This window comes from Zootoca vivipara, chromosome 9 (genome assembly GCF_965207765.1).
Source record: "Zootoca vivipara chromosome 9, rZooViv2.hap1.1, whole genome shotgun sequence".
Classification (NCBI taxonomy): domain Eukaryota; kingdom Metazoa; phylum Chordata; class Lepidosauria; order Squamata; family Lacertidae; genus Zootoca; species Zootoca vivipara.
In genome coordinates this window covers 37,326,439-37,446,396 of record NC_142592.1, presented here as the reverse complement: position 1 = coordinate 37,446,396, position 119,958 = coordinate 37,326,439, and the positions used below count along the sequence as shown (strand labels likewise).

The window sequence follows — 119,958 nt, the reverse complement described above, 5'->3', positions numbered from 1 at the left end:
TCAGTAGCACCTTAACGACCAACTAAGTTTTTATTTTGGTATGAGCTTTCGTGTGCTGAAGCTTCATGTTCTGCTTCATGTTCTGAAGAAGTGTGCATGCACACGAAAGCTCATACCAAAATAAAAACTTAGTTGGTCTTTAAGGTACTACTGAAGGAATTTTTTTATTCAGTCAAGAACTTTCTTGAAAGCTTATGGAACAGTCAAAGGCGTTTGTACTTGGTTATGAATGGTGGTTTTTAAATTTATTTTGACAAGGCTTAAAAAACAACCCAAGGCTGGATTATTTATTCCCGTAATATGGCATGGTGCGACATATTATTATTTTTCTCAAAAATAATGGTGCCTGAAGGGGGAGGGATCAAATGTGATTTTTATATGTGCAACAAAAATCACTGAGCAGTCCTCCATAGTGATTAAAAGATATGACAAATTCATGAAGGATCGGGCTATTCGTAGCTACTAGCCAGTACGCTTCAGAATACCAGTTGCTAGGAATCTCAGGTGAGGAGAGGGCTGTTGCATTCAGGTCCTGCTTCTGAACTTCCCACAGGCATCTGGATGGTCACAGAGAACAGAATGCTGGACTAGATGGGATCGAGAGCAGGGTTTGTTTCTCCATCCTCCTTTACAATGACTTCTACTTAGGTGTAAGAATTTGCTGCAGACTCCAAAACTACATCTGCTGAAAAACAGATTAACCTTACGTTTTGTAATGTGTGATCCTTGTCCTAAGCCATCTGGAACTAGGAATTTTACTGTGCCATCCTTGTAAGTCACACTGAGTTCAACAGATCTTACCCTTAGGTAAGTTAGTATATGGTTGCAGCCTTTGATACCTTCTTTCCCACATGGGCTTGTTCCCTGTAGCAGTGCAGCACTGAAGTCGAAGGCATCTCTCCCAGCCTATCTTTGGCCAGCCTGCCCAAGAGGAGAGGATCTCTCTTTATTCTCCCTGCTTCTTCCCAGCACACCTTGCTAAAGACACTATTTTCCTGTCACCTCACACCCAGTTATCCCGTCAACCTTCCAAATCCCCAATCTCTGTTCACAAGTTGGGGTTGGGGTGGGGAAGGACAGTTCTGATGCACTGCCAATGGTGTTCAGTGGCCCTGTATTATTTCTTAATCATAGAATTGTAGAGTTGAAAGGGACCCCAAGGGTTATTGAGTCCAATCTACTGCAATGCAGCAATCCTGCCCACAGCTCTCCCTGGGTGGGCTCAAAACACCAACCTTCTGGTTAACAGCCAGATGCACTGACCCATTGGGCCCCAGCTTGGCCATGTCATTTTGCATAGGCTATCTTAGGAATTCCTCTGCAGCTTATATTTCTCCCTTCGCCTAGGCCAAAGTATATAAGTGTGCTGTGTTCTGTGAGCTGGGTGGGTGGCATATGAATTTAGCTGTGATGATGGAATTCCTCAAAAACTAAAAAGAAAAAAAAATATTGGTGGCAGAGGAATTGGAGGAAATGTATACAGTACAGGAGGCCTGCTGGCCACTTCTCTGGCAGGTCATTTGTGCATCTGCATCTAGACATGAATTGACTCAGTTTGGGATTTCCAACTGATCTTGTAAATTATTTTCTGCAGCCCTAATTTATAAGATATTTCTCAAGTTCAATTTGAAAAGTGCATCAGACATGTAATTTAACAAATCATGAATTATAATTAATAAAACATGAAAATATATTTTGAAAATCTATTTAGTTTCAAACTCATACAATTTATTTTATTGAATTGTTACATAAGAACTTGCTTTTCTCCAGCTTCCTTAGAGTACATATTCCTGCGTATAAGACTACTTTTTAACCCAGGAAAATCTTCCCAAAAGTCAGGGGGCGTCTTATAAGCCGGGTCGTATTTTTTATATGGCGAGTATATTCCAAACTCTATATTTTAACTGGAAAAGTTGGGGGTCGTCTTATACGCCAGAATATACGTAATAATTTTTTCAGTGTATCCTTCTAGAACTTGAAACAAATTCTTAATCTCAGATGTTTGCTATGATGTTTGCTTCAGTTGCTATGGTTACAGCAGTATCAAAATCTCATCCTTACTATTTTTCAGCTGTGTTAAGAGGTGTTGAAAATTCTTACTTTATTAGAAATATCTTAAAAGCATAAGCTATTTGAAAATGTGGCAAGTGTCATATTAAATGTTTATTTTAATTGTTATGATACCGTAGGTACCATCCTGATTGTTGTGCAAAGACAGTGATTCTAAAACAGATTTTAATTTAATTACTAATATATCCTTTAATCTGGTTTTCAAATTGTGTTACTCATTTTAATTAAGATGCCTACTATGCCTCAAGCAGAACTTCAAAGTGCTTTAAAAACGAGCTTGTGCCTTTTTGCTTATGATACATAAACATCTCTTGAAAAATCCTTCTCAAAAAAGGGAGTGGGTCTTTATTCTGCTGTGCGTTTTATCTTTGAACAAAATATGCAATGCTTTTCTTCCCTTTTGCTGGAGGTATTCTTGGAGAGCACCAGAAAAAGGATGAGTGAATTTCATTCATCTTTCAACGAGAGAGAGAGAACTAAGCCCCTTGCTGCTTGTCTTAGGTATTTGGGTTGATAGTTCACTATCTATTCATCTATTCTGAATCTTCCAAAATTCAGCTTCACTGGATGAAGGTTCTAGTATGTATTATGAGAAAAGGAGACTTGGGATTAAGGAGTGCTTATACATTCTTACCACCTTCCCCAACAGCTGTGCTGAGTGTATATAGGCTGGATATGTCATTTTCTTCCCTATGCAGCCACTGCTGCAGTAACTACAGTAAGGATGGGAAACTCCAGCCCATGGACTTTATCTGGCCTACTAAACTTCTAAACCCAGCTCTGAGCACTCTCCTTAAGCCATGCCCCCCACTAGGTTACACGCCCTCACATGTCTCATTTGTTACCTCCTTTCGCACAGTAAGACAAGGTGAGAAAGGGGGGGAGTGTGTGTGGTGTTGAGAGAGAGCTGTGAGTGTGTCTGAATGGGAGGGAGTGTGTTTTCGCCTTGCCCACATGCATCTCCTGATCACTTTCACATGAAGGAATTTAGTGCTTTGGGGGAAAGTTCCCTACTCCAGGAAGCCTGCATGCCAAGATCTGTAATGCCCATCTACAGCACACAAAAGAAAAGACTGTGGAGACCATTTATTTATACATTTCTAACTTGCAAAATAAATACTAGCAAAAGTGACAAGCTAAAATACAAGCATGATTTTAAAATAATTTTTAATATCTTTGTATTCAGTATTTTTAAACATCTTACTCTTCACAATACCTACGGTAGAACCACTGGGATCTTAAAGCAAGTAAAGCATTTAAGACTACCATGTTGGTTAGTTTAGACTTGAACTGATAGTTGGATGTACTATGGAATTACAAGGGGGAGGGGAGTTGATAGATATACCTGGACCAAAAACCCCAATAGCCAGAGTACAGCTCAGACATAGCACAATAAAAACCTTGCATTATATCAGTAGCGCCTAAACATTCATGAATAACAACCAACTGCTGTTCATCATGGAAGCCTGCAAAATTTGAAAAGCAACAACCTCTACTGAAAGGCCGGCATTCACTGAAAAAATGTTTTCAAATCCCAGAAGCTCATGTAAGAATATCATTTCTGGTTCAATAATATTACTTACTTCTAAGCACTTACAACAAATGTAAAAACCTACATTTAACTTATTAGGTAGTTTTAAGAGAAGGGATACTAACTGCGCCAACTATGGAGAGGATATAAAGCCTGGAAAATTACAAAAGCAAAAAAATCGTAATTTTCTATTTGGAGAACAACAAAAATGAAACAGAAATCAGTTTGTGGGGTGTAAAGTTTAAAATATTTTAAACCAAAAAGTTTACACAGGAAATTAAATCTGAACATTAAAAACTACAACTTAGAAGTCAAAAAGAACAACACTGAATATATGTCTATTACAACTGCCTCAAATATTTTATCAATTCCAGAGAAGAATAGAGACCAGTTCTTTGTCTCATGCAATAGGGAATTTACAACTGGTTTCAGTATGATAGCATATTACTCTATAAACGGTAAACTCTGCATAGGTTGAATGAATGACAAAGTTACTCCCCAATGTTTACTCAAGCGAGCAGAGACACTATCCAGTTGAAAACATTTCCTGCAATTATCACACACCCATTAGCTGGCTCAAATAATTTCCTTAAATTCTTTATTGATGGTAAAGTGATGTCAAATGGGATCTGCAAAAGAGAAAGCACAAACACGGAATAAACCAAAAAATCTTAATAGAATTAAGCTGAAATCCTATATAAACTTCAGTTAGAGCAAGTCACACTGAATTTAATTCATTCTGAAGAATGAGAGAGACCAGTGCATTTTTTCAGGGGGTACTCAAGGGTAAGTAGTACCAGCACCTCTTTTTTGTTGTTAAAAAGTGTGGCACTTACTGTAACAACTTCATGGTGAGTACCAGCACCCATTTTTCTAGGGGGGGAGCACTGAGAGGGACTAATAGTGTGACCTGAGGCATGCTGAGAAGCCATTAAGGACTTGAGCCTGCTTTATCCTCCAACCATACATGTCCAATAGGGCCCCTATCCTGATTGGGGTCTGAGGCAGTAGTTTCTCTCATATATCAAGCCCTTCTAGTCTCCTTGGATAAGCCGTGCTGTTGCGGGGACTTGGGGTTTTTACTGGAGGCTCTCCTCCACTGTGGAGTCCAAATGGTGCCATTTAGATGAGGCTTTGTAACCAGTTGGGTGAAAAGGCACAAAGGAGGTTGAAGGAGGCATGAAATCCACCACTGAGAGCATTGTGCCATGTGCATGCAAAGTATGATGCAATACACTGACTCTCAGGTGAGCCGGAGGCATAAAGAATAGCCAAGGGTGGTAGCTGTTCAAGAGAAAGAAAAAGTGAAGCAATCTGAGGCAGCATGTGCCTTAGCAGTAGAGGGGCTTCCCTGCAATCTCCCACCCCGGTGCAGAAAACTAAAGTAATAAAAGCTTGCCACCAAGTCTTCCCGGCTATCTACTTCCCACCTACGGAAGGCTCTGAATTTTAGCGGGGAAAGATGAAGAGAGAAAGAAATGAGAAAGGGCTCATGGACCAGCAGAGCAGAGGGAGCAAGTAACGAGAAGAAAAAAAACAAGGTAAGAAGGGACAAGACAATGTAACTACAGTATATAAAAAGACCTGAGGAGAGAGCAAAGAATGGGAGCAAATGGTGATCTGGCTGCACTCAACAAAGGCAGGAGCAAACTGAATTTGAATGTGACCATATGTATTCATAAAAGCTGATACCAGTGGGGAAAAAATATGTGGAAGATGTTTGCATTTGGAAAAAAATGTTTTTTAAAAAATCTGAACAACATACCTCTGTGAGTGGTGGTGGCTCATGCGGGTCAACAGACAGCAAGGCTCTTATTTCAGAGAAACACTGTTTGACCATTTCCTAATTGCAGCAAAGTGGGAGAATATAAATATTAATATACTATATGCATTTAATCTATTATATTTGGTAGATTCTTATTTTTTATATAACTATGAACAGAACACAGTCACCATCATGCATGGCTAATGTTGAAAACCACTGGATTTATCTGGTGTCCTGTTGAATAGTTTTAAAAAAACCAAGTATTTTTAAGTATTCAACAGGAACAGCAGAAAAACCTAGATGGGGAAGCAAACTTTCCTCTTTTCAAACAGAATAACAAAAACAAACCAGGAGAGGCCTGGCAGGGCCCATCTTTTGCTATAAATGGTGCTCCTCACCATGCTGAGTGAAATCATTTTCAGCTGAAGAGCAAAGGTCTGTGACTATTCTCTGCCTCCCGAACTGAATTGGAAGGCAAACTGCAAACCTCATGCTCCACTGCCATCAAATCATGCTCTCCCAAACAATAACCCCACAGAAACAGTTTAAAGGGCCACAGATGGTTTAATTAGGCAAAGGCCCAATAGTGCTGTTGTGCTCAGGCCCTGCTTGCAGGATTCCCATTGGCATACAATAGGTATTGTAAGACTAGGATGTTGGACTATATGGGTCACTGGCCAGATCCAAATTATGGCAAAATGCAAGTTAGACTGTGAAATCTAAATGTTGCTGTGGAATCATCAACTTATATTTAAAGGATTTTACATATAATCTGGCAACTCAGTCCCAAACATTTGCATGGACATAGTTGACTGGAACAGAGTCTGAAGAGCCCTATGGTTACACTGCTTCAGTGTCAAATCAGCAGCCAGATTCTTAGTGCATCCTATTCAGATACTAGGATTATTTAGTTATGGGTGAAAATATGTGTGACACTCCATAAAGAATCAAAATGGTCCTTTAAAAGCAGTGCTATCTGTCATTTAGACCTACTACACTATACGATTGGTTGAAATATTTGTTATCCAAGCCACTCAAAAAACAGCTTTTCAATAATGAAAGCAGTGACTTGTCTGTGCTGTCACAATATCCATCAGGTAAAATGCCACCACATGCATCATTAATCATTTATTAAAATAGATATTGAAGAAAAAGTGTCACATGATAAATGTCTCCTACTTTGAAAAGAAATGTCTACTACTTCTTTGGCATTCATCATGCAGCAACTGTACTGGCAACACTTCACTCCACTGATGTTATCGCAAACAGATCACAAGGAAATTTCTAGACTTGTCTCTCTTGATTTTTTTAAAAAACAAAACTGAATATGGTTTTGCTAACAAAAAGTCTAAGAATTATGGCTGACAAAAAATTAAAAACCATTTCCCATAAGCTCCTGCGAAGGGAAAGGGTCGTGGAGAAGTCTAGTTGCACCAGGAACTGATCTAACAATGGCAGATTGTTTGGCTCTGCCTATGAGTTCCAGTGGAAGGTGCTATCCCAATAATGTCTAGACGATTAGCATTCTGCAAAGGTAAGTTCTGCCTCACTAACCTTTTAAGCGTTCTTTTACCATTTCAACAAGCATGCAGATAGGAGTGATCTGGTAGGCACTGTATGCTTGGCTTTTCAAAGTGTCCACAGAGCTACAATTCCCAGCATCCTTAACTACAGTTCCCAGGATTCACTGGGGGAAGCCATGTGCTTAAAATATTTGGTGTGGATGTGTCCAAAGTATATCACCAAAGGCTTCTAATGAAATAAGGATCCATCGGATAAGAAAATGAATAGAAGCTCCAGTAGGAGGCAGCATCCCAGAGGATGTTGAATGCCCTCTGGGAGACAGTCAGAATGCCCCTCCCCTATCACATTTCTTATCAGGATCAGGGAGCAGACAGATGCTTTTTATACAGAAAAAATATGGGTAATCCAAAGCATGTGAGGCAGGCATGGCTTTAATGTTACATGTAATTTTACCCTGAATAGGGCAAGCATCTTAGGAACAACCTCTTTTGAAGTAGTTTTCAGCAACTACGTTGCTTTCTAACAATCATTAGTTTAGCTGCCTTTGTCAGAAAGAATAGTGGTCTCTTAAAATATAGTGCTCACATCAGGGTTACTCCCAAGTATGGGGGACTTTGGAAATATAACATATTGCCTGTATTACTATATGTTTTAGCAATTCGCCTACAGAAAAGGAAGAAGCAAATGGAAGATGGTTAAAATGTATGGTAAAAGGTAAAGGGACCCTTGACCATTAGGTCCAGTTGCAGACGACTCTGGGGTTGTGGCGCTCATCTCGCTTTATTGGCCGAGGGAGCCAGCGTACAGCTTCCGAGTCATGTGGCCACATGACTAAGCTGCTTCTGGCAAACCAGAGCAGCGCACGGAAACGCCATTTACCTTCCTGCGGGAGCAGTACCTATTTATCTACTTGCACTTTGACATGCTTTCGAACTGCTAGGTTGGCAGGAGCAGGGACTGAACAATGGGAGCTCACCTCGTCATGAGGATTCGAACCGCCGACCTTCTGATCGGCAAGCCCTAGGCTTTGTGGTTTAACCCACAGCGCCACCCGCATTCCGTAGGAAAGGTTAATTCTGCCTTGTAGTGAATGAAAATTACTGCAATTGCCATGTGCAGTTACACTTCATAACTTCACAGCATCACAAAATACAAATAAATGCCACACCCATTGATTGATTGATTGATTGATTCATTCATTCATTCATTCAGGAGTGCTTCCTGAATTATCAATTTTTATATACCGTGGTTTTTTTGTCAAGTGGCACCTTTGCCACAGTTCTCACTGAACTTGAATGCCTCTCTGTTTCACTTTCTAACCGAGAAGTCTTCACGGTTTGCATTAACATTTCAATTTGTAGCTTCAAATCAGACAGCTTTTCACGTACAGCAATAACACTAAAAAAAAAAGAAAGTTGTTAACACAATACAATTGCACTATCAATACCGTATAGGTACAAAGTAAAATATACTTCCTTGGGTAATATAAATAATTTCTTTACTAAGATGGTTTTCTTTGCTTTCCTTTATGCCTAAGCACAGCAGTGTTTTTGTATGGCACTGGTTGACAGAAATGGGGGGGGGGGGGAGCTGGTGACAAACAATCCAGAAGGCATGGACTGGACCTCTTGCTCACTGAACTTCTCAGAAGGAGGAGAATAAAAGGAGAAGGGAAGGGTTTGGAGGAGAATAAGTGGAAGGCAATATTTTAACACTTACTACCCAGAGCATGCACAAAAACACGTTCTTTCACATACAATATAACATGCAGCAAAATTAATACATTAAGTTACCTCTTCAGTGGGATCCACAAATAACCACAATACACATTGGCTGAATTGAAAGACTTGATGTTGGTAATTTTGACTGCTTTTGTATTATAAGCATAGATAAACAAAACCTACACAAAGGAAGGAAAGATATATAATAGAAATAGGTGTAGAAATAACACCTCGTTTAGATGTTTATTATCCTTGTAGAAATGACATCTAGATTAGTCCATAGATGGACACACTATATGTTTGTAAGCTAAAAACTAAAGAAAATGTACATATTTGTAGAATTAGTACCTAACTTTCCACCCAGCAGATTGCTTTGCTATACTTCTGGATGAATAACAGAATGTAGACAATCTTATCTAACTTATGAAGCTCCCTGCATCAAGCATCTTCTCTACTTTAGTTCTGTGGGTTGCATAAGACCAGGGGTCCCCAGACTTACCGGCGTTTGGGCCGGTTCCCACCGCATCGATCGCGCGGCGGGCCGGAGGGCGGGGGAGCGCGCGCCTGTGCGGGCCGGCGGGCGGGGGAGTGCGCGCACAGGCGCATGTGCACGGGCGCTTACTGGCGCGGCGGCGCGCTTCCAGGGTGGGAAAAGCGCCGAAAATCCGTTGTGCGCATGCGCGTGGGCCTCCCCCCAACCGGAAGTGCACCAGAAATGACTTCTTCTGGGTCGGGAGAGGCCCATACACATGCGCACAAAGGATTTTCGACGCTTTTTTCCCAACCCGGAAGAGCGCTGCCGCGCTGCGCGCCGTAAGAGCGGGCGGCGGGCGGCGGGGGTCGTCGCGGGCCGGATTGGCAGGCTAATTGGGCCGCATCCGGCCCCCGGGCCGTAGTCTGGGGACCCCTGCATAAGACACACCTTTCCACATAGGCCTTTGGATCCTTGTGAGAGTGTGAACAGTTTGATTTACTTTAACAGTCTGCTAGAAGTATCTTCTTGTGTTGGGTTTACTATATAACTAATTCAGCAGAAGACCAATCCTTAACCAAGGGGATGAGATAAACTAAAGACTCCCACATTTACTTAAATTGGTTTAGCCTTTTTTTGTATTTTCTAAATCAATCAGTGTTTGATTTAATTAGAAAGGAATGCAGCATCAGGCACAACCCACAGCTTTACTTTACTCCATGTAAGGAGTTCATGCTTTATGTTCAAAGAGACCACCAATTTTGTAATCTTACCATAGTTTCCCCTTCTTTCAATGACCTTTCCAAAGATGGAAGGTACCACTGCACACAGAGTTCCCTGATGGGAGTACTGGTTGCCTTGTTGTCTGAATGAATGTCCATCTCAGAGCTACTAGCGAGGCTGGCAGGTAATTTCCATGATGTTTGTTTTTTGGTTAAGAGTGCTCCTGATTGAGACTAAAATTATAATAATTAAGCATAAGTTTATCTTTGTTCTAGTTTTCCCACCAATATAAAACTCATTTGAAAAACCATACACATTTGTTTATTCAGAAGAAGCCAAGCAAAAATTCCACAATATGTCTGATTTCTGAAGAGCTTTCCTCATGGCAGGTAAATGAATGGGCCTGTTCTGAGTATCACCAATGCTGGTAATCACTCGTGGTTTTTATTATTCTGTATTAATTTGATTGTAAGATGCCTTTAATATTTCATAGGAAGGGGCGATAAATACAGAATGTAAATGCTTAAAAATACATTTTAAGTACTATTAACAAATTACCTTTCCAAGCACAGTCATACTATAGCAAGGTTTTTCAAAACCATATAGCTGTTTCGGAGGTTCTTGAAGGCAGCAGCCAGAATATATAAGCAGATGGGTTTTTAAGAATGAATGCAATTCTGCTAAACGCAGGGTAACTGTTGTGTCAAACACTGAAGTGAACAGCACATCTTCTTTAGCAAATAAGCCTGCACCTGCTTTTGGAACAGCTGTGACGAGAAGATAATTCATGACTATTTCTACTCCAATTCATAATACACATGCATTATAAACTCTAAACAAATGAATCATGGTCTTATTATTCGTAGTATCATTTTTATCTCTCTGCAATAATCATTTCTCCACTTTGCATCATTTTCTTTCTTAAGCTGTGGACCAAATGATGTCAAACAAGCAAGCCATTGTTCGTTTCTGTATGTCTCAAACATCCATATTGCTATATGCAGCAACCATCACCACTACTGTACTACTATTCATTGTTTTCTGAACCAGAACATTTCAGATATCACTAGTTCGTACGTACTAACTAACTCCAGTGAAAAAGTTTGTCATATAGATCTGTTATGAAATTAATATGGTTACTGGCAGGCTAGGCACCAGGCTTTCTGGAACCTTTAGTGAGGGAACTGTTCCACACTCCAGGCCTTTTAAGAATACTCACGTTTGGGGTGGGACCAGGCCTACTTTATCTTATAGGAACATCAAGAAGCTGCCTTACTCCAATTGAGACCATTGGTCCACCTAGTTCAGTAGTGTCTACCTCATAGCTGCCAAGTTTTCCCTTTTCTCGCGAGGAAGCCTATTCAGCATAATGGAATTTCCCTTTAAAAAAGGGAGAACTTGGCAGCTATGGTCTACATCAGGGGTAGACTGAGATGCCACTCCCACCATTACACTGTATAATATTAAAGAGATGGATGTAGGGTGACAGTCAATACTAAGGTAAAAGCAATTGTATACTCATTGGAATAATAGCATTACTTATATAGCTACATATTGCATTGTATTATAAGTGCCTTTTTCTTTCACTTTAGTGTTCCACTGAAATTTTTAAAAAAAATATTTATATTTTATATATAAATTTTATATATAAATTATATTTTAAAATACTATGATAAAAGCAATACAGAAATAATTCCAGAAAAAAAACAGGTGCCTGTGCACAGCACACTTTCTAAGACAATAAAGGTAAAGGTAAAGGAACCCCTGACCATTAGGTCCAGTCGTGACCGACTCTGGGGTTGCGCGCTCATCTCGCATTATTGGCCGAGGGAGCCGACGTATAGCTTCCAGGTCATGTGGCCAGCATGACAAAGCCGCTTCTGGCAAACCAGAGCAGCACATGGAAACGCCGTTTACCTTCCCGCTGTAGCGGTTCCTATTTATCTACTTGCATTTTGACGTGCTTTCGAACTGCTAGGTTGGCAGGAGCTGGGACCAAGCAACGGGAGCTCACCCCGTCACAGGGATTCGAACCGCCGACCTTCTGATCAGCAAGCCCTAGGCTCAGTGGTTTAACCACAGCGCCACCTGGGTCCCAATAATCTAAGACAATAGTGTTCCTAAAAAGAAATACTTCTTACCAAGCATGGGGCTCAAGTTCAATTGTCTGGTTAAGTAAGTATTGTAGCGAATTACATGGACCCAGGGTATCTTCAATTTCCACTGAACGTCTTCAGGGGGAGCGCTCTCAGCTCCATCACTTTCTGCTTTATCTTCATGTGGCAAAGTCATCACAGGAACTTTGAAGCAAACGTCATATCCTTCTGGAAAGCAAAATACATGTTCATACAATTCTAGCTCTCAATAATATACACAAAAAAATTGACACCAATTAGTTGTTGTTTTTTAAGTTCCACATTGTGCACAGTTTAGCATAAAATAAATTGAAACCAACTGTAAGTCAATGGAGCCCCATCAAGACATTTCTAATTATTGTGGGTTTATTGTTGATTATTACTTAATTAACAACAGTGCAATCAGTGTGCATGGAACAAAAAATCATCTAAATATTTCAATATAAAGATATATGATGGGGAGGAATCTGGTTTCCCTTCAAATTTTAACACCATGATCAATATCTATTTCTAAGTCTAATACCAATTTTAAGTGGTGAAATATTTGGTCTTAGTAGCCTTTTATAACAATCCCATATTTTAAACCAGTTGAAAATTATAAAAAATTCTCATTTGATTTGTTTTATTTATATTATATACCCATTGTACTTTAGATCTTTTCTGAAGTTTGATAATCCATTAATTACTACACTCTGCAATGTAATAGCACTCCTAAACCAATGATGGATTTGTATGGGTCAGTTTTACCTGTAGGAATGCATCAAAACGTAATGAAACCCCTAATTACTTTTCTTCCATTGGCTAATGACCCTGAGAATTTTTTTGCTTTTCCTTGTAATAAGTGATTTGGCAATCTATGTTCCAGCTGATTACTTTAATCCACTCTGCACATGTCTTGGAGCAGATATTTGTTTGCTCGTGTTCTCTCTGTGTCAAGCTCTACTCAGCTGTGTGTTCATTTCAACCCCTATACTGGGATTGTTTTATTCCTCCTCCTAACTGCAGCTGAAACCAGAAATAGAGCTAAAAGGTGCTAATTTATGAACTGACCACTCACAGATTAGGGCACAGGACGCTGTGCCAAAAGAGGCACAAAAACACTCAGCAGTAGCTGGTAGCTGGTGCATCCTACCTTTAACTAGGCACTGGTTTACACATTACACACCTTGACATTTCACTGACATGTAGTACTCTATACCTCACAACCTGAGATACGGGTGGTGAGCTTATTGACTATCACTTGGCTTAACAGTACCATGTTGCCACATGGCATGCACACAGGAAACACACCTGCCCGTTCTGGGACATTTTACTATCCAGCCTGCCTCCTCTGCTTGGTCCCCGATTGAACGGAGGGGGCAGGTTGGAGAGACATTTTGCAGCAGTCTGGTGTGATGCCTGTGTGCTCATCTACAGGGAGAGAGAAAAACAGTCCTGCTATTTATTTTGGCATTTGTACCTTACTTTTGTATGCTAACTCGTACTTAATGTCTTATGGAGTATGGTGATCCCTTTTTGTGCAGGTGTTGTTCTGGTGGTATATATTAAACTAGATATTTTTAAAACACACCAGCCAAATTTACCATCTTCATATGACTTTTTTCAGTCACTCTATAACATACATTCTGTAGAATAACACAAGGCTAACAGACAAATACCAGACAAAAAGTCCTTGTAGGAAGAACTGAGGTCCAGCAGAGCAAATTCCGGCATGTTTTGTTGTGCTCTCTGTCTCATGTTATACAATTTAACAGGCTTCTTTCCAATTAATTGCTGTGAAGTCAGAATAGCTTCACTGACCTAGAATCAAGATGTATTTGTTCAGATTTAACTCATTGTAATATGTACTAGTTTTAAAACTGTAAACCAGAAAATTAGCAGTAAAAGTAAAACACAATATATATAAAATATAAGCAGTAAAACACAATATATAGAAAATATAAGTGGCTGTAGAAATTCCCTATGTTATTTTGACTTATGCTATATAACTGTCACTGATAATTTAATTACTACACAAGCAATTTCAAATCAGACTTATCTACCTACATTGCACAGGTGCCTAACTACATGACAGACAGGCATGCATAAGGCACTTAACCAAAAGCAAGCAATGCAACTGTAGGGTGATTTTGTTCCTTCTTTACTGCCTTTAACCTCCTAGGTGCATTTGCACGAGAATAAAACTTCTCAATCTAGGCCCATTCAGTGTTTTAATCTGCTAACGGCTATTTCCATTACTGCCACCACCAAAGCCTTATGGCATTCTAGTAGGTATGGGAAATAACTGCTTCTGGGTTCCCTGTAATTTTCATGAATAAATTGATTTTTATATGCACGTTACCTTAGTATGTGCATTTTTCTACTCATTGCTTGGCTGGAGAACTGCATTTCAAAATTCAGAAAAGTGCAAATTTTGAGGATTCACTACGAGTTAAGGAGATCCACCTTTAAACTGAACTCCTCCCTCCCAAGGAGCCATGAGATACTTAAAAATTTAAGTCCCCTCACTCATTTATAATTACAATTTGAAATCAGCATTAATGGTCATATTACTGAAATTAATTGTTCCTCTTGCTCAAGTTTTTGCCATTTTCCAAAAATACAAAAGATATTGACTAATAGTGAAAGAACAGAGGATTACACTGAAAATTGTTAAGTGTTGCCATCATCACCCTGTCATTCTCCCTTCCTATAATGTAAACTGTAGAATGTTTGGTTTTTTTCTCTGCAGGAGGTCAAATTAATAATTATTAAATCAATATAAGTAAGATTACAAAAATAAGCCCCAAACCTGTGCAGCAGCTCGAATTGCAATCCAGGCCTGCACCCTGTACATTTCCAGGGCTGTAATTTCCTCCGAACTAACACGATGTCTGCTGACAGCCTAAATTTAACACAAGTTCCAATTTAGTTTTGTGGGGAGGGGAAATCAATATATTATGGGAAATCACCCATTCACATTTTTAAACAACACAATCTACTGTAAAAACTTTTTGAAAGTCATGAAGAAAAAATAATTCTTATTTCTTTACAGTGCTGTCCTATGCATGTTGACTCCAAAGTAAACCCCAATGAGTGCAATGGGAATTACTCCCAGGGAAGGAACGCGGGTGGCACTGTGGTCTAAACCACAGAGTCTAGGGCTTGCTGATCAGAAGGTAGGCGGTTCGAATCCCCATGACGGAGTGAACTCCCGTTGTTCAGTCCCAGCTCCTGCCCACCTAGCAGTTCAAAAGCATGTCAAAGTGCAAGTAGATAAATAGGTACCACTCCGGCGGGAAGGTAAATGGCCAGAAGCAGCTTAGTCATGCTGGCCACATGACCCGGAAGCTGTACGCCAGCTCCCTCGGCCAGTAAAGCAAGATGAGCACTGCAACCCCAGAGTCATCCACGACTGGACCTAACAGTCAGGGGTACCTTTACCTTTAAGTGGATATAAGATCTTACAATGCAGCCTCTTTATCTTGAATGAAATAGCTATTTTGATGGCTTGTTTTGGAGGTATAAACTTGGTACAGCAACCAGGGGTCACACATAGCTGTCATAGTTTATTGGGAATAAATGTTTGACAAATTCATGCAAAAGAAAAAGCTTGATCTATCCCCACTTACCTGGGAACAAGCCTCATTAAATTCAATAGAACTTACTTTGATATGGTTAGAGCGCTGTCAATGGCCATGTTCAGGCATTTTTTGTGAACTAAAGCTACTGTATGCACATGCCTTTAGTCTAAGACAAATGGTACATACCCTTGGTTTAAATGTTCTTCCCTTCAGTGAACCAGAAGTTGGAGATTCCTCCTTGTTTGTAATTAAATAAAAATATAGCAATGCTACCTCCATGTATGATTTTTTTATCAATCTGCAAAGCAAACAAACAAACCCACAAAGCTTGTAACATAACTTTACACAAATCATTATAGAAACAAAGTGGCTAGGCTGTGCTCTGGCAACAAGCAAATGGAAGCCGGGGCATGACATTTTGCATGTTACCACAATGCAGGGCAAACATCCACACAATGCACTTCAATGTATCCACACTACAGTAAATGTAATCTTATGTTGGATTCCCCCCTCCCTTTACTGCATTATCAGTGGATTAGGAAAATCCAAATAAAAAGGAGGGCAAGTGAGGACTGCCACTTGGATGAGGACAGTGGCACATGGATGAAGGGGGGGGAAGCACACCTGTGACACATGAAATCCACTTTAAGCTGCTGTGTGTACACACCCTTCCATCCAAGAAACATGTATAGAATTGCACCTTACATTCCATTTAGTTCATTCATAAACCTTCTTTAGATTTGCACATAGCATGCCAAGCACTTAAAAGATGTACCCTTGCTATGTTGGGAAATTGTCTGTGTGTTTGGGGGGAAATCCAGACATTCAGATCATTAACCAACAACTAAAAAAAACCATACTTTTCTGAGACCACATCTCAGCAATGCACATAAGGGCTGCAGATGTGCATTAGAGCTGGTGAATCAGAAACACGTTTTACAAGTTGCACTGTAGAAAAAGGCATTCGTCCTTGGCATCCTTACTTGGGGGTAAGTACTGTTGAAACCGCTTTGAGGGGTTTTTCCTACAATCAAGTGGTATATAAATTTTATAAAATAAATAAGAGGCCTGGCTTCTAAGTAAGAATGGGCAGGGGGGCGGGATATCTGTTAGCCTTTATTTTACTAGAAAAGGACAATAAAGACACCAATTCAAAACCACAGGTAAAAGAATTTGAACAGTTGCTTACCCAAAATTTTGGTAACTACCAAGACTTAACTTTATGGCATCCAGCAAACTCTCAACAGCTACTGTTGATTTATTAACACCCATACAATCAATTTGTCGTTCTATCTTCCCTAAATAGAAAAAAAGACACAGAAATTAATCTGACAAGCTAATGCAGAAAATGCTCAATAGCAGTGTTTTGCAACCAGGCGGCATATGAAGATATAGGGGGGGGGGGTGTCCTTTAAAAAAAGAATATAATGCTCTCTAAGGGCCCTAGATACTACGTGCACAACACAGGCATGGAAAAACTCTGGTGATATGAGCTGCATATTACCTTTCCGAAAAAGAAGTTCTGCTTCCAGATCAAACTCTCGTCTCACTGAAGCAGCACATAGGTCCAGTGCTGTTTCTGTATGCTGGAGGGCTTTTACCCATTGGAACTCAGATTGTGGTTTAGACATGCACGATAATTCTAGGGTCAATGTATGTGCTAGAAATCAAGAAACAGAAATCAAGAAATACTTGCAAGAAAGTGTTACCCAATGAAGAACAAAAATAAAATATTGTGAAAAATAAAATACATTCTTTTCTTTAAAAAAAATTAAGAGCAAAAAAATTATGTCCTAGTAGCTGACAAGATAAATTAAACATGCTGTGAATGTCACTATATATATATATCTCAATATTTTGAGATATCTCACATGATTAGCACTAAATTGACTGCAGATATATTTATAGTTCTATATGTGAGCATATGCTGGGCAGCTGAAAAAGGCAAGTTTTAATAAGTGCAATATTTAGATGAAAACGAACCAATAAACCTTACTACAATTTCTCATTTGAAGAGCAGTAATCCTAGACATCCTAGACTAAACTGTGACAGCCAACAAAAACAGAACTGTATATATTCCTAAACAAGTCTCATTATTTGAGTATAGCCAACAATAACTATAGTTTAAACTCTTGCTTTACAATTTATATTTTTAGTATCTTTCCATTACAGATTCCAGCAAAAATATTTATGTATTTAAAGTTGTGATTAACATAACTGAAAGATATTGTAGTACTTAGATATCAGATGTGCTTTATGAATAATAAAATATTTTGTGAGACACTTAAATTTCCTTACCAATTCTCAGTTTGACTTTTGCCAGTAATCTGATATGTGGCAGGTATATATTTTTCAAAGGCTCCAGTAGAGTTATCAGTGTAGGATCAGCTGTAGGTTTTTCAATTAATTGTCCCAAAATATATAACTGTTGAAAAGTGTGATTTAGTAATGAAAATTTGCTACTCCCATTACTCTTATACAAACAGATCCCTGCAACTGTCACTGTTATTAGGTCTTTTGCATTCAGAGATTTCAGAGTTGTTAAGGATTGTGCTGCTGGAGCAAATGCTCCATTCATGTCAGGAATGGGTGTCAGGAGCAGGTCAGCATTAACTCACATAGCATCAAAGAAGCTAACTCTTTCTTCAAAGAAAAAGATAGCTCAGGAGGCCAGGCCTAGTGAGCAAAGCAACTCTACCCAGTAGATCTTGTCCCAATGAGGCAGTTGTGACGACTGAAGGTCTCCACCAGGCATCCCCAAACTTCAGCCCTCCAGATGTTTTGGACTGCAATTCCCATCTTCCCCGACTACTGGTCCTGTTAGCTAGGGATCATGGGAGTTGTAGGCCAAAACATCTGGAGGGCCAGTTTGGGGATGCCTGGTCTCCACCTTCCCACAGTTCCCTAAGTCTCCTCCTCCACCAGGTTTTTCCCAAGCAATCTGAGACTTCGTCTTGCCTTTCTTTGCTCCACCCTCTTCATACTTCTTCTGGTTCTGGGAGACCAGGTTGGAGGGGAACTGGTCGTACCAGGAGGAGGAGGAGGAGGAGGAGGAGGAGGAGGAGGAGGAGGAGGAGGAGGAGTTTGGATTTGATATCCCGCTTTATCACTACCCGAAGGAGTCTCAAAGCGGCTAACAATCTCCTTTCCCCTCTCCCCCCCACAACAAACACCCTGTGAGGTAGGTGGGGCTGAGAGACTTCAAAGAAGTGTGACTAGCCCAAGGTCACCCAGCAGCTGCATGTGGAGGAGCGGAGACGCGAACCCGGTTCCCCAGATTACGAGTCTACCGCTCTTAACCACTACACCACACTGGCTCACCAGAAGAGGGAGACCCCCTGGCTTCTTCAGCAGCCTGCCTCATCTCTGCCTCCTGGCCCCCCTCCTCTCCAACTTCTGCCTCTGATTCTGGACTGCTCTCTGCCACAGGCTCTTCCTGCTCACTAAACCCTGTTACCTCTTCAGCTTCCAACACCTCCTCCTCCCAGTCTGCTCCCTCTTCCCCCTCTGACCACTCATTGCCATCCCACCACCAGTCTTCTTCCCTTGGGGGTTCCACAGCTGGTGCCCCCCACTACTCTTCTGCATCCAGCCAGTCTATGACAGTTCATTGCAAGCTAGTCAAGGAATACAGATTTAAGTCAGGGTGGAGAATCCTATGCGACAAACTGGACAATGATGTAAAATGAAGATTGTTGGGAACTCACAGGGCTTGCAAAGAGTCCTGGCTGGTGCTTTGAAGTGTTGCTGATCAGCAAGCTTGATGTCACCACCCATCAGCTGATAGTGACTTCAAGCCTGCTTTCCCACAGGAAGCTCAGGGACACAACCAATCCAACAGGCTTGAACTCACTGCCTATCAGCTGATGAGCAATGACTGCAAGCCTGCTTTCTGAAGGGAACAGCTGGGATCCAAAAATGTTGGATTCATACCAATAGCAGCCTTCTGTCATCTAAACTGAGCCTATTAAATCCCAGGAAACTGAGTCAAAATTGACTCCATTCTTTGCCCCATGGCATTTGACATTGCTTCCTACATGATCACATTATAAGAGCCAAGCTACACCTGACACTAAATGCATCTTGTATCTAATGTGCATGCATGGTGTAGAAATTTAACTCATTTCTCACCTGCTGTCATCCTAATGAATCTAATATTTTCATTGGGAAAGAGGAAATCCTTCATTGGGATTTTCCTCAGAACTATAGCAAGAGAAGAAAGAGCTAAATTCCCTCTCACACATACTCTGATCCCGCTGAATAACAAACACCCACCTCACATTTAATATCACACATAGTGTGGCACTAAACACAGCCGGAGTTGTTGTTTTTACCCCTAGAACTTCAGCATGGTCTTTCCATATTGCATGGACTATAGTCTCGTGTATACCTTTACACCATAATAAGACAGTAAACTTTATGACAAATTTAAACTAGCATTAAATCATCAGAATGCACTCACCTGTTGGACAACAATTGTGTGTGCCATAATTAATACATCCATTTGATCAGTTTTAGACGTATGATTATCTGAATCCTCCCCTGCTTGCGTTTTCATTATGTCAGTCAGCAGAAGCATACCCTGCACAAGTGTTAATGAAGCTGGTGGAGAAATCAGAGTCTTTTCTTCAAGTAACCTGATTATATTCTATAAAAACATAAGAAAATACATTCATGTGCAGTTACAGTGCATATTCGATTCTGTCCATCGCTCTCTAATAAACGTAGTTAATAGCTACGATTGTTATCTGTCTTCTTTACCGAAGCCAGTGGCAAAAGAAAGAATCTAGGGCTTTACATCCCTATATTCTAACAGCCTGGTCTAGAGGAGTGTTTCTCAAATGTTTCTCAAAACGGGGAGGAAACACAAACCAAGGAGATGCAGCAAAATTAAATGAAAATCTAGGATGTCATGGAAAGATAGGCTGGGAAGTCTTCATGTGATAGGACATGACTAGAGATGTTCTACGGTTGTAATAGACACCTACTATTCTATTAGATGTTGTACTAGATGTTTAAAAGAGGTGATAAGAAAAACTAGAATGACACAGCAAATGAAACAAATTTATGGAATGGAAAAATGCAAAAAATAAAATAAAAAACTCTATGGATCTAACTTAGTCATGTTTATTACTTTCAATGGGTCTATTCTGAATAACAACTAGTTGGACACCACACTTTATATCAAGACACTTAGCTAAAATAAATCCATGAATTGTGTTAGAATTAATGTTTTTTACACCAATTTTACTGAGAAAGAGTTCACAGATCAGTTTTGAGTCCAAACCTGTAAACAACACTTAATTTCAGCCACTGGTTTTCCTTCTTGCAGGCCAAGCATAACAGCTTGCATTGTAATTTCGGCAAGTGTCTCAACATCATTGAATTCCTCTGCTTCTGCTTGTACCTCACCAATCAGACGTGAGCACTCCTTCAATTCATTTTCTCAAATAAGTAGAAATACACCTCCATCAGTACACACATTATTTTTCCCAAACAGCAACACGTACAACTTTCCATTATCGTAATATTGACAAATGATAATGGGACATTTAATATGTTAATAATATAACATTTCAAGCATGCATATTAGCATCTATTGTTTTTTTACTCAAAGATATTGACAAACATAATCAAGATCCTGTGAGCATTGCATTGCCTTCACTGTAGTGATTTAGCGCAGATGTAGTGCTGCCTGATCTCCTAACCATGAATGTACTACGGTAAAAGGAAGGCTACATCAGTTTTTAGTAATGCAGCTTTATATACAGTGCTTGCAAGATGCAGCTGGAGCTGAGTGCTACCTAAGTAGGAAGAACCTTTTTAAACAATGTAATAATCACAGTAAAAGTGTTAAGGCAAGTAGGACAAAACATCTTGGTGAATTATGTTAAGGAATGCAGTTAATTCTCCATGAGTCAGCAGACAATTCATTCCTCAGAATGCAGCTGCAGGCATCCTGTGACTCTCTTATCTGTGTTACTGGGCAGATTTGGCAAGTAACTGTCTATAAAAGAGCTCAGGTTACAGCATGCCAAGTGGGCTGCGGTAGGAAATTGCAAGAAATTGTTGAAGGCTATCTGGTGGAACTGCAGATTCGAGTGAAGAATTTGTGAAGAGATTCTCTTTTCTGTGGTTAGCTGAACCACTTGACGGAGCTTCCACAGAGCATACACCCAACACTCCAACAAATTAACAGTAGTTTTAAGGTCAAATGCTACCTTTCATAGTTTCAATGCCTCGTGCCTGTGCTGTCATTGCAGTCACTAATGCCAAACGACATCTCAGCCATATATGTATATTCATATGTTTTCGTGCTGTTACATTGTGAAGCAGATTGGAATCTTCAACATAAATTAATTCACCATTTATCTAAAAGACATGGGAAAAATAAACTAACTGGGTGCATTGCTTAATTCTTCTGTTGTAGAATAATTTATCATTAACATACAGAAAAATGTAATCTAGTACATATATTGGGTTATTTATGAAAGCATTTGTTCTGCTTCTAGTTAAATGGGTTACAATACACGATATACATGTATTAATCTAAAAGGATCACATATGCTTTCCAAAGTTGACTATAAGGCACTTTTATTATTTTTTGCTCTGTGTGACTTATCATCACAAACTTGTCAAGATACTTTGACACATACCTCTATTATTCTCTCTGGTTTTTTTATTGAATCAAGTGATTTCTTGAAAATTGTTGCATCTTGAAGAAGTTTTATTGCAGAAAAGGCCAAAGCAGCACTGTGATAAGCAAACATATCATTAAACATTTAAGAAGTTTAAGTATTTCCTATTTTAAAGCAATAGTTCTGGTACCCACATCAGCTGCCATCAATTTAGTTTGTATTCATGGGAAAACATAGTATAAACCACAGGAGTTTTTAACAGAAATAGCCAATATTCTTCTGCTTTGTTGTTTGCCACCCTGGGTTCTTTAGGAGGAAGACTGAGAGAAATTTAATAAAATAAATTTAAAAAGTTGAATTTGATAGCATTTTGGTCACTGTTCACAATCAGTACATCAACAATTGGTTCATCATCACAAGATCCTGAGTGCTACTGTAGATTAAGTGCAGGATCACTGCCCTTCAGGTCAGTTCCATGACCAACTGTTCTAGGGCATAGTCATATAGTGTACTTTTTTGTCATGACTGGAACGTACTCTGGAGATGTCTACTGGCTCCTGGACCATGTCAGTAGCAACACCTAGGTCAGTAATGCTTTAACTTAATGTGACTGTGTGACAGCATCTTGTTACCTCCTGAATCCACCTTCCTCCACCCAGCCTTTAGCGAGCCACATGGATACCAAACTACCCACTCATTAGATTATAACCAGCACAGCATGTGTGTGTACTAATGGTCTCAACTTTTATTGAAAGCTAGCATTTCCAGACCACAGTCCCATTTTGGATAAAGTCAACTTTAAAAAAAATAAATGTTAACATAATGACACAGTTTTTCCCACTAGAATTTTTTTTAAAAAAATTAAGTGGAAACAACAAATGTGCTGCTGAAAACTGGATAATTATTTTTTACCTGAATGCTGTTTGAAGTCTTTGCTGAGCAATAGCTGCAAGCTGAAGTTTAGCTTCAATAACAGTCTCCAATTCTGAAGCTGAACATTCATAAAGCAATGTGCCATATTTATTTTGTATGATTTCAAGAACTGAACTAATCCTTTCTTCAGCTTCTGCCAATAAAATCCCCTAAATTAATAAATCATCATTACTGAACAGTTTACAAAGAACTAATAAGAAGTTCATGAAAAATCTTACTGCCTACTCTACATTGGAATCCACAAACTTGGAATGCTTCTGATACAACATTTAGGATATAACACCCTATATTTGAATCCTAGACATTCATTAAAATGCTTGAATATTATTAACAGTTCTACTGACTAGTTATACATTTGATTCTTTAAACACAATTGTCCTATACTTTGCACACATTTGTAGACCACAGTAGCCAATGCTGACAGACAGGGAGTAAATAATTATTTCTTACTTTGTATTTTATCTTTAGTAGGTTATAATTGAATACATATCACAAAAATCCATGAGATTTATCATCAGATATTAAGTTCTAGTCACCAGCTCCCAGTCCATTGCCTGGGAGCCAGTTTTGGTTGTGCTTTTATATGGGACTTTGTCTTGAAGAAGTGGAATGAAATAAAAATATATTTCAGCCTTGATCTACATTAATTCAGAGTATACTGAAGATCTGCCAGCTGAGGGGCTATAGCAGAGGTGAGGAACTGAATTCGACCAGAGGATGAGTGGTGTTGCTAAGTGTGTTCCTGATTCTTTCTCTGCAGCCCAAATTCATTGTCAGTTTGTTTTTTAATTTGGCACCTTTTCCTGCCACACAGAAAAAGGAACCAAATTCTAAAAGTGCCAACATTCGGCTGCAAAAAATCAGGAGCACACTTAAGGGTGTGTTCCCAATTCTTTCTTTGAAGGCATGGCTTGAATTCAAGCCAGAAATGCAAAGGAGATTCTTTCACAGGGCCAACACCTCTCTGCCTAAAGCTCTAATATACATCCTTACCTCAGAACTAGCCCACATTTAGGGGTGGCAGGACATGACTGGCAGGCAACTGACTAACCAGGCAGCTCCAAAGCTGCAGGAGCAGCCAGTCCCAACACCCAGCACCCCCCCAAAGGAAGCACCACCCAATACCAGTCCACATAACATGCACAGAAATCCTATGCCATGCCCACCAACTGAGAAACTGGAGCATTGGCCAAAGTATGTGTAAATTTGCTCCTGAGCAGTGCAATTATGGAGATATATATGTTCACATTTAAAACAACACTGTTACCTTTAGCACAGCCATATTTAAGTTATCTTTGTTTTTTTCAAGTTCCAAAATCATAAAACTTCTGTCCCGCTTTTCAGGTCCAGGCACAAAACCTTTGCAAAAAAATAAAATACACTGTCAAATTTGAGGCAATTAAACAAAACAAAGTAGCACAGAAAGTAGCCGGGTGCTCACCTGTGAGTTGTTCTTTTTGAGTTATCTCCTGTGCAACTCTAAAATGTATGGGCTATTATTAGTGCCATGTAATTTACTGGTTGACTGTTGGTGACTTTCAAAAAAATAGGGAAAATAGGGGAAAATAGGGAGAAGAGGATTGAAATCCGATGGATTATTTTAGGCCTTTCAAATCTAAAATGAGTTCCCCACCCATACCCCACATTTGTGAAGCAGAAATATTATTGAATGGATATCGCACTCTGTTGATACTTGTTCTGAAGCATTAAAATATGCTTTCTTCAATTCCATGGAAGGTGAGAGACTACTCCCTTTGGTATTGCAAAGGACTTGTTAATATAACCTCTGGAGATTTATGACCCTGAGGTAAATGGAGCCAAGACAATACTTTTTGTGAATTTAGTCATTCCTAGCAGAGAATTTAGTCCTAGCTGAGATAGTACAGGTTATCTAAAGGTTCTTCGTTTTTACGGTAATCAGAGTCACACAGTTCACTCTTCTTCATGGAAGAATCAGAAATCACAACACTTGATAAGCTGGCCCAGGTCATTTTAAGTGGAGCTGAACACTTCTGATAGATTCTGATGCAGAAGCACTGGAGGGAAAGTGCTTTTCCTTTTCGTTCTGGGTTGTGTTGGGTGGCAAGGCGGTAGACCACTCTTAGAGGTGTTTCTTCTTAATTCCTATAGGTATGAGCTCAAAGCCCATACATTCTGCCAGCATTACAGGAAATAACATGTAGAAGAATTCAAATAAAGTTGAAACTTTAATTATAAACACTTAAAAATGGTAAAAATTATGACCAGCCAAAGTTAAGCACATTTAGGTCATTTTATAGACTTTAGCAGTGCATGCACTTTCTAAACAAAATATTTTCTAGTAAGGAGAAGAAATATTATACTAAGCAAGGTAATAAAATCATTATAGAAACAACAAAAGCTTTATAACCCTTAAATGAGTGAAAATAAAATTCACACACACACACACACACATAGCATATAGTACATTTTATTGTTTGCCAGTACCTTTTTGGAAAGCATCGGTGTTTCTGCCTGCCTTTCTTAAGATTTCACTGTCCATACAATACATTGTTCTTATCACTTTTTCAGGAACACAGTTTAATGTTGTAGATAAGCAAATAATAAGATGCATTTTGACTAACATTAAGTTATCCATGATTCTTGGTTCACATTCTTCAGCCCAGGCTGAATGTACAGGCCTGTTAAATACATCTTCTAATGCCTTTGAAATAAAAAGGAAATTGCATTAAAAATATATGGACATGCTGCATTTTTTCCAAAACTTAATTTCGCAGCAACCTCACTCAGAAGCAAATAATTTAAACCTAACAAAGTCATACAAAAAAAATCAAATCAAAACTGCAGCTACTACTGAACCAAACTACATTATGGTGACTCCCAAATGTTGGAGTGTGAGTACTGCTACCATAATGTACTATACAGATATCAACATTGTTAAATATGTAACTCACCTATAGGGACATAACTACGCACTAGTGACAAACTGAATGCCCACAATATTAAAGTGACATTTAGCCAGTTACTTGACAAATTCTAAACTTGGTATCTCCCTCTTGAATTATACTGAGGATTCTTAAGCTGCAACTATCTTATAATAAATCCCCTAACTGTACTTTGGTGTGGTATGCCTTCCAATTCAGAAGTTTAAAAAAAAAAATATTCCAGTAGCACCTTAGAGACCAACTAAGTTTGTGATAGGTATGAGCTTTCGTGTGCATGCACACTTCTTCAGATATTCAGAAGCTGTCAATGGAAACTTGCAACATGTGGTGCCTATTGCGATGTACAAGGGGAAAGATGCAAACCCAGAAGCCTCTGTGGTGATGCATGGAACCTACTGAGTCAAATGCAGAACCTCATAGTGATAGCAGCATGAAAAGTTGCACTCATGACCTACACAAAATGACAGTACTCTCTAGTGTTTTGTGTAGCAATACAGAAGTCTCTGAAGTATCCTCTTAACCAACCAAGGTGGCAGTAAACTGGCAGATAGCCTGAGTGTAAAGATACCCAGAAAGAAGGCAGCACCCCTTCTCAGATTTAAAATCCAGCTTGGCTGTGCCATTCTGCTACATTGTATATGATTCTAGGATGCCCTCTCATTTAGCACTGGAAAGATTCAAGGTGCACAGGTATGTGAGAATGATGATGTCATTCCAAGGAGGATTCACTCCCAAACAGCTTGGCCAGGATATATCCAACTCCCTGGGCTAAATAAGTTGTCCTCAACAGCTTAGGCTGCAATCCTAACCATGTCTATTCAAAGGTTAAGTCCCACTGAATTCAATAGGGCTTACTCCCGGATAAGTGGAGTTAGGATTGCAGATTTAGAGCATAAAAGCTCTGCAGGATCAGGTCTATCTAGGATAGCGTTCTTTGTTCACTATGTCTTTGGGAAACCCACAAGCACAGCACCACTCTCCCAATCATGATCTCCAGCAACTGTTACTTAGAAGTACAGTATGCCAATTGATACTGGAGGCAATATAGCCATCATGACTAGAAGCTATACTACCTTGCGCTCCATGAATTTGTCTAGTCCCCCTTTATTGCTGGCCTTTAGACTTCAGTTAAACTTATTCATTCCCCAGAGACCCAATACTTTTGAGTGTTAGACTTCAATATTTATAACAGTTGTGCTTTAGATTTATTGTCTTCATGATATCTTGAAGTGTTTTGTAATGGTGCTTCATCCCGACTGGGACAAAGAATGGCACAGAAATCGAATAAATAAATACACCATCCAAGTTGGTGGCAATCACTACATCTTGTGTTAGAACATACTTTCCATTCCATATTATCTCCTGAACTAACAAAGGGAAAAAAAATGAATGTGCACCAATTCAAGTTGAGACTCAATCTGGTGTATGAATTAGATATACAAGCAATTTCTTACCTGTAGATTTGTATTTGTCAGGAGTGGTTGTGATGAATCAAAACTTGGAGAGACCTATATACATGTATAAATATATATATGAAGACAACAGGGGAATCAAGGGGAACACAAAAAACACCACAAAGGAAAAGGAAAAGCAGAATTAAAGAAAGTACAAGCTAGACATCTGACGAAAAGGGGAGAGCTGGGAGGAACAGACTGCTGCATCAGGCAGGAGGAAAAAACTGAGGGAATCGAGCCTACTTCCCAAAAGCCTTTGTTCCTCCCTAGCATCATGTGACGAGGACATTACACATCCCATTGGCTCCAGCGTCACACAATGTAAATTGGAGAGCTAACTAACCACTGAAATTCTAGAGGTTCTGTACTAATTCTAGTCAATACATTCTAATGGAGAAGGGAGGTTTTTTTTGAGATGAGAAATTCCTGTAATTCTAATAAATCTATTGTTCTATTGTCTCTTCCTAGTGTTTCCCTATTTTCCATTTTGTTTATTCTGCTTAATTAAAAGTTAAAGGACTATAATCCTAGTGAGCAATGACAAAACTGATTTGTCTTACTGATTTGTCTTACTCCTTGTCTTTGTGGCAACAATTCTTTAACAGGAGGTTAACAGTTTACTGGTGGCTCGATTACATGTGCTGATCTTTACAAGAAAGTATTAGGAGTTCAGGATGTCTCCTCCATGCCTTTCAGGACATGTTTAAGATAAGACTAGTATCAGGGTCAAGAAAAATCATAATGGGTATCTCTTTTCATATTAAGTTATGCCAACCTTTACTCATGACATGATCTACAGTAATAAACCATAGAAAAAATTCATATTGACACACATCTATTCATAACTATGCTTAGCAATCAGATCATTATTTCTTTTATTTCAGCTCTCCAACTGATTGTTGCTATGGCAGATCCCTGTGGTTAAGGTTAAATAACCCTTTCATCCAGGGTGTGAAACTATTTTAAAAAGCTGGAAGAATCAAAAGCACGCGAGACTAAGCTCTCCCCTGGAAAGGGAATCCTAGCAAGTCCTTTCTAAAAGACTCTGCAAAGAACTCACGGTGAAGCTTCAGTGTAAGGGAGAATGTATTTCCTGACATATTAGGGTATGAAATCAAGTTTTTAAAAAATTTACCGGGAGTCTTGGAACAAGCTTATAGAATGGAGGTAGCTTCCAGGGGACTTTCTCTCCACGGTTGAGAATGCATAGTTCATAGAAGGCATCAGAATAAAATCCTAAATCTGTAAGTACTTTGATCTTTTTAAAGAAAAGGTTAGTATTACACTAAATGTCCACAATAGTGACAGCTCTACATACAAAGATTCATACACAACCAAATCAGCTTTTGTAAGGGAAATGCTATAGCTTCCAGTGACAGCTCTACATACAAAGATTCATACACAACCAAATCAGCTTTTGTGAGAGAAGTGCTATAGCTTCCAGTGGGTATACAGAGCCAGTAGTGCAATTCATTTTGTGAATTGCAGGGTTTGGATCTTAATTTTTTTTATTGATGATGCAGTTCCTTCTCACACTTGCACATCCCCAGCTCTCAGAAGGATATGATGCTAGCTCCTTAACTGCATCCAAGCTGTCCCTTCCAATGTTACTGGAGACATATGGGACACCACTTAGGTAGCATAAAAAAGAAGAGGCTATTTTGGGTTTTTCTTGTAAAAGGGATTTCTATGCATGCAAACAGGAGGTGTCATGGAATCATCCTGCAGGACAGGGTGCCCCCTCCCTTTGGATGCCTGGTTTTGTTTCAACTACTCATGATGCAATTTGCACCAGCATTTTCTCCTTACATTTATCATTCATGATTTTCGGTAGAGAGTGTTATTGGGGTTTTTTTGGTTGGCTGTCACTGTTCTCTGTTTGCCCTTTCTTGGTTTGTCATAATCGAAAACATAGAAGGGAGGGACTTTTGAAGATTTTATTTGGAGCAGCAATTTTGCCTTCAACAATGAGGTGGAACTCAGCTAGGACTGAGGCCATCTTTACATGCACAGAGATGACAGGTGCCAGGCTAGAAGTCAAGCCCTAAGACCTGGATACCTTGCTCCCTAATCAAAAATGTGAGGGCTGAAGGAAGGATTGTGCTAAGGGAAAATCTTGTGGACAGGGATACAGATGTTGTTGTTGTTGTTGTTATCATTATTACCCAGGCTTCACCCCAAGGTCCCAAGGCAGGTTACAACAATTAAAACACAGTATTAAAAACAGTTTAAAACAGCTTAAAATAAGGTAGGTCATAAGAATATACACCTCAAGCACCACAAGCTTGAGAGAATCTAATTTCCCATTAAACACACACACACACACACACACACACACACACACACACACAGAAGCAGACTGCCAACCTTAAAATAACATTTTGAGCACCCTTGGAACCTTCATATTTGAGGATAAAAAGTTGTTTCATTTCACCAAAAAGCAGCTCATTTCCTCCAATTAGTTATAAATTATTATTCTCCAATGAAAGAAATTCAGCAGTAGATAATAACTGAGTAACCAATTTACATTAAGCAATCATTGAAAAACTGGATGTGTTGCTTAACTGTTATATTGTACATTACCTTGAGAATTCTTCCTTCAATACTTTTAGCTGCATTGCGACAAATTTCAGAAACCAAGTATTGATACAATGTGAATAGTGGCAAAATCTGCAAAGACACCAGAGAATTCTATTAATATTTATTCATAGTTCATAAAACTTAATTGTATATAGCCAAAGGCTTTTGTAAGAGCTTTCAATCCATACATCTACTTAGCAGACTCATAGTTATTAATTTATAGATCTGTTTGTCACTTTTTTTACATTCTCTTGCACACAAAATTATGTACAGTCCAAAAACATAAATAGCAATGTTAAAGTCCAATTTAAAAATTCAAAAACATCATTAATGAAATGGGGACAACAGAGCCAGCAGAAAGTACATACTAGGGGTCCCCTACCCCTACCTCGTGCCAGTCAGTAGTTTTTGTCTATGTGTGATTTTGCATAAGTGTGCTGCCTCTGGAACAGAACCCTCATGTGAGATGCAATCATACTGTACTTCCAAGTAAACATTCATAGGATTAGGTATTCAACTAAACAAGCTGCATAACCTTATACACTGGCTTCATGCTCCTTGAGTAGTATAAAAGTGAAACTATAAACCAAATTTATAACCATTTCAACATTTAAAATAATTAATATGTCTTATATATACTTTTTATGGGACCCAGGTGGCGCTGTGGTTAAACCACTGAGCCTAGGGCTTACTGATCAGAAGGTTGGCGGTTCGAATCCCTGTGACGGGGTGAGCTCCTGTTGCTTGGTCCCAGCTCCTGCCAACCTAGCAGTTCGAAAGCATGTCAAAATGCTGCTCTGGTTTGCCAGAAGCGGCTTTGTCATGCTGGCCACATGACCTGGAAGCTATACGCTGGCTCCCTCGGCCAATAATGCGAGATGAGCGCGCAACCCCAGTCGGTCACGACTGGACCTAATGGTCAGGGGTCCCTTTACCTTTACCTATATATACTTTATGAGAACTTACTATTAGATTCTGCTTGTTACAATGCAATTCATATATAACGTAAGTCAGGCTTCCAACAACTGTTGCAACATCAGCTCTGTAGTAATCCGTGAATAGGTCAATGCCAGGAATTAATATATCTGTTTCATATTGTGCAAAGTCACAATCTGCTTTAGGATGTGGTAGTGAAACTCTAAAGAGGGACTGAAAATTATACAGTTATTAAAATCTTCCAAAGCTGTACAAAAGTTTATACCCATTAAAACCAGATTACTGTAATTAACGTGTAGTGCTTCATATTAAAAAAATTAAGATGGTTAATATAGAATAAACATTTGTTTTATTGAGTCTAGAATAAGTGGGATCATTACATTGCACAAATACTGCATGGCACATACAGGAATCTCTCTTGCTTATTAATTAAAGTTTTAATTTACTCTTACTATCTAGATCTGAAACCAGACATAAGTCTTAAGTGGCCAGTTGGCTAGAACAAGAGTTCTCAAATGTTCTGCCTCCAGGAGTCATTTGAGAGGGCTCAGGGTTACTGTGGTCCACTGGTCATAGGTGTGGAGCCACTCGCAAAATGAGTGGAAGAGTTAGACATAATCTAATTAACGCGTGGAATGAAAGCCTAAGGATTACGTAAACGTGGAGCAGCCAGCCCTCGTTGACTTCGCTGGATGCACTCACTGACTACAGATCAGAGTCGTATATTCGGTGCTATCTGGGGAAGATATCACCGACTGCTCTGTTTAAGTCGGTTAGGAGCTTTTCATGTTGAAAGGGAAGACTTTTCATGTTGAAAGGGTAGACTTAATCGATTGGCATTGGCTGAAATAATTTCCAACTGAAAGATGGAAATTACAAATTGCTAGATTATTCCCTGCAGTGATTTCCTTGTAGCAGGCAGTTCTATCGTTCATCTTTCCTTAAGCTTAGTGCATACGTTGGCTCTGGGGTTATCGTGACTCATCCTTCCCATTTTAAGCAGGATTTGCCAAACCAGAGACGCTTTCCTTTCTTTCCCTCCCTCCAACATTACATGCGACAGCCAACTCCTGCTCCCCAACATGCCTATGCAAGCAACAACACATTCAAGGAACTACTGGTTCTGATGTCAGCCCAATCCAAAGGCTACAGGAGGGTAGAGTAGATGAGTCAGGAGGCACTGGGCTAGCTACAGTGCTGAAAGCCACCTGGAAGTGGACTGAGGCCTACTTGGTGGTCCTTGCTTGGCTACGACTACCACCCTGAATCAAACAGTCTGGCTGGGATTTCCACTTCTGTCATGACTTTCCATAGCATATTTGGGGTTATGACAGCTCAAGACACATCCTCATCATACTGAAACAGAACAATAGCAGACACAATATATGGCCTCTAGCTTCTGCAAAAGGGAGAGTTTGTATATTTTGTGGGTGGGAGCAAGCCTCCCAAATTTCCTTTCTTCTTAGAAACAAAGGCAGACAGAAGCAGCAGTCAGTTTCATCTTGCCAAAGCCCTTTTGGAGCATCCTTCAATCCCCACAGATGGAATTCCTAGCTCAGCTGCTCTCTCTCCTTCATGGCTCTCAGTAGACTTGACTTGGTTTATTTTAAGTTGCTGATCATCCAAGCAGGTCAGAAATCTGCATATGAGCTTTCTAGACTTCAGGCCCTTCCTTGCTTCCTAGATTACCAGCAGCTTTCCTTCCTTCACTTTCAGATGTTTCAGAACCCTATCTTTGGTGGATTAACCCAGTGTTTCTGAACCAGTGTGCCTCCAGATGTTTTGGGACTACACCTCCCATCATTCCTGACCACTGGTCTTGCTAGCTAGGGATGATGGGAGTTGTAGTCCCAAAACATCTGGAGGCACACTGGTTGAGAAACACTGGATTAACCCACTAAAGAGATTGTTCTGCAAACCAAGCTAGTGAGAGGCTTTCACACACTATTACAGGCATTATTACCAGAACTGTTATCTACTTATTGAGAGCGAAAATCTCAAAAACAACATTTATCAGTTACTAGACAAGATACAAATTAAACATATTGATTACCTTGAAGAGAATGGCGGATAAAATGCAAGCTTTGGCTCTTAATTTCACATCATACAACAATATGTACCTATGTGAAAAGGGGGGGGGGAGAACAACTGTGGCTGCTTTAATGTAACCAAAATTTTGAACTTATTTCTACCTGAAAACAAAACCCTTCACGTTTACATATTATATCAGACAATGATATAATGATCGCAAGTACATTTTTCTACTTATATGCTTTGTGTATGATAAGGAAGATCTCTGAATGCATCGTACATATATTTGAGGGGAACATTTGACTCATAAAGGCTTGTAGTTACCCTTCAGGTTCATGTTAAGGGTGGAAGAACTGGGGTAAAGAGGGATCACCGAGAAAGGGTGCTGCCACATATCTGGGCTTCCTGGCAGTGGAGTCACCGCCACTTACTTGGAGGGAGAGGGAAAGGGGGTGAGGTGACGGGGAGGTCAGGGTTGTTTGAGCATACTGCTAGAGGCAATGCAGCACGCCTGCTGATGGTCTCCTGGAGTGTGTGCAGAGCATATACCTCTTCCCTCTCTCCCTGCCCTCTAGGTAAATGTTCTAGCTTTTTTTTTTTTTATCCCACCCTTACTTTCAGGGTGGCACACAGGAGTATAATTTGTGTGGCTATATGTTTCAACTTGTTATTTTATATTAAATATTTTATATTTTTCTGGAAATACATATTAAATTCAAATGATAATAAAAAAGCGTCAAGAAATTACAGGCAACTCCTGCTTTTAGGCACATCCAAATGATTTGCGATCATGCACACAAGCACTGTGTCAAACCTGGAAGCAGCCCCCAAATGTCATGAAGACATCATGAAAGGGGGTGGGGTGGGGCAAAGCAGGCTTATGCAGGCTCCACCGACGCGTGTGGGGATCTGGAACGGAACCCCTGCACAAAATGAAGATGGCCTGTACAAGGTAACTTGGATAAAGATGCAGTATGAATACAAACTTAGACAGCATGTTTGAATGATTTATTTATCAGTACAGTGGTGCCTCGCTTAACGAATGCCCTGCTTAACGAAATTTCCACTTAACGAAATGATTTTTCGAGCGGAGGTTGCCTCGCTAGACGAATTCGTTTTATGAAAAATTTGTATAGCGAATCGCGGTTTCCCATAGGAATGCATTGAAATTCAATTAATGCATTCCTATGGGGGGAAAAAATCAATGCATTCCTATGGCATTCGCTAGATGAATTTTTCGTTATAAGAAAAGACCCGTGGAACGAATTAAATTCGTCTAGCGAGGCACCAGTGTATTTCTGTTTGGCGCCTTTTAAAAAAGAACTCCATTAACAATAAGAATTATTCTATCCTTTATGATATATGGATGAATTATTCTAGGATCAGTGGATGAGAAGGTTGCATTATATACTCACTGAGCTATTTTAGCTGCTAAGGTTGCTCCTTGTAAGCAACCCCAAATTCCACCCCGAGAAAGAAATTTCTCACAGTAACCTTGAGAGCGATTTGCCAAGTTGCCAGCATTCTCTGACAAGCCATCTAACTCGTGCCAATGATTAAGTGCATCAACTATTTTCAGGACTCCATCAAGGCCTTGACACCAGCATTTGAAAGCAGCTCTGAAAAACATTTTAAAACATCCAAAGTTTCACTGACATTTATTAAAATGCAAGATAATGAAAATATTTTATTTGGCATCACACCCTCAAGCGCAGATTTAACAGGTTAATGAAATTTCCTAGTGAAAGGTCAGCAGTGTGGGTTGATGGCTCCACCTAGTGTTCCAAAGGTAGGCAGCAACTTTTGGGGAGTCAGGACTTCCAACAGGCATTTAGGTCATGGACTCGCCAAGCTTGACAGCCAGGAGTGTAAGGGCAGAAAGAAAACATACTACCACCCAATGTCAATGTGACTTGTGCTAATAACAAGAATCCTGCAGCCAATCCAACTAGGGCAGGATCTGCTGACTTTCCATTAGGAAATGGAAAACTACACTTCAAGCAGGTACAACTGTATCCCCCCCCCCCAATTTCCAGTGAAAGATCAGCAGAGTGGGATGCTAACCTTTCTAGGGTGGGAGTGCGGGCACAAGAGGTTGTGGCGGGAGGACCTGCTGCAGGACCCACCTGCCAAATGCTGAATCCAAAGCATCCTGGTGGTAGTGCCTCGTGAAGGTACTAGGTGCTGCCCAAGTAGCTGTCTGGCAGAGGGTGGGAGGGAGGGGAAACAGCTATGGGGTGAAGGGAACCAGAGGGGAATGTGCCCATGGGGAAGGAGGACTATTACTAATTCCCTACAACAGACGAGGAAAGGTTTAGAAGAAATTCAGAGAGAAATAACTGAAAGATGAGCAAGAGCGATAATGGCTGGCTGCACTTCAACCCAAAGCAGGAGCAGAACTGGATGCATGCTGGGAATCCTGCCTCCCCAAAGGTTGCTGCCTGCCTTCTGGCCACTCTGCTGACCTTCCACTGGAAATGGGGAAATGTTAAAACTAAAACCAAATGCACATTAAGACTTAAAGTAGGGACACTTTGCTTCAAAGCTAACTTTTGTGTTGTTGTTTTTTTCAGTTCATACAATCGCATTTTATTTAGTTGTTGTAAAAAAACAACCCTGTTTATCCCAATTTCATTTAAAAATATCAAAGCTGTTTATAGCAATTAAAAACCACATAAAATAAAAACAGATCACTAGCTGACTATTGTGTAAAATGTTTTTCTTATTTTCCTCTAAAATACCCACTTGACTGATGTACTGGGACTGAAGTACCTGCTCCAAGCGCTTCCTTTCAGAAGGTTGGAAAGAAGGGCTGTAAAGCCCTTCACCACTCCTACAAAGGGATTCCCACAAAATTTATGATGCAAAGGCAAGCAAAGCATATGTCAGTAACACTGGCACACACTTAAATATACAACCTTGTCTCCATCAAAACAATAGTATTTGCAGGCCCCTAGACTTCAGTTAGCAGCCTTTAACTATGCTTTAGCTAATTATGCATTAAAACTGAAAATTAAAGGAAAGTTTTATTTTATTTCCGTTGCACTATAGATACCTTTTGTTTCCTGTATAAAAGTGAATATTTCCGAGTTCACTGAAAGCCTGCACCATGAGGTCTTGCTGATTATTTTTTTGAAGCGCCTCTGTTTTTCAGTGGTTGAAGAATTAAAAAAATATATTAATACACACTTAATATATTTATGTAAATCAACTTATTCAGAATTCAGAAATAAATCATTATCCTAAATAATATTATTCATTTATTTCACTTATGAATCCCCATAAAAATCCCAAAGCCATTTAACAATAAATCAGGGGATGGGGAGCTAACTCGGGATCTCAGTAGAAAAAAATGTATGGGTACAGAAGAAACTTTCATGGGATAGACTATATGCGACCAAAATTTATGGACACATACTTGTGCGTATATATCTGTACATATATATCTGTAAGGGGGGCAAAATAAATTATAATCTTACCAAGAGTTTGTTCATATGAAGAGATGACTACTGACAGTTTTGACCGGGGAATGGAGTGGCCTTGAATCAAACTAATGCTAGTAAAAGTTTCATTAGAAAGATCAGGTGGTTCTGGCTCATATGTGAACTCAGCCCCCAGCATAAATCCCACTTTTCCATGTGAAGATGCCTTCATTGTTGTGTCTACTCTTCCACACTCTAGATTAGAAAAGTGATCAATATACTGAATATACTGTATCCAAAAGATTTTGATTATAGTGCCAATTAATTTTAGAAAAAGATTAATTTCAAAGGTAATGCTCTGTAATTCCAGAAAAAAATGCTTATTTATACTTTCTAGCCAACACAAAGAGTGACTGCAAATACTGAATCTGTATAAACTCTACAAACGTAGAATTAAAATTAATTTGCCAAAGATATTCACATTTAAGGCTGGTGCAGATATAAGAGAACAATGGTCCTCAAAAGATAACCATGTAGTGGTTATATTACCAAACTCATAACTTCTTGTATGCATATAAAAAGCAGCTGCATTAATAATTATCTTCTGTTTCACACTAAGATTTCCAGTATTTGACTTCTTAAAGTAGATCAATTGTACACACAATATTGTTGTTAACCAACAGATGTCACAGCAATTACTCACCTTGCGTGTGAGCAAGAAATAATGCAAGCAATTTCCTGCTATATTTAATAGATCTACTGTGGTATTTTGCTTTTTCCAGGCTTTCACTGAAACACTGCAGTGCATCTGACACATCCAGAGGAACAGAAACCAGTGCTCTTCCTTGATCCGCATCTTAATTGAAGCAATAAATATATTAAAAACTAAATATGGATCTTTCCTTTCTTATACAGCAAAGGTTTTAAATGCTTCAGTGTTTTTGTTTCACATTTGACAACATCGGTCTGAAACAGACAACAAGCACAATTTGCTTTAACACTGGTGAAAGGGTACAACTTATTTCCTCAAATCAGAAGAGAGGTATGTCAAGCCTTGGTCAAACTCCAAGACAGGCCACAGCTGAAGAGTCTGGTTCAAGTACAGGCAGGCCAAAGACCAAAGGTGTCATGCTGACATGATTGAAGGCTAAAAGACCAGATTCTAGCTCAAGCATAAAATAAGGACAAGGAGTTTGTTGACACAGTTTGCATATAGTGCTATGCCCAACCATGGCTTGGTGTGAATGAGAAAATGTGTGGATTCTGAAATAAATGATCATAGCTGCAGCACTCCTCCCCCAGTCCTGCTGATGCTACACATACAGGGCTCAGCCATGGTTTGTCTTAGCTTAATGGATAAACCCAATTTAATGGTATATCTTTCTCAGAGACATTTCAAGCAGTTAACCCTAGAACAAACCTTGGTTCCAGCTGATGGTTTGTCTGGAGTGAGGAAAAACCACAAGCCTGAGTTTGGGCATAACACTAAGCATGTCAAGACCCCAAGGCCTCCCCTTGATGTTAAAATAATAACACGTGGACAGCATATTTTAGGTTAATGGGCAAAATTTAGGCCACAACTTTATTGGTTACAGAATGTGAGCAGTATTGGCTTAGGCATTGGAATTGAACAGACTGACTCCTGCCCGCCTGCAGGAAGTCTCACAAGGGTTAACCACCAATTGGGGGAGGGTGTTGATGTACATCAACTGGAAGCTCCCCCTAGAGTCATTGGAAGGTCGTGCCATGTCCCTAGCCTCCACCCGGACTTCGGACAGGAACCACAACCACTGGATTTCTTTAACAGAATACCCTTTAGTATGGAGGGGCAGGTGATGGCCATACCTCACCTCCCCCAAACAAGGTTTTACCAGTGCCTAACCGCCACTCAAGCCGGAACAAGAGGGAGATCCTCTTGCCACACTGCGGTTTAAAAGGGGTAAGCCACACACCCCGGCCGACTGGATTGGCCGGCCGGGGGCCATGACGCGGACCTTTGCCAGCCCCCGCTGCATGTGGAGACCACATGATCCAACCACAACACCATCCCACTCGGTGGTGGAACAGCTTTACAGAACACCACCAAGGTCCCTTTTGATCTTCAGATCAGAACGAGTGAGTAAGGAACAGTATCCTTTCTGGCTATAAAATGGGTGGCACTACAGTACATAAAAGATCCAGCTAGTAACCCCTTTGGCCAACCAGCTGTCCCAGAGGTTTAGCAAGGGAGGATCCAGAGCTTCTTGCCTGAATCCACAGTTTAGGTCCCTTGGCATCTAACAAGACCAATCCCAGCTCCGCCATATTAATAGTAACTTGTGCCTCTACACCAGTTGTTTCCCTCCTCATCAGCAAAATAAAATCATATCATTCAAGAAGTTAACTAGGGTGAGGTGAAAGGCTCCTTTTAAACTGGATCAGCAAGAGCTGCAGCAAAAGTACACAAATTCTAATTCAGAAAGAAAAAGACAGAATGGAAGTAGACTCATCTGCCTCTACAATGAAAGGTCCCTGCAGCTCCATCAAAAAATCAAGATCCAGTATCACAGGAAAACAGAACAGAATATGGTCAATATCCTCTTTCTCACGGAAATGGCTGACTGCATGTAACTGAGGCATGGCCTATTTAGACATCGCATAAAAATATTGCCATAGTACTCCAAAAGGACATGAACAGAAAACCTTCTGAAGATAAAAAGGACTTATATATCAGTATGTGCTCTGACCTTTACTATCAAATCCATCCTCATCAGTTGTTTCATTACATTTGGCAGCGGCATGCAGCTTTATCGCAACAAAGTCTCTACAGCGCACCTAAGAGAAAAATATTTTCCACACTGTAACATCTATTGGCAATGTTTTCGAAATAATGTGACTAAACTCTGATTTTTATGTCAATATTTGGTTACCTAAAACTTGATTTCTGAAAATGCTGATATTCTTCAAAATAAGGGTCTGTGCACTAGTACACATTGTGGTGCCCTTGAAATGGTGTTGGCTCTCCCATCAACATTGACTGTGATGGCTTAGGCTGATGGGAATTCTTGTCCAAAAGCATCTAGAGTTCACCAGGTAGGATACTATTGCTACAGAGCAATGTAAGAATATTACCCAGGTCTTTGGCTAACTAAATACTGTAGTCTATGACCTTTTAAACTGTGTGTGTTGGGGAGGGGTAGTTATTGTTTTTTTTTGCTATGTTATGCATTTTTGTGTTTTTATATTGTAAACTGCCCAGTGATCCTCTGATGAAGGGCAGTATAGAAATTTTATTTCCTACCTACCCTCCACCATAAAGTCGCATATCTTTGCCCTGGTCTTTGACACCTGAGGTGTATATATTGGGGACCCATCTATTTTTGGTGACTGTGGTTTTTGTTTTTTTAAAATGTTGTATTTTAAATTGTTGCAGACCCCCACTCCCTCCCGGAACTTTAGAATGAAGGGGCATGTGGAAATGTTGTCTGCCTCCAACTTATTCACATGTAGGACTCAAAGTAAGCACATCTAAAACATTTCACCTTTCTTCCAGTATCAGTAACAAGATATTTGAATTTAGGGTGTGAGCTAGTAGGGTAACGGACTTGTGTTCTTTCCTGCAGTTGTCTCTGAGCATGGACCACCAGTGGAATCAATTGCTCTGTATATCTCTCACTAGAAAAATCAGATAGATTTCAAAATTAAAAACTGCTAACATTTTATTTCTTTTTTTAAAAAACACAATGTTTTTCCCTTCCAAAAGAGCACATATGTTACTTACTGTGTAATTGTGTTGAACTGCACGGCTATGTATACTAGTGATTCCCACTTCTTCAAAAAAAATAGAAGCTCAATAGTTCGCAGAACCAAATTACGTACTCCTTGCAAATCAACAACACAGATATCATCAAATGGATATTCAAATGAAAAGTTAAAACCGCCTTCATCTTGAGCTATGCCGCCTACACAACTTGGAACACAGAAATCTCCTTCAGCTTCAAGAATCTATAAATTCAAAATGGAGAGTAGTAAAGGAAGGATTCCAAATAGCTTTTATCCAGTCCCAGTTTCAGATATTCAGGCCACACACTTCCATGTGCTGGGTTCTTTTGTGCTTCATAAATGTTCTGCAAATGAGCCAGGCTTTTCTTATCCTCAAAAATCTATACAACTAACCTTTCTGGATATGGAACATCAGAGGTGGTCAATGCGGTATCCTCCAGATGTTCTTGGGCTGCAACTCTCATCAGCCCCAGCCAGTGTAGCCAGCGGTCAGGGATAGGACTTGTAGCCCAACAACATCTGGAGGGCACAACATTGAATACTCCTGTACTCGATTCCCCTGTGCTGCACAGTTGCACCGTTTGTTTGTTTCTTCGTTTTGTTTATAGCCACCCCTCCTCCAAAAGGCACTCTGGGCAGCAAAATACAAGAGATAAAACGTCTTTAAAATCTTGCATTCTGGTGTCTGATGTAGAGAAGTATATATCCTTTAGAACATCCAAACTTCTTACTAAGGCTCTACAAATTCGTGTAACGAAATTTAAAGGGAGTATGGAAAATGATTGATCCTCTAAAAAGGTTGGGGAGTAGAAATGTAAACCGCTATTAGAAGCAGCATTGTTGTTGTTATGCGTGTAATGGCTGTTTGCTAAAACTGAATTGAACTGAATCTTAATAACAATTCCAATGCAGCTGTAGACTGGGAAAGACCTTAACTCAACAGTCTTGTTTAGGGAGGAAGTCTTCAGTAGATGCCAAAAACACACCAAACTGATATTCAAGGAAATTCTGAAGGGTAGTTGACACAACATTAATGGCCTGATTTCTACATTGTGCAGAACTGACCTCCTGATAAGATGTGTGCAGAAGGTCCTCACCTGCAGAGAGCAGCAATCAATTTGTTATATAAGGGGTGAGATTTCAGGTTTTATACTTACACAAGTACACACACCATTTATTACGGTGGACAATGAAGTCTTTGGATTTGGATTGGGCTATTCCTCTCCCACCTAATAAATCTACTATTCAGGTAACACCTGTCGTGCTTTTTAACATCCCAAACCACATTGTTTCCAATTCATCGTAATACAGCACTCAGACATTTTATATCATTTTTGAAAACAGAAGTTGAAAAATACCAATGTGTGATTTGAATTACGTGCTTGTTCTTGTTTTTATTTTGTATTTTTGTTTTGTCAATTGCCCTGGCATCTGCGGATGAAGGGTGGTATACTAATAATAATAATAATAATAATAATAATAATAATAATAATAATTAATATGGAACATGTGATGACCGTAATTTGAACATTTGATTGAAGCAAGCAACCCACAGTCCAAGCCACAGGAAGTGCCCCATCAACCCCTTTAGCTCTATCTTCCAATCTGATTGGAAGATAAAGCATTTTCCTTGCTCTTTAGAGAGTGATCTGTCTGCTCTTTAGAGATAAAGAAGAGGCAGAAATATATTTTATCTGCAATCCTGGTGCTAAGCACCATAGTGCTAAGATTGGAAATAAAGTCCTTAGCCTGCTCTTTAAAAGGCAGCATTTCTACCTCTAGAATAAACAGAATGACCTCTGCAGCATTTTCAGCCACGCCCACCCCAGCACTGGAATGAGAGTGCTGAAAATGCTGTGTGTGTGTGTGTGTGTGTGTGTGTGTGTGTGTGTGTGTGTCTTTATGCATGAGTGTATTACAAGTAGTGATTTCATGTCTGGTGAGTTTGTGCAATGTATGTGTATATTGCATGTATGGTGAATGTGCAAATGTGGCAAGTATGAGTGAGTGGTCTTTATGTATGTATGTGCAATATGTCTATGCACAAATATAAACCGACCACATCAACCACTGGGATGCAGACCTCAAAGGGGTGGCTATCCATCAATGTGCTCCCCCCAAAAAATTAGCTAGCCCTGTTTAATGTTTGTGTTTTTAGAAGCCATGTTGTAATAATAAATTGTGCACTGGATAGTAGCTGAAAGGTTTAAATAAGCCAAGCCCAAGAACAAAGAAGAAATTCTTTTAGTAAAAATACATTTTTTTTTTGCTGCTTGTAAATCAGAAACGAAGCTTAATACAGTATGCAGACCTCAATAAAATATATTTACCTTGACAGAATCAGTAGTCTGCAGATCAACCACCATATCAAGCAACATATCTGATGCCATGTAATATGGCAGCCAAATGGTGCCATGAAACAACTCCTTGGTAATAGGAAATGGTGCATGAAAAGATTGTGAATGTCTAACAATTGACTGTGCTTCCTGAGTATAGGTCCAAAGGTCTCGGCACACATTCTGAAGCAACGTCCAGTGGCCACCACGGTAGGCTAAAACCTGGATGGTAAAGTGTCAGATAAAAGTCTGATGAGTGGAGCATGGAGATTTCTCAGTGGTGTCAGCATTAAAACACAAACCATTGTTTTCAGTTACAAAAAGTTTCAATTGCACAATCCCACTGAATGAATAGAGTGAAACCTACTTTCAAGCTAGAGATTGGACTGTGGCTCTGTATTTCCCACAACAGCTATATTGCTATGTTACAGTACCTACAATTACAACTGAAAGTGCAATTTTATGGCCCCTGGGATTTTTTTTGGGGGGGAGGGGTCACAGAATACTGGGGAACTCCCACTGCATGGAGTGGGTGGTCTGCCAACAGAGGGTAAGGTGTGCTGTGGAAGTCACCCCTTGACTCTCTGTGGAAGTTCTGCTGTGATGTGCTCTGTGGACAATAAGGTCAAAAAGAGGGCATTCAAGGGGCATACTGAGAAGGCTTTGAGTTCACTGAATCCATACCCCCCCCCTTTCCCCTCTAGCATGTCTCCAGAATAGGGGATGGGGAGAGACTCTGGCAGTCCTGGAGCTGCTGTAGTTATTTTCTTTCCTACTGGAAACAATAGGAGGGAATTTTAAAAAAAGGAAATAAAAACCAGTAAAAGGGGGGGGGGGATAAGGAGCAGCCACACACTTTCCACCCTAGCTGGTGCAAGCTAAGCAGGACTTCAGTGGTGCTTCCTCCCCCCACCCTGCCCTCCACGGGACTGTCATGTATAACTATTTTATAATTCTGTAATGCCTTCTACCTTCTATACAAACACTTTTACAAAAAATTATGTATCAGAACATATATTCTCCAATACCCAACTAAGAAAGAGAACAGACAAATTTATGCTCTGAATTTGCCAGTATTGACACTACAATTCCTCCGTGAAATTCTACCTATATATTTCTGAATCTCTGAATTTCTGAATTAAAATACCAACACAAATATTTTCCCCTATCTCTACATATCACTACCATTCCTTTTCATATAACCGCATTTATCTGTGTGTTGGACGAGGTTTTTTGACTCAAAAATCATGTCACAAAACTGGGGTTGTCCAATACACAGATAGTAGCGGGGGGGGGAGAGAAGCGCCGCACCGCTGGTGGGAGCGCAGCTTCCCCCGATGCCGAAGCAAGCGGGGAGTGACCTGGGGGGGGGGTGTTTCCTGGTCGCAGCTGCATGGGGGGGGGGAGAGAAGCTGTGTGCTGCTAGCCAGCTCGTTGGCTAGAGTGCAACTTGCCCCGATGCCACTGCGTGCGGGAAACGATCTACGGCAGGGGTCCCCGAAATTTATCCAGCTTTGGGCCGGATGCCCGCCGCACCGATTGCGTGGTGGGCCGGAGGGTAGGGAAGCACGCGCGGTGGTGCGGGAGCGTGCGGCTGTGCGCGCCCATGTGCAAACGCTATTTCTGGCACACTCCCGACCTGGAAAGCGCCGGAAATAGCTTGTGCGCATGTGCAGAAGCCTCCTCCGACCCGGACGTACACAGGAAATGACGCTTGCGTGTGCGCACAAGCTATTTCCGTTGCTTTTCCGGGTCGGAAGTCGGCAGCCGCGCCGTGCCGCGCCAGTAAGAGCTGGCGGCAGCAGCATGCGGCGGGGGTCACCGGGGGCTGCATAAAAGAGCCTCGGTGGCTGTATGTGGCCCCCGGGCCATAGTCTGGGGACCCCTAATCTAGGGAGTGTTTCCTGCCTGCAGCTGCATGGGGGAAAAGACTCAACAACTTTGGGCCATCTCCCCTCATTTTCTTAAAACTGAGTTCCCAAAAATGGGAGGGGGGGGGTCTTATACATTGGGATGTCTTATAGATGGGAAAATACAGTAATTACTTCTTCATTCTTACTTTTCAATAGAGAAAAAAGGATACAAACTTCCCTCTATAGCATGCAGACTAACCTACTGAACTCTCAGGCAGCTTAGAACACAAAAATATCCAATTCATACACAGGAAAATAACTAAGAGGCGGGAAGTTGGCTATTGTTAGAAAAAAAATGACAGAAAATAAAAGGAAATAAATAGAGAGCGCAACGAGGTGCGTGTTACCTTTCTACAGCCAAGCAGCCAGACAGTGATTAAAACTACAGCTTTCTGATAATCTTTATCAGCCATTTCAAGATATATTCACAAAATCTATTCATATTTTACTGGTGTTTTTCCACTTGTACATTTCCTAGCTATAATTTCTAACATATTTCCATGCTGCTGATCTAATGCATGTGAAGTGGTGACATTCATTATGAACGCGGCTTCACTCTGTGCAACATAACCATTACAGAAATGAGGTTCTGAGCCTACATGGTTTTAGGCTGCGCTCAGTAGAACAGCATGTGCTTAGGAAGCTGGACAAGTCCCTTCTAAGTAGAGGTTTGGGCTTTATAGCACTGTGTACTGTGCTCCCTGAGGGGGCCATTCAGAAAACACAGCGCAATCCAATATAAGATTGCATTTACCATATTATTTATGGATGTATTCATTTACTTAAAGCAAAAGGCAACAAAGTTCTACCTACTGCAAAATAATTCTGGTGTTACCTTTTAAAAGGTTTTAGTAAATACAGTAAGAGAAACCAAGAAAAGGAATTCTTCTGATTCCTATTTTAGAAAATATGCACTAGGTAGTACTTCCAGCCAGGAAAAAGCTCCTGCTGGTCTGAAAGCTGGCATCTAGGCAACAGGCTACCCAGAAACTCATTATTGGCCTTCCACTTCCTCTAGCGTGAAAATGCTTGAGAGTGTTCTTTGTATTTGCTAAAGGGCTTCTTGCTGTCTTTCCAGAGATATGTGGGATATTACCCCCCCCCCCACGCCAACCTGATTAAAGATGGTGGCCACTAGTCATAGTTCTGGACAGCACTGCCACCTAGGACCACTGTTATTGTTTGCACATCACAGAAAAATGTTCATTGTATGTCAAAATTGCGTTTCCCCTGCTGGAATATGAAAAGGAGGTTTGGGTATTCATGGCTGTTTTCGCCGAAGTATTTGAGGAAGTATCAAATTATTTTTGAAGTTATACTGGGACTCCCTCAATGTTTCAGCAATAAGATGGGGGGGGGGAATGTGTGCAAAGGTTTATGTGTCACATGACGAACACTCTCTTCCATGAATTATTAGGAAAAGAAAAGAGGTAAAATATAAATTAGAGCTAAAAGAAGGCTTTTTAGCTCTAATTTATATTTTCCTCTTTTCTTTTCTTGGGGGATTCTTGTTCTACCTGACACAAGGAGTGGGTTAAGAAAAAAAGAGGTGACAAAAGTGAGTGAATGATAGATGGGCTGCTGCCAAGCTTTCTCAGACTCCTGCTTTAAAGGGTTAGGAAGACCTAGATGATATGAACCCTTTCTGCTAGACTACCCTACTGATATCTGGGAATAGAAAAAGAAGTTAATAGAAGTACAAGAAACAAATGTTTGTATCACCTATTGAAACTGGTAGAGACATTTTAATACAATAACATAAACACATTAATTCAAGAAGACATTACCGCCGCTCTTCTAAAATGTAGAAACATTTTAACAAAATGATCCTGCAAAGATGAATGATATTGTGCTTTTTCACGTTCTTTTGCGGTAACATATCCCTGAGTTAGTCGTGGGCTGTCTTTTTCTTCCGGCTTAATGCTGTGATCAGAAAAATATAATGGATCTAAAAACAAACAACATTTGAGTTAAATTGAGGACACATTTTCAAAGACATCAGAATGAGTAATAATAGTTTTCAGATCTGTTAATAAGATGGGCTGCAGGGACTTAATGGGCTTTTGCCAGCACCTTAACCCTTAAGTAGGCCCCAATCCCTACTCCTGAGAAGACCATGTTTAGACATTGCCTGAAGGCTCCCCACATGTGTTAAAAGAAGCACGATGGGGTCCTCTTATCTGTATACCTGATGGGATGGAAGGAGAACAGGGCCTCAATCTTAATGAAAAATGGGGAAACATGGAGCCTCCTTCTTCCACAGGAAGACATACGAGATCTGGACATAAGTCTGTGGAGACCAACAGCCCATAAACCAGTCGCCCCAAAAGAGGAGGCCTACATAAGAACTGTACCTACTGTTGAGAGCAACCTGGGGCATGGTGGAAACTGGCTTGCAAAGCCATTGGTTCATCTAGATCAATGCTGTTTAGTGACTGGCAGCAGCTCTCCAGCACTTTGGGGAGGAATCTCTCCCAGCCTTACCTGGAGATACCAAATAGTGAACCTGAGACCTTCTGCATCATAAAGCAGATGCTCTTCCACTGAGCTACAGACCTCCCTCTATTTACATACTGTGAGAAGTAATCTTTCTAGTCCATCGTTATATTGACTGGTTAATACTAAAGGAACAGTTGCAGTTTTATTGTAAATATACAAGAAAGAAACATGCCCGAGAACATTCTAGAATGTATATAAATAAACATTACAAAGGATTTGATTTTAATCAGCACATCTATAATTCAACAAATCACAAAAGTTTGGAATCAGCAGACTCTATCATGGCCTTGGATCAGGACTCATTTGGGGCTCAGACCTCTGGCACCTGGAACACTGAGAAGAGATAGATTCACTTCCCGGTCCATGCTGCATGAGCCTGCAGGCACCAGAGACCACATCCCTTCACCTGAGAAGACATCTCTGCTGCCAGACACAGGTGGCTAAACCAGAGAGGAAAGAACCACACAACTAGAATTCCCATTACCCCAAAGGAGCTAGCAGCTGCAGAAAGCGACATCAGCCCTCAGCTTGGACATCTGGCCTCAACTGCAAAAGGTCTGCCTCATGCCTTCTCTGGTGGGCACCCCCATGATCATGACAGACTCTGTATCTTTCTGAGATCATATCCGCGCCCCCCCCCCAGCTGAGTGTTAAATGTTGTGGGGCTCAGAATGACAGCACTGAGGGCCAGGTGTCAGTTCCTCTGATGAGGCCATCTGGTAAGAGAAAGGAACTAAAGATGTATCAGCACAGTTAGCAGAACCCTCTAGACGACTATGGAGAAACTGCCATTTTCCCCTTTCTCCTATATAGCATTCTGGTCCATTGATGCTCTTTATTTAGTCTTGTCCACCATATCACCAAGAAAAGCAAGTTGACAGGGTTTTTTTTACTATTTTTTTATAACATGTCCTGACATCCTTGTATGCTCTTCAGCTTGTCCTGTTCCACAATGCCCTATATATGCTCCTTTATGCATTGACAACTTCTATTTTTGAATCCTCATCTATCCAAAGCCTTGGCAATCATCTGATCTCATCCTCATCTGATGCCTGAGACTTAAGCTTGGAAACCTGACACAGAAATGGAGCACCTGACAATATAGTGAGCCCTTAGATGGAACTTAGATGCAAAAGTGATAGGTTAGTAAAGTATTTGTTGGGGAATCCTTATGCCTCAGATCACGGAACCACTCGACATCTGATAGCCATTTGGCCAATATGTAGTAACCCACCTGAATCTGAAGCAGAAGATGACAGCTGGGAAAGATCAGTGGGATCCGTTGTGGCATCAGTTTCAGGGGTGAGACAATTACTGTGGTCAAGTAGGCTTGAGCTGGAAACAGCATCTGAAGAAGCACTTTGTAAAGTGGGGTCAGAAGCAGGCATGGAAGGACCAGAATTGAAGACAGGGGAGGTGGAATCAAGTGTGTCTGAGCAAAGAAGAGCAAGGAAGTATTGACTTGCTAAGAGCTGTTGGCTGCAGAATATTCAGGGCTGGTATTTTCGAGATTCCACAATTGTGTAAGTACCCCTAGCTTATCAAAAGGCCAAGCTAGAAGTCCATCTGAAAAAAACAGTGACAGGTCCTACCATATCTCACAGCTGCTCTGGTGGTTGAATGGCTGAGTTCACTGTTCTTGCACTGAATGACTGGGCTTCTGATTCCCTAGTTTGCTCCTGACAAGTGATGCAAGAGGAAGACAGGGCTGCATCTGCTGCAGTGGACGTCAACAGATGTGGAAGGGCTACTCAAGTCTATGAAATGCAACAAGGGGACACTGGAATTGTGTTTTCCTTTTGCCATTACACCAGGCAGCCCTGGAAACCCTCATAAAAGAAAGGCAGGACACAGCTATGGAGCAGCAAACAGTGAAACCAAGAAAGCTCACTTAAACTAAAGATGGTATTAATAGGCTTGTTTAAAAGCCATCAATTGTCAGGATGAATAATTGTGTTCTGATCTAAACACTATTCCTTTCAGAGAAAGATTTTGAAGAGGTTGAATTATTTTAAACATATGCTCATAACTGACTACATAACTACGTGCTTATGCACACACACAAGCAATAAACAAACAGATCAACACTAGATCAATTCTCTGGAATCAATTGCAGCATTTTTCATTCTGTATTTTATGACTGTTCTGAAGAATTCATCAGCCATTTTGTCAAGTTAGCCACAAGGAATATTATGACTCTTGCTAAGCCTCCAAATCAATCAATCTCCAAATAGCAGATAAACTGATGCTTGCAATTCATTAGGTTCCATTTTCCACCACCAATCCAACTTGATAACAAAATGCACTGAATCACCAAATCAAAAGTTAGCAAAATAATACGGAGACACCCTTTTATTTTGTTTGCCTCTGTCTTCTCATTACTGGACAAAATACGGAAGTGTTGTTCTCAACAGTGTGAACTAGAAATACAAAAAGAATAACCACATATGAACATGCAACGGAATAAGAAAGATATAAGGATTACATGAATAAACAATGCGAAGACTTGTGCTTTCCAATTTTGTTCTATTAAGCACACTTAAGATTTCCTTTGGCAGTACTGTGTTCAAGCTTGGAGCACTGCAGTTCAGGAAGCAACTAACGGGAGGAAATGGGCATGTTTTGGCTGGGGTGGGAATCAAGTGAGAGAGAGAGAATAGTAAGCATGCAGACCATTTTCAAATATTTATAAGAATGTCAGAAAGAAGAGGAAAAATTGCTCCCCAGTCCCCTAAGGATAGACAATGGGATTTAAGTGACATGTCTTAAGACCAGTCATTGAGAAACAGAAAAGGAACAACATCCTTAAAGAGGCTGTACGAACCCTTCTTTGTATGCATCTTTTTTTAAAGGATTGCTTTAAATTAGGAATCGAGTCATAGAACAAGCATGACCTACTGGGTCCATTTCAACTTTGATTAAAGACCTATGTCACAAACGGACTATCCCATGGTCCATCGGTGTCTCTAGACCATGTCTGGGACAGACAGGCAGAATCAGACAGACAGGCAGAATTAAGATAGAAACTTGGGACAGATGGGCTGTATATGTCAGTAAGAATATGTCAGTAAGAATTGCAAGGCAGGCAATCAAAACAGGATCAATAACTTAAATCCTAGAAGCAGCAGCCGCAATAGCACTGAAGTCAAGAAAGCAGACATTATTAGAAACACCAGGCATATCTGGAGCAAGAGACCCAAGAACAGATAAAGAACTAAAAGTGGTACGTGATGCACCCACAGGGCATCAGAACAGAGTGGATGCAGGCTTAGAGGAGGAGGTCAGGGGTGTACAATATGAAGTACTGGCTAAGACAGACAAAACAGACACAGGGGAAGGAATACATGGGGAGTTCATGTAAAACTACCAATGCCAATTGGTCAGCAGCAGGATGAATTTTCTGTGAATTTTGAAAAGCCAGGACTTGGGTGCACAACAATGCAGAAGATATTTCACCATGCAATCAAACTAAGCCTGCCCACCATCAGCACACATCTGAATTCACTTCAGTAACATTACATACTAATAATGCATTAGTTTTGCCACTAGCTCAATGCTTGCAATCAAGAGAATCAACAGCTAACCCCAATAATAGTGGCTGTTGGCATAACCCGAAATAAATTTCTCCTGGAGAATATGACATCAAATGGGTAGCTACTGCCATCTATCACCCACAGGCAAAAATGCAGAGTTCAGGAAGCAGGTTGTCTCACTGCATGCAGAGACCACAGTCCATTTCATTACAAGAGTCTCAAAGATTGCATCAACAAGAGCATGGTGACAGACAAATAAAAATAAGAATACAAGAAAGTGCAAAATACTGCAAATAGGCAAAAATACACAAGAACTACTTCTTTGACACATAAAAGGAACTGAACAATTTTGACAATTTGAAAAGCTAAAAACAAATAACATAAAATAAATAAAAATCAGACAGCCAATCTATCCACATAAAAGAGGATGGGCTCTGATCTTAGGAGATCAAGGGCCAACAGCCCTTTCTTCCTGGAAGAAAGTCTATCAGATGGGAATATAGGAAACTAACAACCCTTGACACACAGAAACACAAATCTGCCAATAAGAAGAAAAGAAGGAAGACCACCAAAAAAAGCTGCCAGAAAAAAAAACCCAAACATGTTCAAAAGCACTCAGAAACTCACTAAGGATAACAACAAACAGGAAAGAACAGGGAAGCACAAAATAGTTCAAAAAGTGAGGCTAATAATGAGGGAGGAGAAATAGAACTGCCTAGAAGGGCGGCAGGAAATAGGTGGGAGGCATGTCTGCCTATAGCGAGGCAACCACCTCCCTCAACACTGCATTTCCTGCCCCTGGGCGATAGATGACAGTATCTACCTATCTGCTGGACTACACTCTAGGGAAAAATACAAATTCAAAACAAATCCATCATGAAACCAAATAGTTACTGTTATATGTTCTAATTGTTTGGATTAGAACAGGTGAGAAGGTTGATGCATTTTAATATGTAAGATTACAATTATCTTGTTATTGCGTATTTTTTTATTTAGTTACCATTTTTTTTACGGATTTTTCCTGATACTGTTCTCTTAAAAAACGGAGGTTGAAAAGTCTTCAATTGCTCCTCTGTTGTTGCTGCCACCACTATAGTGCCTGAATTGATTAATGAGAATGCGTCTGGGTCTAGTTCATGATAACTGCAAAACAAAACATTTCATTGTTTAAAAAGAGCAAGCAAGGTATCAAATACATAAAAACTAACAATATTGTAACTTTATTATTCTGCAAATACTTACAAAGTCGTCTTTTTATATTTACAGAATGCTGAATGCTGAATGCTTCAGTTAATTCCTGCTTTCATGTGACCTTTCCCACCCAGTGTGGATTTTCTCGTGAACCCGTGCGCCATGGCCCATGGGCCTTCTTGGTAGCTGCTCCTAGACTCTGCAACGCCCTTCCTAGAGAAGCTAGACTGGCTCCCTCTTTGTTGTCCTACAGACTTTCTTGTTCCAACAGGCTTTTAGGAACTGACAGCTATGCTGTATTTATTGTAATTGTTTATATGGTTTTAATAGATTTTATATATGCATTGAGTTTTAATTCTATCAATTTTTAATTGTTTTTAATTATTGGTTTTCCTATCTGTAAACCATCTTGAATCCCATCAGGGATAAAGATGGGGTATAAATATAGTTAGTACTACAACAACAACAACAACAATTAGAGGTGATATTAGCGATCTCTCAGACAGGTTTTATTGATTTTACTCCTATTTTCTTATTCACCATGGGGACACCAAATCTGGGGAAAGGCAGGACAGGAATTGAAAAACTAAAATAAAAAATAAGAGTTTAAACTATAAATAGAGCTGCAGGTTGGAACCAACGTGCAAAAGTTAAGAAATCAAAGCTCAAAGCTCAGTTTCTATTCCAGTTGATAAAATGGGGAAACGATCGCTTCCATTATCCTCAGTTCCTTGGAAGTGGGGCAGGCAAACACATAAACACGAAGACTCAGCTGGGGAAACAGCAAGACCAAATCTACAGTGGAATTATTTCAGAGTAACCCTGTCTGGCCATTCATATCAATGGATGAAAAGCTGTGAAAGTCATATGAAGCACTAGAACTTGGCACATGAAGAAGAAAGCACTGCCTAATGAGTATGTTTGAAAAAGAATTCTGATGGCTTGAAGCACATATCTTTTGCTTCCTTCAGAACTTTTTAAGTTCATAATAATTCTAAGAAAATAGAAATTAGGAGAGATGCATTACCAGAAAGTAATCAATAGGGAATAATTCCACTAATAGGTCAATAACTTTTGTTTCTTCTGTAAGTCGTGGTAACATACAAGTGAAAAGCAGCTTCCCATCAGCAGTGGTTTTCTAAGAAACCACAAGAACAAGTGTTGCAGATCAGTCTTCTGAACTGTACACATCTTCCACTGAAGTATAATAGTTGTTTGTGGAAAATACAGAATACAGCAGAACATTTCTGAAGGAGGTAAAAGAGGTTGCTAGGGCATTGTTAGATTATGCCATTATAAATCATCACATTTATCCATTTTTACCTGTTCAGATTTTTTAAAGAATCAACATCAATAGCATATAACTCTTCTATCCGTTTTTTAAACAAATTGAAGTGGGCAATTGCCAGGTAAATGTTCAGCTGAGATCGCCACGGCAACTCTTCAACATATACCCGCCGCCATCTCCTTCGTTTCAAGAAGACATTAGAACGCAAATGCAGCTTTTGTGTCAGCACTTGTACAGCTAATTTTCGTGATTCTTCTTTTTCTCGCCTAAATAAAAACCATAGTAAGAGTGATTTATATTACCGGGGGGGGGAGCTGTTTTGCCCAAAATAAACAATTCATAATAATTCCAACAGAATGGCTGTAGGAGGAAACAGGAAAAAAAATTCTGAAACTGTAAAAACAGCCACATCTTGTCCTCGTTTGCATGTAATGTTAAGCCAAACCAAAACTTAGCACAAAAGAGCAAACATGGACTTTGAGAGTGATCACAGCCACCTTCTTCTTCTCTGGTTGTTCTCTGCTACTGCACTGAGCTAAGCATGATTTGATTCAATGTGTCATCCAAACCTAGACTCTTGTTTTAGCTCTCTCTCCAGGCAAACCACAAGATGCAACCAAGCCTTGCTCTATGATTTATAGATCATGGCTTGTGTGGGGAGCTAAATCACAAGCCTAGATTCAGACAACACACTAAAGCGCAGTGTAGCAGAAGAATGACTGCGGAAGAAGCCCCCACATTTGCTTGTTCTTGCTAAGCCATGGTTTGGCTTGGCGTTACATGTGAACAAGATCTTGCTTTATCGAAATCTACTGGGGAGTTCAATAGCTACACTGGTCTACACTGAAGTTGAAGTAACAAATTAGAAATGTATTAAACAAACAAACAATGATCCCCAGTTGGGGTGCAACAGGATCCATTTTGGATTTCTTGCATAAATTCTAGTTCTTTCCTGATTTGGAGGTGAAACAGCTCAACTTAATTTGAGCCAGTCCAATTCGAACCTAGTTAATATTAAAGAAAAATGTTCTCCAATGTCCTTTTCTAATCTCTTTAATGTGATAGGCCATATCCAGACATAACTGAAATCCAATTACTGTAAATCTTATTTAGAGCACATAAAACAGCTGAATTACCTTTGCCAGTCAGATGATTTGTGCAAACCATGTTGTTTAGTGGGATATTTAGGTTTAGGTTTTTTTTCCTTGGGAATCTTGGCTTTTGGTTTTTTCCTGGATGTTGGTGAACCTGACTTCTGAATGAAAATAGTAAGAGCTATCATTTCAGTGCATTATAGGCATGAAGCTATAATATCTTTATCTAATGTCTGCTAGAATTTGTATCTAAAGTATGCTAGAAGTAAGCCACAAAATATAGCAGAGTAAGCTGTCTTACGTCTCAGTCTGAAGAAAAGACAGAATATTAATAATAATAATAATAATAATAACAACAATAAACAACGACACACCATAATAGCGTTTGAAAGGTGAGTGGTGTCCTGTATTTCCAAAATGGAACTGGATATACAGCAGCACCCTTTCACGAAAGCAAACAAACCTCGTCTTCTCTTGGTAGCCAGCCAAAATTTGTTCTCCAGTGGGAGAAGACAGGTTCTTTTGACATTACAGTAAGCTCAATACCCAGTACAATTGGGGAAAAGGGAGAGGGCAGTCCCTGTATACCTCCACAGCTGTATTTGTGGTTTGTTTCAGTTTATTTCAGTACTATTATGTTGTTGCCATACCTGGAAAGAAGCTAACTTTCTGATGTTCCATGCAAGTTTAAATAGGGCTTTCAACATATTAAGATTCTGAATGTATAAAAAAGCCTTGTTCTAAGTAAGTAAAACCTTTATTGGCATCAAACCTTGCCAAAAAGCCTTGTTATAACGTGATTATTATTTAAGACAAATTCAATACAATTAGATTATTTGGAAGGCTCATTTTAAAAGTACAGGTTTAAGAGATATATACGGTAGATTGTTTTCACTAACATATCATCAATGCTGAAAAACCTTTGGCAAGTTAGAGCTTTGGTTTACATATTTTATTAAGAAACAAAAAAATGGATGGACGTTATATTGCCAGTTATGTTCTGTTATGCAAAAAAGAAACATTCATTTCCCACACAGTTTATTAACTTACTTTCCCAAGTAACTACCTATAAATTAAGTCAATTATGACATGAAAGCGATTATGCCTATTCTCTTATACCCTTCAGCTATTAAGGAGAATCCTTGGTGTTTCTACTACAGTGCTATAGTTTACACTAATTTAATATCAGCTCCTGATCAGCAATATCAACATTTTAAAGAACATAACAATATTTTAGAATCATATGTTTGTTTCAGGGCATGTCCAAAATATATGAACACTATATTTACATATATAAACATCTATGTTTTCCTTCTAAAGGTAAAGGGATCCCTGACCATTAGGTCCAGTCGTGTCCGACTCTAGGTTTGCGGTGCTCATCTCGCTCTATAGGCTGAGGGAGCCAGCGTTTGTCCACAGACAGCTTCCAGGTCATGTGGCCAGCATGACTAAGCTGCTTCTGGTGAACCAGAGCAGCGCACGGAAACGCCGTTTACCTTCCCGCTGGAGCGGTACCTATTTATCTACTTGCACTTTGACATGCTTTCAAACTGCTAGGTTGGCAGGAGTTGGGACCGAGCAACAGGAGCTCACCCCGTCGCAGGGATTTGAACCGCCGACCTTCTGATCGGCAAGCCCTAGGCTCTGTGGTTTAACCCACAGCGCCACTCACGTTTCCTTCTAGACATAAGCTATTATTAATGCATTTTAATCACATCAACTAAGTCTAAGTGAGTTAATATTATACAACTTACATGACCTTTTTTTTCCTTTTTTCCTTTTTTAGTAACTCGCTTGACACCTAGAAAGAATCTGTTCCGTCTGTAAACAAGGAAATAAAAGTTAATGTGAGGAGACACCACCAGCAGTATGCACATGCTCTGTCTTCTGCTGGAGAAGAGGGAGGGAGGCTCAACACATGACTGACGTTCAAGGTAAAAGGCCACAGGACACTGTAGCATACCAGACTTGTGAGCCAACCTTGAAGAGGGAAATGAGGACAAGGTAAGTGGAATGGCGTTAACTCCAAAAACAGAGGACAGAATTGTGATGAGCTTCTGTAACTAGAAAGAACAGACAAGCTATAACAATTAGCAAGTGTGGGTGTCCTATGATGAAAAGCGTCCTGAGCTTTTTCCTGGAGTTATGAAGGACTAGCCAGAATCCTTGAGTGAATGGTGGAGGGTTTGGGAGCTCTGAAGGTATGTTGATCCCAGACAAAACTCTTATATTGAAGGAAAAGCAGTGAGTAATTTCACAATTATGATATGCAAGAGTGTTTCAGTGGAGCTCTTCAACCTGGGAAGGTAGCCCGTCTAGAAGGGAAACTCTGACCCTAAATTTCTGCAGCCTTACGTGATATCTCTGGAAGAACAAAGGGCTAAGGAGTAAACCCTACCCAAATCTGGAGAGGAGTCCCCAAGACAGTTGGATGGTCCCTTGTACACCTTCTTCTGGCAATTCCTGCAGCCAAGTTAGTGCCAAACTTTTTTGCTCTGCTTTCCTTTGGATCAAATCATCAGGGTCAAGAGTGGGGTCTTGTCATCTGGGCAGCGCAGGACCTCCATCCACACTGCCCAGGCTTACACTCTGCAGAGATCACGTCAGTTCTGCTAATGCTGCAGTCTGACTCCACCCCTGGAGGCGCACTCCATTACTTCTTGACGTACAGATACCAATAACAAAGCCCACATGACCTGCCGGATATTTCCAGTGAAATGTTCAGAGATGAAATAATTTCAGTTATTTGCTCTTAAATTTGCACACCTACTTTTTAAGGTAGTCTAGTACATCGTCACTCCATTCAATTACTCGTGAAAATCTCTCTTCGGTTATTGCTTTGTACACAAGCTTAACAAAATATTCAAGGAAGCGAGGACTCTTCTTGAATTTCATCACTGTGTATTTATAAAATAATCATAGTTAATATCTTCCATTGAGCATTGGTTCAGCTTTTTATTAGAGGATTCCACAAACATACTCATTAGAAAGTTATACAACAAATAGCTTCCGGTTTGCCTGCAGAGGGAAATGGTGGCTCGGAGCGGATCATCTGCTCAAAAGAGGATCATTACCGGGCTATTTGGGCGACAGGGGTGTGTGCCAGCGTTAGACACCCCCTTAAAAAGCCCCACATACAAGTGGGGTCTCAAGGGGACCAGCCAAGCGATGGGAAACTCACTGCGCTCGCAGAGCCTCGCTGCTGCATCGGCAACGAGTGGGGGGGGGAGAGGAGTAGCTTGAGTTCACTCATGGCTCTATCGCAGCTCAAAAAAGCCGAAACCACGAATCGCCACCTGAAGCAGCAGACATTCTAAAATAAGGTACTTATTGTCAAACTTTTTGACTTTAAAATTAAGGAATTTGGGCTTAAATTCAATTTGGCAAAGATGGAATCTAAAAAGGAAGTCAACTTCCTACAAAAGAATACAATACAGATTGGAAAATTAAATCAGAAGTGTCTGCAAATTGAAAAAGGACTAATTTTATCAGAGAGTTTAGAGAAGAAAGACGAACACTTATCAGTCCTGGACAGTGCAATTGATCCTAAAGATGAAGAGGAAGGGGCATGGAACATTGCTCTCCCAGTGAGGGGGGGGGGGGACAAGACCCATGCTTGACTCAAAAGGTCTTTAAAGAAGAAGCAGTATGAAATAATGCCCTCCCAGTGAGAGAGGGAGAGCAGGTTCCATACTGGGGTCAGAACCTAAGGGGAATAAAAATTGTGAAAGGATTGAAAAGTGGAAATTTAGGTGGATGGTATCGTGTAATAGTTAGAGAATTGGGGAGACAGCAGGGGATGAAGAAGGAAGTGTGGCTGTTAGGCAGTGACAGAGTGGGAGTGGAGTGAGGAGTAATATTGGATGTTTTTTCTGACTGATTAAGATGGTCCAAAACCAGATTGACTTATGGAACTGGCTGAACCGTCTGGGAGACTCCGAGTCCGGGGGGGGGGGGCAAATTAGATATAAGTGTTTAAAAGTTATTAGGGTAGAAGAAGCAATGCTTGAATTTATGGATATTTTTGGGAATTCATTTTAGGCTAAGGGGTGAAATAGAAGGCATAGCTGCCAAGTACCCCATTTTTCCCAGGAACCCCCCGTATTTTCTTACCATTTCCCGCTGGTCTCTCCCGAATGGATTTATATCCCGTAAATCCCCCGGAAAGCAGCTCTTGCCCGCGGCCATATTTCTGGTGCCGCTCTGCCCATGTATGGGCACCGGAAATCGAGCGGCGCTGGCATCAGAAGTCGCTTCTACGCATGTCCGGAAGTGCATAGAAGCGACTTCTGGCGCCACTCTGCCCATTTCCAAAATGGCCGCAGCGCCAGAAGTCGCATCTACGCATGTCCGGAAGTCCGGATGACTTTGTTGATATTTTTCAAGATACAGTCATACCTTGGTTTAAGTACACCTCAGTTTGAGTACTTTCAGTTTAAGTACTCGGCGAACCCGTCTGGAACAGATTAATCCACTTTCCATTACTTTCAATGGGAAAGTTTGATTCAGGTTAAGTATGCTTCAGGTTAAGTACAGACTTCCGGAACCAATGTGCACTCATACCTCGGGTTAAGTACGCTTCAGGCTGAGTACTCCGTGGACCCATCTGGAACGGATTAATCCACCTTCCATTACTTTCAATGGGAAAGTTCACTTCAGGTTAAGTACGGACTTCCGGAACTAATTGCACTCATACCTCGGGTTAAGTACGCTTCAGGTTGAGTACTCCGCGAACCCATCTGGAACAGATTAATCCACTTTCCATTACTTTCAATGGGAAAGTTTCATTCAGGTTAAGTATGCTTCAGGTTAAGTACAGACTTCCGGAACCAATTGTGTTTGTAAACCAAGGTACCACTGTACCAGTTAAAAAACAAAACAGTATGCTTTTAAAATGGTTACCTTCCTTATAACCAGTCTTCGTTTGCCAATTTGAAACAACAGGATACAGGAGCAAAACATCTTCCTCTCCTGTCAGTTCCGCTCCTAGTTGGAAACAATCCAACAATGGCATAAAAAAATACAGAAAGCTTATATACACTGAGCACAATCTAGCCAATGTTAAGCACTTTCAGAACCACTGTTTTCAATGGTAGAAACCCCACTGAAATAAAACAAACTTAACATACTAGATTTGGAACTAAATTATGCAGGTTGTTATTATTTATTAAATTTCTACCATATTACCGCCCTTTATCTGAGGATCACAGGGTGTTTTACAATATAAAAACACAAAAATACATAACATAGTAACTAAAGAAAAACAATACCCCCCCCCACACACACACATACATACACACACACACACACAGTTTAAAAGGTCATACTCTTTAATTAGCCAACAGCCTGGGTAGGTAATACTCAGACATCTCTTACATTGCCCTGTAGCAGTAGTACCCAGCCTAGGTGACCTAGATGCTTCTGTACTACATCAGCCTAAGCTATCAAGGTCAGTGCTGATGGGAGATCCAACACCTTTTCAAGGGCACCACAATGGGTACTAGGGATCTAGGGAGTGTGCCACATCCACAAATTTTCACATTTTCACTCACCATGTCCAGGATGCAATCAGCCTCTGGGAAGCATGATGAGTACTACAAAGATTGAAATCCCAGCAGCTGTGTGACATTCCCCACAGCAGAAAGTTTGGGGAAGAACACTGGGGATTGTCCGGCAGCTGTGAGTCTCCCAGAGTGCTTCAGCCATAAAGTAAGTGCAAATAACTTTCTGCTCCAGGGAAAAGGAAACAAAATTTCCTTGGCTGTTGCTTGACAGAGCTGCAACTACTACCTTGGATCCTGAACGCCCTGGAACTTGGCATAGCTGCCAAGTTATCCCTTTTTTACAGGGATTTTCCCTTATGCTGAATAGGCTTCCTCGCGAGAAAAGCGAAAACTTGGCAGCTATGGGAACTTGGACGTTTTGGCTTCCGAATGCCGCAAACCCGGAAGTGATTGTTCCGGTTTATGAATGTTCTTTTGGAACCCGAATGTCCGATGGGGCTTCCAAAGCTTCTGATTGGCTGCAGGAGCTTCTTGAAGGGTACAGAGTGATACTGCACTGAGAGCTGCAAACTACTGCTCTCTGGGAATTTTCCAGCATAGTGACCTCAAGGGGTGAAGTGCTGTCTGCATCCACTGCTTCCTCTTAAACATCCTAAGTTACTACCAAGATCAACAGCAGGGTCTTCCTCTTTCTAGTTCTGGGCTGACACTATCCCAATAAAACTGGGACATGACACCTACCTGTACAGATCACTAATGCTGCAATCCTATGCACCTTTAACTGTATGACCAACTCCAGAATAAATAGAGATAGCTTCTGGCTGTTATGACCTTTCAAAACTAAAGCCCTCAGCTGAAAATATACTATTCCTAAATAGGGGTTGTGAAGGATCCAGAAGCCTTTCTCCAAATTACCACAACCTTGTGGGTCAGCTAGAATGGAGCAGATGCCATGTTCTCTAGTCTCAATCCTACCTCCGGATCAGAAGAAAATTCAGAGGGATAGGATACATCCCTCAGGGAACCATCACCCCCCATTCCAGGATCTTTGAGGCCAGAGGATAAGGCTTCACCTGACTCCCGAGACTCATAGGCCACCTCCACCATGCATTTCTCACTGCCCCTATGCAACAGGAGTCAGCAAATGTAAATCTGGCAGTAGCCCTTTTAGAAACACAAACAGCTCCTCAGAGGGGCTTAATTAACAGCAGAGCCTGCCAATCCAGCTCTCAGAAAACTTCAACAAGCTAGAGAGGGGCAGCTCTTACTAGATGAGTTCTTACCAGCAGCCGCCACAGCACATAGCTGTCAACCCTCCCATTTTTTGCGGGAAACCCCCTTATTTAAGTCCGTTTCCCGCTGTTACCCCGGATTCTAAAATATCCTATAAATGTCCCAGATTTTAAAGGAAGCAGCTCCTCTCCCTCCCTGCTGGCAGGGGAGGCTCCACTTGTGAACGAGCAGCGAACGAGCAGCCAGCCGCCACCCGGTAAAAGTCTCGTTCGGCGGCTGGCTGCTCACTCACTTGCCGAGTGCTGCCGGAAATCGCCTCTGCGCATGCCTGGGCATGCACAGAACTGATTTTTGGTGCCGCTCTGCCCATGTCTGGGCACTGGAAATAGCTTCTGTGCATGTCCGGGCATGTGCAGAAGCGATTTCCAGTGCCCAGACATGCGGACACGCAACTTTGAGTTTTGAGAGGCTTTTCAAATGTTATGACAACCGTAGTATGTTTTTGAAGAAATCAGTTATGATAATGCAGCTGAAAATGTATTCTGATAAAAACAGAATAAAGGATTATAAATAATAATTATGTCTGCTGAGTGGCATATAAAGGTCATACCAACAGTGGATTAATACAGAAATTAGATTAATATTGATTTTACATTATCTCTCTTTCATATTCAAAATAGGAAACAAAAACCCACAGTCAATATTTAAGACATGTAATACAATAAGCTTAGTAGAGATTGCATAAGATTAAAAAATGATATGCATTTAAAAATCTACCTGGTTTTGTCAGTTTGAGCATGTTGTTTTCCAGAGCTTCTAAGTTCTCATTTACTTTTTCAGCTATAGCTATTTGGGCCTTCATCCTTCTGGAAGGAGTCTATAACAATAAGTTAATAAATTATTATTTTCCCTTTATATTGCACTCAACTAAGCTGAAGCACCATGACAACTGTAAATACAGGATTAATTGTAAAATAAACAAATAGCTAATATTTCTATCTCTTTTTTTGAAAAGAGATGACATTTCATTTGCATCCGATTTCCAAACACAAGCCTGTGGTTCATCCATACAAGAGAGGATGGTTTAGCGGAACATTACTGCGCTACTGACCTCCTGACAATGGTGTTGCTCCTGTTTATCCAGACAGTGGAGGGCAGCAGCCAGGCTGAGCTGCACTGAAGCACCATCCTGGTACCATCATGTAAAAACACAAACGCCCCAAAAGGTTGCCAAATTCTAATTTAAGCTATAGCTAGTCTTCAAACCACTGAGTTTTGTTAATTTGGACCTAAAGAGTTTGTGTCCAATCAAGCTGAACAACCTCCACCAATGGTAAGCCTTTGATAAAACTTTCTGATTTTGCTGTTTGCCTCAACTGCAGAAATGTGACAGTCAAACACATGGCATGTCATAATACATAGCTGCTGGGCTGTGTTCATATTGGTAGGTTTCAACCCACCAATTAATCTCTTAAAACAAACAAAAACCAGTTAATCCCTTCCCAACGAAACCATTGATTGGATAAAGGGTAAAGGGTAAAGGGACCCCTGACGATTAGGTCCAGTCGTGATCGACTCTGGGGTTGCAGCGCTCATCTCGTATTATTGGCCGAGGGAGCCGGCGTACAGCTTCCAGGTCATGTGGCCAGCATGACAAAGCCGCTTCTGGCAAACCAGAGCAGCACATGGAAACACCGTTTACCTTCCCGCTGTAGCGGTCCCTATTTATCTACTTGCATTTTGACGTGCTTTCGAACTGCTAGGTTGGCAGGAGCTGGGACCAAGCAACGGGAGCTCACCCCGTCGCAGGGATTCGAACCGCCGACCTTCTGATCAGCAAGCCCTAGGCTCAGTGGTTTAATGAAAAGTAAGGGCAGTTACCTCTTCTTCTATTATTTCATCCCCTGTTTCTGCAGTTGCAGCCGACTGAGCTGTTCCCTGTGAACAATCCAGCATCCTTTTCCCATAGTTAACAACAACTATTGCTAATTCATATTCTTTCCATGAGCGCAGAACCTATTGAATATACATATATATTCATTTCCATGTGATAGCCACAAGTTAAACAACAGAATACTGTAAAAACAGAATACTATGGCATCTTAAAAACTAACGCTTGGGTCCAAAGAAGCTTGTGGGTGTGTGCAAAGTGCTTCTGTATGCACATTACATGGGGAGGAGGGCAGGGGAGGTGTCATTAGGGAACTACCATTTCATAGGGAGCAGGGTTCAAGGGGTATATAGGTCAGGAACAATACAAGCAAGCTCACACTCCTCTGAATCCAAGCTCATGAAATATATTACAGCACAATTTTTGGTAGGTTACAGCCTATTGTATCATCAGCATCTGGTGTGTGTGTGTGTATACTTCTTTGTGTGCCTCATCCATATGAGGTCTGGAAGGTGGCAACATGAGAACGGGTCTTCTCTGTAGTGGCTCCCTGTTTGTTGAATGCTCTCCCCAGGGAGGTTTGTCTGGCGCCTTCATTATATATATTTTAGGTAGCAGGCAAAAAGGTTCCTCTTCAACCAGGCCTTTGGTTGATTAATATTGATTAATATTCTAATAATATTAATATTAACCTATCCATTCTTAAGGAAATCAGCCCTGAGTGCTCCCTGGAAGGACAGATCGTGAAGCTGAGGCTCCAATACTTTGGCCACCTCATGAGAAGAGAAGAATCCTTGGAAAAGACCCTGATGTTGGGAAAGATTGAGGGCACTAGGAGAAGGGGACGACAGAGGACAAGATGGTTGGACAGTGTTCTCAAAGCTACAAACATGAGTTTGACCAAACTACGGGAGGCAGTGCAAGACAGGAGTGCCTGGCGTGCTATGGTCCATGGGGTCACGAAGAGTCGGACACGACTAAACGACTAAACAACAACAACAACAATATTCTACAGCCTTTTAAATGTGTCTGTGGGAAGGGGGATTATTGTTTTGCTGTTTTGTTTTACTTATTTCCATGTTTTTATCCTGTATTTTATTATGTTAAAGTGGTATATAAATCTAAATAAATATACATACATTTTTTTTAGATGAAGAGAAAGTGGAGACAAAATGGCGGGAGGGAAGCCAGGGGGAAGACGGGAGTCTGAGAGGACAAAATATGGGGTGAAAAAAAGAGACTTCTGACCACACAAAACTGAGGGAGACAAAAAGATCTTGAACTAGAAATGAATAAGATAGAGGAAATAGTTAGGGGAAATGTTTAAATGCCTGAGAAGATGGAGCTGTAATCGTGAATGAGCCTTTCAACTAAGGTAGAAAAGCAAATTGCGTGTTGGGAATTCTACTTCTCTAAATGTTGCTTTTCCTACCTTCGACCACATGGTGGCACCAAACCCTCACTGATGCCTTCCAAAAATTGAACCACAATTTTTGTGTGTGCAAGAAACCCCAAAATTGTTTACAGTAAATTCAGTCCATTATATTGATTAAGGGCCTTGTTGGCAACTTGTTGATCAAGGACAGTGAAGGATTCTGCTTCTATTAAAAATGCCTTGTTCATTCAAGCACAATTAATCCTTCTCTAGTGCATTCCTATTAAGTTTAAGGAGATACCCAAATCTTGCAGAAGCATCTGAGAATCTAGAGAGAGTTGCCAAGCACTGACATTGGCCTGGTTCACAAATAACACCAGCAAACGTTTGTGTTAGCCATGGTTTCGTTAATAAACCAAATAATAAATTCTAGAAGCAATAAATACCTTTACTGTGAAATAACAAGAGCAAGCTATCATGTGCTGGAGGCTTTCATAGCATGCTGTTGGTCTTTTTTGCAAAGTAGACAATGGCATCTCTTGAAGAACAGTAAGATACTTAATGATAATCTGAAAATACAGGGATGGCCATTTAACAACACAGTAGTAGAATACTGCATGACTAATGAGTAAAAATGAAGCCCCCAGGGATGCCGAGTTGGCCCTGTGCCAGTTTTGATGCCTCTTTACAATGTTCCCAACAAAGGTGTGCATCATCATGAATTCCCAGCCCTGTGTGTGGTGCGCTGCAAAGGCTGCAGCATGCTTTCTCTGTTGCCGCCATTGCTTTTACACTAACACCACTCACCGGCCTCCACTGTGCTCCCACACACTTTGGCAGAGGATGAGTGGTGGCACTTTCAAAGGAAAGCTAAGTTCAGCTCCCATCCACAGTGATCACTTGCCATGTTAAGTCACCCAAGATGTAATGCCCTGACCCAAAGATCTGTGGAATCAATGCATTTCATACAATTATGGGAAAGGACATTGCATTTTGGGTAAGTTAAAATAGTGGCTGGCCACCACAGATGGGAACTGATCTTAGCTTCCATCCAAAAGCCACGCTGCCACCCACTGCCTAAAAGCATCTCTAGTGGCTGCTAAGGAGGGCAGTGAATGACAGCATGGTCCTCCCAGGCCAGTGATAGCTCCTCTAGGCCCCTGAGCCAGTGCCTTATCTGGTTGAGGACTCACACTGGCCCTGGTTCCTCCACCTTAACTTAATTTTCATCTCTTGTTCAATTTTGAGACAAAAATCCCTGTTAGGAGTGAACTTTGCTCATCATTCTTGATTCTTAACCATCTTGGCTCCTAATAATTGTTAACATTAACCAAACAGCTTCCCAAGAATTATGATGTCTATTAATTGCTATTTACCATTAAAATGTTATTATTATTTTTCTTGTATCCTGTCCTTACTCTTCAGAGAGATCCCAGAGCAGCTAACAATCACAATGAAACCAAAGCGGCAGTAAAGCCAGTTTTTAAAGCATGGATAACATCGCTATCAGTGGCAAAAAGGGTAATAAATACCATCAGTTTTAAATATGTTCTGAAGGCCTGCGGGAACAAACAGGTTTTTAATCAATGCCTGAACAAAACTAATGTGGGTATGTTAAGATGAACACTATGCAGCCTAATATTTATAAAGTCCTTTTACCTGAATGACTGGTTTTGAAGGAATCTTGTGATAGATCAGGGGAGCTAAAAGACCATAACAATGAACAATCGACTGTAGTGCATAATTTACATCATTTAACCAGTTGCTGAGTTCAAGTGCCACTAGCATTCGCCCACATTCAGCTATTCTAGCAACCTGGGAGAAAAAATATTTTCATTTATACATTTACGTCACAGACCACAGGCAAAATAAAAAGACTTTTTTTTTCAAATATCAGAAGTACAGCAAATGGTACAGAATCTCTAATTTTCAGATATTTCTGATAAGCCTAACTATAAATGTAGTATTCTTCATAAAATCCAGAAAAGGGTAATTTTTGTCATATGGTAATTGTTCAGAGACAATTTTTATCATATCTGCAAACGAAAGCAAAGTTAGTAGTGCACCCAAACTGCAATATGGAAAATTTTAATAACACGTCTACCATCTATTTGGTGGAAATACAGTGCTACTAGTTTAGCTTCTGACCCTGCTGCTATTATTTTAAAGCAATGGTAGATAATATGACTCTAGAAACCACAATATTGCTTTTGTTGTTAGTACACTGGTCTCTAACTGTAAGGTGTTGTGAGAAGAAGTAGACAGTTCAGTAGCTTTCTTATGTGTAATTCACCAAGAAGCCTCACATTTCACACCCTTCCCTCCATTCCCTACTGCTCTGCCTCATATAATGGCCATGAGCTAGCAGGCAGGGCAAACCATTACCAAAATATCAATTTATTACAGGTCAAATAACAAGAACAGACTTAAGAAATGATTTGGTAGAACATCACAAATCGGGAGCAGAGCTGGAACACAAGGAATGCCAGGCCTAGAATACAAGGGATGGACAGAGGGGCGGAGGCAAGTAATTGACTGAGACGTGTAAAGAAGCAGCTTTTGCTGCAACAAAAGTCCTATTATTTTAAAAAGCAACTATTAATGTGAAACCTGACACGTGTGAAAATTCAGCTCAACCCTAAATTTGCATAGGGAAGTGAGTGTTAAAACATGAAACATAAAAAGAACAAAGTCAGTCTCAAGGATGCAGCATTAATGTAGACATACTTGTCTACTGTATCTTAGGTCGTTGAAACAAACAGAATCACAGAAGAGATTTCCTTCAACCACTGTGATGTCACTGATGATAAAAATGCTCCTGATGAACAAGTATAGAAGGTTTGGAGACGCCCGAGATAGAGCTTCAGGAATTAATCTACAAAATACAAAGCACATAAAATATGTGAATTAATATGGCATAGCAATGAAGATAAATAATAGATAAACTAGCTGTGATACTTTACACTAAAAGGCTCCACTAGTTCTGGTAAACCATTTGTTGGCACCCAAGTATTCTCCAGCCCTGCTCCCTCCCACAGCCTATCACCACCTTGGGTGGGTGTATCTGGTCCCAGCTCCCACTGGGTGCTAGGTACGGTAGCTAGCTGGGTCAAGGCAGGTAAAAGGGGAGCCATAGGCTGACTCCAGCAGGGGAACCATGGGGGGAACATGGGATCAAGAGTATGAACTCCTGGGATGTGTTTGGGGTAGGCAGCCTCAAGCAAGTGAAGGAGGCAGCAGCAGGGTGTATCAAACACATCCTCTACATCCTATCACCTTCTAGCAGCAAAAATTAGGAAGATGGATAAACAGCTTATAGACAGCTTCTCTATTTTAAAATATATATAGGCCCATTAATAATCTGAAAACAAGTTTTGCTGATTACCTGTACTGAGGTACATCCAGAGTGGTGCTTACAGAAACAACTGTGGCATCAGGAATAAGAGGTTCGGAGACAAAAGACTCCCAGAGCGGTAGAAATGCCTTCTTAGATAATGCATAGTTTTCAACCTGGAAAGCAGACTAAGGGGAAATAATAAAATGAGCAAAGCCTATGAGCAGTAACACACACTTTCCCCCCTATCTTCTCCTCTCATTTTTGTTTTAGTTTACTTCTTTGTTGTTAAAGTTGTATTTTTTTGTATTGATATAAACTAAAAACCAAAGCTCAATAAAATATTCATATAATAGAAAAAAAATAATATACCTCTTCTATGAATATTTGAAGTAACATTAATGAGTACTAAAGCTGTTAAAATTTATTAGTAAAAACTATCATTAATTTTCGGGCTACACGTAAATGAAAGCAACATTCTTCAGAACAGAAGGTGGACTTCCAAAGTAGCATAAAAAAGCAACAGGGAGAGCACACACCATTTTGCATGTCTTACTGATCCCTTAGTGAGTACATAGCTATATGGATGCTGCTGAAAGGAAGGACTGGGCTTGTGACAAAGTAATTGAGACCACAAATCCCAGAGAGTTGTGAGTCAAAGAACTCGAGTTGGGGTTGTAGTCTGTAGAAATCAGGGATGGGATCAGGGTGGATTGTGCAATTGAATGTAGAAAATGAAAAGAAGGAGGATCAGAATAAGATGTGTTACAAGGGATGTAGAAGCTTGGCAGGTGGGTCTTTTAAGACCTGAGGTTTTGATGAATACATCATTTCATGAACAGAAGTACTGGTATATGGTCTAAAACAGGGGTTGGCAACATGTGGCCCATGGGCCAGATGCGGCCCACAAAGACCATTTTACCAGCCCATGAGCCGCCCCCAAACCGAGCCGCCCACTTGACAAGTCCCCGCACGCTGCACTAAACTGGCACAGTGCGGCGCAGGGACTCGCTGAGCAGTGCCAGAAATCACACCTGCACACGCTCAGATACCGGAAATTGCCCAGATGCCAAAAATCACTTCTGCGCAGGTGCGATTTTCAGCATCTGGGCACGCACAGAAACGATTTCCGCCGTCATGCTACACCGGCCCGGCCCACGGACGATCTCCGCGGGAGTGATTTGGCCCATGGCCGGTAAGCCTTGCTGACCCCTGGTCTAAAACCTCAAACATATGGCTGAGGATTCTTTATGAGTTCTGTGTATGCAACTGGAACATTCAGCAGTTTTTCCCTGCAGCAGGTTTCATCCAGTTTGCTCACACGACTCACCCCCCCCCTACCAAAAAACAAAAAATAAAGGCAAGCAAAAGGTTTGCATGAAATCTTAGAGTAAATGCACACTCAGTCTGAAAATGATTTAATAACTTTATCTGAGCAAAATGCACATAATATGCATAGTGGTTTCTGCATAAGGTTTGGTCCACACACGGAAATTCATTTAAACATCCTTTTTCTTCCTCCACAATGAAAAAATCTCTGCTGAGAAAATGTAATATAATAATTTTAAGGGGGTGGCGGTCCTGGAGCTGGTCAGTTGCCAGATCCTTACCTTCCCCACCCACGTGGGCCAAGTTTGATGAGTGTGCAAGGCTGGCTGGCTGCCTGCCTGTCAGTCACAAAGGTGATGCATTTTTGCAGACAAACGGAACTTTGCAAGACCTGATGACCAGCTGATCACTGAGAGTTGCAAACTGGTTCATGGTCAGCATGGAAACAAAGCCTCTTCTTTACTTGCCCCACAGCTGATGTCATGTATGGTGCCCAGTGTAAAGTATGCACACATGACTTGGCCAAAAGTTTCAAGGGTAAAATTAGCAAGCCTGGCAGGCCAAATTAGATGCATGGGGTGGACATTCCCCACAACTGCTTTAAGAAAATAATAGTGCCCTCCAATACAGGTACAGCCTGGAACTCCAAAGGAATCCAAGGATGACTCCAAAGGAATCCAAGAACTATGAAGCAAAATTTTATTTTCACACATACACATATATACAAGTGGGCATAGAATCTCAAACCTCGATGTTTCATTATCTGTGGAATTTGGACAACTGCATGCCAGTAAAGAACTATTGATATTCCAGTTAGAAGTGTAAAACCAGATTTCCCCAAACTTCTTCCCCCACATCCTGGCACTTCCCTTCTTCACCTATTTGTAGCAGCTTCAGAACAACTTTTCTCTTGGAGGTCAGACAGACCTCTCCCAAAATCTCTGGAGCCTTCCTTCATCTGCTACTTGCTCCTCTTCTCCAAATAAAGCCCTTTGTGTCCTTAGAAGAAAGGAAAGGGCCAGGGCAGCAATTGCACAAGGGCAGAATTGCATACTTCTAGCATTTCTGAATGTTCAGAGAACCACACTGAGCGTTTATGAGCAATCAATATTAAAGTTCATAGTCTGCAATTCATTTTGGAAATGAGGACAAAACCCATCTTTAGTTTGGGCAGTCTATTTCTTGTTTACTCGTCATCTTGCCTTATCTCAGCTAAGTACTACAAATCTAATGTGTGATTTTGGCCAGTGACTGGCAGAGAATGTCGTGTTCACAGGGGCGTTGTCAATAAACGTCCCCCAATTTCCTTTTTTTTTTGTACAAAAGAGCACTTATTCAAGAACAACTTGTGTGGACAAGAAAAGCAAACTTCAACAGACCCCAATATAAGCTTTAAGAAACTTAACTTTCATATGTCCACAGCTATCACCATTATTGAGTAGGAAATTATTGAGAACACAGGAGAATGGGGACATTGTGTCTGCAGGATTTCTTAGTTTTCTTTTAATGCCCCAAGGGAAGGATTTTGTTTTGTGTGCTATTACGTACGTATCAATAGTTACTGTTTTTATTCCCAAAATAGCAAGGAGAGAAGAGATGATAGCAATATTCTAAAGGAAAAGGATGGTTAAAAAAGACCACAACCAAATATGGATTGGTTCATTAATACTATATTCTACCTGAATCAGGTATGCTCGGACAGCAGCAGCAGGAAGAGGAGGGTATGCAAGAATTGGCTTAGTTGTTTCTCCAATGCTATCACTGATAAGATTTCCATCTGAGTCATATGCTGCAACTGCAAATATATAACTCTGGTTGGGCTCTAAGTCTTCTACTCCCAAGATGCAAGTTTCATCAAATGGTACCTTAAAATAAAGCATAACTTTATTAGGGTTTTAAAAAAGAAATAGCACTATGGTAATGGACAACAGTATAAACAATGAAAGCAGCAACTTTGGTACCATAAAGTTTGGCGCCGTTATGGGGGGTGGGCTTTAAAAGCTTGTCATAAATCCCCTAAAAAGATGTGGGTGATATACACATTGTAACCAAAGAACTTTGCTATTACCAAGACTAAAAATGCCACTAAAACCTGGATGATTTCTAAGTGACAGCTCCCCTTGATTTGCTTTTCTACGGGATATTGCCAACTTCCAACTGGCAAGATGATGGGGAGGAGGAAAAGGATCACGGTGATGGGTGTAGACACTGAGGCAAGCAAGGGATGGGGAAGGAAGTACTCATGGGGTGAGGGAGGGTGGCGAGGGGAGGGTGTTCAATGCACATTAACCAGAGCAGCAGGACCCATCACCAGAGCCAGAGAGGCCCCTGACTCCATGAACACAGTGGGCTCTGAGGCGTAGGGAGGGGCGGGAAGGGCACTCTAGGAGGCTGAGGCAGGAAAGGGCAGACGGCCAAGCTCCCTAACTGGCCAAGTGGGGCTCACTAGCTCCGGAAGTGTGTGATTCCTCAGCTGGAGAAGGCAGAATATATGAGGGCCACGTGCCTCATCAAGGCCAGATGCTGCAATCAGCATGCAGGAAAAGGGAAGCAGAACGGAGGTGAAGTGTCTGTTCAACTGCCCATGTTGATGGACCTTGGTTTGGATGTTCCTGGGCCTCTGTGGGGCTGTGCTTCAGGTTTGACTCTGGACTGCATTCTGATCGCTGGACTTCAGACTTGGCTACTTGGATTGACCCTGGACTGTGTTTCCTGACCTTTGGACTTTGGACCAGGTTGGCCAGGGGTTCAGAACACATTGCTATTCTCAGGTCTTTTACACTACAACAGAAATCAGAAAAACTTCACCTATCAGGCATATCATGCTTTAAACTTTAGAGAACAAAGTTCAAAGCATGAAAAGAAGATGCCTGTTATATATGCCTGTTCTTCTGATCAGTAGGTGAACCGTTAAAATTAGAGAGAAGGAAAATGTTCCTTAGGGTTTCCAGTGCCTATAAAGAACTCAGCATTCAGATTATGAACCACATCAGCAACCATCACATTGTAACACCTACATGCTACCTATTTCTTGCCATTAATACTTAATACAATACAAATACCTTCAAATCAGGAACACTATGGCCTAGCACATTTTTTTTTTATTCTGCCCAGGGAGACCTAGAAATCCATCACTACTTGCCTCAGTGCTATTTGCCAGTTCTTCACTGAGCCCTGTCAGGTTAACATCAATGGAAATACCTCTCTGTAGATCTATCATTGTGTTTAACCTGTAAATATGCTGGTATCCTAATGCCACAACTGGTCCTGCTGGAAAGGGTTAGGATAAATTGGAGGTGCCATCTCTGCCAGGAGTCAAGTTCTCCCACAAAAGAGGCCCCCTCTGAAAGTTAAGGTGTTTGAGAAGCTACCACTAGCAGTGTTCCTATCAACGGTAGCAAGCTTAGGGCCTCAAAATAGGTGAGAGGCAGGAATGGACCAGATCCAGACACAGATCCACTGGATTCAAATCTTAATTCATATTTGGCAACATCTATGACATATGGCCTTTGTACAAACCTTTCAACCTTTCTTGCTTAAGAAACGGAAAATCCTCCTCTTCATTCACCACCTTATGCCTCCCTCTCTGCCTTGAACTTACCTTGGTTACCACAAAGCCATTCTGGTGACTGCTTCTGTTGTTGTTGTTGTTGTTGTCGCGCACCCCCCCCCAAAAAAAAAAGTATGTTTGGTGTATCATATTACAAGTTATCCATTCTTGGCCTTTTCAAGTTTTAATAATGAAAGTTTTTTTAAAGAAGAAGAAGAAGAAGAAAGAAGAAGAAGAAGAAGAAGTCCTCATCTACTAGTCAGTTGTAGTCAGTTTGTATTACTCAACCGACATAATTACTGATGCTTGCCACACCTCATGAAATATGCCGAATTCCATTTTCATTTCTCAGTAGATTAGAATACTAGCTGCTGATGCTACAAATACTCAAAAGCTTACTGACAGCTGGGGAAAGTTGGGCTATTTCCTTACGCAATTCCTAAGGAGAATGGGAATTAAAGTGGGCTCAAGTTGCATCTTCCCCATAAAGTCTATTATGTTCTTCTTCCACTACGTTCAGGGCCCAGCGGGAGTTGTCATCTTTTCGTAGGGCCTGCAAGACAGAGCTGTTCCACTTGGCCTTTGGACTGACTCAGTGTTACCCTCCCCTAAGGTTTTATCCTACAGATATTTAAACGAGGTTCCACTTGTAGATTCCCATTTTAAAATTGAATTTTAACATTGTATTTAATCTGTATTTTAATCAAATTGTTTCTTTTATGCTTCTTTTGATATTTTTGTTGTTAGCCGCCCTGACTGGGAAGGGCGGGGTATAAATAAAATTATTGTTGTTGTTGTTGTTGTTGTTGTTGTTGTTGTTGTTGTTGCCTACACCAGCAATGCAGTTCAGAAGTAGTCAGGCAGACAAACCCACAGAGGACTACAATTATAGAATACCTTACCACTTCTGCTGTGTTCTTAAGGCTGTAATTATTTAACCGGACTTTTGGGTTACATCCTTCTGCTATACGTCCAAAAATGCAGTACCATGCAATCTTTAAAAAGAAAGTGAGAGTTGTAATATGTACGTCAGTAGAACATCAAAGTAAAAATGTTTAGGATTGCCCTATAATACCCGGCAGTTAAACAGTAAGTTGCTGGGAAGATACTTTCCAAATCACTATGGGATTCTAATTATGGTGCTACTTAATTTTGCAAAGTTCACAAAAGGAAAAATTCCCATTTTCTCCTTCACCCTGCAGTTACCTATGAATAATTACTTTAAATTAAGTTGGTTGTTAAATGTACATGTTAAATTTCTTAGGGCTTCTCCCTGACAGGTGTTTATTGTAGGATAAATGTTCCTCATGCACCGAAATTTTGAGTTTTCACACGACATCACTGACATCAAAACACCGACCTGATTTCCCACCACCACTCTGCATTTGTTCTTTCCTAGATTATTTCAATAAGATTTAAAAAATAAACTTGATGCAAACCACCCATTTGTCAGATATGAACAATATTAAGTCCCTTTCTGGAAGCACCCTAAATTACACTTAATGTTAAAACAATAATATAGCCACTGTATTTGTATTTTGTATTTTATGAATGCTTTAAGGTTAAAAGTACCCTTCTGAGTTCATTCCCCACCAGTGAAAATCCCTTCTAAAAAGAAGTGGATTATATCGTTACCTCCTTAGGAAACAAATTCTGCAACATACAGGTGCTGGTACAATATACACTTATATATTGGCTTCTTTAAATATTGCAGTCCTAGAAGCTCACAGAACTAAAATATGTGAGACATACAACAACATAGTGCTACTTGTAAAACAAAATATAGCAATTTCAATGAAATACTCAATCATTTTCAATTCAAATAGGTATGTTATAGTTCACATACTGAGCAGTATTGACTTTCTGTCTAAATATTTTATGTATTTTAATGGAACTTAGAATGTCAAACAATATAATCATGAATTTATTTTCTAAAATGTGGTTCTAGAGTGATGAATTGTCTGGTTTACTATTTAACTACAATTTCAAAAACCTTTAAAAAAACTTTTTTAAAAATTCAAAAAGGATAAGCGTGACTATATGGTGCCACCTAGAGATGAATGCTCTGCATTTGCATAAAGCATTGTGCAGAAACAACTGCGCCTTAGCAGGATATACACAGAGCACCAGTTTCTCTTTCTGTTGATACTTAAATACGTGCATAAAATATTTTACATTTAAGATTTGGCTGTGAATTATCTCATTGATGGACGAATACCTTGCATGCTCACACTGAAAACTGAACATAAAAGTATATTTAAAAAGAAGTGGGAAAAGGTACTTGCATTCCTTATAATCAAGCAAAATATAATTCTGTGTAAACAGTGTGTGTATCCCATTGACTCATAAGGCAGTATCCAAGTACTTCTGCTAGCAATAGAACTCCACCCCTGCCCCTACTTTCCTCTCCCTGCACTCCTCCTAAATCTGTCCTGGAGTTTCCCACAACCCTCCAGTGCAGATTTGGGGAGGGTACAGGGGGTCACATGGTGAAAGGAGAGGGAGAGGAGTTCACAGTTGTGCAAATGAAATCCTTGCAGTACTAGAACTACTGTGTTGGATGCCATCCATGAGTCATAGTCCAACACTGCATGATCAGACTTTTACAATGTGCAATGGGGCTTCAAGTTCTTTTCCCTGCTCCTGTCCCCAAATCGCTATGAAGCGACCATTCAGGATAGATTTTGATGGCAGATGGGAAACTGCAGTGAAGAGGAGAAGGTGAAGTCCCATTGCATGAGCAGATTCCATTCCACTTGCACATAGAGTTGGATACATTCAACCCTTGGCCATATTCATGGCACAACAAACTGGCCAAATTCTGTTTAGTGATGTGGGTGTGAGTGTGCTAAGAGGTATTACCTTAACATCTGAAGCAAATGGTGCTGGTTTAAAAGCCATGGAATTGTGTGATCTGGACACCAATATAGGAGGAGGTGGAACTTTGCTTTTCACGCTACTTGCAGGCTGCAGGGAAGCAGCAGCACATAATGCAATTTGTTCAGCTTCTGCTTTCTGTATTAGAGTAAGTGCTTCCTAAGATTAAAAAAGGCTCAAGAATGTTATTTGGCTTACATATACTGTATTTCAGATGCAAACAGAAAGAATAAATATGAAGAACAGCAGATTCATAGGGCAGAGAATAAGAACAGTCAGGAACACAACATTTTTAGTGTGTGCCAGGACAAGCATTTTTTCACACAATTTATGTGACATTTATGCAAGGAACGGAAACATTCTGTACCCCACCCAGTGATGTATCACTGTTTCTGGTTTGTTATTAAAGTTTGTTCCTCGTTTACTGAAATTTCATTACAGAGGTCTCTGCCATTGCCCCTCTTTCCAGACTTTGTCCTGCTCCTCCTCTTTTATCATCATTTCCCACCCTAGTTATGAATTTGTACTACTGGGTTTGTGCCTATAACTTTGGGAGGAGAAAGTACACATATATGGAAAATGCATCAAGATAAGGGCTGAGGCAGAACTGAAATGAAGAGCAGTGGCCTAAACAAACCTTTATACTTGGACCTAGGAAATCTAAGTAGTCTATCACAATTGGACAGTTTTCCATTAGTTACAACCCCTGATTTAGTTCTCTATTTAAAATAATAATAATGAGCTATCAGAGTTGGGGTGAAAACTATCACTCCAGGGTGAGGGTCTGTTGAAGCGGCGATACTTTCATGCCTCAAGCAGCAGGAGGAACAGTTCCCACTTGGGGGTGCTCAATAGAGAACAACCATTCCATTAGGAATGTTAAGATTCCCATAGGTTCCAAGTACAGTGGTACCTCGGTTTAAGTACACAATTGGTTCTGGAAGTCTGTACTTAACCTGAAGCGTACTTAACGTGAAGCGAACTTTCCCATTGAAAGTAATGGAAAGTGGATTAATCCGTTCCAGACGGGTCCACGGAGTACTCAACCTGAAGCGTACTTAACCCGAAGTATGAGTGTAATTGGTTCTAGAAGTCCGCCCTTAACCTGAAGTGTACTTATCCTGAAGCGAACTTTCCCATTGAAAGTAATGGAAAGTGGATTAATCCATTCCAGACGGGTCCACAGAGTACTTAAACTGAAAGTACTCAAACCGAAGTGTACTTAAACCGAGGTATGACTGTACAGTACATGAAAATCTTAACCAAACTCTTCACCAAAGTAATATTTCTATACATTTATATGTAAATAAATTTATTATCTGGAACTGAAGACAGCATGATGTAATAGACCTCCAACTGTTATCTGTCTTGTTGTTTATAAACCCAAAAGTGGGTTCCAGGGAAGAAATGCCTAGTAGGAATGTGCCCTTGACCTGTGATAATGCTTACTGATTGCCTGATGGAGGGTGAGTTGGTGGGCTGGTAAGGTGAAACATCTTATTTGTGCATGGTTAGAATATAGAGTACTGTACATTCTTCTAGCCATGTCCCTGGAAGGTTTCCCAAATGGGAATACAGCCTCCAGGCTGAAAGAGGTTCCTGACCCCCAGCCTAAATCTTTCGTTTCCCACTATCTGAATCATTGTTAATGCTTAATAGAAATAGAATTACACTTAGATATATGATTTTGAGAAGTGATTTCTTAACAACTCACATTTAAAAAAGGAAAAGACCTGTCAAGCTTGCTGCTATTGTTAATTTTTAACATTTATATTGCCAATGATTTCCTCACATTCTTCAACATACAATTATGCCAAGAGCAAACTAATATAAGGATGCATAATAATAGGACTTCCGTTAATTGCAAGGTAATTTATATTACCTCAAGCAGCTGTTTTGGGGAAGAACTGGCTGCTCCTACTGGCATCAGTGTAGCCTTCTGCATCAAGTAGAGAGCTCTGGACAATTTATTCTTCTTTATTTTATTTGTTACATCTTGTTCTGTGAAGCAATTGTTTAAAGTAAAATAGTAAATCAGGCAAAGTGCAGTGTTTTCATAATCTAATTTTACAAGTACATATTAATGTACATTACCTGTTAAATGTTTGAACTGGTGTAAATTCTTTGCAGTGGCCTTTGATTTAATATCTTTACCACCAATCTGAATGTCTACAAAGAAGTAAGCATTAGTTTATATCAAATGTCATTTGCTTAAAACGTAATACATTAAATTCTATATGAGTCCTGTATTTATCATCCCACCATGGCGTTAAGATTACTTTCTGTTTCGTTTCATTTGACTCTTCAGATTGTATAAAACTAGAGTGTACACTGAAGTATGCAAAAATGTGTTCCTTTTAGGAAGCCTGGGTGGCTTCACACACTGCTAGGCACACACAGTTGCTGCAGATACAGCTGTTACTCAAAAGATGCAGGTGTAGCACTGCAACACATGGTGTGGATATCACCTTTCTGCACCTGAGTGCAAGCACCAGGAGTCCTGCATGGACAGGTGGGCCCCACTGCATTTGCATAGGTGTTTCAAGATGCATGTATATTATCCACAGTTTGCAAGTTTGTTTTTGGAAACAACTGTGTACCCACAACAATCTGAGATGAATGGAAAAGGTTTATTTAGGCCCAATATTTGGATTATTCCTGGTTTAGAATGAGGGTGCCAGATGCTTGCGGCATAACAGAACTCGAAACTCAAAAGCTACTCGTGGAAGAACAAGATAGACAGAATGCAAAATGAATGCCTTCCTTGTATCGAAAGTGGATGCTTCCCAATGATCCTCAAATGATTTTTCTCTCACTTATACTTAACACTAAAATATTTAAATCAAGGGTTCATGAAATGGTACTGTAATTCTGAGAGAGAGGGTAGTCTTGCTTTAAAAAAACAACCACAAAACTAACATTAAGTAATCTGACTCAATAGCCCAGCTTCATCCACTGTCCCTCAGGAAAACTCAAAGTGGTACAATTTCTTTCCCTTGACCCTGGTGCCCCTCCTAGCTTTTTAAAGGGCAGTACTACTGCAGTAGGTTTCTAATGGTCCCTCTGTATTCTATCTTGGTGGCAGCCAAGTCTTTTTGACAGACATTTCCAACCCCAGAGGATGGATCTGTTGATTGGTGAATTTCTCCAGCTTGCTGAATTGCTCCTTCTCCCCGCTACTGGGCAGCCTTCATCTCCTTTCAAAGGTGATCATGTCCCACCATACGGCACCAACTCCTTCTCCAACCAGAGAAAACCAGCCTCAGCTTTTACTTTTGGATCATGCCATGGCCCAAATGAGCCATGCAGCACAGTCTTGGAAATCCAGCAGATCAATCTCCAGTTCCCAGCCACACAATGGATAAAAACTCCAGTGTTGGAATACTGGGGAGTGGTAATGAAATTGATTTGAAAATTTAATGTAAAAAAAAAAAAGTGTTTTCAAAATGGTATGGTATTCATCAATACTAATACATATGCACTTTTGAGAAGGCACTTCTGCAACCATGTTACATGTACCATAAGAGGAATAGATAACCTAGTTGGGTAGAAAATTCTCTTATTTTTAGCAATAAGCACTGCACTTTGAATATGTATTTTACATACAGTGTAGGTATTACGTTGGACAACAGTCTTCCGCATCCACCAAAATAGCCACAAAATCACTGAGCATTAAAAAAAATACAAAGGGCAATATTCTACATTATATTATCATAAAGCTGTACCGGTCTTCCTACATCAAAATCTTTTACTAAACGCATGGCATCAGTCAGATTTATTTAATCTTACCTTGTGGCAAGTTAAGAAGTTTAACAGCTACTCGATGCTGAGCCTGAATAAGTTCAATGTGTAAATCCATAATAAAATTGTTTCCTATAACGGATTTTTCATTGGTGTCATATGCTGACCATTTGTTCCAATTCTGATAAAAAGGAATTAAACAAAATTAAGTCTTAAACATTTTAGGGGGTATTTTTCAGTGTTACTGGTAACGATTCTTAAAAATTGATTTTTTGGGTTCTATTAAACAACCTTCAAAAAGCGCAATAATAATCACAAATACAGAAAGAACAGATAGGAAAGAGCATGAAAATAAACATTACACACAGAGACACACACAATTATTCCTTTTATTAACAAGATGCTTTTTAAAAAGACATTAGAGAAAAATACCCTATAATGATCTGTTCTAACAAATTTCATTACCACTTCATTCAACTTAACTTTCATCATTTTACGTATCATTCATTCTTTACGCTCCCATGCTACAAGGCAGCTCAAGAAAATAATCAAAGACTTGCTTATTATCTCCATTATAACTTTTTTTTTTGCAAAAAATGCTTGTTTCAGGAATTTTGAGTGATGGATGTCTGAAATGTCTTTAAATTATGTATATACACTTGCTCTACTTGAGGAAAGCACAAACTCATTTAATAGACATATGCAGTTAATACATGTGAAAACCTTCAAATTTTCCCATAGTGTGCAAAAGTTGTATTTGCACCTACAGAAATAGATATCTCATGCCAAATTCTTGAATGTTTGGTTAAACATTTAGAGACAGAATCAACTAACTTGCTACTCTGGCAGATGCCAATTTTCTCCAAATCTGCTTTGGAGGGTGAGAACAGTCAAACCTCGGTTGTCGAATGTAATCTGTTCCGGAAGAACATTCGACTTCCGAAATGTTTGGCAACCGAACTGTGGCTTCCAATTGGTTGCAAGAGCTTCTTGCACTCAAGCGGAAGCCACATCGGATGTTCGGGTCCAAAAAACATTCAAAAGCTGGAGCATTTACTTCTGGGTTTTTGGCGTTCGGGAACCAAAACGTAGAATAACAGAGGTGTTTGGGAACCAAGCTTTGACTGTAACAGTACACACAAGGACAGGACGAGGGAGATTGTCCTGCCTGGCAAGTGGAAAGGCTTACATGAATGGAATGATAGTCATAGTGAGAAACTCAATTCTACCCTATTAAGCTAGGTTGTATACAACTCTGACACAACTCCTGAAGATACATTTGAATAGGTGAAACAATGGAAGTGGGGATCAGTTATTTAAAAATCCCCACCCAGTTATTTAGAAAGTTATAAAAAAAAACCTTCCCAGACAAATCCCTATGGATGTGTGTGTTGTGTGTGAGAGAGAGAAAGAGATGCACTTGGGAGATAGGAGCATGTTTGTGCTATGTGAGAGAGGTGTTATATATGTTTGTGTTGTCTATTTTGAAACAGTAGTAGCAAAGCTTTTCTCTTAGCAGCCAAGCTCCCACTATTTTCCCCAGAATGACAAATAGAGGAAGATATGAGAAATATGGTATTGCAGATGCACAAGTAAAAAAAACAATGGATGGAATAATTTCAGTAGAATGAAAAAGCTCCACTGGAAATTGTTAAGAGAATTGGTGGATAAGAATAAAATGTGAGATATATAGATCAGATGCTTAAGCAGTTTAGGGGTGACAGAAAGAAAATGGGATGAGAAACTGGAAAGAAAGAGTGTGAAAGGGGGTGCTTTCAATAGGCCAAGCAAATTCGAGTGCTGTGGTTCACATCAGTTTCTTACTTGAAGCTCATACCTTTTTGCAGCAGTTATCAAGCACTGATGCACCGTCAGGTAAAAGAGTAATTAGGCGAGCTCGATTCATTCCATTAATTGCTCTGTCCAGGTACTCATAAGCCAAACGCAACTGTTCTGATGGAGAATTCTAAAAGGAGTCCATACATTAGATTAATAAAAATGAAAATTGGAAAGCTATTGATGTTGGTTCTAAGATAAATTTAAGAACTAGAAACAAAAAGGAGAGAAGCAAAATGAAATCTCTTTGGGTCCATATGAACAATTTGCTCACCAGCTAAAATCTAGTAGATAATTGCTAAGATTATTCAAATTGCATGCACAAGATTATTCCTGCCCCAACTATCATGCAAACAATTCTCAACTTGCTAAGCATTATTTCTAGTTTTGGCTTGTTCTATCCTCATTATTTGGTTCTGGTTAAATGTGGGTCTATATACACAGCAAAGGTCAATGCAACACATATGTAGGATGTGTTGATACTATGAAATTAAGGAACTGTGAGTTTGTAAAGATGGGGAAACTCATGCCCTGCCCCCACTCTAACCTGAGATTAGCTTGGAGATAACCTGAGCTTTAATAATAATAATAATAATAATAATAATAATAATAATAATAATAATATTTAAAAAATCGGTTTTCCTTACCTGTTACCTCTATTCAAAATTATGAATATTAAGCAGTGGCATATCTTAGTGTAGTAGAAAAGGGTGCTATACCTGTATTAATGAAGGCATATCTTCTAAACAGTATTCCAAAACCAATGCAGCATCACTTTTTTCTATTGGCACTAAAGAGGCAGAGAAATCAAGTTAGAAAGGGACACTGTACTACATATATTAACCAAAGACTCCAACAGTGAAGTCCTCTAGTTTGTTACCTTGTTTCTACAATGGCAAATATTTATCATGCATTGACAAAGTAGCTAAATATATTATGTCCAGAACTTAGGAGCTGCACATAAATAACTGTCATACAATTCAAATGTCAATTTAATGTACAGCACATTTCACAGAGGCTAATGCTAAACAGACTACAGTCCTAGAGAAATGCTTCCTAAATGATTCTGTGGTTTCATTTATCAGGTATCAGAAAATATTGTATTTCGAAACCATAGTTTTCCCACTAAAATATTCTCATTAGTCTCTCTCAGAAGACAAAGGAAGATGGCAGGATCCCCAAGGATGTGTATACGCGAAGCTGGCTTCAGGCACCAGGCCTGTTGGCAGACAAACTCATTAAAATTAAAATTTTAAAGAATGAACAGTGGCAGTCATCTGCTTAAGCAGGCATCCCCAAACTTCGGCCCTCCAGATGTTTTGGACTACAATTCCCATCATCCCTGACCACTGGTCCTCTTAGCTAGGGATCATGGGAGTTGTAGGCCAAAACATCTGGAGGGCCGCAGTTTGGGGATGCCTGTGCTTAAGAATCCCAACCAAGTCCCCAGCACCAGCTCATCTTGAAATATACCAACACGGAAGACTTTATACTGTGTAGCACCAGAGTTATTCTGGCAAAAATTTATGCTAGCATAATCCCAACACTACTGCCACACCAGTATGATATAAACCTTTAAAGCCCTGCATAGAAGCACCAAATTTGAAAAAAGGAAAAAAGAAAAAGAAAATAACCCTCATTTATGTAAAGCAGGGGTAGCAAACCTGTGGCTCGCCAAATGTTGTTGGACTCCGGCTCCAATCAGCCCCAGCCAACACAGCCTATGGTCAGGAATGATTTGGACCAGGCATCCCCAAACTTCGGCCATCCAGATGCTTTGGACTACAATTCCCATCTTCCCCAGCCACTGTTCCTGTTAGCTAGGGATCATGGGAGTTGTAGGCCAAAACATCTGGAGGGCCGCAGTTTGGGGGTGCCTGATTTGGACTAATCCAAAACATCTGGAGGGCCACAGTTTAGCCACCCTGAGATAAAGAAAATATATGCAATTCTCTACACCTACAACATTTAGGCTTCAGTCCTATACTCATTTACCTGGGAGTTAAGACCTGCTAACCTCAATGGGTCTTACTTCTGAGTAGGCATGTCTAGAACTGCACTGATAGAAACATAGTTATAAAAGTTATTTGCTCCTGGCAAGTTCAAAGTTAAGAAAGAAAAGCAAATACTTTTTAAAAAAAATGTTCCAAATTGATCGGTCTTATACATGTTTATGTTTCAACATGCCTACCACTTCCTATATCTTTCTTACCCATTTCTATCCCTCAAAGGACTATTTTTTTATTATTTCAGTGTGTTGCAACCAACCAAAATGTGGGAGGCTAATAACATAACAGATCACTTAAGGCACTTGCTTTCTGTAGCTTTTATCTTAAAATTTGTTGTACAATAAAACTTAGTTATCTACAGGCAATGCTATCACGTTACTCAATTCTTATTATTATGTTCTTACAAAAAAGTACTACACATTTACAAGTTCCCCATAGGTGTTTTAACTCCTACTATAGTCTCCCCACACGACCAACATCTCACATGAACAGTTCCATACATCTTCTTTATCGCTGCTGGTATAAAATAACATCACTACATTAATTTGCCCCCATTCTCTTAAACAATAACATCAACTGCATAATTCAGTCCCTCTAGAGTCTAGATATACAAGTTTTTACTGAAATTCACTTATACTCTCTTGAAAAACATTTTCCCATCTATTTTTAATATTGTTGTGAATAGCTTAGAGGTCATTAAGTATTTTATACAGTTTGTGTAAAAGCTCTTATTTGAGGAAAGGAACAGTTCTACAAATGTAGTGCATGATCAAAACATATCTGAGCTCCTATGTAATTCACAGAGGGCCAGATTATCTTAAGTTCCCTGAAGTCAGCATAGGAAGCCTGCTCTTTTGTCTCTTTAGCAGATGAGTGTTAAGGAATCTTCTCCTTCAGGAAATCTAACAAGCTCCTTCCTTTCCCATCAGATGGTTACCAAAACCCTTTTTGTTCCAGGATGCAATTTCGCAATTGCTTGTTGTTGGTTTAAAGCAAGTGAGTTTTTGTGCTCTACGTATATTTTAGTGCTGCTTAGTATTGGCACATTTTATTTCCTATAAACCCCTTTGATAACTGGTTTTAAAAGTAGGATATAAATAAAGTAAAATTAAATTAAATTATAAAAGGTAGCATTCAGGCTTCAAAGAATGACTGCTGCACATGTTACTCAATCCTCACTGCATTATTTGGCAATTGTGCATTGTCTAAACTGGGGGCAGGGGAGACTCAAGTTCATAGACAGAGTGCAGATATATCTGGCCTTAGGCTACATCTGTTTTTCCTATGCCACCCTACGCCCGCAAAGCCCAGCTCCGTGTCCACAAGTGCTTTTACTTGGCTGTAATGTACAGTATCCTTAATTGTAATAATACCTCTTGCTTGTCGGGAGGGAGGATGGAAAGACTGTAATCCTCGCATACCCTTGCCCTGCTTTGCCTTGCCTTGTCCTGCTTGCCTGGATCTAACTTTTCCCTTAGGTCAGAACCCCATGCTACTGAGGTCATCAGTAACAAATGTTCCTAGCTACAACCAACCAATGTTTTCATAAAGACTATACCTGATCTGGTTCCACATTTGCTTGTGAAGTCTGCAATAGTCTCCATCACTGATGTTAGCCGTAATGTAACTTCCGCCATTGCCACGGTATTAGTATCTCCAAGATTAATGGCATGAATCACTTCATTAATTACATAAAGTATGTGGACCCACTAAGGAGGAAAAAACATTGAACCATTTTACATTTTTATTTAAAGTTATTCAAAAATTGTGAATGAAATGTGGTGAGCAACTGTGTGACATGGATATGGCAGGGTGCATTTCCTAGAATGAAGGACAGAGCCACAACACAATGAATTGTCCCATCTGTGAGGTGTAGGGTCCTTGATTTCCCCTTCAGAGATAGATCCAATGCCCTGGACCTCATCTGTGTTCTTTAAAGCCACCTGCCTATGGAGGACAGTATCCCTGTCAAGCTAGAGGAGACTGCCATAGTACCACTGACTCTTCCTCCGCCTGGAGGGGAGGACTCAGCTATCAGTAATGGCATGGAACAGTCACACTCTCCTGGGTCCCTGCTTCTCAAGCTGCTAGCAAACCTTTGTCGGGCCACCTGTTGCTTCAAAAACTCATAAGTTGAAGCTCCTCCACATCTTATACCTTTTCCTCCTTTAGTTTTCAAGTTTCTGTGCCAGTCAAACTGACCTTTCAATTCTCTTATATAAATTGTCCTGCATGTCAAGATTATAGCCATTTATACTGAAGAGGCAGAGTTTCTAATGAGCACACGTCATTACCAATATCACTGGAGCATTTGTAGAGAACGGGATGTGTGATACATAATAAACCTTAATCAGTATGAGTTATAATAAAGGTTTACCTTGGCTGTCTGGTATTTCTGAAGAGACTTTAAGAAATAGCTTCCGCTATTTTGGATCCTCTGGACTGCAATTTTACACTTTTGCCACAAAAACATGGTTGCATCTGTCATCATTTCTCTGTCTGGCAGGAGAACCTGAGGAAAATGTATTTTTCAAAGATTTCAACTACCTGGCTTTTGAGGATGTGAAGTCACAAAATTATTTTAAAACCCAAAAATGCATTTGCAGGATTGAACACTAGGATCTCATCCTTCTCTTCCCTCCCAGCAAGCCGAATGGGTCACTGCCACCTCCTCAGACTTCTCTTGCTTGGTGAACAAAGCACTGCATAGCCAACTACTTAAAAAGGGAGGAAATGGAGCACTTTCTGCTCCTGCCACCACCTCATTCTCTGACCTGGAAAGAAATAGTTGCACTGTCTTTACGTTTTAGGTAACCACCCATAGGGGACATCATTCTGCAACAGTAAGAAGGAAGGAAAAGTAGGTGGTACCAAAGGGGCAGACAGCCAGAGCTGAAGAGCAAAGGAATGGACCAACATGCATTCGTTGGTATGTTACAGATATGTACAAGCACACAAATGTGTAAAGGTACACAATACACAAACGTGTATTGTGAACAAGCCTGGAATTCTCTTTATATATTTTGTTTGGTAGCTGCCATTATTTTATTTTATTTTTTATAATAATATTTATTCATTTTATAACCAACAACAACATGCAAATAACATTTCTAACAAATAATAAATTCACACAATGCTACAATTATTTTCTAACAAGCTCCTATTACATCCCAGTACTTCAGAACAACCCTGTGCTTCTGTTTGCAACATAGTGTTGTTGTTGTTTTAGAAAGTTTCCTTCAAGTGTTGCATGGGAAACTGTCTTATACCAAGTGTATACATCCAGTTCAGCATCATCTGCTGGCTTCCAGAGCTTCTCCAGAGTTGAAGCTTGGGACATTCCCAGCTCTATCTGGAGATGCCAAGGATTGAACTGCTTGCAAAGCAAATGTTCTCCTATAGCCCTTTCTTGTGTTATATTTCTGCTTACTTGTTATGAAACTACAAATATTGTTGTAGCTTTCTAAATCTGACATCCATTGTCTTTTACAGTATTTTTTTTAAAAAAAAATGCGCAGGAAATTAATTTAACACACCAATTTCATGTAGTTCATTCAAACTTAACCTCAGTTTTACTATACCTTTTCAGATGAACTGATGCAGGAATAAAGAGTTCTTGCCAATGTAAAAATTTCATCAGAAGTCTTTCCTACTGGTGTTTTTCCATCTACCATTGCAATTTATTTTGAAAAGAAAATTAAAAGCTGTCAAATCCGTAAAATTATATTTAAATCTGAATTCTCAGTTGAAGCAAATGCAGGAAATTACATGAAATACAAATGAAGCAATTTCCCACTGTTATACAGAATTTCTCTCTGAAAATGGCCAATTATCTAGAAAATTTAAAGTTTAAGTAAGGTATTTGCTTTTGTAATTTAATAATGAGAAAAGCAATATAAAAAAAGAAAATCAACAGAAAAAGAGTAAGATATTTCATCCAAGATCCCAAACATCTACCTACTCTAAAAAGCTATCTCAAAATCTTGTTACAGGTAGGTAGCCGTGTTGGTCTGAGTCGAAACAAAATAAAAAAATTCCTTCAGTAGCACCTTAAAGACCAACTGAGTTTTTATTTTGGTATGAGCTTTCGTCTGATGAAGTGTGCATGCACACGAAAGCTCATACCAAAAAAAAAAAATCAGTTAGTCTTTAAGGTGCTACTGAAGGAATTTTTTTTATTTTGCTCAAAATCTTGGTCGGGCTTTTTTATTTGTATGGAAAAGGAAGTAACAAATATCTCAAATTAGCTTGGCAAATAAAGAAGAAACAAGAAAAAACCTGCGTTAATAGAATAAATGTAGGAGGTAGAGTTGTGGAAAATCCAAAATAAGAGATCAATTTGTGAGTTTTTATACAGAACTATATCGAGTCAAACAAGGTAATTTAGAAGAAATGGGTAAATATTTAGAAACAGATACCAAAAGATACCAAAAGATAAAATGTCATTTCTGAATAGACCTGTCAAAATGATTGAATTACAGCAAGCCATTTTACAGGTAAAATTAGGAAAGGCACCCAAAAATATATATTAAAAAATTACAAGATTACCTAATACAACCTTTAAAAAGATATTACGAATACAGGAGAGCTACCAGAATCCTGGAAGAGTGCATACATAACTTTGATTCATAAGCAAGATAAAGATCCAGAGCTGGCTAAGAACTACCGGTATCAACCTATTTTGTTGTTGAATAACAATTATAAATATAAACTGTTTGCAGACATACCAGTATTAGCTAATGAGTTGAAAACTGTATTAAAAAAGCAAAACCATCAAGATCAGGACAGATTGTCAGGAAGAGAAATGAAAGATAATATTAGAAACATAATTGATGTAATAGAATATTTAGCAGTAAGAAATGAAAAACAAGCAGCTTTAATGTTTTTGGTGCCAAGAAAGCATTTGACAATGTCAAATTTCCCTAAGTTTTAAAGTTCTTTCTCTTCCCATTATAGTCAATGGTACACCAGTACAAATATTTAACAGTTAATAATGTTAGTCACATTTTGGGAGGTACAGTGAATCATGTTTTATTACAAATATTTAGGTTTACTTTCACTTTCTCCTTATCCTGTATTAGAACTTCTTGGTGTAATCATTAACTGAGCAGCTACTAACTGTGACACACCTTGAAATGTAATGGATTTTCTTCCTGGGCTACGAAAAGTACTTGATTCTCTGATAACATCTCCGTGCACACACAAGCCATGTCTTGGTTTTCTTGCAGATATTAGAGGCTGCATTACTAGAAGTATTTTGAGTTCTGATTCTGCTTTCTTCCATTGGGGGTTATTTTGACTCTATAAATATACAGAGATATGAGAGATCTTCCTTGGCCTATGATTTCTAAGCACAACAAACTACTTTTAACATTGAGAAACTGAATTTACCTGAAGAAAGGAAAAAAACACTACAGCTGCATGATCAAAGCTATCCCACTCCTCATAGCTGAAAGCCATCTTAAGAAATCTCAAGGCAGCATATGCAGAAATACCACTCTTCCCTATAACAGTAACACAAAAGGTTTAAGACTCCCACAGTACTCACGAACAGAAAGGAGAACACTAAACTTATTTATTTACTGATTTAACTACTTATGCAAGTATGAAACCAATATGATTCCTTTGAATTCCTTTGCAATAGACCAATAGCTTTCTATGAAGACCTTGAAATGTCTGATTGAAACTTTTACTCAAAGAGGTAGCTGTGAAGAAAGGTTTCCATTTAAATCTCCCTAGGCCTTTAAGGGTCAAATTATTTACATAAAAGACATACGTCTCTCGAATTTTTAAACACAAAGCAACACCAAATACACACTGAAAATGCAAGGGTTCAAACTGTAGAAGCCCTGCCCCCATTTCTCCACCCACCCCCACATCGGCTCCTCTCAGATTTTGCCCATTTAGCACAAATTTGTGATTTGGGCTTTTGCGCTCAGAAGCCTTTACATGATTGGGAACCTTGCTACATGAGGGGCCTTCAAAGTGTCCCTAGTACTAAGGGAGTGTGGCTGAACAGCTTGAACCCACTCTGCCCATGAGGGAAGCAAATCTTTCCTTGATATGAGATCCACTCAGCTCACTTTGTTACCACAAGCCTTTCGGTTGTCATTTAAGAATTTTTCTAGCATGCAGTAGGCCATTCCCATAATGTGCATCACATGACACTAGCAGCACTTGTCACAGGCACAAAGTCCAGGATGCTTATGCTGATCTGCTCACCAGACGCATGAATCTAATGCGGCAAGAAATTTAAGGGTAGGATTCAACTAATCAGTCCTGTCAATGGAAGTCAGTGCAAGGGCTCCCACTAGTACAATTGGGTTTCTCCCATGTCCTCCAAAATTGGGTCGACAGGAGGGGGTGGGAGCACCCCCAGAACAATATAGGGGGAAGGAGGAGATCATTCCATCAGACAAGCTAAAAAAATTGCACTGACAGAACAATTGCCATAGCACTATGTTGCATTCCTCTCTAAGTGTCCTGCAGTTAATATTACGTAATATTAACTGGCTTTCCACCTCAAAGCGGTGTGAATGCAGGTAAACAAGAAGGCCTGTTGTAGAAAATACTACAATAGTCAGATTACCATTGGCAAATAATATCATTTTAACACATCCTATCCCCAAACCATCAAAGACACAATCCTAACTCCCTGATATTCATATCTCAGTTTGGCTAGGTTACTATGATGTGCAAGTCCTTCTCCACTCTCCTTTGCCAGCAAATAGGAGCACCACTGGTGTAGGGTCCCCACCACAGTGGAGGTCACAAGATCTGCCATGACAAGCAGGAGGTTACCAGCAGCAGCCATAGAAATTCTTGAAAGATGGTGTTTCAGAGTGCAGTCTACAGGATCCCAAACCCCCTGGTTCTGACACAGCAAAAAAAAGGACCTTCTGCAGCCCTGGCGAGCAGGAACTAAGATCTGCAACTTGCTAGTGCTCTGTCAGTGTTACAAGAATAAAAACAATTAATTTACCCGCTAAGATCTGTTCCATAAGTGTTGATGTTCCAGTTATAACCATAGAAATATGGGTCATGCTGCTTCGGGTAGCTACGCCACCACCTGCAATAGAACTATCTTGTTAGCTCTCATGTACTATTTTACAAGATGTTTTAATTATCATTTCATTTTGAAAATACATTTACCGTACATGTAAGTTTCTTAAAAGAGCAACACCTCATAACATCTCAATATCTTTTGGTAATACGGTAAGAGAGCATGCTCAAATTGCTTATTACCTCCTTGAACATAGTTCAGTAGTTATATAAGTGTGGTCTCTACTACAGGGGTAGCCAAAGAAGTACCCTCCAGATGTTGAACTAAAACTGCCATCCTCCCTGGCCACTGTCCATACTGGCTAACACTGATAAGAATTGTCCAAGAATATCCAGAGGGCACCACACTGGCTATCCCGGCTCTACTGAATTCACTAGTTTTTCTTAACATACTATTTCTTTCCCACCTGCTTTCAGATTAGATCTCTCCCCACCAACCACCACCATCATCACAGCTATTGGGGGTTATTGGATCTCAGAAAGTACATCATGAGAACAGTCATAGTTTAACATCATGCTGAAAGCTGAAGTCCAAAGAAAGCAAGAAAAAGAAAAGTTCAAATGTTAAAGTCTCCAATAGGAGAATAATTAAAATTAGATTGATTTTAGGAAAGTTCTAATCCAAATATCCATCTCTTGGTTCATGTTCTTGCTTACTGTGGATTTTGGTAGCCCTACGTATATACATGTGATTTCTCCACTGCCTCGCATACGGTTGTTTATGGTGTTAATACTCCCATAGCTTTGAAAAAACTATTATTGTGTCTTATTTTTCTTCCACTCCCAGATACTAGTTTAAAGCAGAGCACTCTTCAGTCCTAGCAGTTTGAATTTTTAAGAAACATTTTACTTTCTGATATAATGAGTAGAATTTCCATATGTTGACAAGGATACTTAGATATAATTAGATGCTTAACAATTACTTCCAATTTCTGAAAAGTAATAATAAAAGAATTACATTTGGTTTTCCTTGTTATAATTAGCCTATTCTCTATAGTTAATTTTATCCACTTACCATCAAGAATATCCACGCCTGCAAAAAACAACTCTGAAATGACATCACGAATTTCCAGTTCATCAGGAATAGGAGGGCTAGGGATCAGTGTCCGCCTATTTCTATCAAACAAAGCTTCTAAGATGCCAAAAAAGATAGATGAATTGCAATCAAACATCTCCATCATCAGCCGTTCTGAAACTGTTCGAGGCCAGGGAAGCTAAATGAAACAAAAATAATCAAGGATCACATATTTAAAATAGTTGCCGTAAGTAAACAGCTCCATATAAAACCATGCTGGAGAGTTTTAAGTTAGACTGTGCACGGATATGTAAAAAAGCCCAGTGTGAAGTGTAAGACTTAGCTGGAATTAAGGAAAGCTCTGTTTGTTTGTGTCATATTTAAATTATGAAAAGCAAATCTTTATGAAGCAGAATTTTTCTTTTTTAAAAAGACATTTTAGGGAAGTGTGTCCATATGTCATGGACTGGCTGGATGCAAAGGAGTAGTGGAAGGTACCTGCCAGGGAACTGCTAGGGGAAGAAGGCTCCGAGCCAATAGAATAGTAGTGGGATGACAATGAAGAGGTGGTGTCAGCGGAATAGATGACAGGGTTTAGTGAACAGTTGATTGTCGGGGCGTCAAATGTACACAGGTCTCTTTATGCACCAATAATCAGCCGGTCGTTGGTACTTGCAGAGGGCCGTGTTGCCCTTTGAAGCACCCACAGCTGATAGTAACTGTTTCAAAGTGCCTTGCAAAGGCAGTGTGGGCATTGCTGATCAGCAGGTGCAAGGCAGCTGAATGCCTGTTGAGCCAAATGGAGAAGCCTAGTGGGTTTAATTAAGGCGCAAAGGGGGGGGGGAGTTCACTGCACTTACATTAAGGATCTCTGTTCTTCAAGAAGAGGGTGGCCCAGGAAGTGATATCAAGTTATATAAAAGGCCTCAGTTGAATTCTGAATCTTGTTGATACAAATTGGCTCCCTTGAGCTATCCAAGGTACTGCAACTCAAATCTGACCATACCTGCTACCTGCCTGGCTAAGCTACCCTCATGGGATCCAGATCAGGACAGGATGAAATGGCTAATACATACATGTTGTATATCTTTCATATTATTTTTTACTCTTGGACGAAAAAGCCCCTTTGGTCGTCTTCTGGGTTCAAATGCTGATCTTTTGAAGATCATTGCTGCCATCTGACCCCAAAGGGGAAAGAAAGAAAGCATAAATTATTATGTTACATGCTCCACTTCTTTCAATACTATAAATCCCCATAAAAATATGAATACCTTCACAGTTGCTTCTTTGAATTTTCTCTTTGTTTCCATGCTTAATCCTGATGAACTCATATTTTCCATTTGCTTTAGTTCATCTATTTTAAGCAAACCACGACGTGCAAATATCTGAAGCACAATAATATATATATATGTAAACGGGAGTGACTATTATTTTCCTGTTAATAAAGGCAGGTGTGGGAATAGGAACAAATGGCAATACTGTGTCCCCTAGCTAGAGCTAGAATTCCACTCACTGCTAGCATTCAGAATTCCAATGCCCATACTAGAGTCACATTCCAAATAAGATAGGGAAGAAATCCGGGAAGCTTCATGTGGATCAGGAACAACCAACAATGGAAGTGCTTGGGATCCAGATAACCATTCTAGGTTTAGCTGCCCAAAATTCTGGATTCAGATTACAGTACTAAGAAAGTAAGTAGGCAGAGCAAAACACATTATGGAGAATGTTGGTTACAGAATAGGCAGAAAGACTGAATAGAGTAGGCTAAAGCTAAATCAGATAGACAGATTAGAGAAGAAGTACTTCGATTGCAGGGTCAAAGGTATCATCTGGTCTACAATAGAAATATGTTTTATGCTGCAGGGATAAAATGTTCCTGTATGGCAGTCACAATTATACAGAGAAGGACCAGCATGTTGGTCACTTATTGAAATCAAATCTAAAAACATCTTCAGTGCAAAAGGTTGAGAAAAGGGGGAAAGTAAACTAAAAATTACAGAGGTAACCTGTCTATTTTATCCAAGCATAAGTCATTTGGAAAAATGCTAGGTTGTGCTCCCATCAATCAACATCATATACTTATGGACTGTTTTGACTAAACTTGTATTTCTGTTCAGACAAGGAACACAAAACAAAGGCAGCACCCCTTATGCACACTTTAATATAGTCTCCCAAGAGCAGCTTGTTTTTACACAAATCCAATATATTTTTAATTATATTTAAAATATGAAGGATAATCACTACCTCTCCATTTATGCCAGAATAGCAGTCATAATAACACTGGCAAACAGCAGCATACAGTGTTGCTCTCCATGGCAAATAGTGCACAGCTAAAAGGGGAACCGATGATTCCATACATACGCAGGCCCATAATAAATATTCAAGCACCTATTGAAAGAGAAACTGATTATAAATTAAGCCATTAATGGGTGACATCCAGTGTTTGTTATATTCAAAGTAGATCCACTGAAGTCAACGTAATTTAAGCCAATTTATTTCAGTAGGTGTGTTCTGAATATGATTGACCCTGAATATCACTCAATGATATTAGCACTGATTAGTGTAAAATATTGCAGGAGTTGACAAATTTTGAAAGGTAACTCCTTCTTTCCCCTCTTTCAGTTCAAGACTTTAGTGTGTCATAACTGATTAACATTATGAGTAGGTGAGCTAGTTTTGCAGACTTATGTGCAAAACTGACTCCCCCTACCACATACACATCTACCTTTCTTGCTTACGTTTTTCTGGAGTGTATAACTGAGATGAACAAAACTTTGAAAGTCACATAATGATCTTATTATAAAAATATAGCCACAGGGTGGCACTACAGTTCAGTTTAAGGACAACTGAAAATCTTCCTTATAATCAAGCAGTATGTAATTTTCATACTGCAGATTTCTGAATGAAATCTATATATTCACTCTCACACTGTTTTGAAATCAAATAACATATTCATAATGAATCTGCCTGGTTAAATAAATAAAAGTATTCCAATTTTCACATAAAGTAAAATTTAATAAATTTTCAAAGTAAAATTTATAAAAATCAATACTAAGCGTTATTTACTCAAACAGTACAAGACTACATTTTAAAGTGTAGCACTGTATTTACAGAGTGGCAACAGCAGCAGCACAGCCCTTGAGTATTCATGTAAGATTCTTTAGAAAACAAATTTTGTGTCATTAGTTAATTTATAGAAAATATGTACATCTTGATTTTCTGTTTTGTTTCTGAGATACCCAAGGCAGCTAACAGCATGGAAAAACCGAACACTATCACATGAGATTTTGCATGGCTGGTGTATACTATACAAACATTAGGAATTTCTCCACCCACTTTTGGTCTCTGGCCTTGACTGCTACTAGGCTGTGGCCCCAGAAGACTGCTCAGAGGGTAATGCAACTTTTGGGCTGGGAAAAGAATATAGCGCATAAAAAGTAATAACTAACACTTTGAACTGAGCCTAAAAGTTAGGTGTCAGTGAAACTGGCATGTGCTCTAGTTGTGAAGGCAGACTGAAATTCTATGGGTAAAGTCTATTGAAATCTCAAAAGTCAAAACCACTGAATGAACAATATCAGATTTAAGGTTGCCGGTTTTCTATACTTTATTCATTCATTCATTCATTCATTCAAGCTAAGAACATCCTTTAAAAAAACACGCACACATATAATCATCACAAGGCAAACACAAGCTAAAGTGCTACCAAAAACATGCAGAACAGTAACAATCTGATAAATTAATATAGCTTGACAGACACAGGAAAAGAGACAAATACTTCCAAATTTATCTTGCCATACCTTAGAAGATTGACCTATGGTCATTAAATGCCTACATATGGTATACATATGGATTGTACCTGCAAGGACAAGTAAATTATTTTAAAAACATATATAGCAATATGTGCATGTGTGTGCATGCTTATATATATTATGCTGAAACTTGTGGGCTATCCTTACTCTCACCTCAACATGACTTTTCTTTATGTATTAATAAATTAAATTTATTCAATATAAATTGTAAGCTATATGTACAGTATATATGTATGAAACCTTCAGAGTGATTACAGTAAATGGACATACAAAATAACACCTATAATTTAGGTTGTATTGGCAAAGATTATCTAGAATTAAAAAAAATCATATTAAATGGTTTCTAACTTCTTTGAAACTTACTGAAGAGTCTTATGAAACCATGTCAACCATTTCTTGACTCTAATAATCTCAAACGTTTATTTCCTAAACTTTGGGAACTGAATTCCCTTATATGAAAACAATCCCCTCTGATATATTTTACAGTTTAATCTTCACACATGCTTATAATTTTTTATTAAAAAACTATAGTGCTTTGTCAGTATTTATCCATCTACATTAAAGCTATCAGCACTCAACTGCTTGCATAATAAATAATTTGCTTCACAGCGAAAATTCAACCCAAAATGTAAACAGAAATGGCAAAACTGAAATTTCCCATGAATTTTAAATTAGGGGGGGGGCTCTAAAATTAAACACTCTTTTAATCTTGACAGCTCTCCAACAGCATTTAGAAAGTAGAATTTGTGACGTACCATTGTAGACAAGCCAACACAAACGTTCATGTGGCAAAGTCATCTGCATGATCAGTTGCAAAAAGGACAAGAGTCTGAAACATGTTTTCACAGATTCCTGATTCAGGAGGTCCCCATCATTATCACACACCAATTTGTAAATGCAGGTATTCCTCACTTGCAAAACGTGGAACTAAAATGAATAACCAGAGATTGAAATGACACAATTTTTCAAATGAAAATGTGAATTTAGCACCCCACCCCATAACTCACTCTTCAGCTACTCAGTCAGAGGACACCATTTCCCCAGCTCTTTCACGACTGTGCCACTCAGCACATTCACTCCTAGGTCTTGTATGAAATTCCCACCACTGTCTACCCCATGCTTCATTGGCCCCTTCTTCACTAGCTTGTTTCCTTTGTCCTTTTTTCATCCAGTTGCTGCCTTTTAATTAATTAACTACTTTCTACCTTAATTTAAGCAATGGCTTCATGGCACAGTACTTAAATTTAAACAAGCGCTCATTGAAACATCCTCAGAACTTCAGTCTCTAGGACAGTGTTTTCCCACAGCCAATCCAACATTCCACTTCCAGCACAGCAACTGTTCTGATAAGGTCCTTGCTTGTTTGCTTTAATGCATTTGCTACTCATTTGGTGTGAGGGATTCTCACTTCTTGCCTGAAGCTAGTGCCTCTGAAGTGCAGCAGACGCAAACAGTGATCCATTTTCAGCACCTGTTAAAAACTTATTTATTCACTCACTCATGCCTTTGCAGCCATGCATACTACTTTTTGTACTTGGAACTGTTTGAGGGTTTGTCTGTATCATGTTTTATTTATATATTTCATCTATTAAGGGTATTTTAAAAAGTAAGGGGACCCCTGACTATTAGGTCCAGTTGTACCGACTCTGGGGTTGCAGCGCTCATCTCGCTTTATTGGCCGAGGGAGCCGGCGTACAGCTTCCAGGTCATGTGGCCAGCATGACTAAGCCGCTTCTGGCGAACCAGAGCAGCACATGGAAATGCCGTTTACCTTCCCGTTGGAGGTATTTAGCTACTTGCACTTTGATGTGCTTTCAAACTGCTAGGTTGGCAGGAGCAGGGACCAAGCAACGGGAGCTCACCCCATCGCGGGGATTCGAACCGCCGCCCTTCTGATTGGCAAGCCCTAGGCTCTGTGGTTTAACCCACAGCGCCATCCGCGGCCCAAAGGTATTTTAGATGGTTGTAAATTGCCTTAACATTCTTTGAATAAAAGGCAGTCTATAAATGATTCAAATAAGATAAAGATATATATTTCTGTCAATATAAAGTTTTTCTTCTAGCCAAAGGCCATGATAAACCCACAGCAAACAGTACCAGTAAAACAATACAGATCATATACATCCATGATAGGAGTCAATATCCATTATATATGAGAGAGGTTACCAGAGACACCTACAAACTCAAATCCAGCTTGATTCAAATTAAACCTCCAAATCATCACAACATTTTATAGCAATGTTATCTAACTACTTTTTCATGTTTTTGTTTGTTTGTTTGTCTGTTTGTTGCAGCCAATGCATATGGGGCCATTCTGTGTGTTATGAAGCTATTAGTGTCACTTAAAAGAAACTAGACCATTTCAGCCGGAGTGTACCTGCCTGCTTGTGTGAACAAACATTTCAGAAAGTGATCTCTTGGGTGTCTATATAAGGAACAGGCCAACAGATAATGAGTAGTGTCTTCCACCTGAGGTTGACAACAAATATAAAGTCTGCCTGCATATGGAACCTTGCTGCAGCAGTCATCCAAAACTGTAGTGGGCATCATTTGGAAACAGCTCAGAAAAGGTATTTGGTCAAATAGCTAGTTCTAAAATACTGTTGTTGCGTGGTAAAATTGCTGTTTCTAATTAGTTGCAGGTCCCTTCTGGAGTCTATCCATAAGTGTCAATCCCCTTAGATGACACTTATTCAAGGTCAAAACAGAGCTCAGTCCTGGAAAATAATAATAGTCTAAAACATCTTGACAATCTGCTTTCCAAAGTTGGTTATAATCCAATTCCATTTAGCACAGAGCAGGAAAATATTCAAAAGGCATAGTAGCATTTTTTTAAATATACTTTAACTGGGTGTAGTATTGTTAAATATACTTTAACTGGGTGTTGGCCACCCACATTTTGTACGACGAAGAAGAAGAAGAAGAAGAAGAAGAAGAAGAAGAAGAAGAAGAAGAAGAAGAAGAAGAAGAAGAAGAAGAAGAGGAGGAGGAGGAAGAAGAAGAAGAGGAAGAAGAAGAAGAAGAAGAAGAGGAGGAGGAGGAGGAGGAGGAGGAGTTTGGATTTGATATCCCGCTTTATCACTACCCGAAGGAGTCTCAAAGCGGCTAACAATCTCCTTTCCCCTCCTCCCCCACAACAAACACTCTGTGAGGTGAGTGGGGCTGAGAGACTTCAAAGAAGTGTGACTAGCCCAAGGTCACCCAGCAGCTGCATGTGGAGGGGCGGAGACGCGAACCCGGTTCCCCAGATTACGAGTCTACCGCTCTTAACCACTACACCACACTGGTAGAGGTTTTTCAGGTGGCTTAGGTGCAAAGGGGATGGGAAAGTCCCGTTCTACCTCTTCTCTTCAGGTAGTGCTTCTTTGGATGATGATGTTCATGATTTAAATTTGTGTACTGTCCTTCATCCAAAGATAACAGGGTGGTTCACAAGATAAAAATACAAAATGAGAACACAAAATACACCATAAAACCAAAACCAGAACTCCCCACTCCCACAAACACATTTAAAAGGCCATAGAATATTAATCAGCCGAAAGCCTGGTTACAGAGAAACATTTCTGTATGGCGCCTAAAGATATGCAAAGAAGGTACCAGCCGAGCCTCCCTGAAAAGAGCATTCCATAAATGGGGAGCCAATGCAGAAAAGGCCTGTTCACATGTTGCCAACCCAGATGAGCTTCAGATGATGATCACAGGGTCCATGTGTTTCAAAGTTTTTTAATAACACTATATAATAACTGCAATAGCAATAATCACCTTCACTCAATGACAAAATATTGTTGTTAGAGTGTTCAGAAAAGATGTTGTAAAACAGGGGTAGTGGACCTTTTTGGCCTGGAAGGCCAGATCCTTATCCTCCCCACTGCCCCCCACTTTGTAAGATGAATGGGGCAACTCACATTATGACATCAGCTGACTGATAACCTGCTGGCTATCAGGTGCTGAAAAATGCTGTGCAACAGTACTTTTGGGGCACTGCAAATTGTCGATGCCTGCAATGCCCTGCCTTTATGATGTCAGGGGTAGAGTAAGTGGGCATGGCTTGCCCAAAATAGCCATGTGGGTCACATAGGGAGGCTCAGCAAGCTAGATCAGGCCCATGGGACAGAGGTTTCCTACCTGTTTTAAAAGTTTAAAAACTCAGGGAATTTCTCAGTACAGTACTGAAAATGTTAAGACACTTTTAAGATACTGAAAAATTTCCTTTCATCTAATAAAAAGAAGTGATACACAGAAACAATCTGGATTGGGCTTCAATTTACCATAAAGGCAAACAGTGTTGTAATTTCCTAAACTAGGATATTTAGTTACCAAGAGAGTACAAAATATCTTCCACCTGAAATCAGAGAACATGTTGGAGCACTTTAGACCTACATTTTAGGGAAGAGGAAAAAACTTGTGTTCAAGTATCACATTATTCTACAGCAAACAGCTGGTTTCCAGTTATCAAGCTTCAAAGTGAAATCCTTAGTATCTGCTTTTACAACAGGAATAATAAATAATATCCTAGGAGAGCTTAGATCCCAAATGTTTTTTCAAAAACATTGGCAAACTCTTTTAACATATTTATTAGATGAAATCATAAAATGCCCAGAGGATTAAGAATATGAATAATCAGTTGTTTTTTAAAAGATGGCTATGCCGATCCTACAACGTATATGCTTGCTAATTTCATTAACATAGTTGCAAATGTAAGATGTGTCTCACTTTGCCCACAACACACAGTCAGAATGTATGAAATGTCTTTTTCGTACATGCAAGTCTATATAATAAGGTTCTCCTATGAATGAGCAAAAAGACCCAGTCTAAAGAACTGGGTCTCACACACAGGGTGATGTTGGATGCCACAGATTAAGAGACAGAGGTATCATTTGAGGGAGAATACATCTACAGTACTGTATTCTCAGTTGCCCTTCCATGATATAGCTGTATATAGCTGGCAACATACTACACCCAAATCTGAAGCAGCCTGCTTCTGAATACTAGTCACTAAGGAATACTAGCAGAAGAGGGCTATAGCGCTCATGTCCTGGTTTTGAACTTCCTGTTGGCATCTGGGTAGCTACTGTGGGAAACAAGATACTGGACAAGACAGGTCTTTGGTGTGATCTAGAAGGGTTCTTCTGATGTTCTTTTTTTTAAAATACTTTTTATTTATGGGTTCTTCTGATGTTCTAATGGAAGAAGATATGCATCTCCATTCATCTCTCCAGAAGGGCATACAAACATTTGAAGCCATTACGCAATTACGAAGAAAATGGAAATGGGGGAGGAAATTAACAAAGATGGTAGCTTATCAGTCCCATGTCTGGAACAGAAAATGATCCAGTTAATGTGACTGGTATTAACTGTTGTTGCTTTCAGGTAGCAAAGGATATTTAATCACCTTTCCCCCCGCATTTAAACTGGAATGAATAGGGTGGGAAAACATAACATCAACATAATTTACATAATTTATGTAATAATTGCATACTGTATTTACTCAAATCTAATGCTCACCCTTTTTGGCCAAATTATGTTGAGAAAATTAAGGTACACATTAGATTTGATGGCACATTTACATTTGCCAGCAAATACTTTTTTTGGTTTCAAGATTCTAAAAATTGAAGTGTGCATTAGATTTGAAGGCGCATTAGATTCAAAGGTGCAAAAGTTATTTTTGCACCTTAACAGACAGTAAGATGAATAACATTTTTGGCAGGAGAAAAACTGCAGCAGAACAGAAACAATGCAGCATGCCATAAATACAGGACAAAATGGGAAATGGTATCTTCTTACATCCCAACTGCACATATAATTTCCCTACCCATGGCTTATAATGTGCCAATTATATTCAATAACTGCAAATTAAAGGGGCAGTTTTCTTAAAAAACAAAACAAAACCTCTAAATGCTGCTTATTATTTTTTCCTACTCATAGCAATAAGCAAGTACCACAGGAAAAAAGTCTGTAAAAATATATATACACAATTAGATGTAAGTAAAGTATGACTGTCTCTTTAAACACAATGTGAGTTGTCATATGAGAAGTGCCCTTAAGACAGCATGCTGCTGGAGGAAGAATGGGTGGTGTTTACTGAATATTTAATGAAACCTCGTTAATGCCAAATTATTAAAATATTAAAAAGTATCACATTTATTTTAAACCTTCATTGTATATACTTACTGTATGCACAGCAGTTGGATCTCTAAGTCCCTTTGGGAAAAAATCTGACCTAAATTGATGCACATCTGATCCAATTTTGTTTAGATTTACACTACATATTTCCTGAAGATATCGCCCATAGCACTGTGTAAGTGCCAGCTTATATTCCTGGAAACACAAAAAACACAACTGATTACACACACAAAATGCATTCTTTTAATTTCTGATTTTGGAACCCAGGTACTATCAACCCCATGCAGTCTCTGTTCAGGGATGTTGGAAACTGCACTCCAATAACATCTGAAGGGTCACAAGTTGTCCATCCTTCTTATAATACATTTACAATGCAATCCTATATATGTCTACTCAGAAGTAAGTTGCATCGAATTCAACAGGACATACTCCCAGGTAAGTGAGTACAGTACTGTATAAGACTACAGCGTGGTAGAGATGGAGAGAAAGTCTAATCCAGGCATCCCCAAACAGCGGCCCTCCAGATGTTTTGGCCTACAACTCCCATGATCCCTAGCTAACAGGACCAGTGTCCAAAACATCTGGAGGGCCAAAGTTTGGGAATGCCTGGTCTAATCAGTCTTGTTGGTCAATATATCATGAAAGTATATTGTTGTCATTTATTGTTTCTCTATTTTGTTTCTAATATTGAAATAACCCACAGAAACAATAGCAATACAACCAAAGTTCAGAGAATTAGAAATATTCAATATCTAAACAATTCTAGGTAACTGTGTATTTTTTAAGGCTTTGGTAAAAGAAGAAGAAAATGAATAGCAGTCATGTTAGTGATTCTTAATTTTATTTGCATTTCAGAAGAAAATGTGTTATAAGCTAGAGACCAAGATATCTGCATCTACCTCTACAATGCAACCACTTCCTGAGCAAATGGAAACCTACACAGAGCATTGTTTCAAAAAAAGGAAGCAAGAACTATACAACTGAGACTGCAGGTGTCATTTAGGTGCTTGAATTAAATAAGACACAAAAGCTAGGGAAAGGGCATGGTATTCTTTAAGAAGCAAAAACAGATCCTAGATTTCATTGTATAAATCTTATTAATCTGTCAAAAAATAGCAGATAATTGACACAATAATATACAGTATTGTAATTATATGCTAGACTAATGTTTTGTTGCCAAGTCAAAAATAAAAATGCCAGCTACTGAATCATCACCATCATCAATTTGTACAGCATGAATTTCTTGATAAATCTTCCTCAACATGTGGAATAAGACTAACTGCAAGTGAGGTTAATTCAAGTAATGTGATCAGACACACACAATCCTTCTAACAGAATTTTTGCGGAGGAGGTGAGAGTCTACTCTTCTGACTCTACAGCAGTGTTTATACCTTCAGTTAAAGATTACTATATTTCCTTTTCCAGTTTCATATCCTTTAACAGAGTGTCCACCCATGCAGGTGAAAGTAAAGAGGGACAGGAAACACTATTGAAGGCCTCTCACTAAAACTTGTCATGAGCTGGGGGTATTTATTTATTTATTTTTGAATTTATATACTGCCCTATACCTGGAAGTCTCAGGGCAGTTCACAGAACAAAATCAAAATATAAAACCACAAAATAAATAATCAAAATAAAAACAACCCAATAGCCGCCACCACCCAAAAAAACCACATTTTAAAAGGGCATAAGATGTCAATCAAATCAACCAAAGGCCTGGTTATGGGGTTAACAGTCTATTTTTGATGTACAATAATGGCCACAAATAGGCTGAAATTTACCTGAGATGAAGAATGATTAAACTTAATGGGGCTTTTATTTTTAGTTTATATAGGATTGCACAGTCAGCAATCTTGGGTTGGTATTATGTAATCAAATGGCTTTCAACAACAGAAAGTCTTGTGGTATCTTAAAAACAAATGACACTTGATGCTAAATTCATCACTTGCAATTGCATTAAGCTTTTTTTAAACATTAAACAGTAGGCACAGAAAGTTCCTATTAGATTAGGACCATGGCACATCAGGAGGAGGGCTACCCATCTGCTAACACAATTTTTTCTCAGGACTCGCTGCACACCATGGTTTGATCCAGGTAATACACACATGCCCACTGTTTAATGTTTTAAAAAGATTGTTTTAACTGCTCATGACAAATTTAGCATCACATCTAGTTTGCTAAAAAGACATGAGCTATCAGGGGCAGATTGCACTTTACCAAATGCATGATGTATATTCTCAGATGGCAGAATACAAATGCAGATACAGTATAGGAGAGAAATTGCTATAAATCACATAGGGCATTACTTACTTTCATTTCCACAAGCTCATCACCAACTTTCACAAGTTTTTCATTGTAATACCAATCTGGGAATCGAGGCTTGTAGTTGTTCCAAATATTAAATAAACTAGTTGCTCTAAACAAAAATAACCACTGAAAGTTATGGACTGAAATATGGCAATATTCTTGTTCGTTTGTTTTTTAATAAAGACAGGAAACACAATGGCAGCATTCTCACAACCTGACAAGCCAGGGAGAAACCTACCATAGATACATACCGGTAAATGATGTTATTTGTATGCCACCTTTCCACAGCTCAAAGCAAGCTCAAGGCAGCTTACAACATGAAAAAATAAATAACTACAACTTAACAAAAGTAGTCATAAATAATAAATAAAACATCAAAATGATACACAACAAAACTGAACAATTTCCATATAAATAAATCACAAGCTCTAAAATAAAGATACAAAAAAATTCAACAGCAACAACCTCTCCCCCACACACACACAAACAAAACCCCAAACAACACCCCAGCCCAAGAGTTTTAACCCAGCCCAACAGTCAGCAGCCTCAGCTTTGGTAGCTGGCGTCAGTCAGGGCCCTGCCCTTCCAGGTCAGAAAAGGCACACAAGGCAGGGAGCAGATCTTCCAGGAGTCACAGTCCCTGTCTTAACATTATACCTGAACCAGGAATGATGCAGCCAAATTAGTGTCAACAAGCCAAGCACAAGCCCCTACTATGGTTTGTTTAAAGCAAAATAAACCATGATCTCTGGTTCAGACATACTGCTAAGTCAAGGATTGGGGTTGTGTCTATATTCCACAATGAAAGGAGGGAGCAAAGCAGGTTCAATCTATGGTTACCATATTGTGCAACTGGGCCATTGTGTTTGATATTCTCTTTAAATATTCCCTGAAACTCCCAGAATTGAAAGGGCAACCAAAATGATCCAGGGGCTATGAGGAGAGTTACAAAAGAAGGGCTTTTTAATTCAGAGAATATGAAAGAGATGTATAAAATTAGACTTGATCTATAAAAGGTGGATAGAAGTTTTTCTCCCACTAAAATAGTGACTGACCCAGCAGTGATTCAATGAAACTGAATGTTGAAAGATTCAGGACACATGAAAGGACATACCGGTACTTCTTCACAAAGCACATAGTTACAGTATGGAATTTGCTACCAAAAGATATAGCGATGGCCAGCAACTGAGACAGCTTTAAAAAGGTAATCAGACAGATTCAAAGATGAGGCAATCAAAAGTTACAAGTCTTGATTATATTACCTCCTATATCTGAGCCAGTATAATAATATAATAATAATTCATTATTTATACCCTGCCCATCTGGCTGGGTTTCCCCAGCCACTCTGGGCGGCTTCCAGCAGAATATTAAAATACAATGATTCATCAAATATTAAAAGCTTCCCTAAACAGGGCTGCCTTCAGATGTCTTCTAAAAGTCAGGTAGTTGTTTATTTCCTTGACATCTGATGGGAGGGCGTTCCACAGGGCGGACGCCACTACTGAGAAGGCCCTCTGCCTGGTTCCCTGTAACTTCGCTACTCACAGTGAGGGAACCACCAGAAGGCCCTTGGTGCTGGACCTCAGTGTCTGGGCAAAACGATGGGGGTGAAGACACTGCTTCAGGTATAATGGGCCAAGGCCGTTTACGGCTTTAAAGGTCAGCACCAGCACTTTTAATTGTGCCCAGAAACATACTGGGAGCCAATGTAGGTCTTTCAGGACCAGTCTCAGCTGCCACTCCCAGTCACCAGTCTAGCTGCCACATTCTGGATTTGTTGTACTTTCCGGGTCTCCTTCAAAGGTAGCCCCACACAGAGCACATTGCAGTAGTCCAAGTGAGAGATAACCAGAGCATGCACCACTCTGGCAAGACAGTCCACGGGCAAGTAGGGTCTCAGCATGCATACCAGATGGAGCTGGTAGACAGCTGCCCTGGTCACAGAATTGACCTGCGCCTCCATGGACAGCTGTGAGTCCAGAATGACTCCCAGGCTGCATACCTGGTCCTTCAGAGACACAGTTACCCCACTTAGGACCAGGAAGTACTCCACACCCGCCTGCCCTCTGTCCCCCAGAAACAGTACTTCTGTCTTGTCAGGATTCAGCCTCAATCTGTTAGCCACCATCCATCCTCTAACCGCCTCCAGACACTCACACAGGACCTTCACCGCCTTCACTGGTTCCAATTTAAAAGAGTGGTAGAGCTGGGTATGCCTCTGAAAACCAGTTTCTAGGGATCATAAGCAGGAAAGCACTATGGAGCTTATTTCCAGCTTGCAGTCTGGATGTCCGCTGTGAGAACAGAATGCTGGACTAGATTGGCATTTGCCTGATCCAGCAGAGACCTTCTTACGTTCTTAATAGCTTTCTCCTTCCTATTATCCTCCTTGCATTAAAAAAAAAATCTGGTAATTGTGCCTGTGCTCCCACTTTGCACCCCAAGGTTCATATGGTGGGTGAAAGCTTCTTACCTTGCTAGCACAACTAAAGGTCAAAGAACTGCAGCAGGAGAAAATCATTATTTCTGCTTTTCCCTAGCACTTGTTTTTTTCTAATAGCTGTCAGAAAATGGCATGGCTGCACCTATTCCTTTTTAGTGCAAGGATAGTAAAGGGGAAGAACGATACGCAGTTGGATAATGGCTCCAACTTTGGATCTAGTCTTTATAAAGAGGTGAACAGGTAACCAAGGCAGAGGGTGCCCACCCTGCGGAACACCAACTATCTGACATCTGAAGGCAGCCCTGTTTAAGGAAGTTTTTAATGTTTGATGTTTTATCGTGTTTTTTATATTCTGTTGGGAGCCGCTCAGAGTTGCTGTGGAAACCCGGGGGGTTATACATAATAAGCATAATAAGTTGTTGTTGTTGTTGTTGTTGTTGTTGTAATTAATTAAGCTACAGGTGTCAGCTACAACTGATGCACCTGGATACTACACAGTGCCACCTTCATGGCAGTCATGAGGGCATGTGCCCAATGAGAGACAGAGTGCTTACAGGTGAAACTCGGAAAATTAGAATATCATCAATAAGTGCATTTATTCCAGTAATGCAACTTAAAAGGTGAAACCAATATATGAGATAGATGCATGACATGCAAAGCAAGATATGTCAAGCCTTTATTTGTTGTAATTGTAATCATTTGTCGTTAGATGGGTTAATTATAAATGGAATGTAATTAATGAAATGTAATAGTGATGTTTATTTTTGTATTATTGTAACTATTTGTTTTATTACTGTGGAATTTCCAAAAGAAAGCATTTGTGAAAAATTAAAAATAATAAGTTGCACTACTGAAATAAATGCAGTTTTCGACGATATTCTAATTTCACCTGTAAGTCTCAGAAGACTCCAGGCTATCCCCTGCAACTTCTGAGAACTTATACAGTACAATGTTATGTGCAAGCAGCTCGTGAGATATTTTAGAGCAAAAAAGGAAGCACGGGGGAGAAAGAGGGCGCAGGAGAGAGCGAGAGTGGGAAGAGAGGCGCGCCCTCTCCCGCCAGCCCCGTCCCCGGCCTCCGCTTTACCCCAGCCTGTGCAGCTCCTGCTGCCTGGAGCCCGAGGCCCCCGAGGCCTTCGCTTCCTGCTGGCGCCGAAAGTAGCCCAGGCAAGCGCTCAGGTCCTTCTCGAAGCTGTCCACCACAGGGTTCCCCGGCTCCACGGGCCCGTAGAAAATGGCGGGCTTCGGGGGAGGCAGAGGCGGGGAGCGGCCTCGGGGCCTGGGGGCCGCCATGGCGAGCCGTCCGTTCACCCCGGCCTCCGCTTTCAGCCCCGAGAGGTGGCACGCGGGTGGTTGCTAGGAAACGGGGCAACAAGCGCAGGAGGAGCGGGGGAAGAGGAGGAGCTGGGGGAGGCGCGGGGGTTGCGCGAGGAGGGGCTCGCGCTCCTTTTGTCTCCTCGCGAGCTCCTGCGCTTCTCCTCTTCCTCCTCCTCCTCCTCCTCATTGCCGCACTTGTCTGTGGCCCGGTTCTTTGGCACCTTGTTTTTGTTTTGTTTTTGTCTTCTGGTTGGGAGGAGAGGACTTCGATTTTCGTACACCGTGGGAAAACGCTCTGTGTAAAAATCAGCGGCGCTGTCGTAAGGAGCGCTTAGCCCTCGACATGACGCTCAGTTTCATAGGTTGCCTTTATAGACAAATGCGGACATTGGGATATGCATGCAATAAAATGTTACCGTATGGTTTCGACTCCTAACAACAGCATCTCCGTTCACAGGGCCAGCCAGGCTCCATGCTACCGCTCCTACCATGTTCGTGCCCCTCCCTTTCCTACAGATGCTAAACATTCAGTAGCATGCTGAACATGCAGAGTTCTCACTGGGTTGAGTTTTGTTTAGGTTTTTTGGGGAGGGGGGTACAGTTGCCCCGGTTTTTCTTTTTAAAAAGACTCTGCACTTCTGCAAGCCTCGGAATTCCCAAAGTGCGATGATAACCTCTCTCTCGTTCCTTAATGGCCCTGTTTGGGCTGGGATCCTTTTGACGCTTAACTGCCCAAGATTGGTATTAGGGTGATACGGAGAGAAAATAGTGAGAGAGAACAGCGATATATGAACCAAATGTAATAAATAATTTATTTTGTGCTTCTATCCTGTACTTTAACTTGTGAACTGCCCTGACATCTTCAGATGAAGGGCAGTATATAAATATATAAGCTCTCTCTTTGGCTTTGTTGATCAATCTAAAAGCTGTAGAATTGCGATATTTACTGCTCAAAATGTTCCTAACTGTTCAGTCTGCATAACTGGAGCAGAAATAGGTGGGGAAAACCCCGGAGGCATATATTCTGTTTTTCTACTGCGGAATCAAAGCAAATCTAGACTCATAAGCCTCTGGGTGGAATATTGCTTGTGAACCATATGCAAACGTTTCTGATCTTCTTAGAGGAGCAGCATGGGAACGTGTAATAAGAAAACCAATAAATAAAGTGTCATTGTACCAAACCGCAGTAACCACGAGGGACACTCACGGGTTACTCATAGGATCAGGCTCACAGCATGTAATTTTGGCAACACATGCACAGTACAGTATGTGTTGTGCAACGAAGTGACCCAGTGTTATACTGAGTTATCACTTATTCCTAGCCCCGCAATGTTGGAGATGCATGGACTGACTCAGCCCCAATCTTACTTGCTACTATTATACATTGTACCCAAAGTCAAGAATAATGAATAAGAATAATAATCCTACTTGAAACATATGTGTTTTATATTTTAATCCATGTTAGAATTCGTATGATTTCTGTGTTTAATTTCATTTTTAACAGGTCTGTGGTTGTATACTTTGATTTGAACTGGCAATGTTTTAAATATTAACAAAGGCTTTCCCCCAGTTCGTTTACCTTGCTGAGTGTCCTCCCCACATCATTATTTCATTACATACCATCTTGGGTAACCCTGGTAGAAAGAGTCAATAAATTTATAAAATTAATGATCAGATCATTAAGCATAGTAAAGGGAACCTAATGCTCAGAGCCATTATTCCTTGGTGGATGTGATTGGTTCAAATTCCAGCAGAACCATAGAAAACTGCAGAAGTAGGTTGAACAGATTTGATCAACAGTCATGCGCTGTTGCTTCAGAATGTAGTGCATGGTGTCCTTCAGATGTATTATACTTCAGTTCCCATTGCCCTTGATCATTGGGCATGCTCCCTGAGTCTGATGAGAGTTCCTTCCTTAGTACATTTATATCCAAGAAGCTAGCAAATACGCTCCTTCCCCCTCTATTTTATATTCATAACAACCCTGTACAGTAAGTTAGGTTGAGAGATAAGTTACCCAGTAAGCTGCATGGCCAAAGGGCAGTTTGATTCTTGGTCTTCCCAGTCCATCATCACCACACTACAGTGGCTCTCCCTGGGTCTTGGGAGTCAACAACACCTGAGGGGCACAAGGTCCCTATCCATGAAGTTTAACCTACCATCAATCTCATTAAACATGTCCTAAGAACCCAGAGAATGAATTCGATGCACAGGAACCTGATGGCTAGGAACATATCTTTGGGACAGGAACCACAACAAATCCAAAGCTTTAGAATGTATTATGGCATAGTTTTCAGCTTCATTTATATTTCACAACAGCTTATGAAAAGTGACTGAGCAAATCTGTGCAATAGTCATTGTAATGCACTTCACACAGCGTTCATGCACCTACTCACTTGATGTATACACTAAATGACATCCATTCAGTTCAGAGAAACAATTGCATATTCAAGGAAGAAATTAGGCCTCGAGCCTCTGCTTAGAATGTGTCTTGTCAGCCAAAGCTGCCAGTATAATATTTTCCAGTTACTTCTTTCAAGAAGCATTGACTGTGAAGGAACTTTTACTAAAAACATAGTTTGAATTGTTTCAAGAAATTAGCATGTACTGTATTTTAATTAAAATATTTCTGATTAAAATGGTTTCTGTAGTCTTTTCCCCTATGACATTTGTATATATAATTAATTTCTGAATTAATCACCCCCAAAATGGTCAAATCAGTTTGTAAAAAAGTAAGGTAATTTAAAAGCATAATACTGTACATAATAAACCAACATATTAAAATTGTTCTTATAAATTACACAAGTATAATTAAAATTTAATTAATACATTTAATTAATTAATTATAATTGATTGATTACAAAGCTACCAACATGAATCTGACCAAACTGTGGGAGGCAGTGGAAGACAGGAGTGCCTGCCATGCTCTGGTCCATGGGGTCACAAAGAGTTGGACACAACTAAACGACTGAACAACAACAACAATTAAAAATACAATTTAAATGAGCCACAGAAGGCCCAGCAAAAAAGGTGGGTTTTTACCTGGTGTCTGAAAAAATACAATGTTGTGGGAGGGGTCATTTCACAGATGTGGGGCCACCACCCGAAAGGCTCTCCCATGGGCCCCAAACACAGTACAAGTCATTTAATTAAATAGCCGCTGTGATTGCTTCTTCTGTTGATCTTAATACACAGGCAGGTCAGTATGCAATAAGGAGTTCTCTCATATTTGTGCTCCAAGCCATTCAGAGCTTTAAATCTCGACTTTACCACCTATAATTGGACCAGAAGATAACTAGTAACCAGTGCATCTCTTTGAGAATAGCAGTTATATGTGATTGGATCGCTGCTCCCTGACCTCCACATTCTGCTAACTGCAACTTCTGAATGATCTTTAAGGGAATTACAATAGTCCATCCTGAAGGTTACCAGAGCATGGATAATTGTACCCAGCACATCTGTGTCCAGAAATTATTGTGGTTGGTGCAGAAATACTCAAGGAGCACAGCTTCATTAGCATCTGATTCATTGTATGTTTGTGTACACACAGGGGATGTTGACAGGGGAGTGGAGTCATTACCCTATGCAAAGGTTTCCACACCTGGCTTGAGATGAATTTAGGAACAGCTTAAGGACCCCAAATCAGTGTGAAGATGGTTCGAGAAACAAGTTCAGAATGCATATGTATTTTGGATAAAGCTGTGTGAGCATGGCTTAAGAACTGGAAATGCAAAGTGCACAGAAAACAGGAGCGTGAACACAGCCTTAGTAGTAATGTCTTCAGAAGCCACAGGTAATTTTAAATCTAATTTATTGGTTAATGTGTTCAGTTAATTGATTAATTGTTCAATTGCTGATGAAAACTCCAGCTGGAGATCAAAACAGAAATAAAATGTTTATCTTTAATTGCTCTTCTGAGTCATTATTTTCCCATTGATTTTCTTAAGCTATTGTCGCTTTTCTGATAGAGCTCTCATACTTCTCAGCTGCAGGAGAAGTTCGCTGGGGAGTAAATGTGTACTACAAACAAGCCCATCATGTGTGGCTTTGGAAGTAGCTCAGCAAGTGGACACAGAAGAAAGAAGGTATGAACATGTGAGGTAGGCTAGTACTGTGGGATGGGTTTTAATCGGTAGGAGTGGATATGCTAATTGCAATTTATCCCTCCAGGCACACACATGTGTGGGTTGAACAGAGTTTCAAAAAGCCATATTGGCTGCAAAATTAAAAGCATGGGAATTAAGCTGTAAAGCCTTGTTATGAGTGAGTCCAGATTGAAGTAAGCTGGCTCTCTTTTTCTTGTCCTGCTTAATAAGGAATCAGGCAACAACCTGATTTACTGGGAAGTAAGTTTAAAAAATATAATTTACTTATAATCTCCCATTGTATCACAGCAACAGGAGCAGGAAAACCTATGCAGGTAAAATACTTATATTTACAGCTTCTGGCATCTGTCTGAGCTAGAACAAACACAAGGCACATCTGCTTCCAACTCTGATCAAAGGAAGAGCAAGAGGGACAGGAAGTACTATATGCTTCTTCCTCTGCAGGAGAGCAGGGGAAATGACATCACACAGATCCCTCTCTACCAATTGTATTTCTGTGGTCTGAATATCTGCCTATCATCAAAATAGCTCTGTGGTGCTAGCCCTTTCTCACGCTAACAAGCAAGAATATGCATTGGTTAGGTTTGGCTGCTAATCTTCCACAAATACAAGTTGTCACTCATGGAGGAAGAGGAGCACGGGGGGAGTGCACCGCCCCCGGCAGCACAATCCCGGTGGGGTGCCATCGCAGCTGCCCACGCCCCCCAGGACACGCGCCACGCCCCTGCGGGTAGCACACCATGCCCCCGGGATGTGTGCCAGCCCTGCTCCACCTGCTCTCTGCCCCCCCCCCCCAGTGCCAGAGCATGAAGCTCTGCCACTGCAACTTGTGAACTGCAAAGCTGAACACATTCCATGTATTGTGGATCACCAGGTACATCCACCTTCCTCCACATCAAATGTTTGTGGTTCTATGCAAGTGAGAAGTTGTTCAGGCTTTCTGTAAGTTGTATGGCATGGTTATTTTGGGAAAGGACTAGAGTTCAGTAGCAGAGCATCTGCTTCGCCTGCAAAAAGTTCCAGGTTCAATCCCTGGCATCACTAGGTAGGGCTGGGAGATCCTTAAGATCTGACATCCTTGAGAGTCACTGCCAGACTTTGTGTAGACAGTCGGGAGTTAGACAAAGCAGTGGACTGTTTCGATGTAAACTTCCTATGCTCTTGCAACAGAAGGAAAAAAGCTGCCCAGAGTATAGCCTAGGTGTCAATGGAAAGTTCCGTCCCTAGGATGCACCCTGTAGCTTTTAAATAATGCAAAGGATTTATCGGAGATAATCATCTTTTTACCGTCTTTTGCTATCAGCAGGGCTGGTAGGGTGTCCTTGTGCTCTAAAGGTGTATATGGCGTAATCAAGCCTTGACTTATCCCTTTATGAGCTGGTGGATGTAGCTCAGCATGCATATTGAAACCATATGATTCTATAAAAGGCATAAGTAGGAAGGCACGCAGCAGCTCGTAACAAAGGTAGATGAATGTGCAGGCAGCTTCCCACAGGAATGCTCACAAGCCTCTTTGGCAGCAGCAGCAGGCAGCCAATTGCCTGTGGAACACGACATATAAGGCTGCAGAGAAAGATTGGGGATGGAGGAGTGGGCTGAGCTCACTGCTCTTCAATCAGCCCCTCTAATATGACAGGGCTGAAAGCAAGCTTCAGAAAGGCCTGCTTTCCCTCCCTGCCACTTACATATGATGACCCAGGTGGAAGCTCATCCTTGCTCTTGAACATCCCTTTCATAAACAGCAAAAAAAAAGGGGGGGACCCTCTGATGTTCAGCCTGTTGCTGTACTTGCAGTTCAGCTGCCATGGAACAAACTTGCGGTTCGAGAACCCGCCCCCCGCGGGAAATAAAGACACAGTGACACATGGTATTAGAGTTAATGGGTAGAATAAGGCCACAACTTTATTGGTTAGAGCAAGTGAGAGGTATTGGCTTAGGCATTGGATTCGCTAGCAAGCGTGACTCCACCCCGCTCAGGGGGGGGGGCAAATCAGGTTAACACCCCAAGGAAGGAGCCTGTTGATGCAAATACAACTGAATGCTCCCCCTGGTGTCACCGGGGGTTGTGCCATGGCCCTAGCCACCAGCAGGGCGTAGGACGGGATCCACAACCGCTGGATCCCTTAAGGGGATACCCCTATAAGAGGAGGGTTGGATGATGGCCACAACCAGTCCTCGAACACACCAGACAACTCCATATTCCAATGCCTACCGCCAAATACCGAAGAAGTTGTGACAAATTGCTACGAGGTAGGCGAAAAAACCAAGAGGCCGGTGCCAATTAGCCAACTGGATAAAAAACTCCTACCAGGCCCCTTGGGCAACCAAGACGACCAACCGAAGTCCATAGCAAGGTCAAAGCGAACCCTAAGGGAAAACCTAAAGGGAGGGTGAACGGGTCAGCTGCCATGGAACAAACTTATGCCACAATGTAAAACAGACATATTACAACCTAAAGCAAGAATGGCCCTCCAGATGTTGCTGAACTATAACTCCCATCATACCTGGCCATTGCTGATGAGGGCTGGGGCTGATGGGAGTCCAACAACATCTGGAAGGTCACACAGTCCCTGCCTCTGTCCTAAAAACTATCCCCTCTGACTTATAAAACATTTTCCCTATTCTCAGATGCTGGTTGTAGTTGCTAATCAGTGAGGGAAAGGTACTCTGCACATGCTCAAACTCAAATGAACTCTGTTCTGAAGTGATACTTTGTATGTTTCAGAGCTGAGTGTTAGCACTTGAACATGATTCCAGGGCTACTACTGGATCTTAAATAAAGTCCTGATTCTAAATTATGAGTCTCAACAAGGTACCGTAAGTGCCAGCATATCCATGTAGACAAAAGAGACTAGGGCTGTATACACACCATAGTTTTAAAGCACATTGAAGTCAATTCCTCCCCGCAAATAATGATGAGACCTGTCGTTGGTTAAGAGTTCTTGAAATTGCAGCTCTGTTAGGGCTAAGCTACAGTTCCCAGGATTCCTTGGCAGTATAAATGTGCTTTAAATGCAGTGCTATTTTTCTAGAAGAAAAGGTGCCGGAATTCACCACGGACACCTCCCTTGTTCTCTTATAATGCAGGGGCGTAGCAAGGGGGCCGATGGGGGCGGGCCGCACCGGGTGCCACCCTGGAGGGGGTGACACTTGGTCCCCCCCCCCCGCACCTCCCAAGCCGAGCCCCGCTACTTCAAGGGCACGGCATCTGTACGGGCTACCACTCTCGCGTGGCAGCCCGTAAGGACTGCGCATGTGTGGCAGCCCGTACGGAATGTGCACACACGGGATGCCGCACATGAGCAGGCCATACGGGCTACTGCTCGCGTGCACCGTCCGTACGGGATGCCGCCCATACGGCTGCTGTCGCATGAGAGCAACAGCCCGTACGGACTGCACATGTGTGGCACCCTGTACAGAGTGCGCACGCACGGGATGCCACACATGCGCAGTCTGTATGGGGTGCCGCACAGGCGCCACACCGGGTACCACCTGGGCTTACTATGCCACTGTTATAATGGCAATGGTGCCCACCTAAGAGATGCTGGAATGACATTCCGGTGAGTTCCGACTGACATAAATGTATGACGTGTGTGTAGCCTACATGATTTTTAAATGTCAAATCTAAGTGGCCTTTTGCTGTCCAACATATCATCACAGCTCCAAGGACAAAAACGGGGAGAAATGAGGGGAGGGGACAGACTCAATAAAAGCAAATTAAAGCTTTTATTTTCCACGCAGTTTTCTTAATGTCACTAGGTTGCAACACACACACTGCTGTCACCGCATCCCACACACTTTCTGTTGCTAAGTGCTTTATACTGCTCCACTATATTAATTCTGAATCTCTCTGTGTTCCCAAAAGGTTGCTTGTGAGAAAATGAACCTTTCCCTGGGGGAGCAAAGGGTAACATACAGCCAGGCAGGGACTAACCAGCTTCTCTAATTGGCTCATCAGTCTCTGGAGCTCAGGGCATATGGACAGGACAAACCTTGTATAAAGGAGAAGCTGTAGCCTGGCTGATAAGGGTTAAGAAAAAAGAAAAAGGCAGAGGAGAAAGTTCTGTCTTATAGCCAGGTCCGAGCCAGCTTGGCACAGTCAATCCATGCCTACAATAGGCCCAGTGTTGGAGCACAGTTTTTTTTCCTCTGCAGTTTTGGTAGATTTACATGCCCACTCTGATTCTCTAAATTCATCATGGATTCCTAAATATATACTCATCCCGGATGCTTTCCTACATCAAGATCCCTTGACCACAATAGCTGGGTTAGTTTTTTTCTAGCTATCCTATTAATAATAAACTAAATTTTTTACTCCGCTAGGATTTTGTATGCCACAATAAACATTGGGGCCCATTTACTGAATGCTCTTTTCCTGCATTAATTAAAGCTAACATTTAAAGACTTCTGCATAGGCTTGCTGGATGTTGTTGGACCAAAACTAAGAGCAACCATCCAGCCAATTCTGCGGTGGGAATAAGGGGGCAAATTCAAACAGCCTGTGCCTATGTGCCATCTTGCATGTCAATGTCTGGGAATATAATCCTGATTGTCAGCAAGGACTGAGGAGTCAGTTAATGATTGCATAGAAAGCTGACGTTGATGTAGTAACAAGAGAGAGAGAGAGAGCATCAAAAAATAATGAGATATAAATTAAGAACATTACAGAAAGTACACCAAACTTTTTGTTTGTTTGTATACTAATCAATTCAACCTATCATTGCTCTTTTAATAAGCAACCAGCATTGGAAGGAACAGGCTCTCTGTGTGTTTTTACATGCTGGCAACAGCTTCAAAAACAGACAGAAGGGCACATATTGTACAGGACTAGCTACAAATGAACATTTAAGGAGACTGGATCTGTAGCAGAGAGGAAAACAGCTCCCACTTCCATGAGTTCCTGATTCTGAAGCCTTGAAAATCAATCAATGTAAATTTGGATATGAGTAAAATTGTTGTTATTGGAAAAATCAAAAATCAAATATTATAGAAAAACATTCCCTTAATACAGGTAGGTACAGTACTCATTACTTGTTCTGCTCCCACTGATGCACAGCACAGTGTATACTACTCTGTGCCGCTACTCCTTCCTCTTGCTCTCACTGACTTTCCCCCTATATTCCTTTTTTTTTTTGCTGATTTCACCTTTCTACTGCATAATCCAACAGTACAGTTATGCAACCAGAACTAAGGAAGAATGAAATGACTGCAAGACAGAAAAGATGCAATTCGGACCCAAAATATGCTGTCCCAAATTGTCTTGAGATGATAGTCCTTGTTGTTTACATTAATTAAAAAATAATGTTGTGTTTGAAAGAGAGGTAGCCACAACAAAAGTCCATAATGAGTGTGTGGTTCTGCTTTTGGGGCAGATAATATTTGGTGCATCCCCGTCCCCCCAAGTTACATTGGTTTATGATTTGCAAAATAATCAACGTCCATGAATATGTATGTGTAATAAATAATTTAATTGAGTTAAACCAAAATAGAGCTGGCACAATAGAGCTGGCACAAAATAGAGCTGGTCTTTAACAGATATGACAAGCACAAAATTATACAGGTGTAGCTTTTCCAACTCTAGAGGTATAGTGATGGGTCAACCTGCACCCACTGAATTACTCCCTATCATTATCACAAAGCTATTAAAAGCGAAGAGCTTCCATTAGACAAAGTACTGTACTACATTTTTGTTCTGAGCACAAATAATAGACATAATAGACAAGTTGTAGTGGTTTTTGGGTATAATGTTTTATGCTGCACATCTAAATAAAAGTTGGTGTGAGTTGTCATTCTAATCTAAACAGATGGAGAGTACCAGGTTGACAAAAGCTGCTGGGCCATATATATAAGATATAATTGAAAGGCAGGAAGGATGCCTCTGACCATTTGCAGCCTACGTTTATATTAACAATGGAAGCCACAACTAATATTTCATATCTGCTATTTAAACTTCGGTTTAAAATTATTGTATGCACTGATGCATTCCATCACACACCTCCTTCAATCTATTCTTGGCATGTTACTAAGATACAGCTGTTTCTATAGAGAATTTGCCTGCAACAGTAGCAGGCATATTGAACAACTACCATTTGAGGAAAGAACAACTAGTTGAAATGTAAATGAATGCCAAGACTGAAAAAATATTCAAAATTCCTATGTGGTGGCATCACGTGTCAAGGATGCCTGATTTGTTTGTTTGTTTGTTTGTCCTGAGACATGGGTACCGGTAATAAAGACTTCAATTTTTTTTTGTTTCCTGTCTGTATTTATTACTCTTTTCCTTTAATTTCTCGACTCGGCATAATGCATTCAGTGTTTTCCCATATATTGTTCCAAATTCTCTGTGTGCATAATACGGAAACTGAAATTCCTTCAGAAGATTCAAAAGCATATGAATAGAAAGCGGTAATGAAAGTTATTTATTTATTTTAAAGCATTTATAAACCACCTAAATGAGTGAGACAAGAATGTGATTTTAAAACTGTTCTGAACCACAGGAAGTGAACAGCAGAGGTGCATGTTCTAAACCATAAATAAACATGGGACTGTAGGACCCTGAGGGATGGAGGCTAGCTCTTCATCATAAATAAGCATGAAGAAGCAGCACAAGTAGGCTTCAGTGCTTTCTGGCAGTAAGTATTTGTTGCAAGGCTGCTACAGTAACTCCTGACAGTCTAGTGTCCTATATCTTACTCTCTTTTTGCTGGTGCCTCCACTAGACCTCAGGGCTCCAACCTTGTCCTATTCCGGTCACTGCATATACGCCATATATTTAAAGCACATCCCCACCCCTGCACAAAGAACTCTGGGCACTATAGTTTACCCACCACAAAGCTACAATTCCCATCACCCGTAACAAATTACTGTACAGTTTCCAGGATTCTTGGTGGTAGTGGTGGGTATGGTTTAAAAGTATGGTGCATGCACACACCGTCAAGCACCTCATCCCCTTAGCCATCAGTCTCTGGGCTCCTTCTCTTCCCCATTCCACTTTCACCCCTTCCACCTCTCTCCATTTCTCTCTTCCTCCTCTCCCCTTTCCTTCCTGCCTTCTCCTCCAGGATCAGAACCCCACTCACACACAAGTACGTCTCCATGGCTACACCCTGCCTCAACTTGTCACCTGGTCCACTGTCATAGGGACTGTGTGGCAAGTCGGAACAGGATACAGCCACCCAGAGACATAGGTTTTGCACTCTCTCTGCCAGGTCTCTCCTTGGCAGTGAATGCTCTGGCAGGCTTTGGCAGGCTGCAACACGTAACGTTTTCATCTCGCACTTCCTCAAAGGATTTCAGTCTTCTTCTTCTTCTTCTTCTTCTTCTTCTTCTTCTTCTTCTTCTTCTTCTTCTTCTTCTTCTTCTTCTTCTTCTTCTTCTTCTCCTCCTCCTCCTCCTCCTCCTCCTCCTCCTCCTCCTCCTCCTCCTCCTCCTCCTTCTTCTTCTTCTTCTTCTTCTTCTTCTTCTTCTTCCTTGGCGATCACGTCCTTCCACAGTGGGGACATTGGTTTCCAGGCAGGAGTTGATCACGGTGTGGATTTGCCAAGTGTGCCTTCCTCTTAGCACGTTTATCCCTTGTGTCCTGAGATCGAGTGTCTTCAAAGCCCATGACACCTTTGGTAAAGGCTGTTCTCCAACTGGAGCGCTCGCAGGCCAGTGTTTCCCAGTTGTCAGTGTTTATACTACATTTTTAAATATTTGCCTTGAGACAGTCTTTAAACCTATTTTGTTGACCACCAGCATTACGCTTTCCATTTTTAAGTTTGGAATAGAGTAGTTGCTTTGGAAGATGATCATCAGGCATCTGCACAACATGACCGGTCCAACGAAATTGATGTTGAAGAATCATTGCTTCAACACTGGTGATCTTTGCTTCTTCCAGTACACTGATATTAGTTCGCCTGCCTCCCCAAGTGATGTGTAAAAATTTTCGGAGACACCGTTGATGCAATCTTTCGAGGAGTTAGAGATGGCGTTTATAAGTGGTCCATGTTTCACAATATATATGGTCTCCACCACAAAAAATCCTGTGAGGGAGATTGTGCTGAGATGGCTGATGAGTTGCTTACCTAGAATCGGGGGTGGGCGACAGTTATGGCCTTATGCAGTGGCTCTCTCCTCCTTGCAGATGGCTGTTGGTTTTGGCCTTGGTTAGAGCTGCCATATGTCCAGAATATGGTGGACAGAAACAGTATCGAGGAAGAACTCTCTGAAAATCCGGACATATGTAAACCTGTGTCGGAAGTCTATATTTTGGCCCCCCTACCCCACAAAAACAGCTCAACAACAAATTTTGTGTCCAGATTTTGAAGGGGTCTGAGTGGAAGTTTCTGTCCTAGAAATCGGGGGGGGGGGGAGGCACAAGGCAACCATGGCATTTTCCTCCCAGCAGACAAGAGCATTAGTTGCAAACCAAAGGAAAATAGATGCCATTAATTTGGTATTGAACTCTATACAGTAACTAAGGAGAAAATAATGCAACACTGCAAATACATAGAAGCAGTAGAAATAAATGTTAAAGGCAATATCCAGGAAAGCACCCTAAATATGTTATAAAACAGTTTATTTGATTTTGCTCATGAATCTAATGATTTTGTTTTCATTTCAGCAATGCATTTATGGGAATGCATTTAAAATTTTTAGGTGAAGTCTATTTTTTAGCTAAGTTAAAGAAGAAATAAAATCACAAAGCTATTGCGAAAGAGACGAGAAAGTGTCTAAATGTTATTGCCAATTCCGGACATTAACAAATGATGTGAGTCTGACATATGGATATTACTAGTTACTAAGTTTCTGCTTACTAGTTACTATTACTACGGTAGTTTCTGCTGTTAAGCAGAAAATGTAGATTTATTGGAAGCCACCCACTTCCAAACCGACCTACAACAGAGCATGAGCTTAGACTCTATGTTAGTCTAGCACCAATGAGACATACAAAACTGTTCCTCATCCTTTCCCTTAGAAGTCTGAGACACACTGCCTTGCAGGCATTTACTATCCCTTGTAAATGCTTCAGAATACATTCTAATGAAAGGCACTGTGTTAGGAGCACTGAACT

At 40.3% G+C, this 119,958-nt stretch overlaps 1 protein-coding gene across 3 annotated transcripts; it reads right to left on the bottom strand.

Moving 5' to 3' along the window:
* Positions 1–3,141: 3,141 nt before the first annotated feature.
* On the bottom strand, positions 3,142–106,853 carry CFAP54 (cilia and flagella associated protein 54). 3 transcript variants are annotated; one of them, XM_035127119.3, is made up of 70 exons: positions 106,568–106,853; positions 103,041–103,146; positions 100,779–100,925; positions 95,363–95,534; positions 94,596–94,654; positions 93,040–93,183; positions 92,067–92,180; positions 91,872–91,973; positions 90,796–90,994; positions 89,701–89,787; positions 88,110–88,222; positions 87,848–88,019; positions 86,300–86,385; positions 85,096–85,230; positions 84,277–84,427; positions 81,429–81,499; positions 80,711–80,839; positions 78,922–79,054; positions 77,227–77,301; positions 77,015–77,133; positions 75,118–75,291; positions 73,158–73,250; positions 70,385–70,570; positions 67,428–67,564; positions 66,770–66,917; positions 65,702–65,857; positions 64,489–64,611; positions 62,658–62,792; positions 61,554–61,653; positions 58,942–59,025; positions 56,810–56,936; positions 55,794–55,860; positions 54,082–54,200; positions 52,981–53,211; positions 51,467–51,609; positions 48,168–48,365; positions 46,222–46,382; positions 42,516–42,743; positions 40,184–40,407; positions 39,945–40,077; positions 39,150–39,237; positions 37,127–37,279; positions 36,481–36,678; positions 36,057–36,144; positions 34,417–34,620; positions 33,024–33,090; positions 31,001–31,183; positions 30,038–30,124; positions 28,590–28,712; positions 27,455–27,508; positions 25,543–25,759; positions 24,344–24,435; positions 23,056–23,225; positions 22,162–22,258; positions 21,727–21,877; positions 20,793–20,950; positions 19,968–20,153; positions 17,804–17,930; positions 17,009–17,164; positions 16,694–16,802; positions 15,691–15,802; positions 14,733–14,825; positions 13,600–13,741; positions 11,948–12,130; positions 10,365–10,573; positions 9,857–10,039; positions 8,684–8,790; positions 8,135–8,288; positions 5,367–5,444; positions 3,142–4,230 (listed from the first exon to the last, which is right to left on the bottom strand). In XM_035127119.3, exons 1-70 carry the CDS (start codon positions 106,771–106,773, stop codon positions 4,111–4,113), a joined length of 9,576 nt encoding a protein of 3,191 aa, XP_034983010.3. In that variant the 5' UTR covers positions 106,774–106,853; the 3' UTR covers positions 3,142–4,110. The 3 variants fall into 3 exon arrangements, 2 of the variants coding, with proteins under 2 accessions (XP_034983010.3, XP_060135694.2); XM_060279711.2 differs by lacking the exon at positions 93,040–93,183; XR_015945835.1 differs by lacking the exon at positions 8,684–8,790 and having other exon boundaries at positions 3,221–4,230.
* Between the last annotated feature and the right edge of the window lie 13,105 nt (positions 106,854–119,958).

Bases quoted from the DNA above. Each gene is read 5' to 3' on its own strand.
- CFAP54 (XM_035127119.3), bottom strand. From the start codon at position 106,773: ATGGCGGCCCCCAGGCCCCGAGGCCGCTCCCCGCCTCTGCCTCCCCCG. The intron at 79,055-80,710 runs GTATGAGCTTCA...CCTTTTTATCAG, and splicing joins TTGATAACTGCTGCAAAAAG to AATTGGAACAAATGGTCAGC. The intron at 20,951-21,726 runs GTAGCATTTGAC...TACTTATTTGAG, and splicing joins AGGCATTGAAACTATGAAAG to AAAATGAATTGAAGGAGTGC.